Source organism: Ranitomeya imitator, chromosome 1 (genome assembly GCF_032444005.1).
Source record: "Ranitomeya imitator isolate aRanImi1 chromosome 1, aRanImi1.pri, whole genome shotgun sequence".
Lineage (NCBI taxonomy): Eukaryota > Metazoa > Chordata > Amphibia > Anura > Dendrobatidae > Ranitomeya > Ranitomeya imitator.
Window position 1 is genome coordinate 9,581,369 of NC_091282.1, and position 144,179 is coordinate 9,725,547.

General features: G+C 46.2%; 1 protein-coding gene across 1 annotated transcript; it reads left to right on the forward strand.

Annotated features, from left to right (window-relative positions):
* Window positions 1-24,998: 24,998 nt before the first annotated feature.
* Window positions 24,999-106,513, forward strand: LOC138657966 (uncharacterized). The gene is given in 13 exon segments (XM_069745551.1): window positions 24,999-25,072; window positions 25,194-25,311; window positions 36,476-38,771; window positions 69,882-71,303; window positions 72,485-72,560; window positions 73,620-73,793; window positions 75,701-75,824; window positions 85,893-85,990; window positions 86,069-86,147; window positions 86,252-86,349; window positions 86,472-86,589; window positions 103,923-106,367; window positions 106,370-106,513. Coding segments are annotated over 12 exon segments (7,122 nt in total). The 5' UTR covers window positions 24,999-25,072; window positions 25,194-25,244; the 3' UTR covers window positions 106,495-106,513.
* Window positions 106,514-144,179: the final 37,666 nt, after the last annotated feature.

Sequence of the window (144,179 nt, forward strand, 5' to 3'; positions counted from 1 at the left end):
TGGAGGATTCTGGGTGATGAGCGGAGAGGTGACTGCTGGGACATTATACAGCACTGGAGGATTCTGGGTGATGAGCGGAGAGGTGACTGCTGGGACATTATACAGCACTGGAGGATTCTGGGGGATGAGCGGAGAGGTGACTGCTGGGACATTATACAGGACTGGAGGATTCTGGGTGATGAGTGGAGAGGTGACTGCTGGGACATTATACAGCACTGGAGGATTCTGGGTGATGAGCGGAGAGGTGACTGCTGGGACATTATACAGCACTGGAGGATTCTGGGTGATGAGCGGAGAGGAGACTGCTGGGACATTATACAGGACTGGAGGATTCTGGGTGATGAGTGGAGAGGTGACTGCTGGGAGATTATACAGGACTGGAGGATTCTGGGTGATGAGCGGAGAGGTGACTGCTGGGACATTATACAGCACTGGAGGATTCTGGGTGATGAGCGGAGAGGTGACTGCTGGGAGATTATACAGCACTGGAGGATTCTGGGTGATGAGCGGAGAGGTGACTGCTGGGAGATTATACAGGACTGGAGGATTCTGGGTGATGAGCGGAGAGGTGACTGCTGGGACATTATACAGCACTGGAGGATTCTGGGTGATGAGTGGAGAGGTGACTGCTGGGACATTATACAGCACTGGAGGATTCTGGGTGATGAGCGGAGAGGTGACTGCTGGGACATTATACAGGACTGGAGGATTCTGGGTGATGAGCGGAGAGGTGACTGCTGGGACATTATACAGCACTGGAGGATTCTGGGTGATGAGCGGAGAGGTGACTGCTGGGACATTATACAGCACTGGAGGATTCTGGGTGATGAGCGGAGAGGAGACTGCTGGGACATTATACAGGACTGGAGGATTCTGGGTGATGAGCGGAGAGGTGACTGCTGGGACATTATACAGGACTGGAGGATTCTGGGTGATGAGCGGAGAGGTGACTGCTGGGACATTATACAGGACTGGAGGATTCTGGGTGGTGAGTGGAGAGGTGACTGCTGGGACATTATACAGCACTGGAGGATTCTGGGTGATGAGCGGAGAGGTGACTGCTGGGACATTATATAGGACTGGAGGATTCTGGGTGATGAGCGGAGAGGTGACTGCTGGGACATTATACAGCACTGGAGGATTCTGGGTGATGAGCGGAGAGGTGACTCCTGGGACATTATACAGCACTGGAGGATTCTGGGTGATGAGCGGAGAGGTGACTGCTGGGACATTATACAGCACTGGAGGATTCTGGGTGATGAGCGGAGAGGTGACTGCTGGGACATTATACAGCACTGGAGGATTCTGGGTGATGAGCAGAGAGGTGACTGCTGGGACATTACACAGCACTGGAGGATTCTGGGTGATGAGCGGAGAGGTGACTGCTGGGACATTATACAGCACTGGAGGATTCTGGGTGATGAGCAGAGAGGAGAGGTGACTGCTGGGACATTATACAGCACTGGAGGATTCTGGGTGATGAGAGGAGAGGTGACTGCTGGGACATTATACAGCACTGGAGGATTCTGGGTGATGAGCGGAGAGGTGACTGCTGGGACATTATACAGCACTGGAGGATTCTGGGTGATGAGCGGAGAGGTGACTGCTGGGACATTACACAGGACTGTAGGATTCTGGGTGATGAGGGGAGAGGTGACTGCTGGGACATTATACAGCACTGGAGGATTCTGGGTGATGAGCAGAGAGGAGAGGTGACTGCTGGGACATTATACAGCACTGGAGGATTCTGGGTGATGAGCGGAGAGGTGACTGCTGGGAGATTATACAGGACTGGAGGATTCTGGGTGATGAGCGGAGAGGTGACTGCTGGGACATTATACAGGACTGGAGGATTCTGGGTGATGAGGGGAGAAGTGACTGCTGGGAGATTATACAGCACTGGAGGATTCTGGGTGATGAGCGGAGAGGAGACTGCTGGGACATTATACAGCACTGGAGGATTCTGGGTGATGAGCGGAGAGGTGACTGCTGGGAGATTATACAGGACTGGAGGATTCTGGGTGATGAGCGGAGAGGTGACTGCTGGGACATTATACAGGACTGGAGGATTCTGGGTGATGAGCGGAGAGGTGACTGCTGGGACATTATACAGCACTGGAGGATTCTGGGTGATGAGCGGAGAGGTGACTGCTGGGAGATTATACAGGACTGGAGGATTCTGGGTGATGAGGGGAGAAGTGACTGCTGGGAGATTATACAGACAGCACTGGAGGATTCTGGGTGATGAGCGGAGAGGTGACTGCTGGGACATTATACAGGACTGGAGGATTCTGGGTGATGAGCGGAGAGGTGACTGCTGGGACATTATACAGCACTGGAGGATTCTGGGTGATGAGCGGAGAGGTGACTGCTGGGACATTATACAGGACTGGAGGATTCTGGGTGATGAGCGGAGAGGTGACTGCTGGGACATTATACAGGACTGGAGGATTCTGGGTAATGAGCGGAGAGGTGACTGCTGGGACATTATACAGCACTGGAGGATTCTGGGTGATGAGTGAAGAGGTGACTGCTGGGACATTATACAGCACTGGAAGATTCTGGGTGATGAGTGAAGAGGTGACTGCTGGGAGATTATACAGGAGTGGAGGATTCTGGGTGATGAGCGGAGAGGTGACTGCTGGGACATTATACAGCACTGGAGGATTCTGGGTGATGAGTGAAGAGGTGACTGCTGGGACATTATACAGCACTGGAAGATTCTGGGTGATGAGTGAAGAGGTGACTGCTGGGACATTATACAGCACTGGAGGATTCTGGGTGATGAGCGGAGAGGTGACTGCTGGGACATTTACAGGACTGGAGGATTCTGGGTGATGAGCGGAGAGGTGACTGCTGGGACATTATACAGCACTGGAGGATTCTGGGTGATGAGCGGAGAGGTGACTGCTGGGACATTTACAGGACTGGAGGATTCTGGGTGATGAGCGGAGAGGTGACTGCTGGGACATTATACAGCACTGGAGGATTCTGGGTGATGACCGGAGAGGTGACTGCTGGGAGATTATACAGGACTGGAGGATTCTGGGTGATGAGCGGAGAGGTGACTGCTGGGAGATTATACAGGACTGGAGGATTCTGGGTGATGAGCGGAGAGGTGACTGCTGGGAGATTATACAGGACTGGAGGATTCTGGGTGATGAGCGGAGAGGTGACTGCTGGGACATTATACAGCACTGGAGGATTCTGGGTGATGAGCGGAGAGGTGACTGCTGGGAGATTATACAGCACTGGAGGATTCTGGGTGATGAGCGGAGAGGTGACTGCTGGGACATTATACAGCACTGGAGGATTCTGGGTGATGAGCGGAGAGGTGACTGCTGGGACATTATACAGGACTGGAGGATTCTGGGTGATGAGCGGAGAGGTGACTGCTGGGACATTATACAGCACTGGAGGATTCTGGGTGATGAGTGGAGAGGTGACTGCTGGGACATTATACAGCACTGGAGGATTCTGGGTGATGAGCGGAGAGGTGACTGCTGGGACATTATACAGCACTGGAGGATTCTGGGTGATGAGCGGAGAGGTGACTGCTGGGAGATTATACAGCACTGGAGGATTCTGGGTGATGAGCGGAGAGGTGACTGCTGGGACATTATACAGGACTGGAGGATTCTGGGTGATGAGCGGAGAGGAGACTGCTGGGACATTATACAGCACTGGAGGATTCTGGGTGATGAGTGGAGAGGTGACTGCTGGGAGATTATACAGGACTGGAGGATTCTGGGTGATGAGCGGAGAGGTGACTGCTGGGACATTATACAGCACTGGAGGATTCTGGGTGATGAGCGGAGAGGTGACTGCTGGGAGATTATACAGGACTGGAGGATTCTGGGTGATGAGCGGAGAGGTGACTGCTGGGACATTATACAGCACTGGAGGATTCTGGGTGATGAGTGGAGAGGTGACTGCTGGGACATTATACAGCACTGGAGGATTCTGGGTGATGAGCGGAGAGGTGACTGCTGGGACATTATACAGGACTGGAGGATTCTGGGTGATGAGCGGAGAGGTGACTGCTGGGACATTATACAGGACTGGAGGATTCTGGGTGATGAGCGGAGAGGAGACTGCTGGGACATTATACAGGACTGGAGGATTCTGGGTGATGAGCGGAGAGGTGACTGCTGGGACATTACACAGCACTGGAGGATTCTGGGTGATGAGCGGAGAGGTGACTGCTGGGACATTATACAGCACTGGAGGATTCTGGGTGATGAGCAGAGAGGTGACTGCTGGGACATTACACAGCACTGGAGGATTCTGGGTGATGAGCGGAGAGGTGACTGCTGGGACATTATACAGGACTCGAGGATTCTGGGTGATGAGCGGAGAGGTGACTGCTGAGACATTATACAGGACTGGAGGATTCTGGGTGATGAGCGGAGAGGTGACTGCTGAGACATTATACAGGACTGGAGGATTCTGGGTGATGAGCGGAGAGGTGACTGCTGGGACATTATACAGGAGGCACTGGAGGATTCTGGGTGATGAGCGGAGAGGTGACTGCTGGGACATTATACAGGAGGCACTGGAGGATTCTGGGTGATGAGCGGAGAGGTGACTGCTGGGACATTATACAGCACTGGAGGATTCTGGGTGATGAGCGGAGAGGTGACTGCTGGGACATTATACAGGACTAGAGGATTCTGGGTGATGAGCGGAGAGGTGACTGCTGGGACATTATACAGGACTAGAGGATTCTGGGTGATGAGCGGAGAGGTGACTGCTGGGACATTATACAGGACTGGAGGATTCTGGGTGATGAGCAGAGAGGAGAGGTGACTGCTGGGACATTATACAGGACTGGAGGATTCTGGGTGATGAGCGGAGAGGTGACTGCTGGGAGATTATACAGGACTGGAGGATTCTGGGTGATGAGCGGAGAGGTGACTGCTGGGACATTATACAGGACTGGAGGATTCTGGGTGATGAGGGGAGAAGTGACTGCTGGGAGATTATACAGCACTGGAGGATTCTGGGTGATGAGCGGAGAGGAGACTGCTGGGACATTATACAGGACTGGAGGATTCTGGGTGATGAGCGGAGAGGTGACTGCTGGGACATTATACAGCACTGGAGGATTCTGGGTGATGAGCGGAGAGGTGACTGCTGGGAGATTATACAGGACTGGAGGATTCTGGGTGATGAGGGGAGAAGTGACTGCTGGGAGATTATACAGACAGCACTGGAGGATTCTGGGTGATGAGCGGAGAGGTGACTGCTGGGACATTATACAGGACTGGAGGATTCTGGGTGATGAGCGGAGAGGTGACTGCTGGGACATTATACAGCACTGGAGGATTCTGGGTGATGAGCGGAGAGGTGACTGCTGGGACATTATACAGCACTGGAGGATTCTGGGTGATGAGCGGAGAGGTGACTGCTGGGACATTATACAGCACTGGAGGATTCTGGGTGATGAGCGGAGAGGTGACTGCTGGGAGATTATACAGGACTGGAGGATTCTGGGTGATGAGGGGAGAAGTGACTGCTGGGAGATTATACAGACAGCACTGGAGGATTCTGGGTGATGAGAGGTGACTGCTGGGACATTATACAGGACTGGAGGATTCTGGGTGATGAGCGGAGAGGTGACTGCTGGGACATTATACAGGACTGGAGGATTCTGGGTGATGAGCGGAGAGGTGACTGCTGGGAGATTATACAGGACTGGAGGATTCTGGGTGATGAGGGGAGAGGTGACTGCTGGGAGATTATACAGGACTGGAGGATTCTGGGTGATGAGTGGAGAGGTGACTGCTGGGACATTATACAGGACTGGAGGATTCTGGGTGATGAGCGGAGAGGTGACTGCTGGGACATTATACAGGACTGGAGGATTCTGGGTGATGAGCGGAGAGGTGACTGCTGGGAGATTATACAGGACTGGAGGATTCTGGGTGATGAGCGGAGAGGTGACTGCTGGGAGATTATACAGGACTGGAGGATTCTGGGTGATGAGCGGAGAGGTGACTGCTGGGAGATTATACAGGACTGGAGGATTCTGGGTGATGAGCGGAGAGGTGACTGCTGGGACATTATACAGGACTGGAGGATTCTGGGTGATGAGCGGAGAGGTGACTGCTGGGACATTATACAGGACTGGAGGATTCTGGGTGATGAGCGGAGAGGTGACTGCTGGGACATTATACAGCACTGGAGGATTCTGGGTGATGAGCGGAGAGGTGACTGCTGGGACATTATACAGGACTGGAGGATTCTGGGTGATGAGCGGAGAGGTGACTGCTGGGACATTATACAGGACTGGAGGATTCTGGGTGATGAGCGGAGAGGTGACTGCTGGGAGATTATACAGCACTGGAGGATTCTGGGTGATGAGTGGAGAGGTGACTGCTGGGACATTATACAGCACTGGAGGATTCTGGGTGATGAGCGGAGAGGTGACTGCTGGGACATTATACAGCACTGGAGGATTCTGGGTGATGAGCGGAGAGGTGACTGCTGGGACATTATACAGCACTGGAGGATTCTGGGTGATGAGCGGAGAGGTGACTGCTGGGACATTATACAGCACTGGAGGATTCTGGGTGATGAGCGGAGAGGTGACTGCTGGGACATTATACAGCACTGGAGGATTCTGGGTGATGAGCGGAGAGGTGACTGCTGGGACATTATACAGCACTGGAGGATTCTGGGTGATGAGCGGAGAGGTGACTGCTGGGACATTATACAGGACTGGAGGATTCTGGGTGATGAGCGGAGAGGTGACTGCTGGGACATTATACAGCACTGGAGGATTCTGGGTGATGAGCGGAGAGGTGACTGCTGGGACATTATACAGCACTGGAGGATTCTGGGTGATGAGCGGAGAGGTGACTGCTGGGACATTATACAGCACTGGAGGATTCTGGGTGATGAGTGGAGAGGTGACTGCTGGGACATTATACAGCACTGGAGGATTCTGGGTGATGAGCGGAGAGGTGACTGCTGGGACATTATACAGCACTGGAGGATTCTGGGTGATGAGCGGAGAGGTGACTGCTGGGACATTATACAGGACTGGAGGATTCTGGGTGATGAGCGGAGAGGTGACTGCTGGGACATTATACAGCACTGGAGGATTCTGGGTGATGAGCGGAGAGGTGACTGCTGGGACATTATACAGCACTGGAGGATTCTGGGTGATGAGCGGAGAGGTGACTGCTGGGACATTATACAGCACTGGAGGATTCTGGGTGATGAGCGGAGAGGTGACTGCTGGGACATTATACAGCACTGGAGGATTCTGGGTGATGAGTGGAGAGGTGACTGCTGGGACATTATACAGGACTGGAGGATTCTGGGTGATGAGCGGAGAGGTGACTGCTGGGACATTATACAGGACTGGAGGATTCTGGGTGATGAGCGGAGAGGTGACTGCTGGGACATTATACAGGACTGAGGGATTCTGGGTGATGAGCGGAGAGGTGACTGCTGGGACATTATACAGGACTGGAGGATTCTGGGTGATGAGCGGAGAGGTGACTGCTGGGACATTATACAGCACTGAGGGATTCTGGGTGATGAGCGGAGAGGTGACTGCTGGGACATTATACAGGACTGGAGGATTCTGGGTGATGAGCGGAGAGGTGACTGCTGGGACATTATACAGCACTGGAGGATTCTGGGTGATGAGCGGAGAGGTGACTGCTGGGACATTATACAGGACTGGAGGATTCTGGGTGATGGGCGGAGAGGTGACTGCTGGGACATTATACAGCACTGGAGGATTCTGGGTGATGAGCGGAGAGGTGACTGCTGGGACATTATACAGCACTGGAGGATTCTGGGTGATGAGCGGAGAGGTGACTGCTAGAACATTATACAGGACGGCACTGGAGGATTCTGGGTGATGAGCGGAGAGGTGACTGCTGGGACATTATACAGCACTGGAGGATTCTGGGTGATGAGCGGAGAGGTGACTGCTGGGACATTATACAGCACTGGAGGATTCTGGGTGATGAGCGGAGAGGTGACTGCTGGGACATTATACAGGACTGGAGGATTCTGGGTGATGGGCGGAGAGGTGACTGCTGGGACATTATACAGCACTGGAGGATTCTGGGTGATGAGCGGAGAGGTGACTGCTGGGACATTATACAGGACTGGAGGATTCTGGGTGATGAGCGGAGAGGTGACTTCTGGGACATTATACAGCACTGGAGGATTCTGGGTGATGAGCGGAGAGGTGACTGCTGGGAGATTATACAGGACTGGAGGATTCTGGGTGATAACCGGAGAGGTGACTGCTGGGACATTATACAGGATGGCACTGGAGGATTCTGGGTGATGAGCGGAGAGGTGACTGCTGGGACATTATACAGGACTGGAGGATTATGGGTGATGAGCGGAGAGGTGACTGCTGGGACATTATACAGCACTGGAGGATTCTGGGTGATGAGCGGAGAGGTGACTGCTGGGACATTATACAGGACTGGAGGATTCTGGGTGATGAGCGGAGAGGTGACTGCTGGGACATTATACAGCACTGGAGGATTCTGGGTGATGAACGGAGAGGTGACTGCTGGAACATTATACAGGACTGGAGGATTCTGGGTGATGAGCGGAGAGGTGACTGCTGGGACATTATACAGGACTGGAGGATTCTGGGTGATGAGCGGAGAGGTGACTGCTGGGACATTATACAGCACTGGAGGATTCTGGGTGATGAGCGGAGAGGTGACTGCTGGGAGATTATACAGCACTGGAGGATTCTGGGTGATGAGCGGAGAGGTGACTGCTGGGACATTATACAGCACTGGAGGATTCTGGGTGATGAGCGGAGAGGTGACTGCTGGGACATTATACAGCACTGGAGGATTCTGGGTGATGAGCAGAGAGGTGACTGCTGGGACATTATACAGCACTGGAGGATTCTGGGTGATGAGCGGAGAGGTGACTGCTGGGACATTATACAGCACTGGAGGATTCTGGGTGATGAGCGGAGAGGTGACTGCTGGGACATTATACAGGACTGGAGGATTCTGGGTGATGAGCGGAGAGGTGACTGCTGGGACATTATACAGCACTGGAGGATTCTGGGTGATGAGCAGAGAGGTGACTGCTGGGACATTATACAGCACTGGAGGATTCTGGGTGATGAGCGGAGAGGTGACTGCTGGGAGATTATACAGGACTGGAGGATTCTGGGTGATGAGCGGAGAGGTGACTGCTGGGACATTATACAGCACTGGAGGATTCTGGGTGATGAGCGGAGAGGTGACTGCTGGGACATTATACAGCACTGGAGGATTCTGGGTGATGAGCGGAGATGTGACTGCTGGGACATTATACAGCACTGGAGGATTCTGGGTGGTGAGCGGAGAGGTGACTGCTGGGACATTATACAGCACTGGAGGATTCTGGGTGATGACGGTGTGGCTGTTGTCAGGTTCCTATAAGGTGTCAGGACGTCGCTGTCTATCTCTCCATGGAGGAGTGGGAGTATCTAGAAGGACACCAGGATCGGTACCAGGATGTGATGATGGAGGAGCTCCGGCCTCTTACACCACGAGGTGAGAGGCTCCTTGTTGTCTCCGGTGGATGTGATGACGTCTCTCCGGAGTCGTCCTATAATAGATGAGTTTTCTCCAGATTTGCTCCGGTTTTCTCTACGTTTTCTCCGTCTGACAACAGCTTTCATTTCCTGATTATTTCCTTCTAATCTGTGAGTCGCGGTTTCTCCGCTGTTGTTTCGTCTTCATCAGTCTTGAGTCTTCGTCCTCGGCGGCTTCTTTCAGAATCTTTCTCCTTCCTTAGAGCATCGGTCACATTTTCTCTGCAGATGTCCCGTCCTTCTGTCCGTTCTCTCCTGTGACTTCTTTCGGTCCCTAAGGGTATGTGCACACGTTCAGGTCTTTTCGCGATAAAAACGCATTAAAAACCGCAGACATATGCATCCTATCATTTAGAATGCATTCTGCAATTTTTGCGCACGTGATGCGTTTTTATCCGCGAAAAAAACGCATCGTAGTAAAAAAAAGCAGCATGTTCATTAATTTTGCGAATTTTTCATGTTATTCCCGCTATTTAATGCATTGGGAAAAAACGCACAAATAACGCGTTTAAAAATTCATGCGGATTTCTGCCAGAAATGTCCTTTTTTTTTGCAAGAAATCCTGACTTGTGCACATACCCTAAGTCTGTCGTGGATTGTTACTCAGCAGAGTCGGGGTTAATTTCCGGGTGATTTATTTTTTTTTTCCTCCCTTATTCCGCTGTCACTCGTCCGTCCCTCAGAATTGGTGCAGGCTCAATGTCGTCATCAGTCGTGGTCGGTGTCCGGCTCCTCCCTCTTGGCTGACACTTGTGTCTCCTTCCTTGGTCTTCTCCTTCTCTCTCTCTTCTTTGTGACAAATCCCTTTTCTCCGTTCTGCGCACAAAGTCCTGGATAAATATCGGCACCGGACCGTCCCTCAGACCTGGAAACACGAGTCTCTGTCCTGACATAAAGATGGGACGTGGTGGAGCCGATCACCGTCAGTCTGACATGGAGGCTTTCCAGCCGTTCTCCGGCTCCGCGTCTGTTCACCACTCGCTCTGCAGGTGTAGAAGCCAGAACTCTCCGTACTGGAGGGGAAGGTCGGGTCACCGCGCACTGCTCCCTATAGGTCAGGGGTCCCCAACCTGTAGCTCTAGAGCCTCCTGTGGCTCCCGGCCTGTGACGTGTGGTTCTCTCCTGCTACACACTATTAAGAGTAGATCTCTAGATGACTGTTGGGGGTAGTGCTGAAGAGAAGATCTGAATGAGGGTAAAGGTACCGTCACACAGTGGCACTTTGGTCGCTACGACGGCACGATCCGTGCCGTTCCAGCTATATACTTACGATCTCGCTGTGTCTGACACGCTCCTGCGATCAGGGACCCCGCTGAGAATCGTACGTTGTAACAGATCGTTTGAAACTTTCTTTCGTCGTCAAGTGTCCCGCTGTGGCGGCATGATCGCATGGTGTAACAAAGGTGTGCACGATATTGTATACGATGTGCGCATAGTAACCAACGGCTTCTACATCGCAAACACGTCATGAAATTATCGCTCCAGCGTCGTGCATTGCGAAGTGTGACCGCAGTCTACGACGCTGGAGCGATAATGGTGCGATGCTGGAGCGTCACGGATCGTGCCGTCGTAGCGACCAAAGTGCCACTGTGAGACGGTACCCTATGCTGGAGCTTGGCATACGGCCGTGGCTGTGATTATACCGGTAATAGAGGCTCTGGGAGTCACTGCTGTGAGTGGGGCAGGAGCTGAGTGTAGCTGTCAAGGCCTGGAAGGTCGGGGACATCGGCTGCAGGCGGTCATGTTCCTCTTTGCGGAGCGCGTCAGTTCTCAGCACGGAGCGTTATAGGCCATGCAATGCCCCATGGGAAATAATTTCCTCTTCCCAGATGCGTCGTACGTGTTCCGGTCATCACGCTGAATCACATGGTGGTAGAGTAAAGATGGCTGCTGTTTCTGGCAGCAGACCATCCCTGCACGTCACTATCGGGGACTGTCCCGCCTCGCCATGTCTGCCATCGCTGTGATTGGCCAGTCTATTCTGAGCCGCCAATCACTGCATGTTGGCAATAAAGTTGCAAAGAAATAAAATGTGGCGAACTATGATTGGTAATGTCTGAGATGGCACCAGTGACAATAGATGGGTGATCGCAGCGTCGCCTGTTTATTAACCGTTTTGTTGCCAATTGACTAATCGGTAGTTACTGGCTGATCGCCATCAAAAGGGTTCATTTAAAATAACGATGGCCGCTCTTCACGCCATATTTCTGTCAGATCTGGGGTGCAGGGCAGTTGTGTAGCTCTTGTGTACCTGCGAGAGAGAAACAATCAGTGGCTGCGATCATCGTCCTTGTTCCAGAGCTTCAGATCTTGTGCTGTGACTGATGACAGCACCCCGCTCTCCAAATTCATTTTTGGAGCCCTTTTTTTTTTTCCCTTTACATGAGCGCATCATGCGTCCATTCGCCTTTCCCCTTCCAATTGCATTCTGCGCTGAGCATGTGCGCTCAATTATTGGCCACTTTTTTGTGGCACGTGTGCGCTTCCTTTTCTAGAAGAAGAGTAGTGGATAAAAAAATGAATAATGGTAGTTATTACCGTTAATAGCTTTATAGGTGGGGAGGTGGCGCATTAGTGGAGCGGATGTGGGTGTTAGGCTGGTTTCACATTTGCGTTTTTTGCCGCTGCGTTTTTGCGCAAAAAAACCCATGCGTTTTTTTTCTATACTTAACATTAAAAACGCATGCGTTTTGCCGCATTTTGCCGCCGCATGCGCCCTTTCTATGCATGCGTTGTGTTGCAGAAATGCAACATGTAGTAATTTTTAGCGGCGTTTTTTTGCCGCAAAAAAAGCATGCGTTTTTTTTGCGGCAACAAAAGTATTGCTGTCTATGTGAACGCATGCGTTTTTAAGCACATGCATTTGCATGTGTTTTTAAACGCATGCTTTTTAATAAAAAAATACAAGAATACACACTGATAAGACAACCCCTAACCCTAACCCTATGGGATCCTAAACCTAACCCTACCCCTAAGCATAAGGGTTAGGTTTAGGATCCCTTATGGTTAGGATTAGGATCCCTTAGGGGTAGGGTTAGGGTTAGGATTCCTTAGGGTTAGGATCCCTAGGGTTTCTAGGGATCCAAACCCTAAACCTTACCCTAACCCTAAGCCTAGCTATTTCTGTTTATAGTGGGTTTTCTTGTCGATTTTGATGATTGGCAGCTGTCACACACTTCTCATCATGTGTTTAAAAAACGCAAACGCATGAAAAAACGCATGTAAACGCGTCAAAATGCCGCGTTTGTATTAAAACCTGCAAAAACGCATGTGTAAAAAAAACGCAGCGTTTAAACGCGTTTACATGCATTTTTTCACCAAATGCGTTTGCGTTTAAAACGCTGCGTTTTTAAACGCAAATGTGAAACCAGCGTTAGGGACGTCCACTTTTCTTATTCACAAAAAAGTAATAGTACCAAGAATCAGGGCTGCCATCAGGAATTTCAGAGCTCAATACTGGTCAAAGTTTTGGGCTCTGCCTCCACCCCTCCAACCTTCCACAGTCCCACCGCCCACTCTTGAAAACACCCCACATCTGCACCGCGTCCTCACCAATCACACATTAACAGGACACCGGATCACATACATAATCAGAAGCTTTTGTTTTGGCCAAAAGATTCTTTAAGCCGCCACCACAAGGTAGACTCTCCTGGCCGGGCTCTACTCCAACATATTAAACTCTTCTTACAATATCCAATACTCTTTTAAAGTATGTTTTTATTTATTATTCTTTAAGGGCATGTGTCACATACATTTTCTCTTTAAATGCCCAAGAATACCACATACAAAGGAACTAATACCGTCACACCGTGGCAGGACCACTGTGGATATTTACATAATCTTTCCAGCTTCTGCCATCATCTCCACAAGTTTTTTTCTTTTGACCTGGGATTGATATGCACATGTCAGACCAAAGCACGTTCGTCTCTATTGAGCTCTGGCAGCTTCCCCTTAGTCATGAGCGACCAGGAGCATCCAGAATCCAGAGATGCAGGTCCGGTCACAGCAGCCTTCCCATCGCCAGAAATGTGGTAACAGTGGACGTGGGCATTCGGGCGGATCATCCCAGCGCAGCAAGGACTCCAGTGTGGCGTCGAGCGCAAGAGAGAATCCATCTACAAGAATGGTTCCTCTTCCAAACCCTGTACCCCTTTTTTCTGTCAGAATAAGTGATTTACGTGAAAGTCCACCTTATAATTAGGGTCCCCCCGTTCTCTTTTTTTTTTTTTAGAGAAGGAAAAGTGCGGGCAAAACTAAGCATTGAATCTGTGCACTTTGTACGAAAGAGTTACCCACTACGTGGTAAAAAATACTCTACAATTCCTGCATAGAACAATCTGTGAAGAGACCCCAGAATTTGCCTCAGATGTTACGTCTTTAATTAGAACGCAGGTAGAAAATACCTTTAGATCCCTTCAGGATGGGGAAACAGCAGAAAACCAGAGATGGGTCCCCTGAAACCGGGTCTAGTAGTACGGAGAGCGAGGGAAGGGACTCGAATACATCCAGTTCATCATCATCAACCTCGTCATCTTCCGGGGGCAAGAGTGGTCGCAGCTGCTTTCCTTTAGAAGAAACAGCCTCGTCAAGGCAGTCAGAGCCACCATGGGGCTGGTAATGATATAGAAAATGCAAAGCACAGCCGAGGGGGGAGGTGCACAGTCGACAGGTGCCCAAACCTTGATATATAGAAAACAAGTGACTAGCACACTCCTAGGGATTGTGATGCAAAATGGAGGGGTTTATTTACATACAAAGTCACAAACGTTTTGGTCAACTCTAGACCTTCATCAGTGTGCTACAAAGAAAATAAATACAAAACAGAAATATATGTAAACAAAAACAGGGAGTGTAAACAAAATAGGACACAGTGATAACAAAAATTAACCAAATAAACAGAAGTATATACATCATATGAATACAAAAATGTCATGGGACGTCAGATAATATATAATCGTAGAATACAACCAGCATAACCGCCGTTTGTGAACTAAAAAGGCTGCGAAATAGAATGTGGACATAGAACCGCAAGAAGTAGAACATAAGTGCCAGTATGGGACTAGAATCAGAACCTACATAGATCGTATAGGGGCCAGGGAACCGGAGAATAATATATAAATATATAATAAGATGGCAGTGGAGTAAGTGTGGTGAGGAAGGAGTAAAGTAGTAAGAGGATGGAACACATACCTAAGTACACCTGTATGTAAGGTAGAGCCCCAAATGGAATGTAAATAAATGGCATCTAAAATTGGACATGGGAAACGTATCAAAAAAATGACCCCAGAATTTGCCTCAGATGTTACGTCTTTAATTAGAACGCAGGTAGAAAATACCTTTAGATCCCTTCAGGATGGGGAAACAGCAGAAAACCAGAGATGGGTCCCCTGAAACCGGGTCTAGTAGTACGGAGAGCGAGGGAAGGGACTCGAATACATCCAGTTCATCATCATCAACCTCGTCATCTTCCGGGGGCAAGAGTGGTCGCAGCTGCTTTCCTTTAGAAGAAACAGCCTCGTCAAGGCAGTCAGAGCCACCATGGGACTGGTAGACCCTCTCCCCCAAAATTCGGTACATGACATTATGTTCGGGGGGCTAGAGCAAAAAAAGAGATTTTTTTTTTTTTTTTACCCCAAATCCAATGTCATCACCAACAGATGGACCCCTGTAAAGGCAGTGGAGATGATGTTTTGGCAATACGGGAGTACTGATATTGTCTACAGCGCACTAGTATCCGTATGGCTGTGACAAGGACACGATTTGAAGCAATATAAATATTTTTGTATGATGGTGATAAGATGCAGTGTCCTCACCAGACGATCCTAACTTTGATCGTCTCTATAATATTTGGCCAGTAGTCAACCACTTCAGAAAATTTGCTGAGGCCATACCCTCCATAGATGAATCTCTGGTTCACTTCAAATTCTTGAATTTAAGAAGGATTCACTTGCCAATCCTATCGCGGGTTGAGAGCTTTCATATCTTGGCCAAAATATCGACCAATACTTCTAACTTTTTAGCAAAAAAAAAGTTTAAAAAATGATGCAAATATAAAATAGTGCGACAGTCACTGGTAATGTAATAGAGGGAAGATATGTTTCACTACGCCTAATGGCGTCAGTGATATAAAATCCAGAGTTGTATTTCCTCCAGCACAGTTAGTGTCGCGAGGTTTAAGTTTTATGTTATGGGCTGGTTTTTAGGGGGACATTCATAGAGCGGGTGGGAGAGTGTCCCCCATATCTCCGCCTACAGAGCTAGCACCACTGTGTGCTGACATGACCTGGGTGAGGTCACAGTCATGTGATCACTATCGTGGTGGAGGGGTCACAGGGTCTGGGCTTAAAAAGCTGAAGGGAAAATCTCTCAGGCTATGTGCACACGTTGCGGATTTTTCTGCGTATCCGCAGCGGATTGGCCGCTGCCGGTCCGTAAGCAGTTTTCCATGAGTTTACAGTACCATGTAATCCTATGGAAAACAGAAACCGCTGTGCCCATGCTGCGGAAAAAAAGGCGCGGAAACACAGTGGCTTACATTCCGCAGCATGTCAATTCTTTGTGCGGATTCCGCAGCGGTTTACACCTGCTTTTATAATAGGAATCTGCAGGTGTAAAACCGCAGGTGGAATCGGCGCAAAATCCACATAAAATCCGCAGACCTCAAAAATACGTGTGCCCATACCCTCAGTGTTCAGTGTGTTCGGCTGGAGAAGGAGCACTGCAGGAAAGTGCTGCATGGACTTTAGAACCTGAACCATGTGTGTTCTGCCAGCCGTGAGTGGGAAGGACCTCGCTCACAGAAGGGCTATGTTTGTTCTGCCACCGTTTTGTTTTGCCCAGAGGGCAGTATTTTCTTCACCACACCTGGGTTTATGCTACAATAAACCCAAGGAAGTTCTTAAAGCCGCAGTGTACCTGTGTCTACCTCCGTGTGCAGCAGAGTGAGCCGACCCTCCACAGTAGACATGTGGTAAATGTTATTTAGTATCTATTTTGAGTGATATGACAATCTGGTTTAACCCCTTCCCGACCTGTGAAGTACCACCACGAGATATGCCAACTTCCTCACTTTGATACAGGCTCGCAAATTGAGCCTGCAACTTTCCCGGCAGATTATGGCTGATTATCTTGTGCCTCTAAAAGCTGCAAGTGGAACTGAGCTCCACCAGCAACTCTTAACGTGTCAAATTCCGCTGTAAATCTCTGACGGCTGTATTTAACCGGAGCTGGGAGGGAGTGCACGTCTTTACAGCCACCCATTGGAGCGCCCATGACGTGATTGGTGCCAATGGGTTTTTACAACTTCTGCTTGTCTGCTGAAGACACCCGTGCCTGTCATTTCCATCATCCTGTGAGATCCAGCCCATGGCCGGCGTTCATAGGCGATCGTGATTTTTCACTATACATAGCACAAGTGATCAGACGATCGCAGCTTCCAGTGTCCTAAAGGGAAACTGGTATATAACGTAACAAGTGAAGAAAAAAGTTTTTAAAAATCTGAAAAAAATAAAACACATGTTCAAATCACTCCCTATCTCGTCCTCCTGGGAGATCTGGGGTTAGAAGATCACTACGTAGTATTAATCGCAGATCTTCCATTTAGCCTGTGTTTATGTCCCATGGTAAATGGATTTAGTTTATTTTGGTGCTGAAGAGGTTAACGACCCTTTTTATGCTAGTCAAAAACATGCAGCTCCATTTCATCTGCTTCTGATCTGGTCATTACCTCTCCCTATAAAACCTGCTTATACCTTCTCTTCCTTGCCAGTGAAAGATTTGCTTCCTAGCTCATTGGAGACGTAGTGCTGAATTGAGATCGTTGTTGGTACTGGAGATTGTTGCTGTTTTTGAGTCTATGCTTTCCTCATTGTTCCATTTGGTTGGTACATTCCTATCCTTCCCTTTATACCTCTCTACCTTTGGTGAGTGTTTGTATGTTTGTTGCTTTCTGTTACCACTGTCTCATGTGTTGATACACTAGCATTCTGTCCTGGGCCTCATGGGGGATGGAGAGGGGACAGCTTAGGGTATAACAGGAGAACAGTGAGGTTGGAGACCCAGGCCTCTCTACCTTCAAGAGTGCCCGCGGGACAGGGACAGTTTCCTTACCGAATGACTGTCACAGTGTGACCCATTAAAAATAAAACAATTAGCCAATGTGTATTATTTATTTATTTTTATCGCTGCGTTTTTGAAAGTCCAATCTATCAAAATAGAGAGTAAATAAAGCTGATTGGTAAACATCATAATGAGAAAAAAAATGAAATGCCAGAATTATAGTTTTCTGGCTGTCATAACATTGTAAAGGTACCGTCACACTCAGCGACGCTGCAGCGATATAGACAACGAGCCGACCTAAACTAGATCGCTGGAGCGTCGCTGTTTAGGTCGCTGTAGAGACGTCAAACAGCAACTCCAGAACGATGCAGGAGCGATCCAGTGACATAACGGCGACTCGCTTCTTGTTCTCGCTGGTTGTTAGCTCCATGTCAAACAGCCGGAGTGTACCGATCCGACACACATCTAGGGGCCCTATGCTCGTTGCTGGCGTCGTTGCTTTTGATGTCAAACATGACGATACACGCCGACCTGGCGACGAAATAAAGTTCTGGACTTCTAGCTCTGACCAGCGATGGCACAGCGGGATCCAGATCGCTGCTGCGTGTCAAACACAACGAGTTCACTATCCAGGACGCTGCAACGTCACGGATAGTTGTCGTTCTCGTTGCAAAGTTGCTGAATGTGACGGTACCTTAAGAAAATACAATAAGAGGCAATCAAAACATCTGTGAGATAGCAGGAACGCGGGATGCAGTGACGAGCAGGAGGCAGCACAAGAGTTAACGGGTTTATTACAAGGATTACTCCACGCAGGGAGAGAAGGGTTAAGGGGAAAGTAAAACGGTTTGTGTCAGGGTATGAACAAACGGTTACGAAACTGGAAAACTTATCAGTCTGATGGTTTCCGGGCTGTGGAAGATTGAAATCCCACTGTAGCCCCATAGGTGACGCGTAAAGTCTCTGGCCTGTTCTTGAAGGAAGGTGGAGCACTGTCTCCCGATGGAAATGGCATATCCTGGTTCTCTGAGGTGAGGTAACGGGTTACCGGGGCGGGGTTCACTACGTGTAGCCTTCTCTGCCTCCACTGGAGGATGTCTCTGAACAACGCTGGTGCCGGGGATGTAATTACTCGGTTCTCGACTATTCGCCTGGTCAGATTTAGGCCGCACACTCACGGCCAGCAACGGAACGGTGCGTGTCAGAGCTTCAGTCATCGGAATGAACGAGCACACGCCTTCACGTCTCTCACGGTCAGTGTGCGCAAGGACTGAGGTGCTGCAGCGTGGGCCTGTATTATCGCGTCGCCCCACAGAGGGTGAATCACTCCTGCTGCACGCTCTGTCTTCCCGCCAAGTGTCCAGCTTTCCCGCGCACCATCCCTTTTATACCTGACATGCCCCCGACAGTTGATTGCAAATGTCTGTCCAGGTTGGAAAGCTTTCCCCCCAGCAACAATGGTGACCGCCCCGATAGTTCCGGAAGCGGCACAAGAGAAGCATCAGCGGCCCGATCCATCTTCCTACACATCGTATCTACCCCACAATGGCATCATTAAAATGCTCAGCTCACTGCACAAAACTGAATCCCCCTCACCCACCCCAGATCCCAAAAATTGAAACTGTTACAGTTCTTGGGAAATGGCGACCCAAGAAAGATTTTTTTTTTTTTTTTTCACTGCAATTTTTTTTCACCACTTAAAAATAAGAAAAAGCCTATTGATGTTTGGTGTCTGTTCCTTGTACTGACCTGGAGAATCATAGTGCCAGGTCCGTTTTACTGTATAGTGAATATGATAAATAAAAATTACCCCCAAAATTTTAATTGCATTTTTTTTTGCAATTTCAACACACTTAGAATCGTCTTCCTACTTTCCAGTGAATCGCATGATAAATTGAATGGCGCCAACCAAAAATACAACTCGTCCCGCAAAAAACAAACCCTCATACTGCTATGGGGACGGAAAAATAAAAAGTTATGGCTCTTGGGATACAGTGAAGAAAAAATGGAAAATTGCCATGGCGTGTAGGGGTTAAAGGGCATAAAATTTAACAGTTTTGAAAATTTCGAAATTGTCAGGTTTTTTTGGTCAAAGTTTCATAAATAAACACAAATCCTATTAACCTAAATTTACCAGTATCGTAAAGTACAAAGTGTCACGAATAAAACAATCTCAGAAACACCGGGATTTATAGAAGCTCCAGAGTTATTACCTCATAAAGTGACGCTGGTCAGAACTGTAAAATTTACCTGGACGGGAAGGTGAAAACAGACCGGGGCTGAAGGGGTTAATGGGATGTTTGTTCAGTAGAATATGTATTATGGGACTTTTCTGTGGAATCTGAACAGACAATCTCTCCTCGCTCCCTGTGTTCACCAGTAAGCGCCCATGACCCCGGTGTCGGCTCTCTAGTTGTCCTTTCTATACATTGATCGGCACTAACCGCTGTGTACCGGGGGCTCCACACACCACGCTGAACGTAGAACTACCGGTTGTGAGAGACGTGTCATATATAGACAGATACACGGCAGGTGATGTATTCAGTCTGTGTCTCCACAGATGGATCCAGGAGGAGGAATCCACCAGAGAGATGTCCCCGTCCTCTGTGTCCCCAGGACTGTCCGGAGGAGAATCACAACATCCCGGAGGACCATCAGGTAGATGACACTGAAGCCCCCACAACATCTGACCATGAAGTGATGGGACCTGAGCTCATCTTACGTTTTTCTTTTTAGGGTGAAGATCTGATTGATATTAAGGTTGAGGTTATACATGGAGCACAAGAGGCGATCGCAATATGGGCCGATCAGCAGGGTGAGGAGGGGAGACTGTCATGTCTGTTCTGTGGTCACCGACTACTACTCTCATCATCTCATCATCACATGACACAATCTATTCCATCACTGTGTGTTTCCACAGATGGATCCAGGAGGAGAAATCCACCAGAGAGATGTCCCCGTCCTCTGTGTCCCCAGGACTGTCCGGAGGAGAATCACAACATCCCGGAGGATCATCAGGTAGACGGTGCTGAGCCCTGTACACGATCTGTATATGGGGGGACATTTCTGATCGAGGTCATAGAGGTCACAGATTTTGGTGGTTTCTTGTATTGTGCTGATTGTTACATCTGATATATCAGGAGGAAGATCCGACTAAGAATAAAGTGAAGGAAGAGACAGAAGAAGAAGCGATGACGAGGAGGGATCAGCCGTGTGTGAGTGACGGGAAGGAGGAGATTCCGGGAGATGTTTCCACCGGTATGTAATAATGACCGGCACATGATGATGATAATGATGATGACCGGTGTGTAATAACGTAATGTTCAGTCACCGCACACTCTTGATAGATGCTTATGAAGACTTTATTATACAGATGTAGATGCAGCGATAACACAATTAATGAATAAGGAATTGGTGCAGGGATAGAGAAAATGGTGCGGCGACAAGAACATAACGTTTCGACCCTCATAGGGTCTTATTTATATAGTCGCTGTTGGCAAAGTTCACTGAACAGTGTAAAGGATATCCTGCTTGCAAAAGGACACCTGGGTCCTGGGTAGGTCCAGCGCAACTGCGCCTTGGATTGTAGGCTGCAATGTGTGTAATAACGACCGGCGTGTGAGGAGTCTCCGCTTCAATGAAGCTTTATCCGCTGTCCACATCACAGCAGAAGCGTCCGGTGATGGCGCGGCTGCTCCTGTAGAGTCCGGCGGTGCACCGATGAATAATGGGGCCACATTCACACCTCTTCCTAATGATTTAGGAAGCACAGATTTAGTTTTCCTTTACCTTTGTTAATATTCCTTCCATCCTTTCCCTCCATATTTTTCTTCCACAAGTCCCGTGCTCCCATATAAATGACTGAGCTTGTGTTCCAGTTTATGAATCTCCCCGTCCTATGAATGTTGGTGATGTAGCAGCCTCTGCCTGGTGCTCATGATTGACGACACATGTCACATGTAGAGTCGTCCTACCCGTCACCTGTGTTTGCCTCCTACACTGAGGCCGGCGTTCTGGTCTCTTCAGCTGGAGGCTGATGGGAAGAGTGCACAGACAGAAGTCTCCTCCCATCAGCCCAAGGGGGTGCTTTTATTTAGTGTTGGCACCCTGCTGCCCATGTAAAATGTAGGCATGCAGCCTGGGGGAGGCATGTTTGATAAGTATTAAGTTAGATACCCATCAGAGGGAGGTCACCCTGCTGTGGTTGATGGGCACACATGAATTGGCCAATTTATGCTTTAAGAACCTTCATTTTTGTAAGTACATTTTATTTAGCAATAAGGCAGCTCAAATCTCATGTATTCAGTGTTTGCATGTATTTTGGCCCTTACAGAGTGCTCCTGTGCTCCTTTTTTTTTTTTTTTTTTAAAGGAGTGTAAAATTGTTGGGTGTGAACCCGCTGCACCACAGACTGGGCTTACTCTGGAGGGGTGTGAGTAAGAGTCTACCGGTATTCACTAGAGCAGTGGTGGCAAACCTATGACACGCCTGCTAGAGGGGGCATGCAGAGCCCTCCAGATGAGCACGCGAGCCATCTCCTCAGCCCTAGCGCCACCTCCACTCTCCTCTGTATGAGCGCCCTCCCATCATGCCGCGCACATGTGACAGCGATGGCACACAGGCTGAGGAAACGGGTCTTGTGCAGAGGAGAGTGGTGGTGGCACTAGTGCTAAGGAGTTGGCGCGCATACACACAGGTAGCACTGTTACATATGAAGACAGCGGGGCAGTGGGAGAACGGGCAGAGGTGAGTTTTGTGGAGGGGGGGTAATGTGGGGCCAATATACTGTATGGCACATCATATTTGGCCATTATACTATATGGAGAACTATGTGGGTCCATTATACTGTATGGAGCACTTTTTTTTTTTTTTTTTTGCAATTTCAACACACTTAGAATTGCCTTCCTACTTTCCAGTAAATCGCATGATAAAATGAATGGCGCCAACCAAAAATGCAACTCGTCCCGCAAAATACAAGCCCTCATACTGCTATGGGGATGGAAAAATAAAAAGTTATGGTGTCACGATTCACACCGTGACCGTCACCCCTACGTCACGGGTCGGGGTGACTTTAGGCCAACAGACGGCTATCACATGTGCAGAGGGGGCTTATCTTAGTTATTCCTCCATTCCACAATGTGATGAAAAAACACACACAAGGCTATTGACCTCTTAGTTTACAGCAGGGGCTTATTCTAGGTATCCAACTGCTCTTCAATATACCACGAACTGCAGGGATTTATGTATATCCCGCTTACAGTTCCACTTAAAACTTGCAGCTCTCTGGCGCCCCCTTACTTTCAGGTCAGATTAGGTACTGCACCTAGGGTAATTAGTCGCCAGAAAGGCTGCCTGCTATGTACTGGCTATTGGGCACGCTGCAGCGAAGCGATAAACTACTCCCACTCAGGCAGGAGCAATAATTATCAATGCCACAGTCGCTACAACGTCTCCCAACTACCCAGTACAAACGTATGCTGCCACCAGCTTCGTTTAAACGGGTCCGAAGCTAACCCAAAACAGTAGCGTAATTCCCTTCAGGAGACTTGGGGTACGTTTTAGAACAGGAAGAACGACTCTAGTATTAAATATTATACTCCGTCAAAGGTTTCAGGCAGTGTTTATAAAAAAAATCATATAAAGATGTTACAATATGAGACAATTGAAAATATGTACAAGGTAATTATAAAAATAACAGGGGTTAAATGAGAAATAACACTTACATGTGTTCAGATCATGTGAGGCAACCAGGCCAGTGGTGCAGTTTCCATCTGTCCCAGTGCATTAGGACTCTGGTAAGGAACAGCTCTTCATGTCAGGCTCAGATAGGCTCCAGCAGACAGATTTCCCCAGGTTGGGGTGCCTGGCAGACTTATAGCTCAACCTGTTGACATCATAGAAAGGGCTGGGTTTCGCAGACCCTCATATCTCTTCAGTTTAACTAAATTTAACCTAAATGTGTCTAATGCCTGTAACTTCGCTACAGAACACGTCATGGTCATAACAAACCCAGCATTCATCTCGTATTAACATTGGCATTCTAATGAGATCAAATATGTCCTATTTGTGATGCATAATTACAGAGAAATCCCTACTTTTTACCTGATGGAGTTAGAAGCTCATGTTTACAGCGGGTGACAGATCCGCCGATTGACGTTAAGAATATGTATTCAATATTCTCGTAGCCCAAGTCGTTGGCCCAATATTTTATCATATTAGAACAAAGACTCTCATGGATTCTGGAAGCTTCTCTACCAGTTTCAGCTAGTGCAGTTGGGAGGGGTACGAGTAACTTGGTTGAGCCTGGAATTTATGGCCAGGGCAATAGAACCCCCTCCTACCATACATTCCAACACAAAGAGACAAAGAGAGCCAGAGAGAGAAGGGGGGGTTTTAGCCCCCAGCATGGGCTGAAGGACAAAGCTACAACATCATATTATATTTCATACAATATCGTGACATATGATTCTTGCGATACAGTGAAGAAGAAATGGAAAATTGCCATGGCGTGTAGGGGTTAAAGGGCATAAAATTTTACAGTTTTGAAAAATTCCGAAATTGTCAGTTTTTTTTTGTCAAAGTTTCATAAATAAACACAAATCATATTAACCTAAATTTACCAGTAATGTAAAGTACAGAGTGTCACGAATAAAACAATCTCAGAATCACCGGCATTTATAGAAGCTCCAGAGTTATTACCTCATAAAGTGACGCTGGTCAGAATTGTAAAATTTACCTGGACGGGAAGGTGAAAACAGACCGGGGCTGAAGGGGTTAATGGGATGTTTGTTCAGATGAATATGTATTATGGGGCTTTTCTGTGGAATCTGATCCCACCATCTCTCCTCGGCTCCCCGCGTGCATCAGTCCTTTCTGCACATTGATGGGCATTAACCGCTGTGTACCGTGGGCTCCCCACACCACGCTGAACATAGAATTACCGGTTCATGTATTCAGTCTGTGTCTCCACAGATGGATCCAGGAGGAGAAATCCACCAGAGAGATGTCCCCGTCCTCTGTATCCCCAGGACTGTCCGGAGGAGAATCACAACATCCCGGAGGATCATCAGGTAGATGACACTGAAGCCCCCACAACATCTGACCATGAAGTGATGGGACCTGAGCTCATCTTACATTTTTCTTTTTAGGGTGAAGATCTGGTTGATATTCAGGTTGACGTTATACATGGAGCACAAGAGGCGATCGCAATATGGGCCGATCAGCAGGGTGAGGAGGGGAGACTGTCATGTCTGTTCTGTGGTCACCTACTACTACTCCCATCATCTCATCATCACATAACACAATCTGTTCCATCACTGTGTGTCTCCTACAGATGGATCCAGGAGGAGAAATCCACCAGAGAGATGTCCCCGTCCTCTGTGTCCCCAGGACTGTCCGGAGGAGAATCACAACATCCCGGAGGATCATCAGGTAGACGGTGCTGAGCCCTGTACCGGATCTGTATATGGGGGACATTTCTGATCGAGGTCATAGAGGTCACAGATTTTGGTGGTTTCTTGTATTGTGCTGATTGTTACATCTGATATATCAGGAGGAAGATCCGACTAAGAATAAAGTGAAGGAAGAGACAGAAGAAGAAGCGATGACGAGGGGGGATCAGCCGTGTGTGAGTGACGGGAAGGAGGAGATTCCGGGAGATGTTTCCACCGGTATGTAATAATGACCGGCACATGATGATGATAATGATGATGACCGGTGTGTAATCACGTAATGTTCAGTCACCGCACACTCTTGATAGATGCTTGTGAAGACTTCATTATACAGATGTAGATGCAGCGATAACACAATTCATGAATAAGGAATTGGTGCAGGGATAGAGAAAAAGGTGCGGTGACAAGAACATAACGTTTCGACCCTCATAGGGTCTTATTTATATAGTCGCTGTTGGCAAAGTTCACTGAACAGTGTAAAGGATATCCTGCTTGCAAAAGGACACCTGGGTCCTGGGTAGGTCCAGCGCAACTGCGCCTTGGATTGTAGGCTGCAATGTGTGTAATAACGACCGGCGTGTGAGGAGTCTCCGCTTCAATGAAGCTTTATCCGCTGTCCACATCACAGCAGAAGCATCCGGTGATGGCGCGGCTGCTCCTGTAGAGTCCGGCGGTGCACCGATGAATAATGGATCCGCCTTCACACCTCTTCTTAATGATTTAGGAAGCACAGATTTAGTTTTCCTTTACCTTTGTTAATATTCCTTCCATCCTTTCCCTCCATATTTTTCTTCCACAAGTCCCGTGCTCCCATATAAATGACTGAGCTTGTGTTCCAGGTTATGAATCTCCCCGTCCTATGAATGTTGGTGATGTAGCAGCCTCTGCCTGATGCTCATGATTGACAACTCATGTCACATGTAGAGTCGTCCTACCCGTCACCTGTGTTTGCCTCCTACACTGAGGCCGGCGTTCTGGTCTCTTCAGCTGGAGGCTGATGGGAAGAGTGCACAGACAGAAGTCTCCTCCCATCAGCACAAGGGGGTGCTTTTAATTAGTGTTGGTTTCTAGCTGTCCATGTAAAATGTAGGCATGCAGCCTGGGGGAGGCATGTTTGATAAGTATTAAGTTAGATACCCATCAGAGGTAGGTCACCCTGCCGTGGTTGATGGGCACACATGAATTGGCCAATTTATGCTCTAAGAACCTTCATTTTTGTAAGTACATTTTATTTAGCAATTAGGCAGCTCAAATCTCATGTATTCAGTGTTTGCATGTATTTTGGCCCTTACAGAGTGCTGCTGTGCCTTTTTTTTTTTTTTTTTTTTTAAAAAGGAGTGTAAAATTGTTGGGTGTGAACCCGCTGCACCACAGACTGGGCTTATTCTGGAGGGGTGTGAGTAAGTGTCTACCGGTATTCACTAGAGCAGTGGTGGCGGACCTATGACACGCCTGCTAGAGGGGGCATGCAGAGCCCTCCAGATGAGCACGCGAGCCATCTCCTCAGCCCTAGCGCCACCTCCACTCTCCTCTGTATGAGCTCCCTCCCATCATGCCGCGCACATGTGACAGCGATGGCACACAGGCTAAGGAAACGGGTCTTGTGCAGAGGAGAGTGGTGGTGGCACTAGTGCTAAGGAGTTGGCGCGCATACACACAGGTAGGACTGTTATATATGAAGAGACCGGAGCAGTAGGAGATCGGGCAGAGGTGAGTTTTGTGTTTTTGTTTTTTTAATGTGGGGCCAATATACTGTATGGAATACTATGTGCGGCCATTATACTATATGGAGAACTATGTGGGTCCATTAAACTGTATGGAGCACTATGTGGAGGAATTATACTGTATGGTTCACTATGTGGTTCCATTAAACTGTATGGAGCACTATGTGGGTCCATTATACTGTATGGAGCACTATGTGGAACCATTATACTTTATGAAGGACTATGTGGGGCCATTATACTGTATGGAGCACTATGTGGGTCCATTAAACTGTATGGAGCACTATGTGGAACCATTATACTTTATGAAGGATTATGTGGGGCCATTATACTGTATGGAGCACTATGTGGGTCCATTAAACTGTATGGAGCACTATGTGGAACCATTATACTTTATGAAGGACTATGTGGGGCCATTATACTGTATGGAGCACTATGTGGGTCCATTAAACTGTATGGAGCACTATGTGGAACCATTATACTTTATGAAGGACTATGTGGGGCCATTATACTGTATGGAGCACTATGTCGCACCACTATACTGCATGGAGCACTATGTGGGTCCACAAAACTGTATGCAGCACTATGTGGAGGCATTATACTGTATGGAGGACTATGTCTGGCTCATTACGCTGTATGGAGGACTATGTGGCATCCATTACACTGTATAGAGGACTATGCGGCGCCCATTACACTGTATAGAGGACTATGTAGAGCCCATTGTACTATTTGGTGGAATAATTTGGGGCCATTTCACTCTATGGAGAACTATGTGGCACCCATTACACTGTATGGAGAATTATGTGGCACCCATAGAGGACTATGTCTGGCTCATTACGCTGTATGGAGGACTATGTGGCATCCATTACACTGTATAGAGGACTATGCGGCGCCCATTACACTGTATAGAGGACTATGTCTGGCTCATTACACTGTATGGAGGACTTTATTATCTGTTTTATTCAAGGTTTTTTATCCTTTGTTATTACATATTTATATTGGGCCATCTGCTTTTTTACTGCTCTTTCATAACATTATATTATTCCACTATATTTCCAAAACTTAATTGTTTCATTTGAAAAACATCCTCAATTGTAGACATTTTTTTAACAAGTATCAAGGTTGGCCAGCCTGTGACTTTGTCCAAGCTTTTGACAATGGGTTTTCTGATTTTGGAAAGCCAATGTCTTTCAGCTTCAGTCTATTAAAAAACACAAAAACTCTTCTTTATTCATTCACCCCTGGTTCTGTGCTGAGTCTTTTTTTTTCTACAATAAACTTTTGTTTTGTTTTCCAAACATTTTTTTATGTTGCCAAATTCTGACAGCCATAAGTGATATTTTGTTACATGGTAACTGTATTTTTCATTGATACCTTATGTTATAAACTCCGGTAATTTGTTATTAAACCACAGCGGGGAGAACCTGGTAAGACAGGTAATCCCACAAATTTGTCTAACTCTTCAATATAATTTATATATTGGGAATAGCGTTGGATAGATTTTCCCAAGTGCCCCCAGAGACCCATCTTCCAAGCACTGTGCCGCAGGACATCTTGTCGTCACCCTCTCTATTAGCTGTTGTACCACGCTGGAAGACGCCTCACGCTCCCAGCCCTTTAAGTGCTGGCACTGAGCTGCCAGGAAGCATATTTCAGGGTTCGGCAAAGCCAAACCTCCTTCATCCTTAGGTCTCTGAAGCGTCTCTAACCTAATACGGGGATGCTGCTTCCCCCACACCAAACTCCTAAATAAGGAGTTAATCAGCTTAAATTTCCCACGTGGTATCCAAATAGGTGCGTTATGGAGAACACACATTATCTTAGGCATGAGAATCATTTTAATAAGTCTGCCTCCCTCCGCGACATTTCCCACCTCATCCCCTACGTCATGTACCTTAAACAGAGTTGATTTATTCCAATTTATCCTCAACCCCGACAAAGCACCAAATCTTACGATAAGCCGAATAGCATGTCCCAATGGGACACCTGGATCGCTCAAGAATCATCCGCGTATAACGCTATCTTTTCTTCAATTGACCCATACTTAAACCCAGATACTTCAGCAGATTGCCTAATCTTGGCGGCCAACGGCTCAACAGCCAAAGCAAACAGGAGAGGGGAGAGTGGACACCCCTGTCTCATCCCTCTCTGTAACCTAATCGTATGAGAAAACTCTCCATTCACCCTAACTCTTACCAATGGTTGCGCATACAGAAGTTTGACCCAGGACACAAAATTGCGGACCAAAACTCAAGCAGTGTAACACCTGCCACAAATACCCCCATTCTACACTGTCGAAAGCCTTATGAGCGTCTAAGGATGCAATAACTCTCTGGCCACAGTTATCAGCACTCAGCTGTACATTCATAAAAAGCCTTCTTAAGTTAATTGCCATAGACCTGTCGGGCATAAAGCCGGACTGATCCGGATGTATTAATTTAGAGATAACACGTGGCAGTCTGGTTGCCAACACCCTGGCCAGAAGATTGACATCTGTTGTAAGCAAAGAAATTGGGCGGTATGACTCAGGGTATCGTAAGTCTTTTATCCTCCTTCGGGATTCCCACTATTATGGCTTCTCTCATGGAGGCTGGCAGGATTCCCCTACTCTTAGCCTCCTCCAAGACCACTCATAATCTGGGCATCAACACTTCCTCCATATCTTTGTAAATTTTGGCTGGTAGTCCATCTGCTCCTGACGCCTTACCCCTGCCATTGACCTTAATGCCCAACTCAATTCTTCATCCGTAATAGGTGCCTCCAAACTTTCCCTGTCATCCTCACTCAGCTTAGGCAACTCAAGTCCCCCTAAAAATGCCCCAGTGTCTCCCATCGATGCATTCACCCGCAAGGAGTACAAATCCGCATAGAAGTCCGTAAAGACCTCCAAGATCTCAGAAGTCTCCAGCACCTTCGCACCATTTGCTGAAACCAATGAATGCATAAATTATGTACTCCTCTGAGCTGAGGCCACCAGCGACAGTATATGACCCACCGCCTCCCTTCCTGATAAAAAGCTAGTCTCTGAAACTCTTTCTCTTCACCCTCTCCAAAAGAATTTGATCCATGAGCTTCCCTTATCAGTTTCCCAGCCTCAGGGGTACCCAGAGCAATCATTTCATCCAAAGAGTAATAAACTTCATGAATTGTATGAATAGAAGATAGGAAACTCTGTAACGTGTCACCACAGAAATCTGTTCATTTCTTATTCCGTCTCAGAATTCTCAGTTTTTGGGTAAAATCTCTATTCAGTTAGGAAACATTGTTACTAGTGATGAGCGAATATACTCGTTACTCGAGATGACAGATGACTGCAAAAAACATGAATCGGTAAATGAGTGCATGGAAAAAAACTGCCGCAAGGCTTAGAATTTATAAAGCAAAAATCACTGACTAGATGCTTGTCATACTCTATACCTACTGCCACACCTCACCCTACACGAATTGCAGATAAGAGTGGTATTATTGTAGAATATAGAAGGGATCTTAACTGACCATGAAAAGATTTTTTTCTTTTACATGGCAGCAACAGTCTGGAGGAACGCAAGTAACACTGGCAACTTCGATGAATTTCTGAGTACAGACCACTGTAAAAAAAAAAAAAAAAAACAAGAATTGGTCAATGAGTCCATGAAGATAAGCTATAGCAAGACTTAGAATTTATAAGGGAATAATCCCTGACTAGATGCCTGTCATACGCTATCCCTACTGCCACACCTCACCGTAGACAAATTACAGATAAGAGCGGTATTATGACAATAGAATGAATTTGAATTGGCGGTGAAAAACGATTAGTTTAAAGTAGCAGCTTCAAGGACCAAACAGTAATTAGTGTTTGCCAAAATGCATACACCACTAGGGTCACGAGAAAAGCAGGAGAACATAAACCAAGTCTTGTGTGGACAGGACTGGGGTAGGGACAACTGAACTCTACTCTGGGACAATGACATGGACGTGGTTGCAAGTGTATAATGACAGGTGGAGGCATCTTCGCTTGCGTCATGGACAGGATATTGGCGTGTATGTAGAACATGGCAAGAAGCAGTGGTGTCACCCGCGGAAACTGTTTCTGGACCCTTGCTTTCTGCCCAAGTAGTTGGGTGCTTTGCTTGCGCATGTGCTTGCTTAAGCATACTGGTGGTGGTCAGGCTGGTAGTTGTGCTGTCCCTGCTGATGCTGGCATGGCAGATATTGCAAATGGCCTTTTTTGGGTTAAATAAACTGTTTAAAAAAGCGGCAGACTCGCAAACACCTAACCTTGGCTTGGAAACTTCACCTGTGTTGGTGCTGTGGGGATCAGTTGCCCATCTTCAGTCATTGGTTACCCTGCTTCCTCTTCCTGCCTGTTGTGGTGCTGTGGATCCCTTCCCCTGTGCGTTACTGTCCACTCATTTTCCCATTTTGGTCAGTGACTTCATCATTCACCACTTCATCTTCTACTTCAGCACCCTGGTCCTCCTCCTGACTTAGATAACAACACCACTTGTTGGCAGTTATGTCTCATCATCAGACACTTCTGGTGACAGTAGCTGTATTTTCCCACCATCACTTTCTTGTGACCGTGGCTGCTGAAATATTTGAGCATCACTACATGTCCTGCTTGAAACGGGCAGGGTGAGAAGCCAGAATCTATAAATTTAAAAGTGAACAGCTCTTTTAAGTATCCATGTTGTGGGATCACTTGTCTCTGGGGACTCGTCATGGTGGGAGGAAGGAGGATCAGGGTGAGGATTATGTGGTCCAGAATCACTGCTGCTGGGACTGGACCATGTGCTAGACCGGGTGGTGCTGGTAAAGTGACTGGAAGCGTTATCTGCTATCCATTTAACAACCTTTTCACACCGGTCTGGTTTCAAGAGTATTGTCCCGCAGCCTTCTACAAAGTGGGACAGGAAACTACATCGACATGATGTGTGTTTGTTGCACTCCTGCAGCAGGCACGGTTTCACCTTGCCCATGCCTCGGCCTCCACACTCACCATTTCGTTCACTTCCCTGTCGCTTACCACGACCCTTGTCCATTTTAAGTTACGTCTGATATATCCCTGTTTAGAAAACATTTCAGACAGTATTACAATGCTCGGAAAATGTGCCTGCTTCAGATGGACTTATAAGACTGCAATATCAATATAGCAATGCAATTTTTTTTATTTTTTTTCTACTATTGCAGTATCAATATAGTAATACAATTGTTTGTTAAAAAAAAACATTACTATATTGATACTGCAGTATTATAAGTCTATCTGAAGCGGGCACTTTTTGCCAGCATTGTAATGCTGTAATATTTTACTGCAGTGACATTTTATACAGCAGTTATCATGCTGTACTTGGACCTCAACACCCCACCACCACCTGAAAAAAGGAAATTGTTAAAAAAAAAATTTTTTTTTTAGCAATTTCCTTTTTGGGGGTTTTGAGGCCGAACTGTAGCATGATAAATGCCATATAAAATGTCACTGCTCAAACCAAGTTGCAGTATTACAATGCCAACAAAATTTGCCCAATTGACATGGACGCATGAGACAGCAGTATAAATATAGCAATGCGATTTTTTTTTTTTTTTTAATTTTTTTTTTTTAAAGTGTCTTTTGTGGTGGGTTTTGAGACCCTACTGTCACTGCTCAAAAAAAACTCTGTTAGAAAGCAAGGCAAATTTGCACACCTGAGATGGACATAGTAACATAGTAACATAGTTAGTAAGGCCGAAAAAAGACATTTGTCCATCCAGTTCATGTAAGACATGTAAGACTGCAGCATAAATATGGCGATGCTATCGAGATCCAACCAAGTCTGGCTGTAGCTTTTGACGTACAAGTGCAGTATACAGTAAATGGTGTATTATATTTCCCTGCTTAGAACAATTTGCAGAATTAAGAACAAAAATAATATTATTAGCCCTGATAAGGGCTTCTGGTATCAGTTGCAGCATAAAGGACCTGCAATTCCCCCTAACCTGTCCTGCACAATTCCTTCAGCACAATCGCTCCCGAAGTGCTGCTAACAGCAGTATTACTATTGATTATCATTAGCCCTAAAAAGGGCGGTGGTTGTTGACTTCACAGAAATATAAATGTGGTTGAATCTCTGGCTAATGCACAGCTACAATTCTTGCACTAAAACATAGAAAAACCCAAACTAAAAAATGTGCCTGAAATTGTAACACTGGTTGATTAAAAATGTAAACTTTATTCAGTACAAAATATAAAAAACATATAGTAAAATCCCAAAGTACAGACACAAGGACAAATAAGTGAATGAGCCACTGTAGAAATCCCAATAGTAAAAACAGTACCGCTCATAGGACAACATGTATATACACAATGAAAACACATGTCAGAGCCAGTATGCAAGTCTCCGCAAGGAGAACCTTTACCCCTAAAAGGTACCGTCACATTAAGCGACGCTGCAGCGATATAGACAACGATGCCGATCGCTGCAGCATCGCTGTTTCGTCGTTGTGTGATCGCTGGAGAGCTGTCACACAGACAGCTCTCCAGCGACCAACGATGCCGAAGTCCCCGGGTAACTAGGGTAAACATCGGGTTACTAAGCACAGGACCGCGCTTAGTAACCCGATGTTTACCCTGGTTACCATTGTAAATGTAAAAAAAAAAAAAAAACACTACATACTTACATTCCGGTGTCGGTCGCATCCCCCGGCGTCAGCTTCCCTGCACTGTGTCAGCGCCGGCCGGCCGTAAAGCAGAGCACAGCGGTGACGTCACCGCTCTGTTTTACGGCCGGCGCTTACACAGTGCAGGGAAGCTGAAGGCGGGGGACGCGACAGACACTGGAATGTAAGTATGTAGTGTTTGTTTGTTTTTTTTTACATTTACAATGGTGACCAGGGTAAATATCAGGTTACTAAGCACGGCCCTGCGTTTAGTAACCCGATGTTTAACCTGGTTGCAAGTGAAGACATCGCTAAATCAGCGTCACACACGCCGATTCAGCGATGTCAGCGGGTGATCCAGCGACGAAATAAGGTTCTGGTCTTCTAGCTCCGACCAGTGATCTCACAGCAGGATCCTGATCGCTGCTGCGTGTCAAACACAATGATATCGCTATCCAGGACGCTGCAACGTCACGGATCGCTATCGTTCTAAAGTCGCTCAGTGTGAAGGTACCTTTAGACCTCAGTCCAGAGCCTCTTACCTTGCCAAATCAGTTCTCATACTTTGCACTGACAATGGCAAATAACCTGAAACACCTTTTCTGAAAATTGAGATTTCAATTTGGTTTTTATCCTAAGTCACATTTCAAGGCCCATTAAAGGGTCGATGGTGACTTGTGGGATTGCTGCTTCCAATAGGTGGTGCTGAGTTCAAGTCCTCTTCATCTCTGAAGAGGCAATTTGCATATACATAATGAAGGAATAGACAAAATATATACTTAATGCACATGATTTAGCATGTGATCACCCAATGACTATGACCATATAGTAATGGAGATTATAGAGCTTTGCATAATATAACCTACACAAACAGTAACAGAACATATTATGGGTACCGTTTATACTCGAGTATAAGCCAAGGCACTTAATTTTGCCACAGAAAACTGGGTAGGCTTATTGAATCGAGTATAAGCTGAGTATGCATTGTCCTCTCTCCTTTCCAGGTATGTGGCTCCCCCGTACTGTCCTGATGTGCGGCTATCCCCGTCCTGTCCTGGTATGTGTGGCTCCCCCTGTTGTATGCATGGCTCCCCCGCTTCCGCATGGCTCAGCTCCCCCCTGTCTCATCGTTGTATGCATGGCTCACATCCCTCATCATACTCACCCTCCTCGCGCCGTCACTGCATCTTCGTTGTCCCTGCGCCGGCAACTTTTCCTGTGCTAAGCGGTCACGTGGCACCGCTCATTAAGGTAATAAATATGAGCTCCACGCCTATGGGAGTGAAGACGCGTTCATATTCATTACTTTAATGAGCGATACCACGTGACCGCTCAGCACAGGAAGAGCTGCCAGCGCCGGGACTACGGAGATGCAGGGATGGAGATACAGCAACGACACCAGGAGGGTGAGTATGATGTCTTCTGTTAGCCGGCGGCTGCAGCTGTAACGGTGCCTCAGCCGCCGGCTCATGCCGCTACTCCGCCGCTCCCCTTCCCCCGCTGGCTTTCTGGACAATGACTCGTGTTATGCCGAGGGGGGTGTTTTCAGCACAAAAAAAATGTGCTAAAAATCTCGGCTTATACACGAGTATATACGGTAATAGTGAACATACTTACCCACCAAATACCCGACGTGCGTTTCCAAATGGTGTTTGGTGGGTGAGTTTGTGCGTCATAGTAACTAGTAAACAATCGCCTGCAGTCCTCTTGATGGAAAGGACAATGTGATTCATTAGAAGAGGCCATCTTATACTTCTCCATGATCCGGTTCTCATACTCACTTGTCCATTACAAGCACTTTTAGTGGTGGACAGGGGGAGCATGGGCAGTCTAACCATCTAGCATTAACTATTTCAATGCTTTGTGCTACTGTAGCCTTTTTTTTTTTTTTTTCTCCTAGGGACCACAGTGCATACTGGGTAAACCAGTTTACTTTACAGACATGCTGATCTAGTTACCTTGACAGGAGTTTGACCCTTTTTCCTGCTTCCAACACAAACTTTAATGATGACTTGTCACTTCCTCCACAAATTGATTGAGTTAAATACCCTGTGAAAAATCCTGTGCTCTCCTGATTCTTCCGCTGTTTTCCATTTTCCTCTGTGTCACTCTATTGACGAGATATTCAGATTTGTTCCTTCTGGAGCACACCATGTAAAATCTCTACTCTGGAGTCCAGCTGGGTTTTCTTCAGAGTCTTCTCTGGGGACATTCACTTTCACCCCTCCCAGATTCTGCTAATCACAGCTCAACATCTGATCTAGCAGTCTGAGGATGCCAAGCTGTGATTAGCAGCATCTGGGAAGGCTGGAGAAATCGCATGTCCCCAGAGACGACTGAAAAACGCAGAGATTTCACATAGCGCGCTTCAGAAAGAACAAATGTGAATATCTCTGCAAGGCAGTGACGCAGAGCTGAGCAGAAAAGAGCATAAGAATAATCAGAGCTCAGGGATTTTTACAGCGTATTTAACTCAATTTTTTTCTAACAGGCAACAGGTCCTCGTTAAAGGGAGCCTGTAATTAGGATTTAACCCCTTAATGTACCTTCAATGCTATTGCAGTCTTCTAAGGTCTCACATCATGCCCTTAGGCATACTAAGGACATGATTACGGTGCATGGAGCTCGACTGCTCCTAGGTGCAGAGCCAACTTTGATTAGTCAATCTCATTTGCATATGGTTATGAAATTTTAAATCTCCATTTTTAATTGCTTGGACTCTTTTCTATACTAAGGGCATGATAGGAAGCTTGAGAGAGAATGGCACTGGTGGTACATTAAGGGGGTAACTCCTGATGAAAGGTTCCTTTTAAGAACTGTCTATTTGCTGTCTAATCTCTGCCACCCCTGACTTGTGCCAATGTCACCAGTTTGTAAGTGTTATTCACTTTACCCGTCATTGTGTTAATGTTATAGCATGTAGTTGTCTTCCTTATTACTGGTACTTTCACCGACGATGGTCTTCATCGTGAGCTCCATAAAGTAAATGTAGAAATCCCTTTTTATGTTGTTGAAAAAAATCACATCCAATTCATCTTTCATTGTTATAGGAAATTCTTGTGAGAACAACGGTTTATCACTTAACTGTAAAAAAGAAGATATCAGGAAGCCCTGTAATGGAGAAAACTTCTTTACCCTTCATGGACCTCCTGAACTTTCCAGCACTTCACTTTCTTATAATCCTCCTAATCATGAAGAACCCTCTCCTGAGCAATCTCGCATGGTTACCACAATACCAGGAGCCAAAGTGGATACAAGATTTCAGTGCGACAAGCAAATTACTAAAAGCTCAGATTTTTTAACACAAAGAAAGCACAAAGGAGAGAAACCATACTCCTGTTCAGAATGTCGGAAATGCTTTACAAAGAAATCACAATTTGTTATGCATAAGCGAAGTCACAAAGGAGAAAAGCCATTTTCATGTTCGGAATGTGAGAAATCCTACACAGATAAAGGGTATCTTATTATACATCAGAGAATTCACACAGGAGAAAAGCCATTTTCATGTTCGGAATGTGAGAAGTCCTTCACAGATAAAAGGATTCTTATTAAACATCAGTTAATTCACACTGGAAAAAAAACATTTTCATGTTCAGAATGTGAGAAGTCCTTCACAGATAAATATGCTCTTAATATACATCAGAGAATTCATACTGGTGAAAACCTGCATTCATGTTCAGAATGTGGGAAATGCTTTACATATAAAGGGAGACTCATTAGACACCAGAGAATTCATACTGGAAAGACGCCATATTCATGTTCAGATTGTAGGAAATGCTTTACAGATAAAGCGAGTCTTATTGTACATCAGAGAATTCACACAGGAGCAAAGCCATTTTCATGTTCGGAATGTGAGAAATCCTACACAGATAAAAGGAATCTTATTAAACATCAGATAACTCACACAGGAAAAAAACCATTTTCATGTTCAGAATGTGAGAAGTCCTTCACAGATAAATATGCTCTTAATATACATCAGAGAATTCATACTGGTGAAAACCCGTATTCATGTTCAGAATGTGGGAAATGCTTTACATGTAAAGGGAGGCTCATTAGACATCAGAGAATTCATACTGGAAAGAAGCCATATTCATGTTCAGAATGTGGGAAATGCTTTACAGATAAAGGGTATCTTATTACACATCAGAGAACTCACACAGGAGAAAAGCCATTTTTATGTTCAGAATGCGGGAAGTCTTTTACAGGCAAAGTGTATCTTTATAAACATCAGAAAATTCACACAGGAAAGAAGCCGTATTCATGTTCAGAATGTGGAAAATGCTTTAATAGCAAAGGAACTCTTATTAAACATCAGAGAATTCACACAGGAGAAAAGCCATATTCATGTTCAGAATGTGGGAAATCATTTATATATAAATCAAGTCTTGCTTCACATGAGAAAATTCACACAGGAGAAAAGCCATATTCATGTTCAGAATGTGGAAAATCATTTATATATAAATCAATTCTTGATACACATGAGAGAATTCACACTGGAGAGAAGGCGTATTCATGTTCAGAATGTGGGAAATGTTTTAGCGATAAAAGCTCGTTTGTTTTTCATCAGAAAAGTCACAGAGGAGAGAAACCGTATTCATGTTCAGAATGTGGGAAGTGTTTTAAAATTAAATCAAATTTAGTTGTACATCAAACAACTCACACTGGGGAGAAACGGTTTTCATGTTTACAATGTGAAATGTGCTTTTCACATAAAACACTACTTCTTAACCATCAGAGAATTCACACAACAGGAAAACCGTATTCATGTTCCAAATGTGGGAAATCTTTTACAAATAAATCAAATCTCACTATACATGAGAGAATTCACACTGGAGAGAAGCCGTATTCATGTGCACTGTGTGAGAGACGTTTTATACAAAAAAATAATCTTGTTCTTCATCAGAGAATTCACACTGGAGAGAAGCCGTATTCATGTTCACACTGTGAGAAATGCTTTTCAGATAAAGCAAGTCTTGTGACACATGAGAGAAATCACACAGGAGAGAAACCGTATTCATGTTCAGAATGTGGGAAATCATTTACATGTAAATCAAGTCGTAATACACATGAGAGAATTCACACAGGAGTAAAGCCATATTCATGTTCTGAATGTGGGAAATCTTTTATAATTAAAGCAAGGCTTGCTGAACATGAGAGAATTCACACTGGAGAGAAGCCATATTCATGTTCTGAATGTGGGAAATCTTTTATATGTAAATCAAGTCTTAATATACATGTGAAAATTCACACTGGAGAGAAGCCGCATTCATGTCCACTATGTGAGAGACGATTCATACAAAAATGTAATCTTGATACACATAAGAGAACTCATGAAGGAAAGAAATTGTAATTATGCTGACTGTGTTTTGTAAAATGTAATAAATGGCCGAAGGCACAGGAGGTGTCGTACATGTATTTTAACCCCTTTACCCCCAAGGGTGGTTTGCACGTTAATGACCGGGCCAATTTTTACAATTCTGACCACTGTCCCTTTATGAGGTTATAACTCTGGAACCCTTCAACGGATCCCAGTGATTCTGACATCGTTTTCTCGTGACATATTGTACTTCATGATAGTGGTAAAAATTCTTTGATAGTACCTGCGTTTATTTGTGAAAAAAACGGAAATTTGGCGAAAATTATGAAAATTTCGCAATTTTCCTACTTTGAATTTTTATACAATTAAATTACAGAGATATGTCACACAAAATAATTAATAAGTAACATTTCCCACATGTCTACTTTACATCAGCACAATTTTGGAACCAAAATTTTTTTTGTTAGGGAGTTATAAGGGTTAAAAGTTGACCAGCAATTTCTCGTTTTTACAACACCATTTTTTTTTATGGACCACATCTCATTTGAAGTCATTTTGAGGGGTCTATATGATAGAAAATACCCAAGTGTGACACCATTCTAAAACTGCACCCCTCAAGGTGCTCAAAACCATATTCAAGAAGTTTATTAACCCTTCTGGTGCTTCACAGGAATTTTTGGAATGTTTAAAAATGAACATTTAACTTTTTTTCACAAAAAATTTACTTCAGCTCCAATTTGTTTTATTTTACCAAGGGTAACAGGAGAAAATGGACCCCAAAAGTTGTTGTACAATTTGTCCTGAGTACACCGATACCCCATATGTGGGGGTAAACCACTGTTTGGGCACATGACAGAGCTCGGAAGCGAAGGAGCGCCATTTGACTTTTCAATGCAAAATTTACTGGAATTGAGATGGGACACCATGTTGCGTTTGGAGAGCCCCTGATGTGCCTAAACATTGAAACCCCCCACAAGTGACAACATTTTGGAAAGTAGACCCCCTAAGGAACTTATCTAGAGGTGTGGTGAGCACTTTGACCCACCAAGTGCTTCACAGAAGTTTATAATGCAGAACCGTAAAAATAAATCATATTTTTTCACAAAAATTATCTTTTCGCCTCCAATTTTTTATTTTCCCAAGGGTAAGAGTAGAAATTGGACCCCAAATGTTGTACAATTTGTCCTGAGTACGCTGATACCCCATATGTGGGGGTAAACCACTGTTTGGGCGCGTGGGAGAGCTCGGAAGGGAAGGAGCGCCGTTTGACTTTTCAATGCAAAATTGACAGGAATTGAGATGGGATGCCATGTTGCGTTTGGAGAGCCACTGATGTGCCTAAACATTGAAACCCCCCACAAGTGACACCATTTTGGAAAGTAGACCCCCAAAGGAACTTATCTAGATGTGTTTTGAGCGCTTTGACCCACCAAGGGCTTCACAGAAGTTTATAATGCAGAGCCATAAAAATAAAACACAAATTTTTTCCCACAAAAATTATTTTTTTAGCCCCCAGTTTTGCATTTTTCCGAGGGTAACAGGAGAAATTGGACCCCAAAATTTGTTGCCTAATTTCTCCCGAGTGCGATGATACACCATATGTGGGGGGAACCACTGTTTGGGCGCATGGGAGGGCTCAGAAGGGAAGGAGCGCCATTTGGAATGCAGACTTAGATGGAATGGTCTGCAGGTGTCACATTGCGTTTGCAGAGCCCCTAATGTACCTAAACAGTAGAAACCCCCCACAAGTGACACCATTTTGGAAAGTAGACCCCCAAAGGAACTTATCTAGATGTGTGGTGAGCGCTTTGACCCACCAAGGGCTCCACAGAAGTTTATAATGCAGAGCCGTAAAAATAAAACAAATTTTTTCCCCCAAAAATAATTTTTTAGCCCCCAGTTTTGTATGTTCCCGGGGGTAAGAGGAGAAATTCGACCCCAAAAGTTGTCCTATTTGTCCTGAGTACGCTGATACTGCATATGTTGGGGTAAACCCCTGTTTGGGCGCACGGTAGAGCTCGGATGGGAAGGAGCACTGTTTTACTTTTTCAACGCAGAATTGGCTGGAATTTAGATCGGACGCCATGTCGTGTTTGGAGAGCCCCTGATGTGCCTAAACAGTGGAAACACCCCAATTATAACTGAAACCCTAATCCAAACACACCCCTAACCCTAATCCCAACAGTAACCCTAACCACACCCCTAACCCTAATCCCAACCCTATTCCCAACTGTAAATGTAATCTAAACCCTAACCGTAACTTTAGCCCCAACCCTAACTGTAACCCTAGCCCTAACCCCAGCCTTAACCCTAACCCTAATGGGAAAATGGAGATAAATACTTTTTTTATTTTTTCCTAACTAAGGGGGTGATGAAGGGGGGTTTGATTTACTTTTATAGCGGGTTTTTTAGCGGATTTTTAGAATTGGCAGCCGTCACACACTGAAAGACGCTTTTTATTGCAAAAAATATTTTTTGCGTTACCACATTTTGAGAGCTATAATTTTTCCACATTTTGGTCCACAGAGTCATGTGAGGTCCTGTTTTTTGCGGGACGAGTGTCATGATCCCAATGGCAGGGGATCACTAAAGGACAAGCACAGATACAAACAAGCTCTAGGGCGATGGAACCTGAGCTGACCGCGACCCTGAACCTAACACAAATAAAAGTAGCCGGGGAACGTGCCTACGATGATCCTAGACGTCTCGCTCCAGCCGAAGATCTAACTTCCCCTATTAGAAGAAACACAGACCTCTCTTGCCTCCAGAGAAATACCCCACAGAAATAGCAGCCCCCCACATATAATGACGGTGAAATGAGAGGAAAGCACATACGCAGTATGAAAACAGTTTCAGCAAAATGAGGCCCGCTAAAGCTAGATAGCAGAGGATACAAAAGTGAACTGCGCGGTCAGCGAAAAACCCTTCAAAAAACCATCCTGAAATTACTTGAACTCATGTGCCAACTCATGGTACATGAGGAGCAATTTCAGCCCACTAGAGCAACCAGCAGCAATAATCACATATCTGCAGGCTGGACTAAAAAACCAAATAAAGCAAAACACCAAAACAGGAAAATCCAAACTTAGCTTGACCAGAAGGTTCTAGGAGCAGGGAGCAGAGGTAACAAGACACACTGGATACATTGATAACCGGCGAGGAAATGCCAGCAAAGCCAGGTTAAATAGGAAACTCCCATATCCTGATGGAACAGGTGGAACCCAGAGACCCAGGAAAGACAAGTCACCCAGTACCATCAGTAACCACCAGAGGGAGCCCAAAAACAGAACTCACAACAGTACCCCCCCTTGAGGAGGGGTCACCGAACCCTCACGAGAACCACCAGGGCAACCAGGATGAGCCCTATGAAAAGCGCGAACTAAATCATCAGCATGAACATCCGAGGCAACCACCCAAGAATTATCCTCCTGACCATAACCCTTCCACTTGACCAAATACTGGAGTTTCCGTCTGGAAACACGAGAATCCAAGATCTTCTCCACAACATACTCCAATTCTCCCTCCACCAGCACCGGAGCAGGAGGCTCAAGCGAAGGAATAACAGGTACCTCATACTTCCGCAACAACGACCGATGGAACACATTATGAATAGCAAACGATGCCGGGATATCCAAACGAAACGACACAGGGTTAAGAATTTCCAAGATCCTATAGGGACCGATGAACCGAGGCTTGAACTTAGGAGAAGAGACCTTCATAGGAACAAAACGAGAAGACAACCACACCAAGTCCCCAACAAGAAGTCGAGGACCCACGCGGCGACGGCGATTAGCAAACTGCTGAGCCTTCTCCTGGGACAACTTCAAATTGTCCACCACATGACTCCAAATCCGATGCAACCTATCCACCACCATGTCCACTCCAGGACAATCAGAAGGTTCCACCTGACCAGAGGAAAAACGAGGATGAAACCCCGAATTACAAAAGAAAGGAGAAACCAAGGTAGCAGAACTAGCCCGATTATTAAGGGCAAATTCGGCCAGCGGCAAAAAGGTAACCCAGTCATCCTGATCAGCAGAAACAAAACACCTTAAATAAGTTTCCAAGGTCTGATTAGTTCGTTCAGTCTGGCCATTCGTCTGAGGATGGAATGCAGACGAAAAGGACAAATCAATGCCCATCTTAGCACAGAACGTCCGCCAAAATCTAGACACAAACTGGGATCCCCTGTCAGAAACGATGTTCTCAGGAATCCCATGCAAACGAACCACATTCTGAAAAAACAGAGGGACCAACTCAGAGGAGGAAGGTAACTTAGGCAAGGGTACCAGATGAACCATTTTAGAAAAGCGATCACACACAACCCAGATGACGGACATTTTTTGAGAGACAGGGAGATCCGAAATAAAGTCCATGGAAATGTGCGTCCAAGGCCTCTTCGGGATAGGCAAAGGTGACAACAATCCACTGGCCCGAGAACAGCAAGGCTTAGCCCGAGCACAAACCTCACAAGACTGCACAAAAGAACGCACATCCCTCGACAAGGAAGGCCACCAAAAAGACCTGGCCACCAAGTCTCTAGTACCAAATATTCCAGGATGACCTGCCAACGCAGAAGAATGGACCTCGGAGATGACTCTACTGGTCCAATTATCCGGAACAAACAGTCTCTCAGGCGGACAACGATCAGGTTTACCCGCCTGAAACTCCTGAAAAGCACGTCGCAAGTCTGGGGAGACAGCAGACAAAATCACCCCATCCCTAAGGATACCAGAGGGCTCAGAATTTCCAAGGGAGTCAGGCACAAAACTCCTAGAAAGAGCATCCGCCTTCACATTCTTTGAACCTGGCAGGTATGAAACCACAAAATTGAAACGAGAGAAAAACAGTGACCAACGCGCCTGTCTAGGATTCAGACGCCTGGCAGACTCAAGGTAAATCAAATTTTTGTGATCAGTCAAGACCACCACACGATGTCTAGCACCCTCTAGCCAATGACGCCACTCCTCAAATGCCCACTTCATGGCCAAAAGTTCCCGATTACCAACATCATAATTCCGCTCAGCCGGCGAAAACTTTCTAGAAAAAAACACGCATGGCTTCATCACTGAGCCATCGGAGCTTCTCTGTGACAAAACCGCCCCCGCTCCAATCTCAGAAGCATCAACCTCAACCTGAAAAGGGAGCGAAACATCTGGCTGACGCAACACAGGAGCAGAAGAAAACCGACGCTTAAGTTCCTGAAAGGCCTCCACAGCCGCAGGAGACCAATTAGCTACATCAGCACCCTTCTTAGTCAAATCCGTCAAAGGCTTAACAACACTAGAAAAATTAGTTATAAAACGACGATAGAAATTAGCAAAGCCCAAGAACTTCTGTAGACTCTTAAGAGATGTAGGCTGCGTCCAGTCACAAATAGCCTGAACCTTGACGGGATCCATCTCAATAGTAGAAGGGGAAAAAATATACCCCAAGAAAGAAATCTTCTGGACTCCAAAGAGACACTTTGAGCCTTTTACAAACAAGGAATTGGCCCGCAGGACCTGAAACACCTTCCTGACCTGCTGAACATGAGACTCCCAGTCATCAGAAAAAACCAAAATATCATCCAAATACACAATCATAAATTTATCCAGATATTATCGTGAAAATATCGTGCATAAAGGACTGGAAGACTGAAGGAGCATTAGAAAGTCCGAAAGGCATTACCAAATACTCAAAATGGCCCTCAGGCGTATTAAATGCGGTTTTCCACTCATCACCTTGCTTTATTCGTATAAGATTATACGCACCCCGAAGATCAATCTTAGTGAACCATTTAGCCCCCTTAATGCGAGCAAACAAATCAGTCAACAATGGCAAAGGATACTGATATTTTACGGTAATCTTATTCAAAAGACGATAATCTATACAAGGCCTCAAGGAACCATCTTTTTTGGCCACGAAAAAAAAACCTGCTCCCAAAGGGGACAAAGATGGACGGATATGTCCCTTTTCCAAGGACTCCTTAACATAATCCCGCATAGCAGTATGCTCTGGCACTGACAGATTGAACAAACGACCTTTAGGAAATTTACTGCCTGGAATTAAATTTATAGCACAATCGCAATCCCTGTGAGGAGGAAGCGAACTGAGCTTAGGCTCCTCAAAAACATCCCGATAGTCAGACAAAAACACAGAAATCTCAGAAGGAGTAGATGAAGCGATAGAAATCGGAGGTGCATCATCATGAACCCCCTGACAACCCCAGCTTAACACAGACATTGTTTTCCAGTCAAGGACTGGATTATGAGTTTGTAACCATGGCAGACCAAGCACTAGGACATCATGCAAATTATACAGTACCAGGAAGCGAATCACCTCCTGATGAACGGGAGTCATACGCATGGTCACTTGTGTCCAGTACTGAGGTTTATTCATAGCCAACGGTGTAGAGTCAATTCCCTTCAAAGGAATAGGGACTTCCAGAGGCTCCAGACTAAACCCACAGCGATTGGCAAATGACCAATCCATAAGACTCAGGGCAGCGCCTGAATCCACATAGGCATCGACGGAAATGGATGATAATGAACAAATCAGAGTCACAGACAGAATGAACTTAGACTGTAAAGTACTAATGGCAACAGACTTATCAACCTTTTTTGTGCGTTTAGAGCATGCTGATATAACATGAGCTGAATCGCCACAATAAAAGCACAACCTTTTTTTCCGCCTATAATTTTGCCGTTCACTTCTGGACTGAATTTTATCACATTGCATTATCTCAGGTGACGGTTCAGACGACACCGCCAAATGGTGCACAGGTTTGCGCTCCCGTAAACGCCGATCAATCTGAATAGCCATAGTCATAGACTTATTCAGACCAGTAGGCGCAGGGAACCCCACCATAACATCTTTAATGGCCTCGGAAAGGCCATCTCTGAACCTTGCAGCCAGGGCGCACTCATTCCACTGAGTAAGCACCAACCACTTCCGAAATTTTTGACAAATTTCTGCTTCATCTTGCCCCTGAGAGAGGGCCAACAAAGCTTTTTCAGCCTGAATCTCTTGGTTAGGTTCCTCATAGAGCAAACCCAATGCCAGAAAAAACGCATCCGCATTAAGCAACGCAGGGTCCCCTGGTGCCAATGCAAATGCCCAATCCTGAGGGTCACCCCGCAGGAAAGATATAATAATCTTGACTTGCTGAGCAGGGTCTCCAGAGGAGCGAGATTTCAAAGAAAGAAACAACTTGCAATTGTTCCTAAAATTCAGAAAACGAGATCTATCTCCAGAAAAAAACTCTGGGACAGGAATTCTAGGTTCAGACATAGGAGCATGTACAACAAAATCCTGTATATTTTGAACCTTAGCGGCAAGATTATTCAGGCTGGAAGCCAAACTCTGGACGTCCATGATAAACAGCTGGGATCAGAGCCATTCAAAGATTAAGAGGAGGAGGAAGTAGCCAGGCTGCAATAAGGCTAGGCAGCAAACTCTGAGGGAAAAAAAAAAAAAAACTTCCTCAGACTACTTATCCTCCTACTTCAGCCAATACAATTAACACTTTGTTGGCCGGTTATACTGTCATGATCCCAATGGCAGGGGATCACTAAAGGACAAGCACAGATACAAACAAGCTCTAGGGCGATGGAACCTGAGCTGACCGCGACCCTGAACCTAACACACAAATAAAAGTAGCCGGGGAACGTGCCTACGATGATCCTAGACGTCTCGCTCCAGCCGAAGATCTAACTTCCCCTATTAGAAGAAACACAGACCTCTCTTGCCTCCAGAGAAATACCCCACAGAAATAGCAGCCCCCCACATATAATGACGGTGAAATGAGAGGAAAGCACATACGCAGTATGAAAACAGTTTCAGCAAAATGAGGCCCGCTAAAGCTAGATAGCAGAGGATACAAAAGTGAACTGCGCGGTCAGCGAAAAACCCTTCAAAAAACCATCCTGAAATTACTTGAACTCATGTGCCAACTCATGGTACATGAGGAGCAATTTCAGCCCACTAGAGCAACCAGCAGCAATAATCACATATCTGCAGGCTGGACTAAAAAAACAAATAAAGCAAAACACCAAAACAGGAAAATCCAAACTTAGCTTGACCAGAAGGTTCTAGGAGCAGGGAGCAGAGGTAACAAGACACACTGGATACATTGATAACCGGCGAGGAAATGGAACAGGTGGAACCCAGAGACCCAGGAAAGACAAGTCACCCAGTACCATCAGTAACCACCAGAGGGAGCCCAAAAACAGAACTCACAACAGACGAGTTAACGTTTTTATTGGTAACATTTTCGGGCACGTAACATTTTTTGATCGCTTTTTATTCCGATTTTTGTGAGGCAGAATGACCAAAAACCAGCTATTCATGAATTTCTTTTGGGGGGAGGCGTTTATACCGTTCCGCGTTTGGTAAAATTGATAAAGCAGCTTTATTCTTCGGGTCAGTACGATTACAGCGATACCTCATATCATTTTTTTATGTTTTGGCGCTTTTATACGATAAAAACTATTTTATAGAAAATACAATTATTTTTGCATCGCTTTATTCTCAGGACTATAACTTTATTTTTTTGCTGATGATGCTGTATGGCGGCTCTGTCTTTTTGATCGCGTGTTATTCCACTTTTTGTTCGGTGGTATGATAATAAAGCGTTGTTTTTTACCTCGTTTTTTTTTTTTTTTCTTACGGTGTTTACCGAAGGGGTTAACTAGTGGGCCAGTTTTATAGGTCGGGCTGTTACGGACGCGGCGATACTAAATATGTGTACTTTTATTTATTTTTTTTTATTTAGATAAAGAAATGTATTTATGGGAATAATATTTTTTTTCATTATTTATGAATATTTTTTTTTACACATTTGGAAAAAAATTTTTTTACTTTTTTACTTTGTCCCATGGGGGGACATCACAGATCGTTGATCTGACAGTTTGCACAGCACTCTGTCAGATCACCGATCTGACTTACAGCACTGCAGGCTTCACAGTGCCTGCTCTGAGCAGGCTCTGTGAAGCCACCTCCCTCCCTGCAGGACCCGGATGCCGCAGCCATCTTGGATCCGGGCCTGGAGCAGGGTGGGAGGTACGGAGACCCTCGCAGCAACGCAATCACATCGCGTTGCTGCGGGGGGCTCAGGGGAGCCCCCTCCCTGCATGATGCTTCCCTGTACCGCCGGCACATCGCGATCATATTTGGGGGGTTAATGTGCCGGGAGCGGTCCGTGACCGCTCCTGGCACATAGTGCCGGATGTCAGCTGCGATAGGCAGCTGACACACGGCCGCGATCGGCCGCGCTCCCCCTGTGAGCGCGGCCGATCGCGTATGATGTACTATCCCGTCGGTGGTCATAGGGGCCCACCCCACCTCGACGGGATAGTACGTCTGATGTCAGAAAGGGGTTAAGGGCAGTTGAAGACAATGGACCACTTTACATTTTTGCTGAATCGATTTGGTTCCGAATCACAATTTTTGGACAAATTGAATCAAAAACAAATTTTGGGGAAAAAAATAAAATGATTTGGATGTTTAACCCCTTTCTGACATTGGACGTACTATCCCGCCGAGGTGTGGTGGGCCCGTATGACCACCGACGGGATAGTACATCCAGCGTGATTGGCTGCGCTCACGGGGGGAACGCGGCTGATCGCGGCCGTGTGTCAGCTGCCTATCGCAGCTGACATCCGGCACTATGTGCCAGGAGCGGTCACGGACCGCCCCCGGCACATTAACCCCCGTCACACCGCGATCAAACATGATCGCGGTGTGCCGGCGGTATGGGGAAGCATCGCACAGGGAGGGGGCTCCCTGCGGGCTTCCCTAACACCCCCGCAGCGATCGCGTTGCTGCGAGGGTCTCTTACCTCCTCCTCCTCCTTGCAGGCCCGGATCCAAGATGGCTGCGGCATCCAGGTCCTGCAGGGAGGTGGCTTCACTGCGCCTGCTCAGAGCAGGCACTTTGAAGCCAGGAAAAGTGCACGTCAGATCGCTGATCTGACACCGTGCACAGCAAAGTGTCAGATCAGCGATCTTACACTATAACATGATGCCCCCCCCCCCCCTTGGGGCAATGTTATAGTGTACAAAAAAAAATATTCCAATGTGTAAAAAAATTTAAAAACAAATTAAAAAAATATATATATATTGTTCCTATAAATACATTTCTTTATCTAAATAATAAAAAAAAAATAAAGTACACATATTTAGTATCGCCGTGTCCGTAACGACCCGACCTATAAAACTATATCACTAGTTAACTCCTTCAGTAAACACCGTAAGAAAAAAAAAAAAACGAGGCAAAAAACAACGCTTTATTATCATATCGCCGAACAAAAAGTGGAATAACACGCGATCAAAAAGACAGATCTAAATAACCATGGTACCGCTGAAAGCGTCATCTTGTCCCGCAAAAAACGAGCCATACAGCATCATCAGAGAAAAAATAAAAAAGTTATAGTCCTCAGAATAAAGCGAAGCAAAAATAATTATTTTTTCTATAAAATAGTTTTTATCGCATAAAAGCGCCAAAACATAAAAAAATTACATAAATGAGGTATCGCTGTAATCGTACTGACCCGGAGAATAAAGCTGCTTTATCAATTTTACCAAACGCGGAACGGTATAAACGCCTCCCCCAAAAGAAATTCATGAATAGCTGGTTTTTGGTCATTCTGCCTCACAAAAATCGGAATAAAAAGCGATCAAAAAATGTCACGTGCCCGAAAATGTTACCAATAAAAACGTCAACTCGTCCCGCAAAAAACAAGACCTCACATGACTCTGTGGACTCAAATATGGAAAAATTAAAGCTCTCAAAATGTGGTAACGCAAAAAATATTTCCTGCAATAAAAAGCGTCTTTCAGTGTGTGACGGCTGCCAATCATAAAAATCCGCTAAAAAACCCGCTATAAAAGTAAATCAAACCCCCCTTTGTCACCCCCTTAGTTAGGAAAAAATTAAAAAAATATTTCCATTTTCCTATTAGGGTTAGGGCTAGGGTTAGGGCTAGGGTTAGGGTTAGGGCTAGGGTTAGGGTTAGGGCTAGGGTTAGGGCTAGGGTTTGTGCTAGGGTTAGGGCTACAGTTAGGGTTGGGGATAAAGTTAGGGTTTGGATTACATTTACGGTTGGGAATAGGGTTGGGATTAGGGTTAGGGGTGTGTCAGGGTTAGAGGTGTGGTTAGGGTTACCGTTGGGATTAGGGTTAGCGGTGTATTTGGATTAGGGTTTCAGTTATAACTGGGGGGTTTCCACTGTTAAGGCACATCAGGGGCTCTCCAAACGCGACATGGCGTCCGATCTCAATTCCAGCCAATTCTGCGTTGAAAAAGTAAAACGGTGCTCCTTCCCTTCCGAGCTCTCCCGTTTGCCCAAACAGGGGTTTACCCCAACATATGGGGTATCAGCGTACTCAGGACAAATTGGACAACAAATTTTGGGGTCCAATTTCTCCTGTTACCCTCGGGAAAATACAAAACTGGGGGCTAAAAAATAATTTTTGTGGAAAATGATTTTTTATTTTCACGGCTCTGCGTTATAAACTAGTGAAACACTTGGGGGTTCAAAGTTCTCACAACAGATCTAGATAAGTTCCTTGGGAGGTCTAGTTTCCAATATGTGGTCACTTGTGGGGGGTTTCTACTGTTTAGGTACATTAGGGGCTCTGCAAACGCAATGTGACTCCTGCCGACCAATCCATCTAAGTCTGCATTCCAAATGGCGCTCCTTCCCTTCCGAGCCCTCCCATGCGCCCAAACGTTGGTCCCCCCCCCACATATGGGGTATCAGCGTACTCAGGACAAATTGGAAAACAACTTTTGGAGTCCAATTTCTCCTGTTACCCTCGGGAAAATACAAAACTGGGGTCTAAAAAATAATTTTTGTGGGAAAAAATGTTTGTTTTATTTTTCCGGCTCTGCATTATAAACTTCTGTGAAGCCCTTGGTGGGTCAAAGTGCTCACCACACCTCTAGATAAGTTCCTTAGGGGGTCTACTTTCCAAAATGGTGTCACTTGTGGGGGGTTTCAATGTTTAGGCACATCATTGGCTCTCCAAACGCAACATGGCGTCCCATCTGAATTCCAGTCAATTTTGGATTGAAAAGTCAAATGGCGCTTCTTCGCTTCCGTGCTCTGTCATGCACCCAAACAGTGGTTTACCCCCCAGATATGGGGTATCGGCGTACTCAGGACAAATTGTACAACAACTTTTGGTGTCCATTTTCTCCTGTTACCCTTGGTAAAATAAAACAAATTGGAGCTGAAGTAATTTTTTTGTGAAAAAAAAGTTAAATGTTCATTTTTATTTAAACATTCCAAAAATTCATGTGAAACACCTGAAGGGTTAATAAACTTGTTGAATGTGGTTTTGAGCACCTTGAGGGGTGCAGTTTTTAGAATGGTGTCACACTTGGGCATTTTCTATGATATAGACCCCTCAAAATGACTTCAAATGAGATGTGGTCCCTAAAAATAAAATGGTGTTGTAGAAATGAGAAATTGCTGGTCAACTTTTAACCCTTATAACTCCCTAACAAAAAAAAATTGGGGTTCCAAAATTGTGCTGATGTAAAGTAGACACGTGGGAAATGTTACTTATTAAGTATTTTGTGTGACATATCTCTGTGATTTAATTGCATAAAAATTCAAAGTTGGAAAATTGCGAAATTTTCAAAATTTTCGCCAAATTTCCATTTTTTTCACAAATAAACGCAGGTAATATCAAAGAAATTTTACCACTATCATGAAGTACAATATGTCACGAGAAAACAATGTCAGAATCACTGGGATCCGTTGAAGCGTTCCAGAGTTATAACCTCATAAAGGGACAGTGGTCAGAATTGTAAAAATTGGCCCGGTCATTAACGTGCAAACCACCCTTGGGGGTAAAGGGGTTAAAGGGGCTGTTTCCCCAGCTTGAGCATGTTAAACTGCTCACATCATGGCATAGTGGCTGCGGAGCTCAATATAATATATATATTTTTTTAGATTTTAGTTCTCTTCTACCTTGTGGAGGTATTGGCTTGGAAAGGTTAGGTTAAACTTTATGATAAGCCCAACTGAGTGTTATCAGAGATTTGTCTCTAGGGGTGTGTACTTCTTCCTCTCCATGATCTAGCAGTCATAATCAGGCAGAGAAAAACTCTGGAAAAAAGAACATGCACCACAAAATTATGACCTGACAGTATGTTCTCACTGATCTTTGCAGAACTCTGTGTGATTACAAAGTACCGTGAGTAGAGCAAAGATGAATGTGATTGCTCTTCAGTTTTCATTATATTGCAGTCAGTGTGTGGGGGGGAAGGCAAAAAGCAAACCTGAGATGTCTCATTACAAATACTTATGCAGCTCTCTTCCCACAGTGCTGTGAGCCCTGCTGTATCACACACACACATTGACTACCTGGAGAATAAAGTAGTTTTAGTAATCAATTTGTTCAGCTCTACTCCAAGCATTTATAGTCTCTGTGCAGTGAGAGCTGTGAGGAGAGCAGACTGTTATATGTCTCATATAGGAGAAAACCTGCTCTAAGCTGTTGTGGCAGCGTGTTATTTTTTTCCCCCTGTATGTTACATAGTAACATAGTTATTAAGGTTGAAGGAAGACTTTAAGTCCATCTAGTTCAAACCATAGCCTAACCCAACATGCCCTAATATGTTGATCCAGAGAAAGGCAAAAAAAAAACCATGTGGCAAAGAGTAAGCTCCACATTGGGGAAAAAAATTCCTTCCCGACTCAACATACGGCAATCTAGTTCCCTGGATCAACGCCCTATCAAGGAATCTAGTACATATATAACCTGTAACATTATACTTTTCAAGAAAGGTATCCAGTCCCCTCTTACATTTAAGTAATGAATCACTCATTACAACATCATACGGCAGAGAGTTCCATAGTCTCACTGCTCTTACAGTAAAGGATCCGCGTCTGTTATTATGCCTAAACCTTCTTTCCTCCAGACGTAGAGGATGCCCCCTTGTCCCTGTCTCGGGTCTATGATTAAAAAGATCATCAGAAAGGTCTTTGTACTGTCCCCTCATATATTTATACATTAACATAAGATCACCCCTTAGCCTTCTTTTCCAAACTAAATAGCCCCCAGTGTAATAACCTATCTTGGTATTGCAGACCCCCCAGTCCTCTAATAACCTTGGTCGCTCTTCTCTGCACCCGCTCCAGTTCAGCTATGTCTTTCTTATACACCGGAGACCAGAACTGTGCACAGTATTCTAAGTGTGGTCGAACTAGAGACTTGTATAGAGGTAAAATTATGTTCTCCTCATGAGCATCTATGCCTCTTTTAATGCATCCCATTATTTTATTTGCTTTGTATCAGCTGCCTGACACTGGCCACTAAATGTGAGTTTATCATCCACCCATACACCCAGGTCTTTTTCATTGACGGTTTTGCCCAGAGTTTAAGAATTAAGTACATAATTATACATCTTATTACTTCTACCCAAGTGCATGACCTTACATTTATCCCCATTAAAGCTCATTTGCCATTTATCAGCCCAAGCTTCTAGTTTACATAAATCATTCTGTAATAAAAAATTGTCCTCTGTATTGATTACCCTACAGAGTTTAGTGTCATCTGCAAATATTGAAATTCTACTCTGTATGCCCCCTACAAGGTCATTAATAAATTTGTTAAGAAGAGGGCCCAATACTGACCCTGCTAACCGCGACCCAGTCCGAGTGTGCTCCATTGATAACCGCCCTTTGTTTCCTATCCCTGAGCCAGCTCTTAACCCACTTACACATATTTTTCCATATCCCCATTATTCTCATTTTATGTATCAACCTTTTGTGTGGCACCGTATCAAAAGCTTTTGAAAAGTCCATATACACTACGTCCACTGGGCTCCCTTGGTCCAGTCCAGAACTTACCTCTTCATAGAAATTGATCAGATTAGTCTGACATGAACGGTCCCTAGTAAACCCGTGCTGATACTGGGTCATGAGGTTCTTCCTCTTCAGATACTCCAGTATAGCGTCCCTTAGAATGCCCTCCAGGATTTTACCCACAGTAGAGGTGAAGCTTACTGGCCTATAATTACCCAGTTCAGTTTTTGTCCCCTTTTTGAATATTGGCACCAAATTTGCTATACGCCAGTCCTGTGGTACTGACCCTGTTATTATGGAGTCTTTAAAGATTAAAAATAATGGTCTATCAATGACTGTACTTAATTCCTGCAGTACTCGAGGGTGTATGCCATCCGGGCCCGGAGATTTGTAAATTTTAGTGATTTTTAGACGCCGCCGCACTTCCTGCTGGGTTAAGCAGGTGACATTTAATTGGGAATTTTTATCACTAGTCATTTTGTCTGCCATGGAATTTTCTTGTGTAAATACTGATGAAAAAAAGTCATTTAGCATATTGGCTTTCTCCTCATCCTCATCCACCATTTCACCCAGACTATTTTTAAGGGGCCAACACTATCATTTTTTAGTTTCTTACTATTTACGTAGTTAAAGAATATTTTGGGATTATTTTTACTCTCTCTGACAATGAGTCTCTCTGTCTCAATCTTTGCTGCCTTGATTTGCTTTTTACAGAATTTATTTAATTTTCTGTATTTATTTAATGCCTCATCACTACCTACTTCCTTTAATTCTCTAAATGCTTTCTTTTTGTCCTTTATTGCGCCCCTTACAGCTCTATTTAGCCATATTGGTTTCCTCCTATTTCTAGTATGTTTATTCCCATACGGTATATACTGTGCACAGGTCCTATCCAGGATGCTAATAAATGTCTCCCATTTTCTTTGTGTATTTTTATGTCTCAGGATATCGTCCCAGTTACTTGCACCAAGATCCTCTCTCATCCGTTGGAAATTTTCCCTCCTGAAGTTTAGTGTCCTTGTAACCCCTCTATTACACATCTTATTAAAGGATACATGAAAACTTATTATTTTGTGATCGCTATTTCCCAAGTGACCCCCAACCCTTATATTTGATATGCGGTCTGGCCTGTTGGTTAATATTAGGTCTAGCAGTGCCCCCCTTCTTGTTGGGTCCTGAACCAGTTGTCAGAGGTAATTGTCTCTCATAGTTGTCAGACCCCGATCACCTTTGCTGGAACTGCAGGTTTCTGTTCCCCAATCTATTTCAGGGTAGTTGAAGTCCCCCATAATAATGACTTCTCCTTGAGTCGCAGCTTCATCTATTTGCTTTACGAGGATATTCTCCATTGCTTCCACTATTTTTGGTGACTTATAACAAACCCCTATCAGTATTTTATTATTTTTTCCCCCTCCCCTTATCTCCACCCACAGGGACTCTACATTTTCATTAAATTCACCTATATTATCACGCCGGATGGGTCTTAAGGACGATTTTACATATAGACACACCCCTCCCCCTCGCTTATCCATTCGGTCATTTCTGAATAGACTATAACCCAGTAAGTTAACAGCCCAGTCATGGCTCTCATCCAGCCATGTCTCAGATATCCCCACCATGTCATAATTATGCTCCAACAACATTAATTCTAATTCCTCCATTTTGTTGGCGAGGCTTCTGGCATTAGTATACATGCACTTTATGTATCTCTCTGTACCTCTATTCTTTCTTAAATTAACTGTTCTAACCCCACCCCCCATGCCGCGGCCACCCCCATCTTCCTTATTTGTGCCCAGGGCTCTCTGCACTATCTTCGCCTCCTATAAAATGAATCCCTAGTTTAAACGCTCCTCCAACCTTCTAGCCATTTTCTCCCCCAGCACAGCTGCACCTTCCCCACTGAGGTGCAGCCCGTCCCTAGCGTAGAGCCTGTAGCCAACTGAGAAGTTGGCCCAGTTCTGCAGGAACCCAAACCCCTCCTTCCTACACCAATTCTTGAGCCACTTATTAACCTCCCTAATCTCCCGTTGCCTCTCTAGCGTGGTACAGGCAGTATTTCGGAGAATACCACGTTGGAGGTCCTTGCTTTCAGCTTGCAGCCTAATTCCCTGAAATCATCTTTAAGGACCTTCCACCTACCTCTAACTTTGTCATTAGTGCCAATGTGCACCATGACCGCTGGGTCCTCACCAGCCCCTCCCAATAATCCACCCGATCAGCGATGTGTCAGACTCGAGCGCCAGGTAGGCAGCACACCGTGCGACGATCCCTGTCTTTGTGACAGATTGCCCTATCTGTTCCCCTAATAATGGAGTCCCCCACTACCAGCACCTGTCTGGCCTGCCCTGCTCTCCTATTTCCCTCCTTACTGGAGCAGTCACTCCTCCGGCTTTCAGAGGACATGCCTGGCTGCAGCAGTGCTACCTTTGTACTGGCACCCCCCTCATCTGCCAACTTAGCAAACTTATTGTGGTGTTCCAGATCAGGACTTGCCTCCCTGGCACTCTTCCCTCTACCCCGCTTCCTAATTGTCACCCAGCTTGCTGCTTCTCTGTCCTGCAGCTCCATCCCACCATCCCCCCCCTCATCTGTCCCATTGAGCGTCTGCTCCGTGAGCAGAAGACTCCTCTCCATATTGTCTATGGATCTCAGTGTTGCCAGCTGCACATTTAGATCCAGAATCTGGGCTTCCAAATGCACATCGAGCTCACATCTCGCACAGCAGTATGCAACCTCGATCGGCTGCTCAAGGACTGCTGTTGTGAATTCTGTGGCTGAGTTCACTTCTGTGGTCACAAGTGGTATTGCAGTCTCTGGGCTTCCTCCCTCAGGTGTTTTGGTGAGCTCGTTGGCTGCCTTGCTATTTAGCTCCACCTGAGTCTGTCTTCCTTGCTCCTTGTCAATGTTCCAGTGTTGGATCTGAGCTACTGCATCTTTCCTTGGGCCTGCTGCTCTGCTAGATAAGTGCTTCTAGTTTGTTTTCTGTTTTTTCTGTCCAGCTTGCTATTAACTTTTGCTGGAAGCTCTGAGAAGCAAAGGGGTGCACCGCCGTGCTGTTAGTTCGGCACGGTGGGTCTTTTTGCCCCTTTGCGTGGTTTTCGTTTTAGGGTTTTTGTAGACTGCATAGTTCTCTTTGCTATCCTCGCTCTGTCTAGAATATCGGGCCTCACTTTGCTGAATCTATTTCATTCCTACGTTTGTCTTTTCATCTTGCTAACAGTCATTATATGTGGGGGGCTGCCTATTCCTTTGGGGTATTTCTCTGAGGTAAGTCAGGCTTGTATTTCTATCTTCAGGCTAGTCAGCTCCTCAGGCAGTGCCGAGTTGCATAGGTAGTGATAGGCGCAATCCACTGCTGCTTATAGTTGTGTGAGGATAGATCAGGTACTGCAGTCTACAGAGATTCCACGTCTCAGAGCTCGTCCTATTGTTTTTGGTTATTGCCAGATCTCTGTATGTGCGCTGATTACTGCACGCTGTGTTGCCTGATTGCCAGCCATAACAGTACAAGGAGCCCACCAATGATTCCCAATAGAGGGAAAAAAGAAATCCTGACATCATTTTTTTTTCTTAGCTCTGTCTTCAGTCTTTTTTTTCCCCTAGACATTAGAGTGCTTCAGGACACAGCTGTGGACATGGATATTCAGGCTCTGTGCTCCTCAATGGATAATCTCGTTGTAAATGTACAAAAGATTCAAGATACTATTGATCAGAAATCGATGCTAGAACCAAGAATTCCGATTCCTGATTTGTTTTTTGGTGACAGAACTAAGTTCCTGAGCTTCAGAAATAATTGTAAGCTATTTTTGGCCTTGAAACCTCATTCTTCTGGTAATCCTATTCAACAGGTTTTGATTATTATTTCTTTTTTGCGCGGCGACCCACAGGACTGGGCGTTTTCTCTTGCACCAGGAGATTCTGCATTGAGTAATGTTGATGCATTTTTCCAGGCGCTGGGATTGCTTTACGATGAGCCTAATTCAGTGGATCAGGCTGAGAAAAATCTGCTGGCTTTATGCCAGGGTCAGGATAATGTAGAAGTATATTGTCAGAAATTTAGGAAGTGGTCAGTACTCACTCTGTGGAATGAATCTGCACTAGCGGCTTTGTTCAGAAAGGGTCTCTCTGAAGCTCTTAAGGATGTAATGGTGGGATTTCCTATGCCTGCTGGTTTGAATGAGTCTATGTCCTTGGCCATTCAGATCGGTCGTCGCTTGCGCGAGCGTAAATCTGTGCACCATCTGGCGGTATTGTCTGAGAGTAAACCTGAGCCTATGCAGTGCGACAGGACTATGACTAAAGTAGAACGGCAAGAACACAGACGTCTGAACAGACTGTGTTTCTATTGTGGTGATTCTACTCATGCTATTTCTAATTGTACTAAACGCACTAGGCGGTTCGATAGCTCTGCCGTTATTGGTACTGTACAGTCCAAATTCCTTTTGTCCATTACCTTAATGTGCTCTTTGTCATCGTATTCTGTCATGGCGTTTGTGGATTCAGGCGCTGCCCTGAATCTGATGGATTTGGATTATGCTAAACGTTGTGGATTTTTCTTGGAGCCTTTGCGGTGTCCTATTCCGTTGAGAGGAATTGATGCTACACCTTTGGCCAAGAATAAGCCTCAGTACTGGGCCCAGCTGACCATGTGCATGGCTCCTGCACATCAGGAAGTTATTCGCTTTCTGGTACTGCATAATTTGCATGATGTGGTCGTGTTGGGGTTGCCATGGCTACAAACCCATAATCCAGTATTGGATTGGGACTCTATGTCGGTAACCAGCTGGGGTTGTCAGGGAGTACATGGTGATGTTCCATTTTTGTCTATTTCGTCATCCATTCCTTCTGACATCCCAGAGTTCTTGTCGGACTTTCAGGATGTATTTGAAGAGTCCAAGTCTGATGCCCTACCTCCGCATAGGAATTGTGATTGTGCTATCGATTTGATTCCTGGTAGTAAATTCCCTAAGGGTCGTTTATTTAATTTGTCCGTACCTGAACACACCGCTATGCGCAGTTATGTGAAGGAGTCCCTGGAGAAGGGACATATTCGCCCATCGTCGTCACCATTGGGAGCAGGGTTCTTTTTTGTAGCCAAGAAGGATGGTTCGCTAAGACCGTGTATTGATTACCGCCTTCTTAATAAGATCACTGTTAAGTTTCAGTATCCCTTGCTATTGATTTCTGACTTGTTTGCTCGGATTAAGGGGGCTAGTTGGTTTACTAAGATTGATCTTCGTGGTGCGTATAATCTGGTGAGAATCAGGCAAGGAGATGAATGGAAAACGGCATTTAATACGCCCGAGGGTCATTTTGAGTATCTGGTGATGCCGTTCGGACTTGCCAATGCTCCATCTGTTTTTCAGTCTTTTATGCATGACATTTTCCGTGAGTATCTGGATAAATTCTTGATTGTTTACTTGGATGACATTTTGATCTTCTCAGATGATTGGGAGTCTCATGTGAAGCAAGTCAGAATGGTTTTCCAGGTACTGCGTGCTAATTCCTTGTTCGTGAAGGGATCAAAGTGTCTCTTCGGTGTGCAGAAAGTTTCATTTTTGGGGTTCATCTTTTCCCCTTCTACTATCGAGATGGATCCGGTTAAGGTTCAGGCCATCCAGGATTGGACTCAGCCGACATCTCTAAAAAGTCTGCAGAAATTCCTGGGCTTTGCTAATTTTTATCGTCGCTTCATCTGTAATTTTTCTAGCATTGCCAGACCATTGACCGATTTGACCAAGAAGGGTGCTGATTTGGTTAATTGGTCTTCTGCTGCCGTGGAAGCTTTTCAGGAGTTGAAGCGTCGTTTTTGCTGTGCCCCTGTGTTGTGTCAACCTGATGTTTCTCTTCCGTTCCAGGTCGAGGTTGATGCTTCTGAGATTGGAGCAGGGGCTGTTTTGTCACAGAGAGGTTCTGGTTGCTCAGTGTTCAAACCATGTGCTTTCTTTTCCAGGAAATTTTCTGCTGCTGAGCGTAATTATGATGTGGGCAACCGAGAGTTGCTGGCCATGAAGTGGGCATTCGAGGAGTGGCGTCATTGGCTTGAGGGTGCTAAGCATCGCGTGGTGGTTTTGACTGATCATAAGAACTTGACTTATCTCGAGTCTGCCAAGCGCTTGAATCCTAGACAGGCCCGTTGGTCGTTATTTTTTGCTCGTTTTGATTTTGTGATTTCATACCTTCCGGGCTCTAAAAATGTGAAGGCGGATGCTCTGTCTAGGAGTTTTGTGCCCGACTCTCCGGGGTTATCTGAGCCGGCGAGTATCCTCAAGGAAGGAGTCATTGTGTCTGCCATCTCCCCTGATTTGCGGAGAGTGTTGCAGAAATTTCAGGCTAATAAACCTGATCGTTGTCCGGCCGAGAAACTGTTCGTCCCTGATAGGTGGACTAGTAAAGTTATCTCTGAACTTCATTGTTCGGTGCTGGCCGGTCATCCAGGAATCTTTGGTACCAGGGAGTTGGTTGCTAGATCCTTCTGGTGGCCATCTCTGTCACGGGATGTGCGTGCTTTTGTGCAGTCCTGTGGAATTTGTGCTAGGGCTAAGCCCTGCTGTTCACGTGCCAGTGGGTTGCTTTTGCCCTTGCCGGTCCCGAAGAGGCCTTGGACACATATTTCGATGGATTTCATTTCTGACCTTCCCGTTTCTCAAAAAATGTCGGTCATTTGGGTGGTCTGTGATCGCTTTTCTAAAATGGTCCATCTGGTGCCCTTGGTTAAATTGCCTTCCTCCTCTGATTTGGTGCCTTTGTTCTTCCAGCATGTGGTTCGTTTACATGGCATTCCTGAGAATATTGTTTCTGACAGAGGTTCCCAGTTTGTCTCGAGGTTCTGGCGAGCCTTTTGTGGTAGGATGGGCATTGACCTATCTTTCTCCTCGGCCTTCCATCCTCAGACTAATGGCCAGACCGAACGAACCAATCAGACCTTGGAAACATATCTGAGATGTTTTGTTTCCGCTGACCAGGATGATTGGGTGTCATTTTTGCCGTTGGCTGAGTTCGCCCTTAATAATCGGGCCAGCTCGGCTACCTTGGTCTCTCCATTTTTCTGCAATTCTGGGTTCCATCCTCGTTTTTCTTCAGGACAGGTTGAGTCTTCGGACTGTCCTGGTGTGGATTCTGTGGTGGACAGGTTGCAGCAGATCTGGACTCAGGTAGTGGACAATTTGACCTTGTCCCAGGAGAAGGCTCAGCTTTTCGCTAATCGCAGACGCCGTGTGGGACCCCGACTTCGTGTTGGGGATCTGGTTTGGTTATCTTCTCGTCATATTCCTATGAAGGTTTCCTCTCCTAAATTTAAACCTCGTTTTATTGGTCCGTATAGGATTTCTGAGATTCTCAATCCGGTGTCTTTTCGTCTGACCCTCCCAGACTCCTTTTCCATACATAATGTATTCCATAGGTCGTTGTTGAGGAGATACGTGGCACCTATGGTTCCATCTGTGGAGCCTCCTGCCCCGGTTTTGGTGGAGGGGGAATTGGAGTATATTGTGGAGAAGATTTTGGATTCTCGTGTCTCTAGACGGAAACTCCAGTATCTGGTCAAATGGAAGGGTTATGCTCAGGAGGATAATTCCTGGGTTTTTGCCTCTCATGTCCATGCCCCAGATCTTGTTCGTGCCTTTCATGTGGCTCATCCTGGTCGGCCTGGGGGTTCTGGTGAGGGTTCGGTGACCCCTCCTCAAGGGGGGGGTACTGTTGTGAATTCTGTGGCTGAGTTCACTTCTGTGGTCACAAGTGGTATTGCAGTCTCTGGGCTTCCTCCCTCAGGTGTTTTGGTGAGCTCGTTGGCTGCCTTGCTATTTAGCTCCACCTGAGTCTGTCTTCCTTGCTCCTTGTCAATGTTCCAGTGTTGGATCTGAGCTACTGCATCTTTCCTTGGGCCTGCTGCTCTGCTAGATAAGTGCTTCTAGTTTGTTTTCTGTTTTTTCTGTCCAGCTTGCTATTAACTTTTGCTGGAAGCTCTGAGAAGCAAAGGGGTGCACCGCCGTGCTGTTAGTTCGGCACGGTGGGTCTTTTTGCCCCTTTGCGTGGTTTTCGTTTTAGGGTTTTTTGTAGACTGCATAGTTCTCTTTGCTATCCTCGCTCTGTCTAGAATATCGGGCCTCACTTTGCTGAATCTATTTCATTCCTACGTTTGTCTTTTCATCTTGCTAACAGTCATTATATGTGGGGGGCTGCCTTTTCCTTTGGGGTATTTCTCTGAGGTAAGTCAGGCTTGTATTTCTATCTTCAGGCTAGTCAGCTCCTCAGGCAGTGCCGAGTTGCATAGGTAGTGATAGGCGCAATCCACTGCTGCTTATAGTTGTGTGAGGATAGATCAGGTACTGCAGTCTACAGAGATTCCACGTCTCAGAGCTCGTCCTATTGTTTTTGGTTATTGCCAGATCTCTGTATGTGCGCTGATTACTGCACGCTGTGTTGCCTGATTGCCAGCCATAACAGACTGCATACATGTGGCAAGTTGTGCACTGGAGGCATTAACAATAGTGGAGCACATTTCCTAATGGGGATTGCACCAGACAGAACTGTTAAATAAAAAATAAATGCAAAGTATTAGTAAAATACAGACAGCAATTCAGTAATTCCTCCCTTGGAAACTCCCTGAATCCAAAGTCACTGAATCACAAGTCACACTTACCGCCGTCCACACTTACACTCAGGTCACACTCAGCTCGTTCACATGCGCTAAGCTGAAGATTTAAAGACATTTTTTTTCTCCTTCCCCCTCAGCAGCAATCCACCTTGCTGCTCAATGCACTTCCAAAAAAAATGTTGGTGCCTGCTTGTGATTGGTCAACGTCATACAAGGGAGGAAGTACATGTCCTCCAATAAGAAATTATCTAATATCGCCACATTATCATAAATTATAACCTAAACTTTACAAGCTGATATCTCCACATTGGAGAGGAAGAATTAATGATCAAGAAAACAAACTATATTTTCTTCAGCTGTGCGGCCATCATATCAGGGTGTGGCAGTTTAGCATGCTCATAATTGTGAAAGATCCTCTTTAAAGCCGTACTGGGGGGATTTCTGCAGAAAGTTTCCAACAGAATTAATATGAATAAAACAGAAACACATGAGCCATGCACACAGCGAACAAGCCTGTAGGGACATTGTTCACAGCACCAGGAGACTGAAAACACACAAAAAAAAGGCACAGTAAAACAAAAAATGCTCTGTTGCAAAAAAATAACAGTAAACAGCAAGTGCTAATAAAACGATGGAAAAGCACAGGGTATTTGGTTAACACGTTTTTTTGCAAAAAACGTATATTAAGCTGCTCTATGTATTTCACATTTTATTAAGAATAGGTTATTAGAGGTTTTTTTTGTAGTTCAGGAGATGCATTGGTGATCACCTGGGTGACATCCGACACACGAGAGATACATCAATATCAAGACATATTAGGGGAATACATCGGGGGAATCTTGACTCGTTCACCTTTAGTGTGATTGAGGTAATTACTCCATCTGCTAGAAGGGGTGATTGGAATAAGGCAAAATTACAGAAAGAGCAAAAAATGGATCGACTGGTTGAAATCTACCTCTCCAGATGGCCTGAATGAGCAAATACAGTTTAGTTGTTTCCATTGACATCCTCCACCATGGAATTCTCCTTTTTTGGTCTGCAAAAATGAAAACCTGGTCACATACATCGGCCAGGATTGGTCTATGTGACATTGATATCTTATCCCTATATAGGGTAAAACATCAATAAGACATATGTCCTTGCATCTGGGAGATGTAATAATATCTCATTTCAAACAAGCTATCCCTCTACAATACCCTATATTCATTTTTATCTACAACATCCCATATCAATTTGTGTAATGGCTGTATAATTCTTTAATTTGTATATAATAATGTGGAACATCGTATTTATAGATATTGTGGCTATTTAATATCTCACTACGCATGCAGCGCTCGAGGGTTTCTTTATACAGAACGGTGCATATACCTGGCTATGTTCTGTTAGGGCATAATCAACGGCATAACGCATTTGGGCATGCGCGGTTATCTGGAACGCAGTGAAACGCATGACGTATTAGGTCATGTGCATTACCACTGAGGTCCGCTCGATATATCCGGTCGTGCGCAGTTGCATAGCCTCGCGCATTTACGCCATGTCCCGGAACGCAGTGAATCGCATGACGTATTCGGTCATGCGCAAATGAATCATCGGGTTTCTCGGCGGCGTGGCGCACAGTGTTTGTTCCGGTCTGGTGTTATACAAACGGAATCTCCGTGCACCTGAAACCACATGAAGGTAATTCTTTTAATTATGTTGCGTATATAAGAATGAGGGGTGTGGTTGAAAAACACCATGCATCTCGTGTGAATGAGGGCTGTCTCTGGAGTTCTGGCCATCATGCCTGTTCCATCTCTATCAAGAGAAACATGAGCGAAGTACTCCTTGTTATGATTTATTAACTTACTCCTGATGAACCTCAGTGGAGGGGAAACGCATTGAGTGTCTGGACATTGGAGTATATGATATCATATATCAATTGCCATTAAGAGTAGACTTATCCTTTTGAGGAATATATATTGTGATCTGCAACCACTCTCGCTGTAAGGGTTGCGCCACACTAGGCGTATGAAAATACGGTCTATTTTTTACGGCCGTAATACGCAGAAATGTTCCCAAAATAGTGATCCATATGTCATCCGTAGGCAGGGTTTGGCAGCGTATTTTGCGCATGTCATCCTCCGTATGGCATCCGTACAGCGAGATTTTCTCGCCGGCTTGCAAAACGGACAATGGATCCATGGGCTCAATATTCGTGAAAACATATATACAGTCTATATATATATATTTATCAGTGAGACACACATATATATAAATTTATATATATATATACATATATATGTATATTTCATACAGCGCTAGATAGCAGAAAAGCCGGTAATTCAATTTCCGGCTTTTCCTATCTCCTTCCCAAACCCGACAGGATATGAGACATGGTTTACATACAGTAAACCATGTCATATCCCTTTTTTTTTTGCATATTCCTCACTACTAATGTTAGTAGTTGTGTATGTGCAAAGTTTGGGGTCTCTAGCTGTTAAAATAAAGGGTTAAATTGCAGAAAAAACTGGCGTGGGCTCCCGCGCAATTTTCTCCGCCAGAGTGGGAAAGCCAGTGACTGAGGGCAGATATTAATAGCCTGGGGAGGTACCATGGTTATTGCCCCCCCCCCACCTTCGGCTAAAAACATCTGCCCACAGCCACCCCAGAAAAGGCACATCTGTAAAATGCGCCTATTCTGGCATTTAGTCTCTCTCTTCCCACTTCCGTGTAGCGGTTGGATATGGGGTAATAATCTTGCCTTGCGCAGGCGTGTACTATGGAGGACAGAGAATGAACTTCAATCCAATATTGCAGCCAGCATGCAGCCAGCGGGTAAGGAAAGGGTGAATCAAAAACCCCGCCTCCATGGCTGAAGATTGTTCCCTCCAAATTCAGGTGAGTGTCCCTTTAAATTATTTTACAAGCAGGAGCTTGCTAATGCAGCTGTGCTCCTGACTGTAAAATCTGGGGAATGAATGGAAAGCAGGGGAACGTAGCTACCTAGACTTGCGGTGATGCGCCCTCTGCTGGCATAACCTCAGATGATTAGCCACAGCGAGTATAAAGAAAAGAACGGCACTAGAGCAATACGATTCCTAGTAAGCAGGACTGATGGCGAACAAACGACTGTCAGGCGTCACGAATGCTAGGGGTTTTGGTGCTCTGCATACAAAATGTGTAACAGAAGTCCATATGCGATCAAGATAAGAGAAAATATGCGGCACTCACCCCAAATTAGCAGTGGAAATCGTTAATTTTATTGGAGAAAGTATATGAAGTACATCCATCAGGACATCAGGTATACAGGAGGGTGCGGTATTGGAGTATGGACAATACTCCAATACCGCAACCTCCTGTATACCTGATGTCCTGACTGATGTACTTCATATACTTTCTCCAATAAAGTTCACGATTTCCACTGCTAATTTGGGGTGAGTGCCGCATATTTTCTCTTATCTTGATCGCATAACCTCAGATGAACTCGAGCGTGAGAAAATTTTCAGGAAAAATTCCCACGCTCGAGTTCATCTGAGGTTATGCCAGCAGGGGGCGCAGCACCGCAAGTCTAGGTAGCTACGTTCCCCTGCTTTCCATTCATTCCCCCGGGTTTTTACAGGCAGGGACGGCTGCATTAGCAGGCTCCTGCTTGTAAAATTCTGTTTGAACAAATGCTGGACTCGGACAGTAAGGGGCACAATGTGACAAATTTGGCGCTATTTGGAATAGATTGTCATACTGGCAGAGCCTGTGTGGTTCAAGAGCAACAGAAATCCCCCATAAATGTCTTTTTTATAAATTGTACCCTCTAATCTATTTATCTAGGGAGGTAGTGAGTAGTTTGATGCCACCATTTTTTATGCAGTTGATTGAACACAAGTTTGAAAATTTACAATTTGCGTGTTTTTCACTGTCTCTTTTATGGTTCTTTTTTGTACGTTCTGAGGAACAAACCTCAGATTTTATTTCACTAGTTTTTATGTGTTCAGTAATATATCCAATATGGCCCCAATGTGAGTACTGGTGACAAAGCAGTGTCTATAATAGATGGCACACCATTTGGTCTTTAGGGTGAAATTGAAGATCCAGGACCCATTCAAAGCTTCTAGAGACATTGAGCAAACAAGAAAATCCTTCCAGGAATTATTACTCACAGATGGAATCATGCTCCTAAAAACACATTGGCTGATTATAACATTTGGTTTTGCTAACAATAGTTGTCCTGCATTTGTGTATATTGTAGCAGGAATAATAAACAGTACTGGAATGAAGGGCAAAATGTGCAGGAAAATGCAGCAACTACGTGGTAAAGCTGAGATTGTTCCAAAGATGTGCGAACACCATCAGGGCTAGAATGGCCGACACTTTCACAGACTGGTCGTACGTCCGTTTAGCTCCACCAATCCCTATATGAGACAAAGGTGCCAATAGACGTGGTACACCATAGCAAGCTCCCACCGCCAAGGTCGGAACCGCTATATGCACAAAACAACCAGTTCTCTATAGAAAGTATTGTCTGGTACCAGAGGTTTGGCAAGAACCATAAAGTAAAGCCCATAGTGTATAAGTATGGAATTTCCTCATTATTAGAGACTCTCCAATAAAACGATCATGTCCGTATCACCAACATAAATATAAGTAATATAAATGGAAGCCAAAGTTTTGTGTAGTAAGACAGCCGTAAAAATAGTCAAAGTTAGATAAATGGTCAAAAATGTTTGTGATTGATCAAGTCCTACAATTAATTTTCAGATGACCTCACTTTTCAATAACATTTGTGGGGTCCACACTCTGGGGTGTACAGACGTGGGTGCGTGGACAAGAATTTGTTGGAACAGTAGTTTGGTATGGAATTGATAAAGTCCTGGAATTAATTGTGAAATGGGGTAAAATGGGATCTAATAATGAAAATATTCTCTATTACTTGTTCCAAATTACTCTACTGGGGCCACTAAGCAGAAAATAAAAATTGAAAAAAAAACAACAACTAATAACACAGGGGAACAATTTGAAAAACAATTTCTGTTGAGTTAGGTTTTTGAGCTGATTTATACTAAAATTGGCATGCTGATTCCAAAAATGTAGTCAGTTTTTTTCTAGCACGTCAAGTTTTTCCTACACAACTTACCTGCCAGAGAAGCACAATTGCACTGATATCTGTAATAAGACTTGTTATATGATTACAATTCGACTCATATAGAGCTAAGTGGCAACTTGTAAAAGTAGTCACAACTTTGTCATGCCTATTTCTTATATATTTCATTTTTTGCTCATATTTGTACTATTTAAAAAAAACAACACTTTTTAGGTACAGTAGTTTACATAGTTTTGAGAAGACAAAAATCCTATAGTTCAAAAACTTGACGTGATAGAGAAAAACTGAGATCATTTCTGGATTCAGCATCCAAAAATTAATTAAGAACAGTTGTCTGACCTAACTCTTAAAAAATTGTGTTCCCCAGTGGGTGGTGTGGTAGGTCTCAAAACGGGGAGATACAAAGGCGTGGTTGCGATGGGCATGTGGGGCAATAGTACTGGGAATCACTCCGTCTACCGTGCTTCCTACAAACATGGCATCTTTTTTGGAGGATACCTTTGTGTGCGAGTGCCAGAAACAGGAAAATGGCGCTCTGCAAGTCTCCGGACGACCTCAGTCTCAAAGGATTCCTTCTCCCTGTGCCATCGACTCACATGAGGCCCTCTACAATTTTTTCCTGAAATTGGAGTGTAAGCGGTCCTTGGGACTTTTTGTACAGGACAAAACTGTGGTATGTGGCAGTTTGGATAAGGTAGATTGCCACCTTTTTGTACCAGGCCCTGGTCTCTCGCTTCACCAGGTATGGTTGCAGAACCTGGTCTGACAAGTCAACGACTCACATATATTTATTATAGTCTGTGATGCAGACCGGTTTTTCCTTGTCCCCGGTGGTGCTCCTGTCTCTGACCGTCACAGTGGTGTCCGCTTGCAGTGTGGTAAGCCTGTCATTCCATTTCACTGCAAGAAGATGGTCACTTGCGAGTGAGAATGACACCTGCTTCTCCAAACGTCTGGACACCAGCTGTGATAGAAACCCCACTCGTTTTTTCCTGACTGTCCCACAGGCCCCTGTATTTGCAACATGGAGGGATTTATATAGGGGGATGCTCGTGTAGTAGTTGTCAGTATACACGTGGTACCCTTGATGGAGAAAGGGCATCCTTAGCTCCCAATTTTGCCTGGGATGCCAATTGTCTGGGGGCAGTTTGGGGGGTTGATTTGGCGGTGAATACCTTCATACATTAGGAAAGTAGAAGTGTACCCTGATGAGCTCTCACGAGTTTTGTACAATTTTAGCCTGTATTTGGCTCGCTTGGAGGGGATAAATTGGCGGAATGACAGACGACCCTTGTAGCTCATCAAGTACTTGACTGCCACATTTTTCTTTGGGGTATAGGAATGTAGAAATGAGTTTTGTAGGAGGGAAATTAGGGGTCTCAATTTATTTATCCGATCATAGTTGGGGTCAGTTCTTGGGGGGGGCTTGGGAATTGTCACTGAAGTGGAGGAATCTCATAACGGAATCGGGACATGATGGCTGCAAATACAGGGGTGCTGTGGACAGCTTTTGTTGCCCAGTAGAAGCGGAGTGTGTTTTATTTTTTTTTTACTAACCCCATATTCAGGGTAAGGCCTTAAAAAAAAACAACTTTTATTTTGGGGACATTTGTGGGGATCCAGGATTGGAAATGAAAGGCAGTGTGTTTTTGGGAGATGTATTGTCGGGCATATAAGTTTGTTTGGTGGGCAATTAATTCTAGGACTTCTGGGCTAATGAAAATTTGGAAAAAAAAAATCAATGAGGTAAAATTGATGACATTTTCTCTTATTCCAGGGGCTGCAGAAAAAGAGGGAATTTGAGGGGAAACTTAAGAACCATTATACCACAGTGGTGGTGGGGGGGGGGAACAGCGGTACTTGGTCCTGCCTCTGAAGCGTCAGCAGTGACGACCGACTCCGCTACCATCGGGCTGGGGAATCCGTGGAGGAAGAGTCGTCATCACTGCCTGAAAACTGCTCCACTTCAGAGGCAGATTCTGTTTCACTGCCGAAGCAAAGCAGCCTGTTTGCTTGCTCCGTGCTAAATGTTCTGTGGGCCATATTTTTTTTTTTAATTTGCCTGGCTAACAAAAAAACTAACCCTATACTAACACTAGTATTTTTTTCCTGCTAACCCTAACACTTCTAACACTAACTGGAAAAAAAATAAATAAAAAAAATATATATACCGTATATATATTATACTCGAGTATAAGCCGAGAATTTCAGACCATTTTTTTAGGCTGAAATTGCCCCTCTCGGCTTATACTTGAGGAGACGGCAGGGGAAGTGGAGCAGCAGCTGTGTAATAATACTCACCTGCTCCTGGCGCGGTCCCTGCTTTCCCGGCGCGGCAGCTTCTTCCTGTAGTGAGCGGTCACATGGTACTGCTCATTAAAGTAATGAATATGGACCCCACTCCACTCCAATAGGGGTGGATCCGCATATTCAGTTATCAGGGAAACTGACCCTGCGCTATCCAGCTCCGACATCTCCCCCTGTAGGGGATAGAGACAAGGGGGCAGAAGTCACGGCTGCTCCCGAGAACCAGCGCTGAGCGCAGCGACACAAACCCCAGCGTCTGATCTATGGAGGAGACAAAGAGGAAACACAAAGTTACTACAAAGAAATAGAAACTGTAACGAGGAGAGCGAGATACAAAGTATCAACACAGTCTCCGACACCAGAAAGCGACCGACACCACAGCGGCCAACTCCAGAGAGCGACAAACGCCACAGCCCTCCGACCCCAGAGAGCGACAAATGCCTCAGCCCTCCGACCCCAGAGAGCGACAAATGCCACAGCTGCCGACCCCAGAGAGCGACAAATGCCACAGCTGCCGACCCCAGAGAACGAGACGCCACAGCCACCGACCCCAGAGAGCGACAGACACCACAGCCGCCGACCCCAGAGAGCGAGACGCCACAGACGCCGACCCCAGAGAGCCACAGCAGCCAACCCCAGAGACAGACGCCAACCCCAGAGAGCCACAGACACCACAGCCCTCCGACCCCAGAGAGCGACAAATGCCACAGCTGCCGACCCCAGAGAGCGACAAATGCCACAGCTGCCGACCCCAGAGAACGAGACGCCACAGCCACCGACCCCAGAGAGCGACAGACACCACAGCCGCCGACCCCAGAGAGCGAGACGCCACAGACGCCGACCCCAGAGAGCCACAGCAGCCAACCCCAGAGACAGACGCCAACCCCAGAGAGCCACAGACACCACAGCCCTCCGACCCCAGAGAGCGACAAACGCCACAGCTGCCGACCCCAGAGAGCGACAAATGCCACAGCTGCCGACCCCAGAGAACGAGACGCCACAGCCACCGACCCCAGAGAGCGACAGACACCACAGCCGCCGACCCCAGAGAGCGAGACGCCACAGACGCCGACCCCAGAGAGCCACAGCAGCCGACCCCAGAGACAGACGCCAACCCCAGAGAGCCACAGACACCACAGCCCTCCGACCCCAGAGAGCGACAAATGCCACAGCCCTCCGACCCCAGAGAGCGACAAATGCCACAGCCCTCCGACCCCAGAGAGCGACAAATGCCTCAGCCCTCCGACCCCAGAGAGCGACAAATGCCACAGCCCTCCGACCCCAGAGAGCGACAAATGCCACAGCCCTCCGACCCCAGAGAGCGACAAATGCCTCAGCCCTCCGACCCCAGAGAGCGACAAATGCCACAGCCCTCCGACCCCAGAGAGCGACAAATGCCACAGCTGCCGACCCGAGAGTGACAGACACCACAGCCGCCGACCCCAGAGAGCGACAGACGCCGACCCCAGAGAGCCACAGCAGCCAACCCCAGAGAGCCACAGACACCACAGCCGCCGACCCCAGAGAGCGACAGACGCCGATCCCAGAGAGCGACAGCCGCCGACCCCAGAGAGCCACAGCAGCCAACCCCAGAGAGCCACAGACACCACAGCCGCCGACCCCAGAGAGCGACAGACGCCGATCCCAGAGAGCGACAGCCGCCGACCCCAGAGAGTGACAGATGCCACAGACACCGACCCCAGAGAGCGACAGACGCCACAGACGCCGAACCAAGAGAGCCACAGCAGCCGACCCCAGAGAGCCACAGCCACCGATCCCAGAGAGTGACCGACACCACAGCCGCCGACCCCAGAGAGGCACAGCAGCCGATCACAGAGAGCCACAGCAGCCAATCCCAGAGAGCGACAGATGCTGACCCCAGAGAACCACAGACGCCACAGTTAGGCTACGTTCACATTAGCGTTTTGCGGGGTTGGGTCGGGCGCAGCCGCAGCAACGCATGCCTCATGCGCCCCTATATTTAACATGGGGGGCGCATGCACATGTGTTGTGCTGCGTTTTGCGACGCATGCATTTTTTTTGCCGCAAGCGTAGGGCGCAGAGGACGCAGCAAGTTGCATTTTTTTTTGCGTCCAAAATTCGGCAAAAAAGGACGCATGCGTCACAAAACGCTGCGTTTTAGCGTGCGTTTTGTTGCGTTTTTGTTTGCGCTGTGTGTTGCGTCTCCGATGCAACATCGCACAACGCAAATGTGAACGTAACCTTAGTGTCTGCTGCGCTGCTGCTAAAAAGGAACTGTGACGTCACTGCCACATGATCAAGTGCCACTGGCTGAAGCCCTGAACTCAGAAAGGAAGAGCTGAAGGCCCTATGGTGACGTCATTATCACAGGTCCTTCAGCATAAGTCAGCCCCGCCCCCTGATCACATGACAGTTACGTCACCACAGGTCCTTCAGCTCTTCTATCCTGAGCCCCGCCCTCTGATCATATGATGGTGACGTCACCACACCTCCTCCATCACTTCTCCCCTGAGCCCCGCCCCCTGATCACATGACGGTGACGTCACCACAGGTCCTTCCGCTCTCGGTGCAGCAGCTCCGTCCTGGTTGTGTGCAGCTCGTGTTCTCTGGTGTCAGCCAGCAGCAGATTTCCCGCCATTCCGGTGAGATTACAGGAGGGTTTGTGGTAAATCTGTGAGAGGAGAGTGTGGGGTGAGATCAGAGCTGTTCCTGTGGAGGCTCCTGCTCCCTGTGACTGCGGCTCCTCACTGTTGTGTGGGGGATGTAGAGCTGCACAGATGTGGAGACGTGTTGTAGATTCTCAGGCATCTTGGATATGAAATGAACATGAATTATGTGGAGATAATAGAGGAAATGACCACAGATCCCAGATCCTCTATATTCCATGTTCCTCCCCAGCTATATAATATAATATACACCGGATTATCTGGGATCTGTGCTCATTTCCTAATTACATATATTTAATGTTCATTTCATATCCAAGATGCCTGAGAATCTACAACACGTCCACATCTGTGCAGCTCTACATTATTATGTCCATTCTTTTTAGTGCCTCCCATGTGCAGCGTCTGCTCCTCATCTCACGACCCCCGCTGGGAGTGTAGTTACCACGGTGACCGTTCTCTACTGGGAGTGTAGTTACCACAGTGACCGTCCTCTGCTGGGAGTGTAGTTACCACGGTGACCGACCTCTGCTGGGGATGTAGTTACCACAGTGACCGTCCTCTGCTGGTGCTGTAGTTACCACAGTGACCGTCCTCTGCTGGGGCTGTAGTTACCACGGTGACCGTCCTCTGCTGGCGGTGTAGTTACCACGGTGACCGTCCTCTGCTGGGGCTGTAGTTACCACGGTGACCGTCCTCTGCTGGAGGTGTAGTTACCACGGTGACCGTCCTCTGCTGGGGCTGTAGTTACCACGGTGACCGTCCTCTGCTGGCGGTGTAGTTACCACAGTGACCGTCCTCTGCTGGGCGTGTAGTTACCACGGTAACCATCCTCCTCCTACGAGGCTGATGATGAGCGGTCAGATCGGCGGAGGAGGCCGCGGTGGAGTTTTGTGGCTTTTTCTCCAGATTCCTCCTGATAAATGTTGATATTTGGCAGAATTTAGTGATTGTCGTTCTGTCGTCCCCGGTGATTTCCATCTTCTCCTTCATCATGAAGACGCCGGCAGGACGAGATCCCTCCAGCTGATCCAGTGCTCATCCCTCCTCCTCCTGAATGACCCCGAGGATGGACGAGGACAGGGATGAGACCACCAGAAGATTATTCCACTTCGCCCTGGAGATCATCTCCCTGCTGAGCGGAGAGGTAACTCCTCTACATTTCTATCAGCTTTATTGTGTTCTGTGACAAGTCCGACATCCAGAATAGAGAGAAGGATTCTTTACTATAAGAGCAGTGATTGTGTGGAGCTCTCTGCCCGGAGGAGTTGTCATGGGGATTCCCTATAAGAGCTGTAGAGGGGCCGGGATGTCTGTCCGGAGGGGAATAATATTCCCGGTTATGGCCCCAGATTACTGGAGACGGTTATTGATCCCGGGATTTCTACTGATTGTCAGATCTGGAGTCGGAAAGGAATCTTCTCCCTAAGTGTCTCTCTCCATACACAGGATTACACAATAGTGAGGAAGACACCGGGGGGCGGTGTGACTCCCATCATCCATCTCCAGGAGTCAGGAGGGCGGAGCCCGGGCCCCATCACAGAGCCTCCCCCGCACTCCCTGCTACATGAGAGGAACAAGAAGATCCTGGAGCTCAGCAACAAGATGATTGAGCTGCTGAGCGGAGAGGTGACTGCTGGGAGATTATACAGGACTGGAGGATTCTGGGTGATGAGCGGAGAGGTGACTGCTGGGACATTATACAGGACTGGAGGATTCTGGGTGATGAGCGGAGAGGTGACTGCTGGGAGATTATACAGGACTGGAGGATTCTGGGTGATGAGCGGAGAGGTGACTGCTGGGACATTATACAGGACTGGAGGATTCTGGGTGATGAGCGGAGAGGTGACTGCTGGGACATTATACAGCACTGGAGGATTCTGGGTGATGAGCGGAGAGGTGACTGCTGGGACATTATACACAGCACTGGAGGATTCTGGGTGATGAGCGGAGGGGTGACTGCTGGGACATTATACAGCACTGGAGGATTCTGGGTGATGAGCGGAGAGGTGACTGCTGGGACATTATACAGCACTGGAGGATTCTGGGTGGTGAGCGGAGAGGTGACTGCTGGGACATTATACAGCACTGGAGGATTCTGGGTGATGAGCGGAGAGGTGACTGCTGGGACATTATACAGCACTGGAGGATTCTGGGTGATGAGCGGAGAGGTGACTGCTGGGACATTATACAGCACTGGAGGATTCTGGGTGATGACCGGAGAGGTGACTGCTGGGACATTATACAGCACTGGAGGATTCTGGGTGATGACCGGAGAGGTGACTGCTGGGACATTATACAGCACTGGAGGATTCTGGGTGATGAGCGGAGAGGTGACTGCTGGGACATTATACAGCACTGGAGGATTCTGGGTGATGAGCGGAGAGGTGACTGCTGGGACATTATACACAGCACTGGAGGATTCTGGGTGATGAGCGGAGAGGTGACTGCTGGGACATTATACAGCACTGGAGGATTCTGGGTGATGAGCGGAGAGGTGACTGCTGGGACATTATACAGCACTGGAGGATTCTGGGTGATGAGCGGAGAGGTGACTGCTGGGACATTATACAGCACTGGAGGATTCTGGGTGATGAGCGGAGAGGTGACTGCTGGGACATTATACAGCACTGGAGGATTCTGGGTGATGACCGGAGAGGTGACTGCTGGGACATTATACAGCACTGGAGGATTCTGGGTGATGACCGGAGAGGTGACTGCTGGGACATTATACAGCACTGGAGGATTCTGGGTGGTGAGCGGAGAGGTGACTGCTGGGACATTATACAGCACTGGAGGATTCTGGGTGATGAGCGGAGAGGTGACTGCTGGGACATTATACAGCACTGGAGGATTCTGGGTGATGAGCGGAGAGGTGACTGCTGGGACATTATACAGCACTGGAGGATTCTGGGTGATGAGCGGAGAGGTGACTGCTGGGACATTATACAGCACTGGAGGATTCTGGGTGATGAGCGGAGAGGTGACTGCTGGGAGATTATACAGCACTGGAGGATTCTGGGTGATGAGCGGAGAGGTGACTGCTTGGGACATTATACAACACTGGAGGATTCTGGGTGATGAGCGGAGAGGTGACTGCTGGGACATTATACAGCACTGGAGGATTCTGGGTGATGACCGGAGAGGTGACTGCTGGGACATTATACAGCACTGGAGGATTCTGGGTGATGAGCGGAGAGGTGACTGCTGGGACATTATACAGCACTGGAGGATTCTGGGTGATGAGCGGAGAGGTGACTGCTGGGACATTATACACAGCACTGGAGGATTCTGGGTGATGAGCGGAGAGGTGACTGCTGGGACATTATACAGCACTGGAGGATTCTGGGTGATGAGCGGAGAGGTGACTGCTGGGACATTATACAGCACTGGAGGATTCTGGGTGATGAGCGGAGAGGTGACTGCTGGGACATTATACAGCACTGGAGGATTCTGGGTGATGAGCGGAGAGGTGACTGCTGGGACATTATACAGCACTGGAGGATTCTGGGTGATGACGGTGTGGCTGTTGTCAGGTTCCTATAAGGTGTCAGGACGTCGCTGTCTATCTCTCCATGGAGGAGTGGGAGTATCTAGAAGGACACCAGGATCGGTACCAGGATGTGATGATGGAGGAGCTCCGGCCTCTTACACCACGAGGTGAGAGTCTCCTTGTTGGCTCCGGTGGATGTGATGACGTCTCCCCGGCGTCGTCCTATAATAGATGAGTTTTCTCCAGATTTGCTCCGGTTTTCTCTACATTTTCTCCGTCTGACAACAGCTTTCATTTCCTGATTATTTCCTTCTGATCTGTGAGTCGCGGTTTTTCAGCTGTTGTTTCGTCTTCATCAGTCTTGAGTCTTCGTCCTCGGCGGCTTCTTTCAGAATCTTTCTCCTTCCTTAGAACCTCGGTCACATTTTCTCTGCAGATGTCCCGTCCTTCTGTCCATTCTCTCCTGTGAGTTCTTTCCCTAAGTCTGTCGTGGATTGTTACTCAGCAGAATCGGGGTTAATTTCCAGCTGATTTTCCCCCTAATCCGCTGTCGCTCGTCCGTCCCTCAGAATCGGTGCAGGCTCAATGTCGTCATCAGTTGTGGTCGGTGTCCGGCTCCTCCCTCTTGGCTGACACTTGTCTCCTTCCTTGGTCTTCTCCTTCATTCTCTCTCTTCTTCTTTGTGACAAATCACTTTCTCCGTTCTGCGCACAAAGTCCTGGATAAATATCGGCACCGGACCGTCCCTCAGACCTGGAAACACGAGTCTCTGTCCTGACATAAAGTCCCATAGTGGGACAAAGTGAAAAAAAAATAATCAAAAGTAAAACTTTTTTAAATATGTGTAAAAATATTTTAAGAAAAGATCAAAAATAATGGAAAAATCAAAAGATATTGTATCTATAAATATTTGTATGAAAAAAATCTAAACAATAAAAGTACACATTTGGTATCGCTGCGTCCGCAACAAACCGACCTATAAAACTGTCCCACTAGTTAACCCCTTTAGTGAACATCATAAAAAAAAAAACAAGGCAAAAAACAACGCTTTATCATCATACCGCCGAACAAAAAGTGGAATAAAACGCGATCAAAAAGACAGATATAAATAACCATGGTACCGCTGAAAGCGTCATCTTTTCCCGCAAAGAACAAGCTGCGATACAGCATCATCAGCGAAAAAATAAAAAAGTTACAGTGCACAGTATAAAGCAATGCAAAAATAATTATTTTTTCTATAAAATAGTTTTTATTGTATAAAAGTGCCAAAATATAAAAAAAATGATATAAATGAGGTGTCGCTGTAATCGTACTGACCCAAATAATAAAACTGCTTTATCCATTTTACCAAACGCGGAACGGTATAAACGCCGCCCCCCCCCCCCCCCCCCCAAAAGAAATTCATGAATAGCTCGTTTTTGGTCATTCTGCCTCAGAAAAATCAGAATAAAAAGCGATCAAAAAATGTCACGTGCCCGAAAATGTTACCAATAAAAACGTCAACTCGTCCCGCAAAAAACAAGACCTCACATGACTCTGTGGACCAAAATATGGAAAAATTATAGCTCTCAAAATGTGGAGACGCAAAAAATATTCTTTGCAATAAAAGCGTCTTTCAGTGTGTGACGGCTGCCAATCATAAAAATCCACAAAAAAACCCGCTATAAAAGTAAATCAAACCCCCCTTCATTACCCCCTTAGTTAGGGAAAAATTAAAAAATTAAAAAAATGTATTTATTTCCATTTTCCCATCAGGGTTAGGGCTAGGGTTAGGGCTAGGGTTGGGGCTACAGTTAGGGTTGGGGCTAAAATTACGGTTAGGGTTTGGATTACATTTACAGTTGGGAATAGGGTTGGGATTAGGGTTAGGGGTGTGTCTGGGTTAGAGGTGTGGTTAGGGTTACCGTTGGGATTAGGGTTAGGGGTGTGTTTGGATTAGGGTTTCAGTTATAATTGGGGGGTTTCCACTGTTTAGGCACATCAGGGGCTCTCCAAACGCGACATGGCGTCCGATCTCAACTCCAGCCAATTCTGCGTTGAAAAAGTAAAACAGTGCTCCTTCACTTCCAAGCTCTCCTGTGTGCCCAAACAGGGGTTTATCCCAACATATGGGGTATCAGAGTACTCAAGACACATTGGACAACAACTTTTGGGGTCCAATTTCTCCTGTTACCCTTGGGAAAATACAAAACTGGGGGCTAAAAAATAATTTTTGTGGCAAAAAAAATAATTTTTATTTTCACGGCTCTGCATTATAAACTGTAGTGAAACACTTGGGGGTTCAAAGCTCTTGCAACACATCTAGATAAGTTCCTTAGGGGGTCTACTTTCCAAAATGGTGTCACTTATGGGGGGTTTCAATGTTTAGGCACATCAGTGGCTCTCCAAACGCAACATGGCGTCCCATCTCAATTCCTGTCAATTTTGCATTGAAAAGTCAAATGGCGCTCCTTCCCGTCCGAGCTCTCCCATGCGCCCAAACAGTGGTTTACCCCCACATATGGGGTATCAGCTTACTCAGGACAAATTGCACAACAACTTTTGGGGTCCAATTTCTTCTCTTACCCTTGGGAAAATAAAAAATTGGGGGCGAAAAGATAATTTTTGTGAAAAAATATGATTTTTTATTTTTACGGCTCTGCATTATAAACTTCTGTGAAGCACTTGGTGGCTCATAGTGCTCACCACAAATCTAGATAAGTTCCTTAGGGGGTCTACTTTCCAAAATGGTGTCACTTGGGGGTTTCAATGTTTAGGCACATCAGGGGCTCTCCAAACACAACATGGCGTCCCATCTCAATTCCTGTCAATTTTGCATTGAAAAGTCAAATGGCGCGCCTTCCCTTCCGAGCTCTGCCATGCGCCCAAACAGTGGTTTACCCCCACATATGGGATATCGGCGTATTCAGGACAAATTTTGGGGTCCATTTTCTCCTGTTACCCTTGGTAAAATAAAACAAATTGGAGCTGAAGTAAATTTTGTGTGAAAAAAAGTTAAATGTTCATTTTTATTTAAACATTCCAAAAATTCCTGTGAAACACCTGAAGGGTTAATAAACTTCTTGAATGTGGTTTTGAGCACCTTGAGGGGTGCAGTTTTTAGAATGGTGTCACACTTGGGTATTTTCTATCATATAGACCCCACAAAATGACTTCAAATGAGATGTGGTCCCTAAAAAAAATAAAAATAAATGGTGTTGTAAAAATGAGAAATTGCTGGTCAACTTTTAACCCTTAACTCCCTAAGAAAAAAAAATTTGGTTCCAAAATTGTGCTGATGTAAAGTAGACATGTGGGAAATGTTACTTATTAAGTATTTTGTGTGACATATCTCTGTGATTTAATTGCATAAAATTCAAAGTTGGAAAATTGCGAAATTTTCAAAATTGTCGCCAAATTTTGTTTTTTCTTCACAAATAAACGCAGGTAATATCATAGAAATTTTACCACTATCATGAAGCCCAATATGTCACGAGAAAACAGTGTCAGAATCACTGGGATCCGTGAAAGCGTTCCAGAGTTATTTCCTCATAAAGGGACAGTGGTCAGAATTGTAAAAATTGGCCCGGTCATTAACGTGCAAACCGCCCTTGGGGGCAAAGGGGTTAATTAGAATCACCTAGAAAACTAATTATCACATGCTTAAGATTGATTTCAGTGATCCATTGAGCCCTGAGACACAATACCATCCACTAGTTGATTTAAAAAAAAAAAAAAAACAAATCTTTATGACACTTAAATCCAATTTGCATAATAATTTGCAACATGGTGTACATCGCACAAGTAATCAGATGTTTGCAGCTTCCAGTCACATAAAGGGAACTATTATATCAAGTAGAAGAAAAATGTTTTTAAAAATTTGAAAAAAATAAAACACATGTTCAAATCACCCCCTGTCACGTCCTCCTGGGAGATCTGGGGTTTGAATATCACTATGTAGTATTAAGCGCAAATCTTCCATTTAGCCTGTGTTTATGTCCCATAGTAAATGGATTTGGTTTCATAATAATAATAAAAATAATAATTTTATTTATATAGCGCCAACATATTCCGCAGCGCTTTACAAATTATAGAGGGGACTTGTACAGACAATAGACATTACAGCATAACAGAAATACAGTTCAAAACAGATACCAGGAGGAATGAGGGCCCTGCTGCTCGCAAGCTACAATCTATGAGGAAAAGGGGAGACACGAGAGGTGGATGGTAACAATTGCTTTAGTTATTCGGACCGGCCATAGTGTAAGGCTCGGGTGTTCATGTAAAGCTGCATGAACCAGTTATCAGCCTAAGTATGTAGCAGTACAGACACAGAGGGCTATTAACTGCATAAAGTGTATGAGAACATCATGTGAGGAACCTGATTATGTTTTTTTGGTTTTTTTTAAATAGGCCACACAGGGATCGTTAGGTTAATGCATTGAGGCGGTAGGCCAATCTGAACAAATTAGTTTTTAGGGCACGCTTAAAACTGTGGGGTTTGGGGATTAATCGTATTAACCTAGGTAGTGCATTCCAAAGAATCGGCGCAGCACGTGTAAAGTCTTGGAGACGGGAGTGGGAGGTTCTTATAATTGAGGATGCTAACCTGAGGTCATTAGCGGAGCGGAGGGCACGGGTAGGGTGGTAGACTGAGACCAGAGAGGAGATGTAGGGTGGTGCTGAGCCATGGAGTGCTTTGTGGATGAGGGTAATAGTTTTGTACTGGATTCTGGAGTGGATGGGTAACCAGTGTAATGACTGGCACAGGGTAGAGGCATCGGTGTAACGGTTGGTGAGGAATATGATCCTGGCTGCAGCATTCAGGACAGATTGGAGCGGGGAGAGTTTGGTAAGAGGGAGGCCGATTAGTAGAGAGTTACAATAGTCCAGACGAGAATGAATAAGTGAAACAGTCAGAGTTTTTGCAGAGTCGAAAGTAAGAAAAGGGCGAATTCTAGAAATGTTTTTGAGATGCAGATAAGAAGAGCGAGCCAGTGATCGGATGTGGGGGGTGAATGAAAGGTCAGAATCAAGGATGACCCCAAGGCAGCGGGCATGTTGCTTTGGAGTAATGGTGGAACCGCACACGGAGATGGCAATGTCAGGCAAAGGTAGGTTAGTAGAGGGAGAAAACACGAGGAGTTCAGTTTTTGACAGGTTCAGTTTCAGATAGAGGGAGGACATGATGTTAGAGACAGCGGAAAGACAATCAGTGGTGTTTTCTAAAAAGGTCAGTATGATATCAGGAGAAGAAGTGTATAATTGGGTGTCGTCAGCATAGAGATGGTACTGGAACCCAAATCTACTGATTGTTTGTCCAATGGGGCAGTATACAAAGAGAAGAGGAGGGGGCCAAGGACTGATCCTTCAGGAACCCCAACAGTAAGGGGAAGGTGAGAGGAGGAGGAACCAGCAAAACATACAGTGAAGGATTGGTCAGAGAGATAGGAGGAGAACCAGGAGAGAACGGTGTCCTTGAGGCCGATGGAGCGGAGCATAGTGAGGAGGAGCTGATGATCCACAGTATCGAATGCTGCGGAGAGATCCAAGAGAATTAGCATGGAGTAGTGACCATTAGATTTAGCTGTTAGTAGGTCATTAGAGACTTTAGTGAGGGCAGTTTCAGTAGAGTGTAAAGAGCGGAAACCAGATTGAAGAGGGTTGAGAAGAGATTTATCTGAGAGATAGCGGGTAAGACGGGAGTGGACCAGGCGTTCGAGGAGTTTAGAGATGAAGGGAAGATTAGAGACAGGTCTATAGTTAGCAGGACAGTTTGGTTGAGGGATGTTTTTTTAAGTAATTGATGTATGATGGCATAAATGAGGAGGGGAAAAATACCGGAAGTGAGAGAAATTTTGAATATTTTTGTTAGGTGAGAGGTGACAGCCGGGGAAAGGGACTGGAGGAGATGTGACGGAATGGGGTCACTGATGCAAGTGGTTGGGCGAGAAGATGCAAGGAGCCTGATTACTACTTCTTCTTCTGTAACTGGTTCAAAATCAGAGAGTGAACTAGATGCAGTGGAGGAGGGAGGACAGTGCATGGTATGAAGAGATTGGGAGATAATTTCCTGTCGAATGTGGTCAATTTTTTCTTTGAAGTAATTGGCCAGATAGTCAGCGCGGAGATCTGTGGTTGGGGCCTGCACTCTTGGGTTGAGTAGGGACTGGAAAGTGTCAGAGACGTTTAGGGTTATTGGACAGTGAGGTGATGAGGGTGTTGAAATAGGTTTGTTTGGAGAGGTGAAGGGCAGAGTTGTATGTTTTTAGCATGAAATTATAATGGATGAAATCTTCGGGTAGATTAGATTTTCTCCACAGACGTTCGGCGCACCTGGAGCACCGCTGTAGGAAACGTGTTTGCAGCGTGTGCCAAGGTTGTCGCTGTCTGTGCCGAGTTGTTCTATGTATAGGAGGTGTCGCTTCATCCAGTGCACTTTGCAGGGTTTCATTGTAATGCTTCAGAGCAGAATCAGGACATGAGATGGAGGAGATTGGGGCCAATGAGGACTGCAAGTTCTTCATAAGTTTCTGGGTGTTAATGGCCTGTATGTTTCTCTAAGTGTGGAAAGTGGGGGTGACCTGAGCCGGATGGCAGTTCTTGATAAAGAATGAAAGATGGCTGTGGTCAGAGAGCAGGAGAGAGGAGTTTGTGAAATCATCCACTGAGTAAAGCCGGGAGAAGACTAAGTCGAGGGAGTTACCGTCTTCATGCGTTAGAGAGTTAGTATGCTGTGAGAGGCCGAAAGAGGAGGTTAGAGATAAAAGGTGAGAAGCAGATGGGGATGTTGAAATCACCCATGATGAGGGTGGGGGTGTCACAGGAGAGAAAGTGTGGAAGCCAGGTGGCAAAATGATCCAGGAACTGATGAGAGGGGCTGGGAGGACGATACACCACCGCCACTCTCATGGAGAAGGGGATGTAGAGTCTGACAGCATGGACCTCAAAGGAAGGGAAGACAAGTGAATGTACTTGGGGGATAACTTGGAAGATACATTTGGGTGAAAGGAGCAGATCAACACCTCCACCTGCTCTGTTGTCCGATCTTGGGGTATGAGAAAAGTGTAGTCCACCATATGAAAGAGCAGCAGCGGTGGTGTCTGACTGCTGGATCCAGGTTTCAGTAAGGGCCAGGAGATTAAGAGAATTAAAAAGGAAGAGGTCATGGATGAAAGAGAGTTTATTATACACAGAGCGAGAATTCCAAATGGCACAATTGAAAAAGACAGAAGGCATGCATGGAACATTAATAAGGTTAGAGGGGTTTCTGAGTGTAGCAGTTGGGAGGTTTGACTTGCTATGACATGGGGGGCCGGGGTTGGGAGAAATGTCTCCAGCGACTAGGAGAAGGAGGATAGAAAGAGTGAGCAGGTGGTTAAGAGATTTGTGAGAGCGTCTCTTGTGTTGGATGGTGGGACTGAATGGATCTGTGCTGTTAAGCAATGTGAACAGAGCATGAGTGCTATACATAGGAGAGGGAAGGACAGAGGGGCCGATATGGATGGAGTGTAAAGAGTTTATGCAAGGGCAGTGAATGCGACAGCCAGGGTATAGAATATACAAATACATATGGTGAATATTTGTTCTGTTCCAAATGAACAGGGAATAGATATAGATTGTCTTACCTGTTTCCTGCCCTGTCTAACTGCCATGTTATAACTGCTAGTACTTAGAAAAAGTACTTTGAATAAATGTACACGAATGTACCCCTGGATTCCTTTGGTGCTGAAGAGGCTAACAACCCTTTTTATGCTAGTCAAAAACATACAACTCCATTTCATCTGCTTCTGATCTGGTCATTACCTCTACCTATAAAACATTCTATACCTTCTCTTCCTTACCAGTGAAAGATTTGCTTCTTAGCTCCTTGGAGACGTTGTGCTGAGTTGGAGATTGTTGTCACTACTGGAGATTGTTGCTGTTTTTGAGTCTATGCTTTCCTCATTGTTCTATTTCCATTTGGGTGGTACACTCCTATCCTTCCCTTTATACCTCTCTACCTTTGATGAGTGTTTGTATGGTTGTTGCTTTCTGTTACCACTGTCTCTTATGTGTTGATACACTAGCATTTCTCTCCTGGGCCTCATGGGGGAGGGAGAGGGGACAGCTTGGGGTATATCAGGAGAACAGTGAGATCGGAGGCCCAGGCCTCTCTACCTTCAAGAGTGCCCCGGGACAGGGACAGTTGTTATGAACTGGTGGTTTAGGAGCAACATGGGACGAGCTCTGAAGGAGGTGGTACCTGTACTGACCGCAGTTCCTAAGCTCAACACAACACTAGAAGTAGCCGTGGGATGTTCCTGTCACTCCCTAGACACCTCGTCACAGCCTGAGAACTAACTACCCCTAAAGATAGAAACAGGAAAGCTATCTTGCCTCAGAGAAAATCCCCAAAGAATAGATAGCCCCCCACAAATAATGACTGTGAGTGGAGAGGGAAAAGACATACGTAGAATGAAACCAGGATGTAGCAAAGGAGGCCAGTCTAGATAGATAGATAGGACAGGACGGAATACTGTGCGGTCAGTATTAAAAAACTAGAAAAATCCACACAGAGTTTACAAAAATCTCCACACCTGACTAAAGGTGTGGAGGGTAAATCTGCTTCCCAGAACTTCCAGCTTAACTGAATAAATCCATACCGACAAGCTGGACAAAAACATAGAATGTACAGAACAATTAAGTCCACAACACGTGGACAGAAAAGAGCAAAGCAAGGACTTATCTTTGCTGAACTGGTCAGGATATCAGGGAAATCCAAGCAGAGATGTGAATCCAACCAGGAACCATTGATAAGTGGCACAAGCTGAAGGAAAGAGCCAGGCATAAAAGCCGAGCAGAAAGACAATCAGGGGAAGCAGCTGCAGACTGCTAAATCCAAGGAGCAGCCATTCCACTTAAAACCACCGGAGGGAGCCCAAGAGCAGAACTCACAAAAGTTCCACTTAGAACCACCGGAGGGAGCCCAAGAGCGGAATTCACAACAGACAGTTTCCTTACCGAATGACTGTCATAGTGTGACCCATTAAAAATTAAACAATTAAAAATATATAAATAATAAGCATTTGCTATCGCTGCATATTTAAAAGTCCAGTCAATCAAGATAGAAAGTAAATTAAGCCGATCGGTAAACGGCGTAATAAGAAAAAAAATGAAATTGCAGAATTATAGATTTCTGGCCGCCGCAACATTGCAAGAAAATACAATAAGAGGTGAACAAAACATTGTATCTACCCCACAATGGCATCATTAAAATTGTCAGCTCAGGGCACAAAACATAATCCCTCACCCACCCCAGATCCCAAAAAGTGAAACTGTTACAGTTCTTGGGAAATGGCGACCCAAGAAAGAGATTTTATTTTTTTTCAATGTATTTGTAATTTTTTTCACCACTTAAATAAGAAAAAGCCTATTGATGTTTGGTGTCTGTTACTTGTACTGACCTGGAGAATCATAGTGCCAGGTCCGTTTTACTGTATAGTGAACATGATGAATAAAAATTACCCCAAAGATTTTAATTTCATTTTTTTTTTTTTGCAATTTCAACGCACTTAGAATCGTCTTCCTACTTTCCAGTGAATCGCATGATAAAATGAATGGCGCCAACCAAAAATACAACTCGTCCCGCAAAAAAAGAAGCCCTCATACTGCTATGGGGAAGGAAAAATAAAAAGTTATGGCTCTTGCAATACAGTGAAGAAAAAATATAAAATTGCCATGGCGTGAAGGGGTTAAAGGGCATAGAATTTAACAGTTTTTGAAAATTCCAAAATTGTCAGTTTTTTTTTTTTCATAAATAAACACAAATCACATTAACCTAAATTTACCAGTAACGTAAAGTACAAAGTGTGACGAATAAAACAATCTCAGAAACACCGGGATTTATAGAAGCTCCAGAGTTATTACCTCATAAAGTGACGCTGGTCAGAATTGTAAAATTTACCTGGTTGGGAAGGTGAAAACAGACCGGGTTTGAAGGGGTTAATGGAATGTTTGTTCAGTAGAATATGTATTATGGGACTTTTCTGTGGAATCTGATTAGACAATCTCTCCTCGCTCCCTGTGTTCATCAGTAAGCGCCCATGACCCCGGTGCCTGCTCTCTAGTTGTCCTTTCTATACATTGATCGGCACTAACCGCTGTGTACCGGGGGCTCCTCACACCACGCTGAACGTAGAACTACCGGTTGTGAGAGACGTGTCATATATAGACAGATACACGGCAGGTGATATATTCAGTCTGTGTCTCCACAGATGGATCCAGGAGGAGGAATCCACCAGAGAGATGTCCCCGTCCTCTGTATCCCCAGGACTGTCCGGAGGAGAATCACAACATCCCGGAGGACCATCAGGTAGATGACACTGAAGCCCCCACAACATCTGACCATGAAGTGATGGGACCTGAGCTCATCTTACATTTTACTTTTTAGGGTGAAGATCTGGTTGATATTAAGGTTGAGGTTATACATGGAGCACAAGAGGCGATCACAATATGGGCCGATCAGCAGGGTGAGGAGGGGAGACTGTCATGTCTGCTCTGTGGTCACCTACTACTACTCCCATCATCTCATCATCACATCACACAATCTATTCCATCACTGTGTCTCCTACAGCTGGATCCAGGAGGAGAAATCCACCAGAGAGATGTCCCCGTCCTCTGTGTCCCCAGGACTGTCCGGAGGAAAATCACAACATCCCGGAGGATCATCAGGTAGACGGTGCTGAGCCCTGTACCGGATCTGTATATGGGGGGACATTTCTGATCGAGGTCATAGAGGTCACAGATTTTGGTGGTTTCTTGTATTGTGCTGATTGTTACATCTGATATATCAGGAGGAAGATCCGACTAAGAATAAAGTGAAGGAAGAGACAGAAGAAGAAGTGATGACGAGGGGGGATCAGCCGTGTGTGAGTGACAGGAAGGAGGAGGTTCCGGGAGATGTTTCCACAGGTATGTAATAATGACCGGCACGTGATGATGATAATGACTGGTGTGTAGCCAAACAAAATTAGTAGCGTAATTAACTTCAGGCACGTGAAAATGGAGAAGACGAAACTAATCAATTTTATATTTTACTCCAAAAAGGTAGGCAGTGTTTACAAAAGGTATATAAAGATTTTGCAATATGAGACAATTAAGGTATGTACAAGCAATTACAAAAAAAACAGGGATTAAAGAAGATAAACACTCACATGTTGCTTGGATCAGTCCTGGCAAACCATGCTGGTGGGAGGAGCCAGACATCCCAATGCATCAGATGGTCTTTGTGCAACAGCTTCTCAGGTAAGACTGAAGGATGGGCTGAGTGCAGTAACTTAAACTTCTGGGCTTGTGACATCACTAAAGGGGCTGGTTTACCTGCACCCTCCCCATTTGCCCGGGTGCACATTTTGGTAAGAAAACTTATAATACTCATAAATGTGCTTGAGAACTTAGCAGAATAACGGCACACCCATCACTCATCTTATATTGAAATTAGCTTTCTACTGAGTCTTAACTCGGGTTAGCTATTCCACTTTGTTTTGGAGAAATCCATTTCTCGAGTTCTCTTGGTGCTAGAATTTAGCAAAAGGCGCTGTAGCGAAGCTCTATCAAAGCACATTCCAAATATGTATCTGGCATATTTCTATCATACACTGTCGTCGCATTATGGCTTCTTTAATATCTCCCCCCCCCCCCCCCCCCCCCCCATACAGCAAGCACATGGATTTCAGACAGAGAAACTTGTACACACTCCTGGCTAATTAACATTCCTACGGGAGGAAGGAAGGAGTGAGGAGAGGGTGTAGGGTTACAGGCAAGCCAGGGAAGGTTCCAGATGATGTGTCTAGGACCACGGTCACCTGAGCAAAAATCCCTCAGACCATGGAATTTTACATTATTGTGACACTCCCCTTCAGTGATGTTGGAAAGGGAGGCTATGGGGTTTGGGCATTGGTCTGGTATACAAAGGGGTTGTGGTGGCTGAACAATGAAGATTTGCCTTGTTTGGTTGATCTTATTTTTAAAGTGTGGCAAAGTCCTCAGCAGAGATGAGGGAGGTTGGAGGGGGCAGTGGGGGCGGAGGAGGGAGTTAAAGGTTTTGAATAACTGGGGTTGAAAGATAGGGAAGATATGAGGGTTGTGAAGTAGACCTGTTTAGCAGAGGTGAGAGCTGATTTGAAAGCGAGTGTTGCCTATTTGAATGCAGTGAAGTCGTCTTGTGAATTTGTTTTCTTCCAACGCCGCTCTGCAACCCTGGACACTTGTCAGAGCTTTTTAGTGATGTTATTTTGGCAGAGTTGTCTATTGATACGTCGCATTCTGCCATGAATGAGGGGAGTGACCACGTCAGTAGCTGATGCAAGAGTGGCATTGTGGAAAATAGTGGCACTGTCTGTGTCGTGGAGTGAGGATATGGATGCCAGTGGTAGGATAGAGTCAGAGAGTGTGTGCGTGTCTAGGTGTGCAAGGTTTTTGCGGGGGTGCACTGTTATGACCTGGTGGTCAGGACAATAATGGACCTGGTGGTTAAGAGCACACGGAATGACCTGATAGTTACTGATAATAAGGACGAGCTCTGGGACGTGGGAACTCTGCTGACCGCAATCCCTAAACCTATCAAACACACTAGAAATAGCCGTGGATTGCGCCTAACGCTCCCTATGCAACTCGGCACAGCCTAAGAAACTAGCTAGCCCTGAAGATAGAAAAATAAAGCCTACCTTGCCTCAGACAAATTCCCCAAAGGAAAAGGCAGCCCCCCATATATAACGACTGTGAGTAAAGATGAAAATACAAACACAGAGATGAAATAGATTTAGCAAAGTGAGGCCCGACTTACTGAACAGACCGAGGATAGGAAAGGTTACTTTGCGGTCAGCACAAAAACCTACAAAAAGACCACGCAGAGGGCGCAAAAAGACCCTCCGCACCGACTCACGGTGCGGAGGCGCTCCCTCTGCGTCCCAGAGCTTCCAGCAAGCAAGACAACAAATTAAATAGCAAGCTGGACAGAAAAATAGCAAACCAAAGAAATACAAGCTGGAACTTAGCTTCTGATGAGAAGACAGGTCACAAGAACGATCCAGGAGCGAACAGACCAATACTGGAACATTGACAGGTGGCATGGAGCAAAGATCTAAGTGGAGTTAAATAGAGCAGCAGCTAACGAATTAACCTCGTCACCTGTGAAACTCAGAAACACCCACCAGAGGAAGTCCATGGACAGAACCAGCTGAAGTACCATTCATGACCACAGGAGGGAGCCCGACAACCGAATTCACAACAGTACCCCCCCCCCCTTGAGGAGGGGTCACCGAACCCTCACCAGAGCCCCCAGCACGACCAGGATGAGCCAAATGAAAGGCACGAACCAGATCGGCAGCATGAACATCAGAGGCAAAAACCCAGGAATTATCTTCCTGACCATAACCCTTCCACTTGACCAGGTACTGGAGTTCCGTCTCGAAATACGAGAATCCAAAATCTTCTCCACCACATACTCCAACTCCCCCTCAACCAACACCGGGGCAGGAGGATCAACGGATGGAACCACAGGCGCCACATATCTCCGCAATAACGACCTATGGAACACATTATGGATGGCAAAAGAAGCAGGAAGGGCCAAACGAAATGACAACCAAACCAAATCCCCAACACGAAGTCGGGGACCCACACAGCGCCGGCAGTTAGCGAAACGTCGAGCCTTCTCCTGGGACAATGTCAAATTGTCCACCACATGAGTCCAAATCTGCTGCAACCTATCCACCACAGTATCTACACCAGGACAGTCTGAAGACTCAACCTGCCCTGAAGATAAACGAGGATGGAAACCAGAATTGCAGAAAAACGTCGAAACCAAAGTAGCCGAGCTGGCCCGATTATTAAGGGCGAACTCCGCCAACGGCAAAAAGGACACCCAATCATCCTGATCAGCAGAAACAAAGCATCTCAGATATGTTTCCAAAGTTTGATTAGTTCGTTCGGTTTGGCCATTTGTCTGAAGATGGAAAGCCGAGGAAAAAGACAAAACAATGCCCATCCTAGCACAAAAGGATCGCCAAAACCTTGAAACAAACTGGGAACCTCTGTCAGAAACGATGTTCTCCGGGATACCATGCAAACGAACCACATGCTGGAAAAATAATGGCACCAAATCAGAGGAGGAAGGCAATTTAGACAAAGGTACCAAATGGACCATCTTAGAAAAGCGATCACAAACCACCCAAATGACCGACATCTTTTGAGAGACGGGGAGATCCGAAATAAAATCCATAGAAATATGCGTCCAGGGCCTCTTCGGGACCGGCAAGGGCAAAAGCAACCCACTGGCACGAGAACAGCAGGGCTTAGCCCGAGCACAAGTCCCACAGGACTGCACAAAAGAACGCACATCCCGTGACAAAGACGGCCACCAGAAGGATCTAGCCACCAAATCTCTGGTACCAAAGATTCCAGGATGCCCAGCCAACACTGAACAATGAATCTCAGAGATAACTCTACTAGTCCATCTATCAGGGACAAACAGTTTTTCCACTGGGCAACGGTCAGGTCTATCAGCCTGAAATTTTTGCAGCACCCGCCGCAAATCAGGGGGACATGGCAGACAAAATTACCCCCTCTTTGAGAATACCCGCCGGCTCAGGAACACCCGGAGAGTCAGGCACAAAACTCCTTGACAGGGCATCAGCCTTCACATTCTTAGAGCCCGGAAGGTACGAAACCACAAAATCAAAACGGGAGAAAAATAACGACCATCGAGCCTGTCTCGGATTCAACCGTTTGGCAGACTCAAGATAAGTCAAATTCTTGTGATCTGTCAAGACCACCACGCTAAGCTTGGCTCCTTCCAGCCAATGACGCCACTCCTCGAATGCCCACTTCATGGCCAACAATTCACGATTACCAACATCATAGTTACGCTCAGCAGGCGAAAACTTTCTAGAAAAGAAAGCACATGGCTTCATCACCGAGCCATCAGAACTTCTCTGCGACAAAACAGCCCCTGCTCCAATCTCAGAAGCATCAACCTCAACCTGAAACGGAAGCGAAACATCTGGCTGGCACAACACAGGGGCAGAAGAAAAACGACGCTTCAACTCCTGAAAAGCCTCTACAGCCGCAGAAGACCAATTAACCACATCAGCACCCTTCTTGGTCAAATCAGTCAACGGTTTAGCAACAGTAGAAAAATTAGCGATGAAGCGCCGATAAAAATTAGCAAAGCCCAGGAACTTTTGCAGGATCTTCACAGATGTCGGCTGAGTCCAATCGTAAATGGCCTTGACTTTAACAGGGTCCATCTCGATAGTAGAAGGGGAAAAAATGAACCCCAAAAATGAAACCTTCTGAACTCCAAAGAGACACTTTGACCCCTTCACAAACAAGGAATTCGCACGAAGGACCTGGAACACCATTCTGACCTGCTTCACATGAGACTCCCAATCATCCGAAAAGACCAAAATATCATCCAAATACACAATCAGGAATTTATCCAGGTACTCTCGGAAGATGTCATGCATAAAGGACTGAAATACTGATGGAGCATTGGAAAGCCCGAATGGCATAACCAGGTACTCAAAATGGCCCTCGGGCGTATTAAATGCTGTTTTCCATTCATCGCCTTGTTTAATACGCACAAGATTATACGCCCCTCGAAGAGCTATCTTGGTGAACCAACTAGCCCCTTTAATACGAGCAAACAAATCAGACAGCAACGGCAAAGGATACTGAAATTTGACAGTAATTTTATTAAGAAGGCGGTAATCAATACAAGGTCTCAAAGAACCATCCTTCTTGGCCACAAAAAAAGAACCCTGCTCCTAACGGTGATGACGACGGGCGAATATGGCCTTTCTCCAAGGATTCCTTTATAGAACTCCGCATAGCGGCGTGTTCTGGCACAGATAAATTGAACAATCGACCCTTAGGAAACTTACTACCAGGAATCAAATTAATAGCACAATCGCAATCCCTATGAGGAGGTAGGGCACTGGCTTTGGGCTCATCAAATACATCCCGGTAATCTGACAAAAACTCTGGAACTTCAGAAGGAGTGGAAGACGAAATAGACAAAAATGGAACATCACCATGTACCCCCTGGCAACCCCAGCTGGACACAGACATAGATTTCCAGTCCAATACTGGATTATGAACCTGTAGCCATGGCAACCCCAAAACGACCACATCATGCAGATTATGCAACACCAGAAAGCGGATATCCTCCTGATGTGCAGGAGCCATGCACATGGTCAATTGGGTCCAATACTGAGGCTTATTCTTGGCCAAAGGCGTAGCATCAATTCCTCTCAATGGAATAGGATACTGCAAGGGCTCCAAGAAATAAACACAGCGCCTAGCATACTCCAAGTCCATCAAATTCAGGGCAGCGCCTGAATCCACAAATGCCATAACAGAATAGGATGACAAAGAGCAAATCAGAGTAACAGACAATCGAAATTTAGACTGTACTGTACCAATGGTGGCAGACCTAGCGAACCGCTTAGTGCGCTTAGGACAATCGGAGATAGCATGATTGGAATCACCACAGTAAAAACATAGCCCATTCCGACGTCTGTGTTCTTGCCGTTCAGCTCTGGTCAAAGTCCTATCACATTGCATAGGCTCAGGCCCATGCTCAGATAGTACCGCCAAGTGGTGCACAGCTTTACGCTCACGCAAGCGTCGATCGATCTGAATGGCCAAGGACATAGACTCATTCAGACCAGCAGGCATGGGAAACCCCACCATGACATCCTTAAGGGCTTCAGAGAGACCCTTTCTGAAGATTGCTGCCAGGGCACATTCATTCCACTGAGTGAGCACAGACCACTTTCTAAACTTCTGACAATATATCTCCGCTTCATCCTGACCCTGACACAGAGCCAGCAAGATTTTCTCTGCCTGATCCACTGAATTAGGTTCGTCATAAAGCAATCCAAGCGCCAGGAAAAACGCATCAACATCACGCAATGCCGGATCTCCTGGCGCAAGGGAAAATGCCCAGTCTTGAGGGTCACCACGTAACAAAGAAATAATGATCTTTACTTGTTGATCAGGGTCACCTGAGGAGCGAGGTTTCAAGGCAAGAAACAATTTACAATTATTTTTTAAATTCAAGAACTTAGATCTATCACCAAAAAACAAATCAGGAATTGGAATCCTAGGCTCTGACATCAGATTCTAAACCACAAAATCTTGAATGTTTTGTATCCTTGTAGTGAGATTATCCATCCAAGAGGACAGACCTTGAATGTCCATGTTTACACCAGTGTCCTGAACCACCCAGAGGTAAAGGGGAAAATAGAGACAAAACACACTGCAAAGAAAAAAAAATGGTCTCAGAACTTCTCTTATCCCTCTATTGAGATGCATTAGTACTTTGGGCCACCTGTACTGTTGTGACCTGGTGGTTAAGAGCACACGGAATGACCTGATAGTTACTGATAATAAGGACGAGCTCTGGGACGTGGGAACTCTGCTGACCGCAATCCCTAATCCTATCAAACACACTAGAAATAGCCGTGGATTGCGCCTAACACTCCCTATGCAACTCGGCACAGCCTAAGAAACTAGCTAGCCCTGAAGATAGAAAAATAAAGCCTACCTTGTCTCAGAGAAATTCCCCAAAGGAAAAGGCAGCCCCCCACATATAATGACTGTGAGTAAAGATGAAAATACAAACACAGAGATGAAATAGATTTAGCAAAGTGAGGCCCGACTTACTGAACAGACTGAGGATAGGAAAGGTTACTTTGCGGTCAGTACAAAAACCTACAAAAAGACCACGCAGAGGGCGCAAAAAGACCCTCCGCACCGACTCACGGTGCGGAGGCGCTCCCTCTGCGTCCCAGAGCTTCCATCAAGCAAGACAACAAATTAAATAGAAAGCTGGACAGAAAAATAGCAAACCAAAGAAGTACAAGCTGGAACTTAGCTTCTGATGGGAAGACAGGTCACAATAGCGATCCAGGAGTGAACTAGACCAATACTGGAACATTGACAGGTGGCATGGAGCAAAGATCTAAGTGGAGTTAAATAGAGAAGCAGCTAACGAATTAACCTCGTCACCTGTCAAACTCAGAAACACCCACCAGAGGAAGTCCATGGACAGAACCAGCCGAAGTACCATTCATGACCACAGGAGGCAGCCCGACAACCGAATTCACAACAGTGCGCATGTTGCTGGACATGGGTGACTGGTGAGGAAGACAGGGATGAGAAAGTGAGCAGATGGTGGTCGATAGAGGGAGAGGGGAAGTGGTGAAGTTAGAGAGCAGAGACGGGTGAATACCAGGTCTAGGGTATGTCCGTCTGTGTGAGTGGCTGCGGAGGACCACTAAGTCCTAAAGATGAAGTAAGGGACAGGAGTTTGGAGGCTGTTGACTGAAGGCTATCAGTGGGAATGTTGAAGTCACCCATGATGATAGTGGGAATGTCAGTGGAAAGAAAGTGAATAGGCCAGGTAGAATTGGTCAATAAAGGCAGTGGCTGGGCCTGGAGCTCTGTATATGACGGCCACTTGGAGGTTGGAGGGAGAGTACATGCAGACAGAGTGGACTTCAAAAGAGGGGAGGATAAGGGAGGGTAGAGGTGGGATTGGGTTAAAGGTGCAGTAAGAAGAAAGGAGAAAAGCCACTCCTCCACCATGTCTGTTGCCGGGGCGAGGGGTGTGGGTGAAGTGGAGGCCGCCGTAACACATCGCAGCAGGGGAGGCTGTGTCAGAGGGTGTAATCCATGTTTCTGTGAGGCCGAGGAAGGCAAACTTGGGAGAGAGAAAAAGGTCATGAATCACATGAAGCTTATTGCAGATTCAGCAGGCATTCCAGAGTGCTCCAGAGAGAGGGAGCAGGGTGGTGGGCGTCAGGAGCACAGGTTTTATGTTGGAAAGATTGCAGTAGTTCATATTTGATAGGGAGCAGTAGGAGGGGGTAGTAATGGGAGGTATGAGCTGTGGGGGTCCAGGATTGGGAGATATGGTACCAGCAGTGAGGAGAAGCAGAGAAAGGGAGAGCAGGTGGGAGAAAGAGAGTGGCCGACTTGTTTTATGTTTTATTCGGAGAGATCTGAAGTTGAGGAGCAGGTCAGCAGAAGAGGTCAGGTGAGGAGGAAAGAGGGAAGAAGAGATGATTATTTGGTTAGAGGGTGCGGGGGTTTTGGGATAGAGAAGGAGAATGAGGATTAGTGCAGCAAATACTGTAAGGGCATATGTAAACATGGTGAAGTAGTCGGATGGGTTAATAGAAAAGCTTGATCCAAGTAATAGGAAGTGCTTACTCAGCAGACATACCCAAAAGAGACAGATACATAGAGTGGGGTTCTGACTCCTTCCGTGACTAACTGCCGATGAAATAACTGCAGCGTCTCGATACTTTAGCAGCTGGAAGATGTGTACCGGACCCCACACACGTGCACCCCTTAGGATGCTACTAAATTTATAGGACTAAGTAGAGGATCAGGTGAGAAGGATTGTGGGAGCTGACTTAGGATAAATTAGCAATTGGCCAACACACCAGGGAAGGTTAGATGATCAAAGGCGCTGGGCCTGGCTACATCCATATGCTGTAACACCTTGCACCAGATAACATCCCCCCAACTCCTCCCCCCACCCCCCCGTGGCTACGATCGCTCTGATTGGCTGTTGAAAGTAAAACTGCCAATCAGAGCGATTTGTAATATTTCACCTATTAAAACTGGTGAAATATTACAATCCAGCCATGGCCGATGCTGCAATATCGCCCATGGCTGGAAACACTGGTCTGCCCCCCCCACCCCACCGATCCCCCCCCCCAGTCCTCCGATCAGTCCTGTACACTGCTCCCCTCCGTCCTCCTGTCCGCTCCCCCCGTGCTCCAATCCCACCCCCCGTGCTCCAATCCAACCCCCCTGCACTCCGATCCACCCACCCCGTGCTCCGATCCACACCCCCCCGCGCTCCGATCCACCCCATCATGCTCCGATCCACACACCCCCCCCCCCCGTGCTCCCCCCATCCCCCACCCCATCATACTTACCGAGCCTCCCGGGTTCCGTCCGTCTTCTCCATGGGCACCGCCATCTTCCAAAATGGCGGGCACATGCGCAGTTCGCCCGCCGAATCTGCCAGCAGGCAGATTCGTTCCAGTGTGCATTTTGATCACTGTGATAGGTTTTATCACAGTGATCAAAATAAAAAAAATAGTAAATGACACCCCCTTTTCCCTTTGTCACCCCCATAGGTAGGGACAAGAATAAAATAAAGAATTTCTATTTTTCCCACTAAGGTTGGGGTTAGAACTAGGGTTAGGGTTTCGGTATGTGCACACGTATTCTGGTCCTCTGCGGATTTTTCCGCAGCGGATTTGATAAATCCGCAGTGCTAAATCGCTGCGGATTTACCGCGGTTTTTCTGCGCATTTCACTGCGGTTTTACAACTGCGATTTTCTATTGGAGCAGTTGTAAAACCGCTGCGGAATCCACCATCATCATCCACCTCTTGTGACAGTAGCTGCATTTTCCCACCATCACTTTCTTGTGACCGTGGCTGCTGAAATATTTGAGCATCACTACATGTCCTGCTTGAAACGGGCAGGGTGAGAGGCCAGAATCTATAAATTTAAATGTTAACAGCTCTTCGGAGTATCCATGTTGTTGGATCACTTGTCTCCGGGGACTCGGCATAGTGGAAGGAGGATTAGGTTGAGGATTATATGGTCCAGAATCACTTCTGCTGGGACTGGACCATGTGCTAGACAGGATGGTGCTGGTAAAGTGATTGGAAGCGTTATCTGCTATCCATCTAACAACCTTTTCACACTGATCTGGTTTCAATAGTATTGTCCTGCGCCCTTCTTCAAAGTGGGACAGGAAACTAGATCGACATGATGTGTTTGTTGCACTCCTGCAGCAGGTACGGTTTCACCTTGCCCATGCCTCGGCCTCTGCACTCACCGTCACGTTCACTTCCCTGTCGCTTACCACGACCCTTGCCCATTTTAAGTTGCATATGATATATCCCTGTTTAGAAAACATTTCAGACAGCATTACAATGCTAGGAAAATGTGCCTGCTTCAGATGGACCTATAAGACTGCAGTATTAATATAGCAATGCAATATTTTTCTTTTTTTTTTTTGCTATTTTTTTTTTGGGGGGGGGGGGGGGGAGAGGGGTTGAGGTCTAAGTATAGCATGATAAATGCCATTTAAAATTCACTGCAGAAAAATATTGCAGTACTACAATGCCAGCAAAATGTGCCCGCTTCAGATGAATGTATAAGACTGCAATATCAATATTGTAATACAATTGTTTGTTAAAAAAAATCATTACTATGTTGATATTGCAGTCTTATACGTCAATCTGAAGCGGGCATATTTTGCCAGCATTGTAATACTGCAATATTTTTCTGCAGTGGCATTTTCTACAGCATTTATCATACTATACTTGGACCTCAACACACCACCACGACCTGAAAAAAGGAAATTGTTAATTTTTTTTTTTTTTACAATTCCCATTTTGGGGGTTTTGAGGCCAAACATGATTAATGCCATATAAAATGTCACTGCTCAAACCAAATTGCAGTATTACAATCCCAGCAAAATTTGCCCAATTGACATGGACGCATGAGACCGCAGTATAAATATAGCAATGCGTTTTTTTTTGTAACAATGTCTGTCTTTTTTGGTGGGTTTTGAGACCCTACTGTAGAAGAAAATAAAACTCACCTTATGGAGTTTGTTTGTGATTTAATGTAATCATCAAATTAAACGTTTCGGCCACAATGAACGGCCTTCTTCAGTAACCACAGTTTATCAGAGGAGAAAGCGTAGGTGAACGCATTTATATCATCGGCACAAAAGCAGAAAAAGTCTGTCTACAAGGAAAATATCCGCACTGGTGTAACCGGTAAATGCGGAGAGCCAAGAGGGAACAGCGTGCCGGCATATATGGCGAAGACGCGGTATCCACCGCTAGTCAGCTCAGACTGCATTAAATCACAAACTCTCCATAAGTTGAGTGCCTAGATTTATTTTCTTCTATATATATATATGGTGTGGGACCCTACTTAGGCACCACGACTGGTAGTGCATACGGTATTTTTCTATATTGAGACCCTACTGTAACACGCTAAATGCTGTATGAAATTTCACTGCTCAAAAAACTTCTGTTAGAAAGCAAGGCAAATTTACACACCTGAGATGAACCTATAAGACTGCAGCATAAATATAGCGATGCTATTGAGATCCAACCAAGTCTGGCTGTAGCTTTTGACGCACAACTGCCACAGTATAAATGGTGTATTATATTTCCCGGGTCAGAACAATTTGCAGGATTAAGAGAAAAAATAATTTTATTAGCTCTGATAAGGACTTCTGATATCAGTTTCAGTATAAAGTACATACAATTCCCCCTAACTAGTGATGAGCGAGTGTACTCGTTGCTCGGGTTTTCCCGAGCACGCTTGCGTGACCTCCGAGTATTTGACTGCTCGAAGATTTCGTTTTCATCATGGCAGCCGAATGATTTACAGCTACTAGCCAGCTTGATTACATGTGGGGGTTGCCTAGCAACTAGCAAACCCCCACATGTACTCAGCGTGGCTACAAGCTGTAAATCATTCAGCTGCCATGATGAAAACTAAATCTCTGAGCAGTCATAAATACTCGGAGATCACCCGAGTATATGGGAGTCTTGTTTGTCTTGTGAAATTCTCAATAAGTTTAATGTCACATGCCCTCTTCCCATTGGAAAAAATAAAGTTGGATCCAAAATGGCTGACTTCAAAATGGCCGCCATGGTCACTACCCGTTTTGAAAAGTTTTCTCCCTCCCATATACTAATGTTCCACAAACAGGAAGTTGATATCACAAACCATTCCCATTTTATTTAGGTGTATCCATATACATGGCCCACCCTGTATTTTATGCACGTGATGTAGCATGTGATCACCCAATGACTATGACCATATAGTAATGGAGATTATAGAGCTTTCCATAATATAATCTACAGATAAGTCACAAACAGTAACAGAACAGAGTATAGGTAATGGTGAATAAATTCACCCACCAAATACCCAACGTGCGTTTCACAAATGGTGTTTGGTGGGTGAGTTTGTGCATTATAGTAATTAGTAAACTATCACCTGCAGTCCTCGTGATGGAAATGACAATGTGATTCATTAGAAGAGGCCATCTTACACTGCTCCATGATCCGATTCTCATACTCACTTGCCCATTACAAGCACTTTTAGTGGTGGACAGGGGGAGCATGGGCAGTCTAACCATCCAGCATTAACTATTTCAATGCTTTGTGCTACTGTAGTTTTTTTTTCCCCATGGACCACTGTGCATACTGGATAAACCAGTTTACTTTTCAGACATGCTGATCTAGTTACCTTGACAGACGGTTGACCCTTTTTCCTGATTCCAACACACAAACTTTATTGTTGACTTGTCACTTCCTCCACAAATTGAGTTAAATACATGTGCTCTCCTGATTCTTCAGCTGTTTTCTGTGTTGTACTGCGTCAATCTATTGAAGAGATATTCAGATTTGTTCTTTCATGTGAAATTTCTACTCTGCAGTCCAGCTGGGCGTTCTTCAGAGTCTTCTATGGGGACATACGCTTTCACTCCTCCCAGATTCTGCTAATCACAGCTCAACATCTGATGCAGCAGTCTGAGGATGTGATTAGCAGCATCTGGGAAGGCTGGAGAAATCGCTTGTCCCCAGAGACGACTGAAAAACGCAGAGATTTCACATAGCGCGCTCCAGAAAGAGCAAATGTGAATATCTCTGCAAAAGAGTGACACAGAGCTGAGCAGAAAAGAGCAGAAGAATCAACAGAGCTCAGGGATTTTGACAAGGTATTCATCTCAATTAGTTTTTCTAATATGCAACAGGTCCTCGTTAAAGGGAGCCTTTAAAGGGAACCTGTCACCCCCAAAATGGAAGTTGAGCTAAGCCCACCTGCATCAGGGGTTTGTCTACAGCATTCTGTAATGCATTCTGTAATGCTGTAGATACGCCCCCGATGTATCCTGAAAGATGAGAAAAAGAGATTATGTTATACTCACCCAGGGGCTGTCCGGGTCCGATGGGCGTCGTGGTCTGGTCCGGGGCATCCCATCTTCTTACGATGACGTCCTCTTGTCTTCACCCTGTGGCTCCGGCGCAGGCATACTTTGCTCGGCCCTCAACAGGGCAGACAAAGTGCGCCGGAGCTGCGGCGTGAAGACAAGAAGAGGACATGATCGTAAGATGATGGGAGGCCCCGGACCGCGACGCCCATCGGACCGCCCGCCCGTCCAGGTGAGTATAATCTAACCTCTTTTTCTCATCTTTCAAGTTACATCGGGGGCTTATCTACAGCATTCCAGAATGCATTACAGAATGCTGGAGATAAGCCCCTGATGCCAGTGGGCTTAGCTCAACTTCCATTTTGGAGGTGACAGGTTCCCTTTAATTAGGATTTACCCCCTTTATGTACCTTCCATGCTATTGCAGTCTTCCAAGGTTTCCTATCATGGCCTCAGGCATACTAAGGACATCTTTTCTACACTAAGGACATGATCGGAAACTTGAGAGAGAATGGCACTGGAGGAACATTAAGGAGGTAACCCCTGATGACAGGTTCTTGCTGTCTAATCTCTGCCACCCCTGACTTGTGCCAATGTCACCAGTTTGTAAGTGTTATAATGCATATCTGAGGGAGAGGGAAAGGTTGGAGCTTGACACGATGAGACAGCCGTTGCAAATAAATGTAACTGGTGGGTGCCGTACCTGCTGGTGATTTCAGCTGAAGTAGGAAAGAAGGAAGGGAATTTCCAGCACGTCCATCCAGTGTAAGTAAAATATCCAAATTTATTTGAACATTTTCAAAAACAGTTTTTTTTAAAAAAAGAGAGAGACTCTCTGCCTGACGCGTTTCCGGCGCACTACCGCGCCCTTCGTCATAGGAGCTAATACAAATTAAATGAACAGGTTTATATATAGCAAGGAGCCAATCACAAACATAGCAATCAATTACATTGGAAAAAGCTGCAACTAGACACACATAACAGAATTTGTCCTCATTTAAGACATATCGAAATTGCATGAATGTATGATTTGTATTACCGCATAATTATATCTGTCAGTTCATAGTAACATAGTAACATAGTTAGTAAGGCCGAAAAAAGACATTTGTCCATCCAGTTCAGCCTATATTCCATCATAATAAATCCCCAGATCTACGTCCTTCTACAGAACCTAATAATTGTAGAAAAGATCATTCCTGTAATTCATGCCGTGTGGGTATTTAGTATCTAAGGTCAGAATCCAAAAAGCTTCCCGCGGTGCTAATTGTTTCTTCCAATCTCCCTTATGCACAGAAATAGTGTTTTGTGGCTCCAGAATAACCTAAATTGTTATTTATGTTTGCTATATGTTCTGAAATTCTTTTTTTAATTTTCCTTGTGGTATAACCTATATAACAAATAGTGCAAGCCTTACACTTTATGCAGTATATAACATGGTCAGAATCACAATTAATAAATTATTTTATATTGTAAGTAACGTTGTGATTCGAGGAAAAGGTGGTTCTTTTATTGTCTGCAAATTCGCAGACATTACATCTGTTGCCACAGCATTTGAAAAAACCTTTAATTGATAGCCATGATGTGGGAGTTTTATTTTGACGCACCATACTGGGAGACAAAAAGTTTCCCAGTGTGCAACCTCTCCTAGCCACTACTCTACATCCATTCTGAAGAATTGTGCATAAAGATTTATCCTGATTGACTACAGGAAGATATTTGAGAATAAAAGAACTACCTTTTCCTCGAATCATAACGTTAGTTACAATATAAAATAATTTATTAATTGTGATTCTGACCATGTTATATATTGCATAAAGTGTAAGGCTTGCAATATTTGTTATACAGTGGGGCAAAAAAGTATTTAGTCAGTCAGCAATAGTGCAAGTTCCACCACTTAAAAAGATGAGGTGTCTGTAATTTACATCATAGGTAGACCTCAACTATGGGAGACAAACTGAGAAAAAAAAGATCCAGAAAATCACATTGTCTGTTTTTTTATCATTTTTTTTTTTTGCATATTATGGTGGAAAATAAGTATTTGGTCAGAAACAAACAATCAAGATTTCTGGCTCTCACAGACCTGTAACTTCTTTAAGAGTCTCCTCTTTCCTCCACTCATTACCTGTAGTAATGGCACCTGTTTAAACTTGTTATCAGTATAAAAAGACACCTGTGCACACCCTCAAACAGTCTGACTCCAAACTCCACTATGGTGAAGACCAAAGAGCTGTCAAAGGACACCAGAAACAAAATTGTAGCCCTGCACCAGGCTGGGAAGACTGAATCTGCAATAGCCAAGCAGCTTGGAGTGAAGAAATCAACAGTGGGAGCAATAATTAGAAAATGGAAGACATACAAGACCACTGATAATCTCCCTCGATCTGGGGCTCCACGCAAAATCCCACCCCGTGGGGTCAGAATGATCACAAGAACGGTGAGCAAAAATCCCAGAACCACGCGGGGGGACCTAGTGAATGAACTGCAGAGAGCTGGGACCAATGTAACAAGGCCTACCATAAGTAACACACTACGCCACCATGGACTCAGATCCTGCAGTGCCAGACGTGTCCCACTGCTTAAGCCAGTACATGTCCGGGCCCGTCTGAAGTTTGCTAGAGAGCATTTGGATGATCCAGAGGAGTTTTGGGAGAATGTCCTATGGTCTGATGAAACCAAACTGGAACTGTTTGGTAGAAACACAACTTGTCGTGTTTGGAGGAAAAAGAATACTGAGTTGCATCCATCAAACACCATACCTACTGTAAAGCATGGTGGTGGAAACATCATGCTTTGGGGCTGTTTCTCTGCAAAGGGGCCAGGACGACTGATCCGGGTACATGAAAGAATGAATGGGGGCATGTATCGTGAGATTTTGAGTGCAAACCTCCTTCCAACAGCAAGGGCATTGAAGATGAAACGTGGCTGGGTCTTTCAACATGACAATGATCCAAAGCACACCGCCAGGGCAACGAAGGAGTGGCTTCGTAAGAAGCATTTCAAGGTCCTGGAGTGGCCTAGCCAGTCTCCAGATCTCAACCCTATAGAAAACCTTTGGAGGGAGTTGAAAGTCCGTATTGCCAAGCGAAAAGCCAAAAACATCACTGCTCTAGAGGAGATCTGCATGGAGGAATGGGCCAACATACCAACAACAGTGTGTGGCAACCTTGTGAAGACTTACAGAAAACGTTTGACCTCTGTCATTGCCAACAAAGGATATATTACAAAGTATTGAGATGAAATTTTGTTTCTGACCAAATACTTATTTTCCACCATAATATGCAAATAAAATGTTAAAAAAACAGACAATGTGATTTTCTGGATTTTTTTTTTCTCAGTTTGTCTCCCATAGTTGAGGTCTACCTATGATGTAAATTACAGACGCCTCTCATCTTTTTAAGTGGTGGAACTTGCACTATTGCTGACTGACTAAATACTTTTTTGCCCCACTGTATAGGTTATACCACAAGGAAAATTCAAAAAAGAATTTCAGAACATATAACAAACAAATAATAACAATTTGGGTTATTCTGGAGCCACAAAACACTTTATTTCTGTGCATAAGGGAGATCTATCAAATTTCTCATTTTTTGGCATAGAAAGGGTTAGTCAGTCACCAAGAGGCGGTGATTGGAAGAAACAATTAGCACTGCGGGAAGCTTTTTGGATTCTGACCTTAGATACTAAATACCCACACGGCATGAATTACAGGAATGATCTTTTCTACATATATTGAACTGACAGATATAATTATGCGGTAATACAAATCATATATTCATGCAATTTCGATATGTCTTAAATGAGGACAAATTCTGTTGTGTGTCTAGCTGCAGCTTTTTCCAATGTAATTGATTGCTATGTTTGTGATTGGTTCCTTGCTGTATATAAACCTGTTCATTTAATTTGTATTAGCTCCTATGACTAAGGGCGCCGTGGTGCGCCAGAAACGCGTCAGGCAGAGAGTCTCTCTTTTAAAAAACTGTTTTTGAAAATGTTCTAATAAGTTTGGATATTTTATTTACACTGGATGGACTTGCTGAAAATTCCCTTCCTTCTTTCCTTCTTCAGTTTGTAAGTGTTATTCACTTTACCCGTAATTGTGTTAATGTTATAGCATGTAGTTGTCTTCCTTGTTACCGGTACTTTCACTGACTATTGTCTGCATTGTGAGCTCCATAAAATAAATGTCGAAATCCATTTTTATGTTGTTGAAAAAAAATCACATCCAATTTAGCTTTCATCTTTATAGGAAATTCTTGTGAGAACAACGGTTTATCACTAAACTGTAAAAAAGAAGATATCAGGAAGCACTCTAATGGAGAAAACCTCATTACCCTTCATGGACCTCCTGGACTTCACAGTACTTCACTTTCTTATAATCCTCATAATCATGAGGAACCCTCTCCTGAGCAATCTCGCATTGTTACTATAATTCCAGGAGCCAGAGTGGATACAAGATTTCAGTGTGACAAGCAAATTACTAAAAGCTCAGATTTTACAAAACCAAGAAAGCATAAAGGAAAAAAGCCATACTCCTGTTCAGAATGTGGGAAATGCTTTACAAAGAAATCACAATGTGTTCTGCATAAGCAAAGTCACAAAGGAGAAAAGCCATTTTCATGTTCGGAATGTGAGAAGTCCTTCACAAATAAAAGGAAGCTTATTAGACATCAGATAGTTCACACAAGAAAAAAAACATTTTCATGTTCAGAATGTGAGAAGTCCTTTAAAGCTAAATGGACTCTTAACATACATCAGAGAATTCATACTGGTGAAAACCTGTATTCGTGTTCAGAATGTGGGAAATGCTTTACATATAAAGGGAGGCTCATAAAACATCAGAGAATTCATACTGGAAAGAAGCCATATTCATGTTCAGAATGTGGGAAATGCTTTTCAGATAAAGGGAATCTTACTGTACATCAGAGAATTCACACAGGAGAAAAGCCATTTTTATGTTCAGAATGCGGGAAGTCTTTTATAGACAAAGGGAATCTTAATAAACATCAGAAAATTCACACAGGAAAGAAGCCATATTCATGTTCAGAATGTGGAAAATGCTTTAAAATTAAATTGAGTCTTATTACACATCAGAAAATTCACAGAGGAGAAAAGCCATATTCATGTTCAAAATGTGGGAAATCATTTATGTATAAATCAAGTCTTGCTACACATGAGAGAATTCACACAAGAGAAAATCCATATTCTTGTTCAGAATGTGAGAAATCATTTATGTATAAATCAATTCTTGATACACATTGGAGAATTCACACTGGAGAGAAGCCGTATTCATGTTCAGAATGTGGGAAATCATTTATGTATAAATCAATTCTTGATACACATTGGAGAATTCACACTGGAGAGAAGCCGTATTCATGTTCAGAATGTGGGAAATCATTTATGTCTAAATCAATTCTTGGTATACATGAGAGAATTCACACTGGAGAGAAGCCATATTCATGTTCAGAATGTGGGAAATCATTTATGTATAAATCAATTCTTGATACACATCGGAGAATTCACACTGGAGAGAAGCCGTATTCATGTTCAGAATGTGGGAAATCCTTTATGTCGAAGTCAATTCTTGGTAAACATGAGAGAATTCACACTGGAGAGAAGCCGTATTCATGTTCAAAATGTGGGAAATGTTTTAAAATTAAATCAAATTTAGTTGTACATCAAACAACTCACACCGGGGAGAAACCGTTCTCATGTTTACAATGTGAAATGTGCTTTTCACATAAAACACAACTTCTTAAACATCAGAGAATTCACACAAGAGGAAAGCCGTATTCATGTTCTGAATGTGGGAAAACCTTTACATGTAAATCAAGTCTTAATGCACATGAGAAAATTCACACTGGAGAGAAGCCGTATTCATGTTCACTATGTGAGAGACGTTTTATACAAAAATATAATCTTGTTCTGCATCAGAGAATTCACACAGGAGAGAAGCCGTATTCATGTTCACACTGTGAGAAATGCTTTTCAATTAAAACAAGTCTTGTGACACATGAGAGAAGACACACAGGAGAGAAGCCGTATTCATGTTCAGAATGTGGGAAATCTTTTACATGTAACTCAAGTCTTGCTAAGCATGAGAGAATTCACACAGGAGTAAAGCCATATTCATGTTCTGAATGTGGGAAATCTTTTAGCATTAAATCAAGGCTTGCTGCACATGAGAGAATTCACACTGGAGAGACACCGTATTCATGTTCCGAATGTGGGAAGTATTTTACGTGTAAATCAAGTCTTACTACACATGAGAAAATTCACACTGGAGAGAAGCCGTATTCATGTTCACTATGTGAGAAACGTTTTATACAAAAATATAATCTTGTTCTACATAAGAGAATTCACACTGGCGAGAAGCCGTATTCATGTTCACACTGTGAGAAATGCTTTTCAGAGAAAACAAGTCTTGTGATACATGAGAGAACACACACAGGAGAGAAGCCTTATTCATGTTTAGAATGTGGGAAATCTTTTATATGTAACTCAAGTCTTGCTAAGCATGAGAGAATTCACACAGGAGTAAAGCCGTATTCATGTTCTGCGTGTGGGAAATCTTTTAGAATTAAATCAAGGCTTGCTGCACATGAGAGAATTCACACTGGAGAGAAGCCGTATTCATGTTCCGAATGTGGGAAATCTTTTACACGTAAATCAAGCCTTACTACACATGAGAAAATTCACACTGGAGAGAAGCCGTATTCATGTCCACTGTGAGAGACGTTTTATACAAAAATATAATTTTGTTTTACATAAGGGAACTCCTGAAGGGAAGAAATTGTAATTATGTTGACTGTGTTTTGTAAAATATAATAAACGGCGGAAGGCTCAGGAGTGTCGTATATGTATTTTAAGGGCAGTTGAAGACATTGGACCACGTTAAATTTTTGCTGAATCGATTTGGTTCCAAATCGCAATTTATGGGCAAATTGAATCCAAAACAAATTTTGGGGAAAAAAATAAAATGATCTGGATGTTTAACCCCTTTACCCCCAAGGGTGGTTTGCACGTTAATGACCGGGCCAATTTTTACAATTCTGACCACTGTCCCTTTATGAGGTTATAACTCTGGAACGCTTCAACGGATCCCAGTGATTCTGACATTGTTTTTGTTACGGAGAAGCGGGGTCAGTGGGTGCTCTTGTCCGCTGGCCCGGCTGTCTTTAGCAAGACTGCATGGACCACGGCTCATACCACTGAACGCCCGCTCTATCTCCCAGTGGGTAATACACTACACAGACAACACAGGGTTAAAGTAAAACAGGGTGGCAATACTTTATTGAACCACAGCACACAATAGCAAACAGAGCATTCCCAACATACCTGGAATTGTATGGGTACATGGCCACATATAAAATATCACTTCGTCTCCACGTGTTTCCAGTATGACTTGATGTCAGAGCTCCCAGGGTCGCTACTCCATCTGTGGATGAACGCACAGAGAAGGGGTAACGACAAGCATAGGGAGATAACCAAAAACTGTCCATAGAGTCTATACAAGGTCCAAAGCCAGTTGACATGATATCAGAGCTCCCAGGGTCGCTACTCCATCTGTGGATGAACGCACAGAGAAGGGGCAACGACAAGCATAGGGAGATGACCAAGAACTGTCCATAGAGTCCATACAAGGTTCAGAGCCAGTTGACATGTCAGAGCTCCCAGGGTCGCTACTCCATCTGTGGATGAACGCACAGAGAAGGGGTAACGACAAGCATAGGGAGATGACCAAGAACTGTCCATAGAGTCCATACAAGGTCCAAAGCCAGTAGACACGAGAGTCACCACCTGTCTTATCGGACCATCTCCATGGAACCAGGAGACCAGCGGGTCCCAACCCTGGCTTTCTCCAAACATATCCATGGTGCAGAGATGGTCACTGGATCAGATCTGTGTCCTTCCAACCGGAGCCGAAAACCCCTAGGTTGTATCCTATAGCATCCTAGACCAGTGTTCCTCGTGATGGTGCCATGATGAATTGGCTGCTGTCCTTTCTTCTGTTTGTAGTGTGGTTTGCAGATTGTCCGGCTGGTAGCTCTATATTACTTCTGACTCCCAGGATGTGGAACTCTGAGTCAATTTATACCCAAGGCATGTAAGCTATTTTTAGAATTACCCAGTGTTAGTGTTGAGCATTCCGATACCGCAAGTATCGGGTATCGGCCGATATTTGCGGTATCGGAATTCCGATACTGAATTCCGATACTTCCCGCGTATCGGATACCGGAATCGGAAGTTCCCAGAATTCAAATTGAACGCAGCAGCCAATGAGGAATGAATGAAAGTGTGGGCACATCCTGTTTAGCATGGTGGGCATGTAAGTACTGGCAAGGCTTGGATTGGCTGCTGAAATGATGTCACTCTGCACTATAAAAAAGCGCTGCCGCCATTTTGCGCTCACTCTGCTGTGATTTCAGTTAGGGACAGGACGCTGTGTTCTAACTGAGGGCCAGTTGAGCTAGCTAATTGCTTTATTTTCCTTTCCAAAGGCTAATTTAGCAAAACGCTGTGTGTTCTTCACTGTTCACCTTGCTCTTGCCTTGCAGCGCTGTTTTAACAGCGTTCTGCAAGGTCTCTGTGTGTGTGTGTGTGTGTGTGTGCAGCTCACTCTGTAGTCTGTGTGCAGCCATATACCCGGTTGTATTCAGCTCAGGGGGGGTTCACACTGCCTCACACAGTTGTTCTTTTTTGCTCTTAGTGCAGCCTGCTGCACATTTTTTCTCAAATTTCCTATTAGTGTTTTTCCACCAGTCTCCAGCTCTATTGTGGAAAAACACTACATAGGATAACCTAGAGGGGGGTTTTTGGGCCTTGCAGCGCCGTTTACGGCTGTCTGCACGGTCTCCGTGTGAGCCCAGCTCGCCCTGTAGTCTGTGTGCAGCCATAGCCGGTTGGATTCAGCTCAGGGTTCGTTACTGGCTCATACCTTGAGAAAAATTTTCCTTTTTTTCAAATAGTGCAGCCTGTTTAAAATTTGAAAAAAAAAATTCCTATTAGTGTCTTTCCACTCGTATCCAGCTAAATAGTGGAAAAACACTATATAGGATAACCTAGAGGAGGGTTTTTTGGCCTTGCAGCGCCGTTTACGGCTGTCTGCACGGTCTCCGTGTGAGCCCAGCTCGCCCTGTAGTCTGTGTGCAGCCATAGCCGGTTGGATTCAGCTCAGGGTTCGTTACTGGCTCATACCTTGAGAAAAATTTTCCTTTTTTTCAAATAGTGCAGCCTGTTTAAAATTTGAAAAAAAAAAAATTCCTATTAGTGTCTTTCCACCAGTCTCCAGCTCAATTGTGGAAAAACACTACATAGGATAACCTAGAGGTTTTTTTGGGGGCCTTGCAGCGCCGTTTACGGCTGTCTGCACGGTCTCTGTGAGCGCAGCTCGCCCTGTAGTCTGTGTGCAGCCATAGCCGGTTGGATTCAGCTCAGGGTGCGTTACTGCCTCATACCTTGAAAAACAATTTCCTTTTTTTCAAATAGTGCAGCCAGTTTAAAATTTGAAAAAAAAAATTCCTATTAGTGTCTTTCCACTTGTATCCAGCTAAATAGTGGAAAAACACTATATAGGATAACCTAGAGGAGGGTTTCTTGGCCTTGCAGCGCCGTTTACGGCTGTCTGCACGGTCTCCGTGTGATTTAAACTAGCTCTGTAGCCCGATCTGCACCAAAAAAAAGGTTAAGTTCACCAAACACAACTTACACTTGTGTAGGCCACATTTGAAAAATAATAAAGTTTAGTCCACAATTTACAACATTAGTGTTTCTTACACCTGTTAGGAGGAGCATTACAGGAATAAGCACACTAAGGCCTTAGTACTTTTCTGCTTATCTTTATCTGTCAACCAAGATGAAGAGGGCAGGGAGTAAGGCACGTGGGCGTGGGCGCGGAGCAGGGAGAGGAGCAGGGAGAGGACGTGGTGATTCTGTGCCTGCTGCGGGCGCCGGTGACTCGTCGTCACTCAGTTTCAGCAGGGAACAGTCCTTCATGCGCAGCTTTGTCGGAGAGCGCCGTGCACCGCTGCTGCGTGAAGACCAAATTGAAGCCGTTGTCGGGTGGATGGCAGCTAACGCCTCGGCATCGACTTCAGTTAGTGCCACATCCTCTCAGGCACAGAGCACTGGAGAGCAGCCATCTGTCTCTTCACCACCTGCCAAATTGGCCAGGCAGTCAGAGAGCCCAGGACAGGAGCCGTCTCTACTTCTGTTCTCTGAATCTCTTGGCTTGGAAACAGGGGGCCAGCCAAGCAGCATTGGAGAAATGGAAGAAGAGGCAGTGTGCAGTGATGCCCAACACCTTTTTCTCTCTGACTCTGAAGAGGCAGGTGGGCCAGTGCCTCCGGTGACCACAGCGCAGTACGCATCTGATGATGAAACTCAGGTGCCGCTTTCTCGTGCGTACTGTGCTGCTGAGACTACCCAGGAGGAGCAGTTGGTGGCAGAGGGTAGTGGAGATGATGAGGTCCTTGACCCATCGTGGCGTGAGGAACAGGAAGGTGGTGGGAGCAGCTCAGAGGAAGAGCTTCCTCTTACGGGCCAAAGAGGGAGAGGGAGGGGGAAGACTGCGGAGCCTGTAGCCTCCACTTTGGCACCCGTTAGGAGCCTGTCTCTTTCCAAAGCCAAAAAGGGCGCTCCCAAGACTTGCAGTGCCTGGTCCTTTTTTGACACAGTTGCAGATGACATTTGTTTTGTCAAATGCAAGCTGTGTCATCATAAAGTAAAAAGAGGGAAAAATGTCAGCAACCTCAATACCACAAATATGTGGAAACATGTGCGGACCAGGCACGCGGTGGAGTTACAGAAACACACTGAAGATGTAGGCCAACCAACAGCGGCAGCTACCACCTCTTCAGCTCGTGTTGCCTCTTCCTCCAGCTCACGCACAGCTGGTTTGGCTTCCTCCCAGAGACCTTGTGTAATTCCACCCACAGCACCACCTTCCCAGTCATCCTCACACTCCCAGTCTACTCTACAGCCATCGGTAGTACAGGCATGGGAGAAAAGGCGGGCATTCTCGGCCAACCACCCCCGAGCACAGGCTCTGAATGCAGGCATTGCCAAACTGTTGTCCCTGGAAATGCTCTCGTTCAGGCTGGTGGAGACTGACAGCTTCCGTGACTTGATGGCATTGGCAGTCCCACAGTACAAGGTGCCCAGCCGCTTTTACTTCAGCAGGCAGGCTGTCCCTGCCCTGCACAGGCATGTTGAGGCAAACATAAAACATGCGCTACTGAACGCCGTCAGTAGCAAGGTCCACCTCACCACCGATGCGTGGACCAGTCAGCATGGACAGGGGCGATATGTTTCCCTCACTGCCCATTGGGTTAATGTTGTTGAGCCAGGTACAGATCGTGCGAGTGGCGCAGGACGTGTCCTGCCCACTCCAAGGATTGCAGGAATCCAGTCTGTACGCATCGACTCCTCCTCTTACACCAGTTCCTCTGATTCCTCTCTGCAGGATCCGTCACAGTCCACCCCCACATGGACCCGTGAACGTTTACCTATGACCGACATGAGCACAGCCGTGGCCAAACGTCAGCAGGCCGTCTTGAAACTAGTTTCATTGGGGCATCGAAGCCACACAGCGCAGGAGCTCTGGAATGCCATAAAGCAGGAGAGCGATGTGTGGTTACTGCCAGCGAATCTCCAGCCAGGCATGGTAGTGTGTGACAATGGCCGAAATCTGGTGGCAGCTTTGGCCCTTGGCAACCTCACTCACATCCCATGTCTGGCACATGTGCTCAATTTGGTTGTGCAGAGTTTTCTGAGGGACTATCCGGATCTTGATGCCCTGCTGCACAAGGTCCGCCTAGAGTGTGCTCACTTGCGGCGTTCCAGCTTGGCCAGATCCCGCATTGCTGCTCTGCAGCGCCGATTCCGCCTTCCGGAACACCGCATCATATGTGACCTACCTACCCGGTGGAATTCCACGTTACATATGTTGGAGCGGTTGTGTGAGCAGCAGCAAGCAGTTATGGAGTACCAGCTGCATCAGGCGCAAAGAAGTCGCAGTCAGCGCCGATCAGACTTCACAACCACAGAGTGGGCCACTATGAAGGACGTCTGCCAGGTTTTGCGTCCTTTTGATTATTCCACGCGGATGGCAAGTGCAGATGATGCACTAGTCAGCATGACTGTCCCCCTTATCTGCCTGCTTCAGCAAACTTTGCAAGGGTTAAGGGATGATGTGGTGGAAGAGGTGGAGGATGAGGAGTCACCTTTTCCATCAGCTTCTGGAGAGTCAGCGCCACGTGGTTCCTCACAAAGGGGTACGCAGGGGCCAATTTGTGAGGAGGAGTCAATGGAGGAGGAAGAGCTCCGTCCAGAGGAGGGAGCGACACAATTGTCCAGTGGTCAGTGTGTACAGCGAGGGTGGGGTGATGACGAGCGGGCAGAGATCATGTCTCAAGCAGGGGACAGCGTTTCTGGGCCGGTTGGCACTCTGCAGCACATGGTGGATTTCATGCTGCAGTGCCTGAGAAACGACCGCCGCATCGACCACATTCTCAACATGCCTGATTATTGGGTGTTCACCCTCCTCGATCCTCGCTACCGGGACAACGTCCAAAACCTCATCCCTGCGTTGACCCGGGAGCGTAAATTGCGGGAGTACCACGACACACTGGTGAATTCCATCATCTTCTCCTGTCCAACTGAGAGGAGTGCTGCTAGTGCTTTACAAAGCAGCTCAGTGCGTCGAGGCAGTGGGGGAGGCTCTGCCCAAAGAGGGAGCAGAAGCAGTGCCTCTGCCCAAGGCAAGCCCAGTATGGCACAACTCTGGCACACTTTTGTGTGCCCGCCCCAAATGTCTACACCATCACCGGCGGCTCCAGTCAGCAGGAGGCAACGGTTCCGTCAGATGGTGACAGACTACATGGCTTGCCCTCTTACTGTACTCCCAGACGGCTCTTCCCCGTTCAAGTTTTGGGTCTCTAAGCTGGATACATGGCCAGAGCTAAGCCAGTATGCATTGGAGGTGCTGGCTTGCCCTGCGGCTAGTGTCTTATCGGAACGTGTCTTTAGTGCCGCAGGTGGTGTACTAACAGACCGTCGCATGCGACTATCCTCCGATAACGTTGACCGGCTTACTTTCCTGAAAATGAACCAGGCCTGGATCTCGCAGGAATTTGCCACTCCTCTGCCTGATTAAGTAATTGGGTGTCATCCAGGTCTCCTGCTGTGTTCATCTTTCTACCACCTGAACTGCTATTCCTGGGCTCCAACACCGCCAGTTGCGGCTCAGAAGTGCAGGCTGCACAGTAAAAACATACGACCCAGTGTTATTGGGTTTCAGTAACGTCAGCTGATCCCCAGCTGTGTAGCCGGCAATGTGTCCTGCGACCGCCACGCTGGCACAACAACCTAAATGTAAGGGAACCTGTCCCCCCCCCCCCCCCCCCCCGTCGTTTGTTACTGAAAGAGCCATCTTGTGCAGCAGTAATGCTGCACAAGGAAAAGGTAGCTCTTTTTTTTTAGCTCTTTGCACACGCAGAACTTAACACTTATAAAATGTGTTCACTGATACCGTTATACCGTCCCGGAGCTGGGACTTTCCTTCGTAATGTGACGCAGCACAGCCGTCATTCCTACCCCCTTGGTGCCATGCGCTGCCTCCTCAGCGTTGTTTTAAGCTGTCACGGAGCCTGCGCTGTTCTGTTATCCCTTGGGCATGCCCTATTTGCGCTGCCTGTCTTCTGACATAATTTGGTGTCAGGCTGGCTGCGCCTGTGCGGCCGCGGTGCCCGAGATCCCGCCTCGCAGTGTCTTCTGATTGAGTCACACTGCGGGCCTGGGATCCATGGGCATGCGCAGTGCATATCTTCCCCTCGGGCTCTCGCTCATTTCCCTCCGCCTTCTTTAGACTGTGCGCCGTCAGCTGATCCCTAGCATGCCACGGCCGTGACACCGCACAGTCTGAAGAAGAGGGAAGGAGGGGAGTGAGAGTCGAGGTTATGCACTGTGCATGCCCATGGTTCCAAGGCCCGCAGTGGGATTACGTTAGATGAGACTGCGAGGTGGGATCTGGAGCAGCGTGGACGCACAGGCACTGACAGCCTGACACCAAATTATGTCAGAAGACAGGCAGCGCTAATTGGGCATGGCCAAGGGCTAACAGAACAGCGCAGGCTCCGTGGCAGCTTAAAACAACGCTGAGGAGGCAGCGCACGGCATCAAGGGGATAGGAATGACAGCTGTGCTGTGTCCCATTACGAAGGAAATTCGCACCTCCGGAACGGTTTAACGGTATAAAGGGACACATTTTTAGTGTTTACTTCGGTGTTTGCAAGGAGCATAATTAAAAGAGCAACCTTTTCCTTTTGCATCCTTAGTGCTGCACAACATGGCTCTTTCAGCTACAAACGTCTTGGGGGGGGGGGTTAAAGGTTTCCTTTCAACTTGCTCCAATCAGGCTTCGGCCTACACTCTGTTCCTCTGCTCCTCCTGCTGTCCCTGGGCTCTAACACCGCCAGTTGGTGCCTGGAAGTGCTGTGTGCACAGTCAACAGTCGCTCCTCTGTTATTGGGGTTCAGTAACGTCAGCTGATCCCCAGCTGTGTGTGCGGCAATACCTCCAATCTGCTCCTCCTGCTGTCCCTGGGCTCTAACACCGCCAGTTGGTGCCTGGAAGTGCTGTGTGCACAGTCAACAGTCGCTCCTCTGTTATTGGGGTTCAGTAACGTCAGCTGATCCCCAGCTGTGTGTGCGGCAATACCTCCAATCTGCTCCTCCTGCTGTCCCTGGGCTCTAACACCGCCAGTTGGTGCCTGGAAGTGCTGTGTGCACAGTCAACAGTCGCTCCTCTGTTATTGGGGTTCAGTAACGTCAGCTGATCCCCAGCTGTGTGTGCGGCAATACCTCCAATCTGCTCCTCCTGCTGTCCCTGGGCTCTAACACCGCCAGTTGGTGCCTGGAAGTGCTGTGTGCACAGTCAACAGTCGCTCCTCTGTTATTGGGGTTCAGTAACGTCAGCTGATCCCCAGCTGTGTGTGCGGCAATACCTCCAATCTGCTCCTCCTGCTGTCCCTGGGCTCTAACACCGCCAGTTGGTGCCTGGAAGTGCTGTGTGCACAGTCAACAGTCGCTCCTCTGTTATTGGGGTTCAGTAACGTCAGCTGATCCCCAGCTGTGTATCCGGCAACGTGTCATGCGACCGCCACGCTGGCACAACTAAAATGTAAGGGGACCTGTCCCCCCCCCCCCCTAGGCGTTTGTTACTGAAAGAGCCACCATGTGCAGCACTAATACTGCACAAGGGAAAGGTCGCTCTTGAAATTATGCTCCTTGCAAACGCTGAACTACACACTCATGTAATGTGTCCCCTCACACCGTCCAACCGTCCCGGAGGTGGGACTTTCCTTTGTAATGTGACGCAGCACAGCCATCATTGCTACCCCCTTGGCACCGTGCGCTGCCTCCTTAGCGTTGTTTGATTCCGTCATGGACCCTGCGCTGTTATGTTATCCCTTGGCCATGCACAGTTTGCGCTGCCCGTCCTCTGACATCATTTGTTGTCGTCCTGGCTGCGCCTGTGCGTCCACGCTGCCCGAAATCACACCTCGCAGTGTCGTCTAATGTGATCCCACAGTGGGCCTGGTATCCATGGCCATGCGCAGTGCATATACTAGCCTCTCACTCCCCTTCTTCACGCTTCTTCAGACTAGGCGGCGTCAGCTGATCCCTAATAGCATGCCACGGCCGTGACGCCGCACAGTCTGAAGAAGCAGGAAGGAGGTGAGTGAGAGGCGATGATATGCACTGCGCATGCCCATGGATCCCTGGCCCGCAGTGGGACTACATTAGATGACACTGCAAGGTTGGATCTCGGGCAGCTTGGACGCACAGGCACTGCCAGCCTGACACCTACATGATGTCAGAAGACGGGCACCGCTAACTGTGCATGGCCAAGGGATAACATTACAGTGCGGGCTCCGTGACAGAACCAAACAACGTTGAGGAGGTGGTGCCCGGCACCAAGGGGGTTGGAATGACGGCTGTGCTGTGTCACATTACAAAGGAAAGTCCCACTTCCGGGATGGTTTGACGGTGTGAGGGGACACATTATATGAGTGTGTACTTCAGCGTTTGCAAGGAGCATAATTTTCGGAGCCACCATTTTCCATGTGCAGTATTACTGCTGTACAAGATGGCTCTTTCAGCAACAAATGCCTGGGGGGGGGGGGTTAAAGGTTCCCTTTCAACTTGCTCCACTGCAGGCTTCGGCCTACACTCTGCTCCTCTTTGATTCCCTGGGTTTCAACACTGTCAGTTGCCACCTGGAAGTGTTGTCTACACAGAAAAAAACACTAGGTGATGTGTCAGTGGGGTTCAGCACCGCCAGCTGTTCCCCTGCTGTGTAGTCGGCAACGTGTCCAGCACAAGCCACGCTGGCACAACAGAACAAAAGCTGCCACCAGTGCAGGCTTCGGCCTACACTCTGCTCCTCTCCTCCTCCTGCTGACCCTGGGCTCAAACACCGCTAGTTTTTGCCCGGAAGTGCTAGCTGCACAGAGAAAAACACCAGCCAATGTGTTAGTGGGGTTCAGCAACGCCAGCTGTTCCCCTGCTGTGTAGCCGGCAACGTGACCTGCAAACGCCATGCAGGCACAGGAACTGAAATTAAAAGGGAACCTGGCCCCACCCCCCCAGGTGTTTCTATGTATAACAGCCACCTAGTACAGCAGTACTGCTGCATTTGTACAAGGTGGCTGACTTTTTCTCCTTGCCCACGTGGAACTCAACACGTACAAAATGTGTCTCATTGAGACCATTCCACTGTCCCTGAGGTGTGACTTTCCTTTGTAATGATACGCAGCACCCCCCTTGGTAGCGTTTCCCGTCTTTTGTCATCATGGTTAGCTGGCTGCGCCTGTGCATCCGCCCTGCTAGAAACAACGCCCCTCGTTGTCATATTTATTTTGTCAGCGAGAGTGTGGTTTATGGGCACGAGCAGTGCATATGTTCGCCTGTCTTAACTCATCTCCTTCCGCCTTCTTCAGACTGTGCGGCCTCCTGGCCGTGGTAGGCGATAAGGGATCAGCTGAGGCCGCCCAGTCTGGAGCAGGTGTAAGGACATGTGTAAGCGGCAAACCTATTTACTGCACAAGGCCACGAATCCCAGCCACGCAGTGTGATTTTTTGAAAACACACTGTGGGTCTGGGATTCATGTCCATCGCTAACCGCAACGGCCGACATGAAATGAGGTCAGAAGACAGGAAGCGCTCACAGCGCATGGCCAAGGGATCACAATAGCGCAGACTCCTGTACAGCAAATAACAACGCTCAGGAATCTGCGCCCAGTACCTAGGTGCAAATTTTGACACCTGTGCTGCGTCTCGTTAAAAAGACAAGTCACGCCTCCACAACTGTTTGACAGTATAATGGGCTAAATAGTGTACGTGTTTTAGTCAGCGTGTGCAAGGAGCAAAACAAATAGAGCAACCTTTTACTTGTGCAGCATTAATGCTGCACAAGGTGTGGCTCTTGTACCTTGCAACACCTGAGGGGGGGGTTAAAGGTAACCTTTGAAATTGGTTCAACTAGGCTTCGGCCTACACTCTGCTCCTCTACTCCTCCTGCTGACCCTGGGCTCAAACACCGCTAGTTTTTGCCCGGAAATGCTAGCTGCACAGAGAAAAACACCAGCCAATGTGTTAGTGGGGTTCAGCACCGCCAGCTGTTCCCCTGCTGTGTAGTCGGCAACGTGTCCAGCACAAGCCACGCTGGCACAACAGAACAAAAGCTGCCACCAGTGCAGGCTTCGGCCTACACTTTGCTCCTCTCCTCCTCCTGCTGACCCTGGGCTCAAACAACGCCAGTTTCTGCCCGGACATGCTAGCTGCACAGAGAAAAACACCAGCCAATGTGTTAGTGGGGTTCAGCACCGCCTGCTGTTCCCCCGCTGTGTAGCCGGCATCGTGTCCAGCACAAGCCACGCTGGCACAACCGACCAAAAGCTGCCACCAGTGCAGGCTTCGGCCTACACTTTGCTCCTCTCCTCCTCCTCCTGCTGACCCTGGGCTCTAACACCGCTAGTTTTTGCCCGGACATGCAATCTGCACAGAGAAAAACACCAGTCAATGTGTCAGTGGGGTTCAGCAACGCCAGCTGTTCCCCTGCTGTGTAGCTTGCAACGTGACCTGCAAACGCCACGCAGGCACATGAACTGAAATTGAAGGGAGCCTGCCCCCCACCCACAGGTGTTTCTATGTATATCAGCCACCTTGTACAGCAGTACTGCTGCATTTGTACAAGGTGGCTGACTTTTTCTCCTTGCCCACGTGGAACTCAACACGTACAAAATGTGTCTCATTAGAGACCATTACAATGTCCCTGAGGTGTGACTTTCCTTTGTAATGACACGCAGCACCACCCTTGTTAGCGCTGCCCGTCTTTTGACATCATTGGTTAGCTGGCTGCGCCTGTGCATCTCCCCTGCTCGAAACTACGGCCCTCGGTGTCTTATTTTTTTGGACAGCGAGGGTGTGATTGATGGGCATGTGCAGTGCATATGTTTGCCTGTGTTCACTCATCTCCTTCCGCCTTCTTCAGACTGGGTGTCCTCATGGCCGCGGCAGGCGATAAGGGATCAGATGAGGCCGCCCAGTCTGAAGCAGGTGTAAGGACATGTGTGAGCGGCAAACATATTTAGTGCACCAGGGCACGAATCCCAGCACCGCAGTGTGATTTTTTAAAAACACACTGTGGGTCTGGGATTCATGTCCATCGCTAACCGCAACGGCCGACATGAAATGAGGTCAGAAGACAGGAAGCGCTCACAGCGCATGGCCAAGGGATCACAATAGCGCAGACTCCTGTACAGCAAATAACAACGCTCAGGAATCTGCGCCCAGTACCTAGGTGCAAATTTTGACACCTGTGCTGCGTCTCGTTAAAAAGACAAGTCACGCCTCCACAACTGTTTGACAGTATAATGGGCTAAATAGTGTACGTGTTTTAGTCAGCGTGTGCAAGGAGCAAAACAAATAGAGCAACCTTTTACTTGTGCAGCATTAATGATGCACAAGGTGTGGCTCTTGTACCTTGCAACACCTGAGGGGGGGGTTAAAGGTAACCTTTGAAATTGGTTCAACTAGGCTTCGGCCTACACTCTGCTCCTCTACTCCTCCTGCTGACCCTGGGCTCAAACACCGCTAGTTTTTGCCCGGAAATGCTAGCTGCACAGAGAAAAACACCAGCCAATGTGTTAGTGGGGTTCAGCACCGCCAGCTGTTCCCCTGCTGTGTAGTCGGCAACGTGTCCAGCACAAGCCACGCTGGCACAACAGAACAAAAGCTGCCACCAGTGCAGGCTTCAGCCTACACTTTGCTCCTCTCCTCCTCCTGCTGACCCTGGGCTCAAACAACGCCAGTTTCTGCCCGGACATGCTAGCTGCACAGAGAAAAACACCAGCCAATGTGTTAGTGGGGTTCAGCACCGCCTGCTGTTCCCCCGCTGTGTAGCCGGCATCGTGTCCAGCACAAGCCACGCTGGCACAACCGACCAAAAGCTGCCACCAGTGCAGGCTTCGGCCTACACTTTGCTCCTCTCCTCCTCCTCCTGCTGACCCTGGGCTCTAACACCGCTAGTTTTTGCCCGGACATGCAATCTGCACAGAGAAAAACACCAGTCAATGTGTCAGTGGGGTTCAGCAACGCCAGCTGTTCCCCTGCTGTGTAGCTTGCAACGTGACCTGCAAACGCCACGCAGGCACATGAACTGAAATTGAAGGGAGCCTGCCCCCCACCCCCCCAGGTGTTTCTATGTATAACAGCCACCTTGTACAGCAGTACTGCTGCATTTGTACAAGGTGGCTGACTTTTTCTCCTTGCACACGTGGAACTCAACAAGTACAAAATGTGTCTCATTACAGACCATTACAATGTCCCTGAGGTGTGACTTTCCTTTTTAATGACACGCAGCACCCCCATTGTTAGCGCTGCCCGTCTCCTGACATCATTGGTTGGCTGGCTGTGCCTGTGCGTCCCCCCTGCCCGACACAACGCCCCCCGTTGTCTCATATATTTTGACTGCGAGGGTGTGATTGATGGGCACGAGCAGTGCATATGTTCCCCTGTTTTCACTCCCCTCCTTCCGCCTTCTTCTGACTGTGCGGCCTCATGGCCGCGGCATGCGATAAGGGATCAGCTGAGGCCGCCCAGTCTGAAGCAGGTGTAAGGACATGTGTGAGCGGCGAACATATTTACTGCACAAGGCCACGAATCCCAGCACCGCAGTGTGACTTTAGGAAAAGCCACTGTGGGTCTGGGATTTATGGCCATCGTTAACCGCACCGGCCAACATGAAATGAGGTCATGAGACGGCCTGCACTAACAGGGTATTGCCAAGGGATAACACAAGAGCGCAGTTTCCTGTACTGCAAATAACAACGTTAAGGAATCTGCGCACAGCACCTAGGTGTAAATTTGTACACCTGTGCTGCGTCTCCTTAAAAAGACTAGTAGTCACGCCTCCACTACTGTTTGACAGTATAATGGGCTAAATAGTGTACGTGTTTAATTCAGCGTGTGCAAGGAGCAAAATTAAATAGAGCAACCTTTGACTTGTGCATCATTAATGCTGTTCAAGGTGTGGCTCTTGTACCTTGCAACACCTGAGGGGGGGGTTAAAGGTAACCTTTGAAATTGGTTCAACTAGGCTTCGGCCTACACTCTGCTCCTCTACTCCTCCTGCTGACCCTGGGCTCAAACACCGCTAGTTTTTGCCCGGAAATGCTAGCTGCACAGAGAAAAACACCAGCCAATGTGTTAGTGGGGTTCAGCACCGCCAGCTGTTCCCCTGCTGTGTAGTCGGCAACGTGTCCAGCACAAGCCACGCTGGCACAACAGAACAAAAGCTGCCACCAGTGCAGGCTTCGGCCTACACTTTGCTCCTCTCCTCCTCCTGCTGACCCTGGGCTCAAACAACGCCAGTTTCTGCCCGGACATGCTAGCTGCACAGAGAAAAACACCAGCCAATGTGTTAGTGGGGTTCAGCACCGCCTGCTGTTCCCCCGCTGTGTAGCCGGCATCGTGTCCAGCACAAGCCACGCTGGCACAACCGACCAAAAGCTGCCACCAGTGCAGGCTTCGGCCTACACTTTGCTCCTCTCCTCCTCCTCCTGCTGACCCTGGGCTCTAACACCGCTAGTTTTTGCCCGGACATGCAATCTGCACAGAGAAAAACACCAGTCAATGTGTCAGTGGGGTTCAGCAACGCCAGCTGTTCCCCTGCTGTGTAGCTTGCAACGTGACCTGCAAACGCCACGCAGGCACATGAACTGAAATTGAAGGGAGCCTGCCCCCCACCCCCCCAGGTGTTTCTATGTATAACAGCCACCTTGTACAGCAGTACTGCTGCATTTGTACAAGGTGGCTGACTTTTTCTCCTTGCACACGTGGAACTCAACAAGTACAAAATGTGTCTCATTACAGACCATTACAATGTCCCTGAGGTGTGACTTTCCTTTTTAATGACACGCAGCACCCCCATTGTTAGCGCTGCCCGTCTCCTGACATCATTGGTTGGCTGGCTGTGCCTGTGCGTCCCCCCTGCCCGACACAACGCCCCCCGTTGTCTCATATATTTTGACTGCGAGGGTGTGATTGATGGGCACGAGCAGTGCATATGTTCCCCTGTTTTCACTCCCCTCCTTCCGCCTTCTTCTGACTGTGCGGCCTCATGGCCGCGGCATGCGATAAGGGATCAGCTGAGGCCGCCCAGTCTGAAGCAGGTGTAAGGACATGTGTGAGCGGCGAACATATTTACTGCACAAGGCCACGAATCCCAGCACCGCAGTGTGACTTTAGGAAAAGCCACTGTGGGTCTGGGATTTATGGCCATCGTTAACCGCACCGGCCAACATGAAATGAGGTCATGAGACGGCCTGCACTAACAGGGTATTGCCAAGGGATAACACAAGAGCGCAGTTTCCTGTACTGCAAATAACAACGTTAAGGAATCTGCGCACAGCACCTAGGTGTAAATTTGTACACCTGTGCTGCGTCTCCTTAAAAAGACTAGTAGTCACGCCTCCACTACTGTTTGACAGTATAATGGGCTAAATAGTGTACGTGTTTAATTCAGCGTGTGCAAGGAGCAAAATTAAATAGAGCAACCTTTGACTTGTGCATCGTTAATGCTGTTCAAGGTGTGGCTCTTGTACCTTGCAACACCTGAGGGGGGGGGTTAAAGGTAACCTTTGAAATTGGTTCAACTAGGCTTCGGCCTACACTATGCTCCTCTACTCCTCCTGCTGACCCTGGGCTCAAACACCGCTAGTTTTTGCCCGGAAATGCTAGCTGCACAGAGAAAAACACCAGCCAATGTGTTAGTGGGGTTCAGCACCGCCAGCTGTTCCCCTGCTGTGTAGTCGGCAACGTGTCCAGCACAAGCCACGCTGGCACAACAGAACAAAAGCTGCCACCAGTGCAGGCTTCGGCCTACACTTTGCTCCTCTCCTCCTCCTGCTGACCCTGGGCTCAAACAACGCCAGTTTCTGCCCGGACATGCTAGCTGCACAGAGAAAAACACCAGCCAATGTGTTAGTGGGGTTCAGCACCGCCAGCTGTTCCCCTGCTGTGCAGCTTGCAACGTGACCTGCAAACGCCACGCAGGCACATGAACTGAAATTGAAGGGAGCCTGGCCCCCACCCCCAGGTGTTTCTATGTATAACAGCCACCTTGTACAGCAGTACTGCTGCATTTGTACAAGGTGGCTGATGTTTTCTCCTTGCCCACGTGGAACTCAACACGTACAAAATGTGTCTCTTTGAGACCATTCCACTGTCCCTGAGGTGTGACTTTCCTTTCTAATGATACGCAGCACCCCCCTTGGTAGCGCTTCCCGTCTTCTGACATCATTGGTTGGCTACTTGCGCCTGTTCGTCCGCCCTGCCTGAATAAAATGCTCCTCGTTGTCTTAATTATTTTGACTGCGAGGGTGTGATTGATGGGCACGAGCAGTGCATATCTTCGCCTGTCTTAACTCATCTCCTTCCGCCTTCTTCAGACTGTGCAGCCTCATGGCCGCGGCATGCGAGAAGGGATCAGCAGAGGCCGCCCAGTCTGAAGCAGGTGTAAGGACGTGTGTGAGCGGCCAAAATATTTACTGCTCAAGGCCACGAATCCCAGCACCGCAGTGTGGCTTTATGAAAAGACACTGTGGGTCTGGGATTTATGGCCATCGTTAACCGCACCGGCCAACATGAAATGAGGTCATAAGATGGGCAGCGCTAACAGGGCATTGCCAAGGGATAACACAAGAGCGCAGACTCCTGTACAGCAAATAACAACGCTCAGGAAGCTGCGCCAAGCACCAAGGCGTTATTTTGGACACCTGTGCTGCGTCTCATCAAAAAACCAAGTCACGCATCCACTACAGTTTGACTGTAGAATGGGGTAAATTGTGTATGTCTTTCATTCAGCGTGTGCAAGTAGACAAATTAATAGAGCAACCTTTCACTTGTGCAGCATTAATACTGCACAAGGTGTGTCTCTTGTACTTTGTAACACCTGAGGGGGGGGTTAAAGGTTTCCTTTGAAATTGGTTCAACTAGGCTTCGGCCTACACTCTGCTCCTCTCCTCCTCCTCCTGCTTCAACACGGGCTCTAACATCGCTAGTTTTTGCCCGCAAGTGCTAGCTGCACAGATAAAAACACACGCCATTGTGTTAGTGGGGTTCAGCAACGCCAGCTGTTCCCCCAGTGTGTAGCCGGCAAAGTGTCCTGCAAACGCAACGCAGACACAAAGCTGCCTCCAGTGCAGGCTTCGGCCTACACTCATCTCCCCCTGCTTACCCTTTGCTCCAACACCGCTAGTTGGGGCTCTAGGAAGACAATCTTTAATAGGCAAGGCAACGCATCCGGGTTCCAGCACCGCCAGCTGGTTCTCGGCAGTGTTCTTGTCACAGGTACTCCCTCGTGCCAAGCCTGGTTTCAGCACCGTCAGCTGTTTCCGGGTTGTGTCAACTTCACTGAGACGCCTATGCTTGCCCCGTCGTGGGGCGGTCGAGTTAGCCAACTCCAGGGTGCCTCCAGTTTAGGAGCTTCCTATGTGGGCTGCGTGAACTGGTAGTCAAGGCTGGTTCTGTAGTGCCAGTAGGCCCAGCTCCCCCTGTAGGACTGTTGGGGTTCGGTAACTGCGGCTGCCTCGCGGCCTAGCTGTTCTCTCCTCTCCTGTGGGCCTTGGGGTCCACCACCTGGTTCCAGCACCGTCAGCTGGTTCCGGGCCGAGCCTTTGGCTTAGGTGCCTCCTCCTGGGTATCCGAGTTCCGCCAACGCCAGGCGGTCCTTGGTAGTGCTTTTAAGCGCGGGCACCTACAGCTTAGCAACCGGGTTCCAGCACCGTCAGCTGGTCCTCGGTCGTGCCATTGGCTCTTGCACACTGGGGCAACGCATCCGGGTTCCAGCACCGCCAGCTGGTTCTCGGCAGTGTTCTTGTCACAGGTACTCCCTCGTGCCAAGCCTGGTTTCAGCACCGTCAGCTGTTTCCGGGTTGTGTCAACTTCACTGAGACGCCTATGCTTGCCCCGTCGTGGGGCGGTCGAGTTAGCCAACTCCAGGGTGCCTCCAGTTTAGGAGCTTCCTATGTGGGCTGCGTGAACTGGTAGTCAAGGCTGGTTCTGTAGTGCCAGTAGGCCCAGCTCCCCCTGTAGGACTGTTGGGGTTCGGTAACTGCGGCTGCCTCGCGGCCTAGCTGTTCTCTCCTCTCCTGTGGGCCTTGGGGTCCACCACCTGGTTCCAGCACCGTCAGCTGGTTCCGGGCCGAGCCTTTGGCTTAGGTGCCTCCTCCTGGGTATCCGAGTTCCGCCAACGCCAGGCGGTCCTTGGTAGTGCTTTTAAGCGCGGGCACCTACAGCTTAGCAACCGGGTTCCAGCACCGTCAGCTGGTCCTCGGTCGTGCCATTGGCTCTTGCACACTGGGGCAACGCATCCGGGTTCCAGCACCGCCAGCTGGTTCTCGGCAGTGTTCTTGTCACAGGTACTCCCTCGTGCCAAGCCTGGTTTCAGCACCGTCAGCTGTTTCCGGGTTGTGTCAACTTCACTGAGACGCCTATGCTTGCCCCGTCGTGGGGCGGTCGAGTTAGCCAACTCCAGGGTGCCTCCAGTTTAGGAGCTTCCTATGTGGGCTGCGTGAACTGGTAGTCAAGGCTGGTTCTGTAGTGCCAGTAGGCCCAGCTCCCCCTGTAGGACTGTTGGGGTTCGGTAACTGCGGCTGCCTCGCGGCCTAGCTGTTCTCTCCTCTCCTGTGGGCCTTGGGGTCCACCACCTGGTTCCAGCACCGTCAGCTGGTTCCGGGCCGAGCCTTTGGCTTAGGTGCCTCTTCCTGGGTATCCGAGTTCCGCCAACGCCAGGCGGTCCTTGGTAGTGCTTTTAAGCGCGGGCACCTACAGCTTAGCAACCGGGTTCCAGCACCGTCAGCTGGTCCTCGGTCGTGCCATTGGCTCTTGCACACTGGGGCAACGCATCCGGGTTCCAGCACCACCAGCTGGTTCTCGGCAGTGTTCTTGTCACAGGTACTCCCTCGTGCCAAGCCTGGTTTCAGCACCGTCAGCTGTTTCCGGGTTGTGTCAACTTCACTGAGACGCCTATGCTTGCCCCGTCGTGGGGCGGTCGAGTTAGCCAACTCCAGGGTGCCTCCAGTTTAGGAGCTTCCTATGTGGGCTGCGTGAACTGGTAGTCAAGGCTGGTTCTGTAGTGCCAGTAGGCCCAGCTCCCCCTGTAGGACTGTTGGGGTTCGGTAACTGCGGCTGCCTCGCGGCCTAGCTGTTCTCTCCTCTCCTGTGGGCCTTGGGGTCCACCACCTGGTTCCAGCACCGTCAGCTGGTTCCGGGCCGAGCCTTTGGCTTAGGTGCCTCCTCCTGGGTATCCGAGTTCCGCCAACGCCAGGCGGTCCTTGGTAGTGCTTTTAAGCGCGGGCACCTACAGCTTAGCAACCGGGTTCCAGCACCGTCAGCTGGTCCTCGGTCGTGCCATTGGCTCTTGCACACTGGGGCAACGCATCCGGGTTCCAGCACCGCCAGCTGGTTCTTGGCAGTGTTCTTGTCACAGGTACTCCCTCGTGCCAAGCCTGGTTTCAGCACCGTCAGCTGTTTCCGGGTTGTGTCAACTTCACTGAGACGCCTATGCTTGCCCCGTCGTGGGGCGGTCGAGTTAGCCAACTCCAGGGTGCCTCCAGTTTAGGAGCTTCCTATGTGGGCTGCGTGAACTGGTAGTCAAGGCTGGTTCTGTAGTGCCAGTAGGCCCAGCTCCCCCTGTAGGACTGTTGGGGTTCGGTAACTGCGGCTGCCTCGCGGCCTAGCTGTTCTCTCCTCTCCTGTGGGCCTTGGGGTCCACCACCTGGTTCCAGCACCGTCAGCTGGTTCCGGGCCGAGCCTTTGGCTTAGGTGCCTCCTCCTGGGTATCCGAGTTCCGCCAACGCCAGGCGGTCCTTGGTAGTGCTTTTAAGCGCGGGCACCTACAGCTTAGCAACCGGGTTCCAGCACCGTCAGCTGGTCCTCGGTCGTGCCATTGGCTCTTGCACACTGGGGCAACGCATCCGGGTTCCAGCACCGCCAGCTGGTTCTCGGCAGTGTTCTTGTCACAGGTACTCCCTCGTGCCAAGCCTGGTTTCAGCACCGTCAGCTGTTTCCGGGTTGTGTCAACTTCACTGAGACGCCTATGCTTGCCCCGTCGTGGGGCGGTCGAGTTAGCCAACTCCAGGGTGCCTCCAGTTTAGGAGCTTCCTATGTGGGCTGCGTGAACTGGTAGTCAAGGCTGGTTCTGTAGTGCCAGTAGGCCCAGCTCCCCCTGTAGGACTGTTGGGGTTCGGTAACTGCGGCTGCCTCGCGGCCTAGCTGTTCTCTCCTCTCCTGTGGGCCTTGGGGTCCACCACCTGGTTCCAGCACCGTCAGCTGGTTCTCGGCAGTGTCTTTTGCTCTTGTACCTTCTGCTCCCCATCCTGGTTCCAGTACCGTCAGCTGGTTCCGGGCAGAGCCTTTGGCTTAGGTGCCTCCTTCTGGGTATCCAAGTTCCACCAATGTCAGGTGGTCCTTGGTAGTGCTTTCAGGCACGGGTACCTCCTGCTTAGTAACCGGGTTCCAGTAACGTCAGCTGGTCCTTGGTAGTTCCATTGGCTCTTGGACATTCGGCTACCCATCCGGGTTCCAGTACCGTCAGCTGGTTCTCGGCAGTGTCTTTTGCTCTTGTACCTTCTGCTCCCCATCCTGGTTCCAGTAACGTCATCTGGTTCCGGGCAGAGCCTTTGGCTTAGGTGCCTCCTTCTGGGTATCCGAGTTCCGCCAACGTCAGGCGGTCCTTGGTAGTGCTTTTTAGCACGGGTACCTCCTGCTTAGTAACCGGGTTCCAGTAACGTCAGCTGGTCCTCGGTAGTTCCATAGGCTCTTGAACCTTCGGGTAGCCATCCGAGTTCCAGTTCCATCAGCTGGTTCTTGGCATTTTCTCAGCCTTCTTGTACCTTCTGCTACATTTCCAAGTTGAAGACCCTAACGTCGACAACCCGGAAGACCACCCCGATGACGACGACCCGGAAGACCACCCCGATGACGACGACGACGACGACGGCGGAGACGACGACGGCTGAGACGACGACGGCGGAGATGACGACACTGGAGACGAAGACCCTGGAGACGACAACATGGAAGACCGAGAAGCAGAAGAACAAGAGGCTGCAGAACAAAGAGCAGAAGAACATTAAGCATAAGACTTAATATCAGAGCAAAAGATATTATCTAAATTATATGCAGAAGAAGACTAAGCAGTGTATGGGGGTGAGTCCGTTCCTCCTCGTGGTGCCCCTGGATAAAGCCTGATGCTGCAGGCCAAACTGAACGCGGACAAATGTAACTTTTGTGACTGGCAGAACGGAAGGTGTAATCTTCCAACTTTTATAGATAACAACTACGGGAATGCCTGTCACAAATGAGAATATGATGAAGAAGTAGAATAGGAAGAATAATAACAGTGGAATAAAAAGAATATGTAGAATAGGAAGAATAATAATAGTTGAAGAAAATGAATATGAAGAATGTAATAAAAAAAAAAAATAGGTAGAAGATGAAGAAGAAGATGAATAAGGTGAAGAAGTTGATGTCAAGGATGCTGATGATGATGAAGATGAAAGTGTGGGAAAAGAAAAAAAAAAAAGAAAAAAAAGAAGGGGAAGGGCGTGGAATAGTGAAACATCAATATCTGACAAAATAAAAAAAATTTACATACTCAATATCTTTTTCAATCCGAACGTCTTTAAAAAAAAAAAAAAAACATGCTATTCTATTTGATTGGACTAATCCTCATTGCCTTTAATGTCTCCGCCACCTCCCCCATACATCCTACATTATTCTTAGTTGTTTTCCTTCAGGTAGAATGAACCTACAAGGAAAGAAAGGGTTTATTTTAATTCCGATATTTTGGTCCCATTGACTTGCATTGGGATCGGGTATCGGTATCGGCGATATCCGATATTTTTTGAATATCGGCCGATCCAAACCGATACCGATACTTTCCGATATCGGAAGGTATCGCTCAACACTACCCAGTGTCCTTTAGTTCAACATCAAGATATGGCAAACAATGGTGATGGGATTAAGTAGCACTATTAGCATATAAGCACACATCAATAAACAAAGCTTAACCCACTCAATGTACAGTCACTATTACAGACTTACACAGTATGTTAGATAGTATATCAGTGGGCAGTCTGTTATGATATGGTGGAACCAGAAACTCAGGTCCGAAGACCATACTCAAAATTTGGTCCTGTCAGAGTTGACACTATTACATGGAATATTACCTCGAGATACTTCCCATTATATAAACACCACAAAGAAATGAAGTATACTACCTCAGATTAATCCATAAAACCATCATTTTATTTCAAATGTTTAAAAAAAGAACAAACTATAGTTCAGACAGTAAAGATATAAATACAGAGATATCTGAATATAAGGAAAGGGTGCACCACAACACCCACTATCACATCAAAGGAGAGATGGAGGACATGAATTCTAAAGAGGGTGCTAGTCAGTCCCTGTACAAACTTATTGGAATCTAAGGTGCCAGTGCTCAAAATCCCTCAGGGCATTTACAGACTACTATTAACCCCTTCCCGACCCATGACGCCACGTAGGCGTCATGAAAGTCGGTGCCAATCCGACCCATGACGCCTATGTGGCGTCATGGAAAGATCGCGTCCCTGCAGATCGGGTGAAAGGGTTAACTCCCATTTCACCCGATCTGCAGGGACAGGGGGAGTGGTAGTTTAGCCCAGGGGGGGTGGCTTCACCCCCTCGTGGCTACGATCGCTCTGATTGGCTGTTGAAAGTGAAACTGCCAATCAGAGCGATTTGTAATATTTCACCTATTATAACTGGTGAAATATTACAATCCAGCCATGGCCGATGCTGAAATATCATCGGCCATGGCTGGAAATACTAATGTGCCCCCACCCCACCCCTCCGATCGCCCCCCCAGCCCTCCGATCTGCCCGGTACACTGCCCCGCTCCCCTCCGTCCTGTGCTCCGCTCCCCCCCGTGCTCCAATCACCCCCCCTGCACTCCGATCCACCCCCCCCCCGGTGCTCCGTTCCACCCCCCCGTGCTCCATTCTAGCCCCCCGTGCTCCGTTCCACGCCCCCCGTGCTCCGTTCCACCCCTCCCGCGCTCCGATTCCCCCCCCCATGCTCCGATCCCCCCCCCCCCGTGATCCCCCCCCACCCCATCATACTTACCGATCAGTGCATTTTGATCACTGAGATAGATCAAAATAAAAAAAATAATAAATGACCCCCCCCCCTCTTTGTCACCCCCATAGGTAGGGACAATAAAAAAATAAAGAATTTTTTTTTTTTCCACTAATGTTAGAATAGGGTTAGGGGTAGGGGTAGGGTTAGGGCTAGGGTTAGGGTTAGGGTTTCGGTATGTGCACATGTATTCTGGTCCTCTGCGGATTTTTCCGCTGCGGATTTGATAAATCCGCAGTGCTAAACCGCTGCGGATTTATGGCGGATTTACCGCGTTTTTTTCTGCGCATTTCACTGCGGTTTTACAACTGCGATTTTCTATTGGAGCAGTTGTAAAACCACTGCGGAATCCGCACAAAGAAGGGACATGCTGCGGAATGTAAACCGCTGCGTTTCCGTGCAGTTTTTCTGCAGCATGTGTACAGCGATTTTTGTTTTCCGTAGGTTTACATTGAACTGTAAACTCATGGGAAACTGCTGCGGATCCGCAGCATTTTCCGCAGCGTGTGCACATACCTTTAGAATTAGGCTATGTGCACACGGTGCGGATTTGGCTGCGGATCTGCAGCGGATTGGCCGCTGCGGATTCGCAGCAGTGTTCCATCAGGTTTACAGTACCATGTAAACATATGAAAAACCAAATCCGCTGTGCCCATGGTGCGGAAAATACCGCGCGGAAACGCTGCGTTGTATTTTCCGCAGCATGTCAATTCTTTGTGCGGATTCCGCAGCATTTTACACCTGTTCCTCAATAGGAATCCGCAGGTGAAATCCGCACAAAAAACACTGGAAATCCGCGGAAAATCCGCAGGTAAAACGCAGTGCCTTTTACCCGCGGATTTTTCAAAAATGGTGCGGAAATATCTCACACGAATCCGCAACGTGGGCACTTGGTTAGGGTTGTGGTTAGGGTTGTGATTAGGGTTATGGCTACAGTTGGGGTTAGGGGTGTGAGGGGGTTAGTGTTGGAGTTAGAATTGAGGGGTTTAGGCACATCAGGGGTCTCCAAACGCAACATGGCGCCACCATTGATTCCAGCCAATCTCGTATTCAAAAAGTCAAATGGTGCTCCCTCACTTCCGAGCCCTGACGTGTGCCCAAACAGTGGTTTACCCCCACATATGGGGTACCAGCATACTCAGGACAAACTGCGCAACAATTACTGGGGTCCAATTTCTCCTGTTACCCTTGTGAATCTAAAAAAATGCTTGCTAAAACATAATTTTTGAGGAAAGAAAAATGATTTTTTATTTTCACGGCTCTGCGTTGTAAACGTCTGTGAAGCACTTGGGGGTTCAAAGTGCTCACCACATATCTAGATAAGTTCCTTGGGGGGTCTAGTTTCTAAAATGGGGTCACTTGTGGGGGGTTTCTACTGTTTAGGCACATCAGGGGCTCTGCAAACGCAACGTGACGCCCGCAGAGCATTCCATCAAAGTCTGCATTTCAAAACGTCACTACTTCAATTCCAAGCCCCGGCATGTGCCCAAACAGTAGTTTACCCCCACATATGGGGTATCACCGTACTCAGGAGAAACTGGACAACAAATATTGGGGTCAAATTTCTCCTGTTACCCTTGGGAAAATTAAAAAATTCTGGGCTAAATAATTATTTTTGAGGAAAGAAAACGTATTTATTATTTTCACGGCTCTTCATTATAAACTTCTATGAAGCACTTGGGGGTTCAAAGTCCTCACCACACATCTAGATTAGTTCCTTTGGGGGTCTAGTTTCCAAAATGGGGTCATTTCTGGGGGATCTCCAATGTTTAGGCACACAGGGGCTCTCCAAACGTGACATGGTGTCCGCTAATGATTGGAGCTAATTTTCCATTTAAAAAACCAAATGGCGTGCCATCCCTTCCGAGCCCTGCTGTGCGCCCAAACAGTGGTTTACCCCCACATATGGGGTATCAGCGTACTCAGGACAAACTGGACAACAATATTTGTGGTCCAATTTCTCCTATTATCCTTGGCAAAAAAGGAAATTCCAGGCTAAAAAATCATTTTTGAGGAAAGAAAAATTATTTTTTATTTTCATGGCTCTGCGTTATAAACTTCTGTGAAGCACCTGGGGGTTTAAAGTGCTCAATATGCATCTAGATAAGTTCCTTGGGGGGTCTAGTTTCCAAAATGGGGTCACTTGTGGGGGAGCTCCAATGTTTAGGCACACAGGGGCTCTCCAAACGCGACATGGTCTCCGCTAACAATTGGAGCTAATTTTCCATTCAAAAAGTCAAATGGCGCGCCTTCCCTTCCGAGCCTTACCATGTGCCCAAACAGTGGTTTACCCCCACATATGAGGTATCGACGTACTCGGGAGAAATTGCCCAACAAATTTTATGATCCATTTTATCCTACTGCCCATGTGAAAATGAAAAAATTGAGGCAAAAAGAATTTTTTTGTGAAAAAAAAGTACTTTTTCATTTTTACAGATCAATTTGTGAAGCACCTGAGGGTTTAAAGTGCTCACTAGGCATCTAAATAAGTTCCTTGGGGGGTCTAGTTTCCAAAATGGGGTCACTTGTGGGGGGAGCGCCAATGTTTAGGCACACAGGAGCTATCCAAACGCGAAATGGTGTCCGCTAACGATGGAAATCATTTTTCATTCAAAAAGTCAAATGCCGCTCCTTCCCTTCCGAGCCTTACCATGTGCCCAAACAGTGGTTTACCCCCACATGTGAGGTATTGGTGTACTCTGGAGAAATTGCCCAACACATTTTAGGATCCATTTTATCCTGTTGCCCATGTAAAAATGAAAAAATTTAGGCTAAAAGAATTTTTTTGTGAAAAAAAAGTACTTTTTCATTTTTACGGATCAATTTGTGAAGCACCTGGGGGTTCAAAGTGCTCACTATGCTTCTAGATAAGTTCCTTGGGGCGTCTAGTTTCCAAAATGGGGTCACTTGTGGGGGAGCTCCAATTTTTAGGCACACGGGGGCTCTCCAAACGTGACATGGTGTCCGCTAAAGAGTGGAGCCAATTTTTAATTCAAAAAGTCAAATGGCGCTCCTTCCCTTCCAAGCCCTGCCGTGCGCCCAAACAGTGGTTTACCCCCACATATGAGGTATCAGCGTACTCAGGACAAATTGGACAACAACTTTCGTGGTTCAGTTTCTCCTTTTACCATTGGGAAAATAAAAAAATTGTTGCTAAAAGATAATTTTTGTGACTAAAAAGTTAAATGTTCATTTTTTCCTTCCATGTTGCTTCTGCTGCTGTGAAGCACCTGAAGGGTTAATAAACTTCTTGAATGTGGTTTTGAGTACCTTGAGGGGTGCAGTTTTTAGAATGGTGTCACTTTTGGGTATTTTCAGCCATATAGACCCCTCAAACTGACTTCAAATGTGAGGTGGTCCCTAAAAAAAATGGTTTTGTAAATTTCGTTGTAAAAATGACAAATCGCTGGTCAAATTTTAACCCTTATAACTTCCTGACAAAAAAAAAATTTTGTTTCCAAAATTGTGCTGATGTAAAGTAAACATGTGGGAAATGTTATTTATTAACTATTTTGTGTCACATATCTCTCTGGTTTAACAGAATAAAAATTCAAAATGTGAAAATTGCGAAATTTTCAAAATTTTCGCCAAATTTCCGTTTTTATCACAAATAAACGCAGAATTTATTGACCTAAATTTACCACTAACATGAAGCCCAATATGTCACGAAAAAACAATCTCAGAACCGCTAGGATCCGTTGAAGCGTTCCTGAGTTATTACCTCAAAGGGACACTGGTCAGAATTGCAAAAAACGGCAAGGTCTTTAAGGTCAAAATAGGCTGGGTCATGAAGGGGTCCTCGGGGGGCCCGAGGAAGCCGAGGGCGAAACGCGCGTTGGGGCGTGTTTTATCATCTATGGAGACGGAGAAGGGTAAGACTGTTACATGTGGAGGAGTTTAACTGCACATATGGGGACGATGGGTCACTAGATCTTGGGAGTCTCCCCTGATATTTGTATGCAGCATTAATAGTAGTCTGTAAATGCCCTGAGGGATTTTGAGCACTGGCACCTTAGATTCCAATAAGTTTGTACAGGGACTGACTAGCACCCTCTTTAGAATTCATGTCCTCCATCTCTCCTTTGATGTGATAGTGGGTGTTGTGGTGCACCCTTTCCTTATATTCAGATATCTCTGTATTTATATCTTTACTGTCTGAACTATAGTTTGTTCTTTTTTTAAACATTTGAAATAAAATGATGGTTTTATGGATTAATCTGAGGTAGTATACTTCATTTCTTTGTGGTGTTTGTTATGATACGGTGGTCTAGGAGCAACATGAAACGAGCTCTGAAGGAAGTGGTAACTGCACTTACCGCAGTCCCTAAGCTCAACACAACACTAGAAGTAGCCGTGGGATGCTCCTAACTCTCCCTAGGCACCTCGTCACAGCCTAAGAGCTAACTACCCCTAAAGACAAGCAGGAAAACTATCTTGCCTCAGAGAAAATCCCCAAAGGATAGATTAGCCCCCCACAAATAATGACTGTGAGTGGAGAGGGAAAAGACATACACAGAATGAAACCAGGATGAGCACAGGAGGCCAGTCTAGCTAAATAGGGCAGGATGGAATACTGTGCGGTCAGTATAAAACACTACAAAAATCCACGCAGAGTTTACAAAAAAATCTCCACACCTGACTAAAGGTGTGGAGGGTAAATCTGCTTCCCAGAGCTTCCAGCAAGACAGAATTAATTCATACTGATAAGCTGGACAAACATAGAAAGCACAGAACGGATAAGTTCACAATCTATGGACAGAAAAGAGCAAGCAAAAACTTAGCTTTGCTGAACTGGTCAGGATAACAGGGAAATCCAAAGAGATGTGAATCCAACCAGGAACCATTTACAAGTGGCATCGGCTGAAGGAAAGAGCCAGGCATAAATAGTCGAGCAGAAAAGACGATCAGTGGAAGCAGCTGAAGACAGCTAAATCCAAGGGGCAGCCTTACCACTAGAAACCACAAGAGGGAGCCCAAGAGCAGAACTCACAAAAGTGCCACTTACAACCACCGGAGGGAGCCCAAGAGCGGAATTCACAACAGCAGTCTGTCTTTTTGACCCACCAGACATAAACACTTAAATTCACAAGCCAATATACAGATTAAAAAACAGTTCTTTTGTTTATGCAAAAAACGTAGCTGTCTGGATAATTAAGATACAATCTGGTTTCTTCACATTTTTCTCGTGACATATTGTACTTCATGATAGTGGTAAAAATTATTTGATAGTACCTGCGTTTATTTGTGAAAAAAGCGGAAATTTGGCGAAAATTAAGAAAATTACGCAATTTTCCAACACTGAATTTTTATGCAATTAAATCACAGAGATATGTCACACAAAATACTTAATAAGTAACATTTCCGACATGTCTACTTTACATCAGCACAATTTTGGAACCAAAATTTTTTTTTGTTAGGGAGTTATAAGGGTTAAAAGTTGACCAGCAATTTCTCATTTTTACAACACCATTTTTTTTTAGGGACCACATCTCATTTGAAGTCATTTTGAGGGGTCTATATGATAGAAAATACCCAAGTGTGACACCATTCTTAAAACTGCACCCCTCAAGGTGCTCAAAACGATATTCAAGAAGTTTATTAACCCTTCAGGTGCTTCACAGGAATTTTTGGAATGTTTAAATAAAAATGAACATTTAACTTTTTTTCACAAAAAATTTACTTCAGCTCCAATTTGTTTTATTTTAGTTTCAATATGTTTATTTGAAATTTTCAACATAACATAACAGTGCATAAATATTCCTCCATGCAGAAGAAATAAGCAAATTATTGGTAAGTGCAACACTTGTTGAATGGAAGAGTCAAATTGACACAGGATGGGTCAGACATAAAGACATGGTAAATACAACACAAATACAGGCAAAGGGTAAAAACAACAGGGCTAGGAACTTCATTGCTGTGGGCATAGTTATAGGTATAACACAGAGGGGAGTAGAATATTATAAGTCAACACCCAGACGCGCTCGGGTTTTAACCCCTTTACCCCCAAGGGTGGTTTGCACGTTAATGACCGGGCCAATTTTTACAATTCTGACCACTGTTCCTTTATGAGGTTATAACTCTGGAACGCTTCAATGGATCCTGGTGATTCTGACATTGTTTTCTCGTGACATATTGTACTTCATGACAATGGTAAAAATTATTTGATAGTACCTGCGTTTATTTGTGAAAAAAACGGAAATTTGGCGAAAATTATGAAAATTTCGCAATTTTCCAACTTTGAATTTTTATGCAATTAAATCACAGAGATATGTCACACAAAATACTTAATAAATAACATTTCCCACATGTCTACTTTACATCAGCACAATTTTGGAAACAAAATTTTTTTTTGTTAGGGAGTTATAAGGGTTAAAAGTTGACCAGCAATTTCTCATTTCTACAACACCATTTTATTTTAGGGACCACATCTCATTTGAAGTCATTTTGAGGGGTCTATATGATAGAAAATACCCAAGTGTGACACCATTCTAAAAACTACACCACTCAAGGTGCTCAAAACCATATTCAAGAAGTTTATTAACCCTTCTGGTGCTTCACAGGAATTTTTTGAATGTTTAAATAAAAATGAACATTTAACTTTTTTTCACAAAAAATTTAATTCAGCTCCAATTTGTTTTATTTTACCAAGGGTAACAGGAGAAAATGGACCCCAAACATTGTTGTACAATTTGTCCTGAGTATGCCAATACCCCACATGTGGGGGTAAACCACTGTTTGGGCGCATGGCAGAGCTCGGAAGCGAAGGAGTGCCATTTGACTTTCAATGCAAAATTGACTGGAATTGAGATGGGACGCCATGTTTCGTTTGGAGAGCCACTGATGTGCCTAAACATTGAAACCCCCCCACAAGTGACACCATTTTGGAAAGTAGACCCCCTAAGGAACTTATCTAGAGGTGTGGTGAGCACTTTGACCCAACAAGTTCTTCACAGAAGTTTATAATGTAGAACCGTAAAAATAAAAAATCATATTTTTTTCACAAAAATTATCTTTTCGCCCCCAATTTTTTATTTTCCCAAGGGTAAGAGAAGAAATTGGACCCCAAAAGTTGTTGTACAATTTGTCCTGAGTACGCTGATAGCCCATATGTGGGGGTAAACCACTGTTTGGGCGGATGGGAGAGCTCGGAAGGGAAGGAGCGCCGTTTGACTTTTCAATGCAAAATTGACAGGAATTGAGATGGGACCTCATGTTGCGTTTGAAGAGCCACTGATGTGCCTAAACATTGAAACCCCCCACAAGTGACACCATTTTGGAAAGTAGACCCCCTAAGGAACTTATCTAGAGGTGTGGTGAGCACTTTGACCCACCAAGTGCTTCACAGAAGTTTATAATGTAGAACCGTAAAAATAAAAAATCATATTTTTTCACAAAAAATATCTTTTTGCCCCCAATTTTTTATTTTCCCAAGGGTAAGAGAAGAAATTGGACCCCAAAAGTTGTTGTACAATTCGTCCTGAGTACGCTGATACCCCATATGTGGGGGTAAACCACTGTTTGGGTGGATGGGAGAGCTCGGAAGGGAAGGAGCGCCGTTTGACTTTTCAAAGCAAAATTGACAGGAATTGAGATGGGACGCCATGTTGCGTTTGAAGAGCCACTGATGTGCCTAAACATTGAAACCCCCCACAAATGACACCATTTTGGAAAGTAGACCCCCTAAGGAACTTATCTAGAGGTGTGGTGAGGACTTTGACCCACCAAGTGCTTCACAGAAGTTTATAATGCAGAGCCGTAAAAATAAAACAAAATTTTTTTCCCACAAAAATTATTTTTTTAGCCCCCAGTTTTGTATTTTCCTGAGGGTAACAGGAGAAATTGGACCCCAAAATTTGTTGCCCAATTTGTCCTGAGTGCGATGATACACCATATGTGGGGGGAACCACTGTTTGGGCACATGGGAGGGCTCAGAAGGGAAGGAGTGCCATTTGAATGCAGACTTAGATGGAATGGTCTGCAGGTGTCACATTGCGTTTGCAGAGCCCCTAATGTACCTAAACAGTAGAAACCCCCCACAAGTGACACCATTTTGGAAAGTAGACCCCCTTAGGAACTTATCTAGATGTGTGCTGAGCGCTTTGACCCACCAAGGGCTTCACAGAAGTTTATAATGGAGAGCCGTAAAAATAAAACAAAAATTTTTTCCCACAAAAATTATTTTTTAGCCCCCAGTTTTGTATTTTCCCGAGGGTAACAGGAGAAATTCGACCCCACAATTTGTTGTCCAATTTGTCCTGAGTGCGCTGATACCCCATATGTGGGGGGGAACCACTGTTTGGGCGCATGGGAGGGCTCGGAAGGGAAGGAGCTCCATTTGGAATGAGGACTTAGATGGAATGGTCTGCAGGTGTCACATTGCATTTGCAGAGCCCCTAATGTACCTAAACAGTAGAAACCTCCCACAAGTGACACCATTTTGGAAACTAGACCCCCTAAGGAACTCATCTAGATGTGTTGTGATAGCTTTGAACCCCCAAGTGTTTCACTACAGTTTGTAACGCAGAGCCGTGAAAATTAAAAAAAAAAATCTTTCCCCCCAAAATTATTTTTTAGCCCCCAGTTTTGTATTTTCCCGAGAGTAAGAGGAGAAATTCGACCCCAAAAGTTGTTGTCCAATTTGTCCTGAGTACGCTGATACCCCGTATGTTGGGGGAAACCACCGTTTGAGCGCATGGCAGAGCTCGGAAGGGAAGGAGCGCCATTTGGAATGCAGACTTAGATGGAATGGTCTGCAGACGTCACATTGCGTTTGCAGAACCCCTAATGTACCTAAACAGTAGAAACCCCCCACAAGTGACCCCATATTGGAAACTAGACCCCCCAGGGAACTAATCTAGATGTGTTGTGAGAACTTTGAACCCCCAAGTGTTTCACTACAGTTTATAACGCAGAGCCGTGAAAATAAAAAATCTTTTTTTTTCCCACAAAAAATATGTTTTAGCCCCGAGTTTTGTATTTTCCCAAGGGTAACAGGAGAAATTGGACCCCAAAAGTTGTTGTCCTATTTGTCCTGAGTACGCTGATACCCCATATGTTGGGGTAAACCCCTGTTTGGGCACACAGGAGAGCTCGGAAGGGAAGAAGCACTGTTTTACTTTTTCAACGCAGAATTGGCTGGAATTGAGATCGGACGCCATGTCGCGTTTGGAGAGCCCCTGATGTGCCTAAACAGTGGAAACCCCCCAATTATAACTGAAACCCTAATCCAAACACATCCCTAACCCTAATCCCAACAGTAACCCTAACCACACCTCTAACCCTGACACACCCCTAACCCTAATCCCAACCCTATTCCCAACCGTAAATGTAATCTAAACCCTAACTGTAACTTTAGCCCCAACCCAAACTGTAGCCCTAGCCCTAGCCCTAACCCTAGCCCTAACCCTAGCCCTAACCCTAGCCCTAACCCTAGCCCTAACCCTAACCCTAGCCCTAACCCTAACCCTAGCCCTAACCCTAGCCCTAACCCTAGCCCTAACCCTAAACCTAACCCTAACCCTAGCCCTAACCCTAGCCCTAGCCCTAACCCTAGCCCTAGCCCTAACCCTAGCCCTAACTCTAACCCTAGCCCTAATGGGAAAATGGAAATAAATACATTTTTTAAATTTTTCCCTAACTAAGGGGGTGATGAAGGGGGGTTTGATTTACTTTTATAGCGGGTTTTTTAGCGGATTTTTATGATTGGCAGCCGTCACACACTGAAAGACGCTTTTTATTGCAAAAAATATTTTTTGCGTTACCACATTTTGAGAGCTATAATTTTTCTATATTTTGGTCCACAGAGTCATGTGAGGTCTTGTTTTTTGCGGGACGAGTTGATGTTTTTATTGGTAACATTTTCGGGCACGTGACATTTTTTGATCGCTTTTTATTCCGATTTTTGTGAGGCAGAATGACCAAAAACCAGCTATTCATGAATTTCTTTTGGGGGAGGCGTTTATACCGTTCCGCGTTTGGTAAAATTGATGAAGCAGTTTTATTCTTCGGGTCAGTACGATTACAGCGATACCTCATTTATATCATTTTTTTATGATTTGGCACTTTTATACGATAAAAACTATTTTATAGAAAAAATAATTATTTTTGCATCACTTTATTCTCAGGACTATAACTTTTTTATTTTTTTGCTGATGATGCTGTATGGTGGCTCGTTTTTTGCGGAACAAGATGACGCTTTCAGCGGTACCATGGTTAGTTATATCTGTCTTTTTGATCGCGTGTTATTCCACTTTTTGTTCGGCTTTATGATAATAAAGCGTTGTTTTTTGCCTCTTTTTTTTTTTTTTCTTACGGTGTTTACTGAAGGGGTTAACTAGTGGGCCAGTTTTATAGGTCGGGCCGTTACGGACGCGGCGATACTAAATATGTGTACTTTTATTGTTTTTTTTTTTATTATTTAGATAAAGAAATGTATTTATGGGAATAATATTTTTTTTTTTTTTTTCATTATTTTGGAATATTTTTTTTTATTTTTTTTACACATTTGAAATTTTTTTTTTTTACTTTTTTACTTTGTCCCAGGGGGGGACATCACAGATCAGTGATCTGACAGTTTGCACAGCACTCTGTCAGATCACTGATCTGATAGGAGTGCAGGCTGCTTCACAGTGCCTGCTCTGAGCAGGCTCTGTGAAGCCACCTCCCTCCCTGCAGGACCCGGATCCGCGGCCATCTTGGATCCGGGGCTGGAGGGAGCAGGGAGGGAGGTGAGACCCTCGCAGCAACGCGATCACATCGCGTTGCTGCGGGGGGCTCAGGGAAGCCCGCAGGGAGCCCCCTCCCTGCGCGGTGCTTCCCTGTACCGCCGGCACATCGCGATCATCTTTGATCGCGGTGTGCCGGGGGTTAATGTGCCGGGGGCGGTCCGTGACCGCTCCTGGCACATAGTGCCGGATGTCAGCTGCGATAAACAGCTGACACCCGGCCGCGATCGGCGGCGCTCCCCCCGTGAGCGCTGCCGATCGCATATGACGTACTATTGCGTCCTTGGGAAGTAAAGCCCACCCCACATGGACGCAATAGTACGTCTAATGGCAGAAAGGGGTTAACCAAGCAGGAATATACAAGATTGTGTGGGTTATAAACAAATAGGAGAGCGCCCTTAGATCCCCCGGTGGTCCACTTCACTATATAAGTAACCGAGACCAACCTACAGCTCATACACTTGGCGCATAGCAAATGTGCCAATATTCAAAAAGGGCTCTAAAAGTGAACCTGGAAATTATAGGCCAGTAAGTCTAACCTCTATTGTTGGTAAAATATTTGAAGGGTTTCTGAGGGATGTTATTCTGGATTATCTCAATGAGAATAACTGTTTAACTCCATATCAGCATGGGTTTATGAGAAATCGCTCCTGTCAAACCAATCTAATCAGTTTTTATGAAGAGGTAAGCTATAGGCTGGACCACGGTGAGTCATTGGACGTGGTATATCTCGATTTTTCCAAAGCGTTTGATACCGTGCCGCACAAGAGGTTGGTACACAAAATGAGAAAGCTTGGTCTGGGGGAAAATGTGTGTAAATGGGTTAGTAACTGGCTTAGTGATAGAAAGCAGAGGGTGGTTATAAATGATATAGTCTCTAACTGGGTCGCTGTGACCAGTGGGGTACCGCAGGGGTCGGTATTGGGACCTGTTCTCTTCAACATATTCATTACTGATCTGGTAGAAGGTTTACACAGTAAAATATCGATATTTGCAGATGATACAAAACTATGTAAAGCAGTTAATACAAGAGAAGATAGTATTCTGCTACAGATGGATCTGGATAAGTTGGAAACTTGGGCTGAAAGGTGGCAGATGAGGTTTAACAATGATAAATGTAAGGTTATACACCTGGGAAGAAGGAATCAATATCACCATTACACACTGAACGGGAAACCACTGGGTAAATCTGACAGGGAGAAGGACTTGGGGATCCTAGTTAATGATAAACTTACCTGGAGCAGCCAGTGCCAGGCAGCAGCTGCCAAGGCAAACAGGATCATGGGGTGCATTAAAAGAGGTCTGGATACACATGATGAGAGCATTATACTGCCTCTGTACAAATCCCTAGTTAGACCGCACATGGAGTACTGTGTCCAGTTTTGGGCACCAGTGCTCAGAAAGGATATAATGGAACTAGAGAGAGTACAAAGGAGGGTGTTGTGGATTCTGTTTTTGGGCTCCCTCTGGTGGTTACTGATGGTACTGGGTGACTTGTGTTTTCTGCGGTCTCTGGTGTCCACCTGTTCTATCAGGATATGGGAGTTTCCTATTTAACCTGGCTTTCTTGTCATTTCCTCGCCGGCTATCAGTGTAATCAGTGTGTCTTGTTACCTCTGCTTCCCGCTTCTGTAAATCTTCAGGACAAGCTAAGTTTTTGATTTTCCTGTTCCACGTTTTGCTTAATTTTTGTCTTAGTCCAGCTTGCAGATATGTGATTCCTTTTTGCTGGTTGCTCTAGTGGGCTGATATTACTCCTCATGTTCCATGAGTTGGCACATGAGTTCAAGTAATTTCAGGATGGTTTTTTGTAGGGTTTTTCGCTGACCGCGCAGTTCACTTTTGTATCCTCTGCTATCTAGCTTTAGCGGGCCTCATTTTGCTGAATCTGTTTTCATAACTACGTATGTGCTTTCCTCTCATTTCACCGTCATTACATGTGGGGGGCTGCTATTTCTGTGCGGTGTTCTCTGGAGGCAAGAGAGGTCTGTGTTTCTTCTAATAGGGGAAGTTAGTCCTTCGGCTGGAGCGAGACGTCTAGGATCATCGTAGGCACGTTCCCCGGCTACAGCTAGTTGTGTGTTTAGGTTCAGGATCGCGGTCAGCTCAGTTTCCATCACCCTAGAGCTTGTTTTGTTTTTTGTGCTTGTCCTTTTGTGATCCCCTGCCATTGGGATCATGACAGGAGGGCAACAAAATTAATAAAGGGGATGGGAGAACTACAATACCCAGATAGATTAGCGAAATTAGGATTATTTAGTCTAGAAAAAAGACGACTGAGGGGCAATCTAATAACCATGTATAAGTATATAAGGGGACAATACAAATATCTCCCTGAGGATCTGTTTATACCAAGGAAGGTGACGGGCACAAGGGGGCATTCTTTGCGTCTGGAAGAGAGAAGGTTTTTCCACCAACATAGAAAAGGATTCTTTACTGTTAGGGCAGTGAGAATCTGGAATTGCTTGCCTAATGAGGTGGTGATGGCGAACTCAGTCGAGGGGTTCAAGAGAGGCCTGGATGTCTTCCTGGAGCAGAACAATATTGTATCATACAATTATTAGGTTCTGTAGAAGGACGTAGATCTGGGGATTTATTATGATGGAATATAGGCTGAACTGGATGGACAAATGTCTTTTTTCGGCCTTACTATGTTACTATGTTACTATTTACGAAGATAGCGTGAGGGCCTGAGCCAGAAGAGCGCCGGAGCCAAGGTCAAGCCAGGGGTTCCAGGTCTGAAAAAAAGACATTCCACTCGTCATTCCTGGTAGCTTGAATTTGTTTATATAATAGGATCTCATTCACCCTATCTTTAACCAGTTAGATAGACAACGATGGAGTTCTCCATTTGGCAGCTATGTGAATTTTGGTCGCCATACATATGGTGGTCACCAATTTCTGCAGACTCTTTGAAAACCCGGGGTGTTTCTTACCCAACAAGAATACTGTTGGATCCATGGGAATCATTTTACCAAAGATCTGGTCAATAATCAATAATTAATTTGACCTCACGCCATAGAGCCTCGGCGACTGGGCACTTCCACCAAATGTGTAGCAAATCGCCTGGGACATTACAGCCTCTATATAGTACTTTGAGTGATGTTTCAGCCAACGATGTCTGATGACTACCTTTTGATAGCGTGTCACAACAAATATGCCATGTCTCTATGGGCATGGTGAGTCCCAGATCCTTCTCCCACTGTAACATATATTTTAATTTCCCTGCAATGTGTGGTATGTTAAACATAGAGTATAGCAAGGATATCATCCCATTCCCCATTGGGTCGTTTATACACCTCTGTTCAAAGCTAGTTGGACAGAACGGGATCCTGTGGGGTGAGTTCTGCCTAGCAAAATGGAAGACCTGGTTTATGCGTAAGGCTTCTCCAAGCGGTTGCTCATATCGTTGACCAAATTCTTGTCTGGTGAGTAATAAATTAAACGGTGAACAAAGATGTCTCAGCATGGTAATCCCCTTTAGAATCCACCAGGAATAGCTTGCCGGTTCCATCCCTGGTAGGAACATAGGATTGTGAAATAGGGAAATGAGGGGGAAAAACTTGGACTGCAATCCATACTTAAATCTCTCCTTCCTCCATAGGATTAGGGAGATGGCCGAAAAAGGGGCTATAACTAAAATATTTTGCGGGAGTTTTTCAGTAGACCACAAGAGGCCGCGAAGTGAATGTGGTCGTAGAAAATGAGATTCTAATTGCACCCACCTGGGACTATGGTTATTAGAATTAAGTTTGGCCATTTGGGCTATTTGGGCGGACTTAAAGTATAGCGTAAAATTGGGTAGCGATAGGCCACCTATCTTTCTATGTAGAAACATGACATTTTGTTTGATGCGGGGTCTCTTACCATTCCAGATGAACTTAGATATAGTTGACTGAATATCCCGGAGGCTTTTTGATGGTACCATAATAGGGAGTGACCTAAATAAATACAAAAATCTCGGAAGGGAAATCATCTTTATTGTATGTAGCCGGCCCAGCCAAGATAATGTCATACGTGACCACTTGAATATATCAG